This window comes from Lampetra planeri, chromosome 26 (genome assembly GCF_965212315.1).
Source record: "Lampetra planeri chromosome 26, kcLamPlan1.2.h2, whole genome shotgun sequence".
Taxonomy (NCBI): Eukaryota; Metazoa; Chordata; class Hyperoartia; order Petromyzontiformes; family Petromyzontidae; genus Lampetra; species Lampetra planeri.
In genome coordinates, this window is record NC_136132.1 from 8174160 (window position 1) to 8279551 (window position 105392).

General features: G+C 45.7%; 2 protein-coding genes across 5 annotated transcripts; one reads left to right on the forward strand and one right to left on the reverse strand.

Moving 5' to 3' along the window:
• The first annotated feature begins 8460 nt into the window (after positions 1 to 8460).
• On the forward strand, positions 8461 to 75281 carry LOC144727649 (engulfment and cell motility protein 1-like). Of its 2 annotated transcripts, none has more exons than XM_078606619.1 (21): positions 8461 to 8621; positions 20882 to 21297; positions 23703 to 23743; positions 24863 to 24935; positions 25704 to 25754; positions 26770 to 26942; positions 30013 to 30115; positions 32029 to 32180; positions 36813 to 36891; positions 42803 to 42850; positions 43585 to 43707; positions 45881 to 46012; positions 47280 to 47384; positions 49299 to 49407; positions 52501 to 52637; positions 62315 to 62484; positions 63272 to 63384; positions 64264 to 64371; positions 64974 to 65047; positions 65739 to 65816; positions 66509 to 75281. In XM_078606619.1, the coding sequence occupies exons 2-21, from the start codon at positions 21220 to 21222 to the stop codon at positions 66707 to 66709; spliced, it is 2148 nt and encodes a 715-aa protein (XP_078462745.1). In that variant the 5' UTR covers positions 8461 to 8621; positions 20882 to 21219; the 3' UTR covers positions 66710 to 75281. The 2 variants fall into 2 exon arrangements, with proteins under 2 accessions (XP_078462745.1, XP_078462746.1); XM_078606620.1 differs by having other exon boundaries at positions 64267 to 64371.
• Positions 75282 to 76511: 1230 nt separating this feature from the next.
• On the reverse strand, positions 76512 to 96524 carry LOC144727650 (uncharacterized). Of its 3 annotated transcripts, none has more exons than XM_078606621.1 (11): positions 96090 to 96524; positions 95061 to 95126; positions 91150 to 91251; positions 89638 to 89778; positions 88803 to 89160; positions 88027 to 88256; positions 86983 to 87351; positions 86062 to 86283; positions 84805 to 85008; positions 83065 to 83282; positions 76512 to 80147 (listed from the first exon to the last, which is right to left on the reverse strand). In XM_078606621.1, exons 2-11 carry the CDS (start codon positions 95085 to 95087, stop codon positions 79979 to 79981), a joined length of 2040 nt encoding a protein of 679 aa, XP_078462747.1. In that variant the 5' UTR covers positions 95088 to 95126; positions 96090 to 96524; the 3' UTR covers positions 76512 to 79978. The 3 variants fall into 3 exon arrangements, with proteins under 3 accessions (XP_078462747.1, XP_078462749.1, XP_078462748.1); XM_078606623.1 differs by lacking the exon at positions 96090 to 96524 and adding an exon at positions 94510 to 94639 and having other exon boundaries at positions 95061 to 95595; XM_078606622.1 differs by lacking the exon at positions 96090 to 96524 and having other exon boundaries at positions 89638 to 89775; positions 95061 to 95596.
• Positions 96525 to 105392: the final 8868 nt, after the last annotated feature.

Genomic DNA, 105392 nt, shown 5'->3' on the forward strand with positions numbered 1-105392 from the left:
AATAATTCTCACGACGTTTCGGCCACAACGCAAGCAGCCGTCTTCAGGTGGAGACATAGTCTGTCTACTTGACAGAGTCTGTCTAGACAGAGTCTGTCTACTTGACAGACCTGTTCTCCACCTGAAGACGGCTGCTTGCGTTGTGGCCGAAACGTCGTGAGAATTATTTTATTATGTTTTATTTGTATTATTTTATTATTTTACTTCTACGTGACTTTACCGAAAGAACCAAGAAGATGAATCCCTGCAGTCACGAAAGCTTGAAATCAAAAGCTATGAAGCTCTTTTTTCACAGATGTCCACTGCTTTTTTTCGCAAGCAGTGGAACATCCACAACATCTTGAGATGCAATATGGTACTGTACTTATATGTTTGGTAATTGAACATGTTTAATTCCTCTGGATTTTATAATTTAATGTTGTCGAGAATTGAGGATACATTAAATTACATTTTTAATAGGTTGCCCATAATTGAGAATATGCTAAATAGGTTTATGAAATATATTCTAAATGAAACATATACTGGACGGTATATATATAGTATATATAAAAATAAAACATAGCAACAGATATCATGCCATACATATAGCTATGATGGTGTTGCATCCTCTAGTGTATATCGAGGCCCTTTGAGTTCCCATCTGTCTCCATGTGTGCCATATCGCAAGCACATCTTGCAAAAGCACAGCACCTCCGATTAGCACCATTGGCTACGTGCGGTGCGAAAGAAGTTCAACATACAGCACTGTACATATCAATAACAAATCAACTCACAACATTCGCGAGCCCCAATTGAATACGGGCTCGGTAACAGCCTGGATTCGAACCCAAAACTCAGTGGTTGGGGTTAGACCTCTCGCTACTGTGAGCCCTGAGCAGAGGTCGCAACCGGGTATCCGATACCCGTACCATACCCGATACCCGGCTACCCGTACCCAGCCGGGTACGGGTACCCGTTTGCGACCCTGGTGCGGCCGGGTACGGGTACGGGTAGGCCGTGAGTCACTGGTGAGTAACTGTTTGTCACTCATTTCCCAACGTCTTGTCTCTTCTCACAATTCAAGTTCCTAGAATCAACCCACCCGCGCCTGCAACATGGCTTCATCCCAGAGGTCGTAATCAGGTACCCGATACCCGTACCCTACCCGTACCCGGCCGGGTACGGGTAGGGTACGGGTACGGCCGGGTACGGGTACCCGTTTGCGACCCTGGTGCGGCCGGGTACGGGTAAGGAATCAAAACCCGTTTGCGACCTCTGGTCCTGAGCCACCCAACCGCCTCAGTCAATTACGCTTCAGAAGCAGTCAGTTTGAGATTACATTTATGTAGGATTTGGCCTGCCGTTGAATGTTAAAATGTATTCGCAAGAGCATGGGAGGAATTGTCCGTTGAAAACTAACAGCCCTAAGTCGTAACTCTGCACATCAAACGGCGCTGTGGGCAATATCCTCAGCTGCTGCCAAAACATCTGCACTCTCTGGGGCTCTTATTTCAAAGCGAAGGTTTTGACGGATTACGGTGAACAAAATGAGCTGCCTCGGACCATCAAATCTGCTGGGATTTGCACAATTTTGTTGTTTTATTCCTCTGCCAGATTGGTTGGCGAGGTTATTACGATCGTGTTACGGTCTCCCTCTCTCTCTCTGGCGGTTCAATTGATCTTTCCAGCTCCGTTATGAGCTCTCCGTACTGAGCTATTCACACAAGCTGGTGTGCTTCTCTGCATAAGGAGACTTGCAACTTCATTTGCGTAATCATTCGCAACGTGTTTACATTGATATGAAATGTTTCCTAACAATGATCTCGGTCCCTTTCTTATCATCAGAGCTGAATTTCTCACGGGATGCTTTCCAGGCCGCTGGTAGACTGGAGTTTTGAAATGTTTGACCTAGATTATCTCTTGAGGTGGAGCATCTCATTTACAAGGGTGACCAGCCAGAACCAAAGCGAGGGGAATACTGGATGTTGTGTGCCGGTGTGGACATATTTTATAGGTTGCCTACCAAGCCAGACGGAGCTGAAATCAAGCCCTGCTTATCAGTACTCAACTCTATCAAATGTCGTACTGTAAGCATATGGTATTGTGCTATGCGGCATAGATTACGACTATGATATTGGTGATGTGTTTGGGAAGGTGAGCGACGAGGAAGATGGAGTTGGGATGAGGTTAGGGTGAGGTGCAGTACGGTGTAGTAACTTTGTCAGAATCGGAAATTGGAACCGAGGCTCTTCTAGCTGGGAGGCACAAGTGTTACCACTACGCCACCAGTGGCCTACAGAGACTCATCTCTTGCGCTCCCCGTGGTGGCAGTGCTGCGGTGTCACCACGGCTCATTTACAAAAGGGCACGTGGTGGCAGTGCTGTGGACGATTTGGGCTGAGATCACAGCGTTTATGTTCATTTTCGTTTCTTCGGAAAGCCGATACAGGTCTGGCCACCCGATGCGTGGACGGTAACGCGATCGCGGCTCGCCGCAGACAATCGCGGTTCTGACCCGGCAGGTTGCCCTGGTCAATAAAAAAGGTGTATTAACCATATTCTTAGGTTTTTTCGGTAAAGTCACGTAGGTAAAAACATTAAAAAGTAAAATAAAATAAAAATAAAAATCACGACGTTTCGGAGGCAACACAAGCTTCCGTCTTCAGGTGGTACCGTCACAGCCACGACAGCTGTATCAAGTAAATGAGATATTGCAGGAGTTACCACTGCGTCTATATAAACACGTTAAAGACACCATGACGCCATTCGATACCGGTAGGCCAAACATTACTTCCTTGGGAATTACACGTAGCAACTACGACAGCCTGTGTCTGTGGAACAGCATCTTCGTGATAGCCCGCGCTATAAGAATGGCGTGAGCACCACATGTACTAAATCAATATTATTCAAACATAAGCACTTACAATTATTCCCCCGTGATCTTACATGTGAATGTTTAACTCTGGTCAATAGGTTCCTCAGGTCTCGACTTATAAGGTTGTGCATTCCTGTATTAATCTATTTGTATGTTGAACTTCTTTCGCACCGTACGTAGCCAAACGTGCTAATTGGAGATGTGGGGAGAGGACAACAAACTAAACACAAAATCAGTTTCAAAGAAATGAGTTTTCAATCTATATTTAAAAAGTACATAGCTTCAGTAGCTTCCTAAGATCGAGGAAATGCAGTTAAGTATTGTGATATTATTGAGTGTTGATTAAATTCCCTGGTTGCTAATTACACATACGTTTTATTAAAATGTCGTAATTATATCCTAAACTAATTCGTTATTATCTGTACGTCAGACACCACCTCCCCTCCAATTGCCCGGCTTCGAGAGGTGTTCCTGCACGCGTAGTGGCCGTATTTGATTCGCTCAACGTTCAAAATCCAGACAAACGCCAATGTCCAACAATGACGGCCCTTTTCTCATTAGGAGGCTATTTCTGCTGCCCTCACTCCGTGCGCTCGTTAGTCACGCGACTGTCACTCAGATTACTCAAGCCGGCACGCACGGGCTCGTCATCTCTGAGCGACAACACCAGATGCGACTGAGCAATCACTGGGTGGGGAGGGGGGTCACATTCCGTGAAGTCCAAGTCCACCGGACCAGAAACGAATCTTTTTTTTAGATGGTGATGAAAATTGGATGTGAGACGTGCTCCACTCCAAAAGACGCATCAGCCCAAAACACATCTCCAGAGGTTAGCAATGTGAACCATAGGATTTTTTTTCAGGCGAACAAGAATCCCCACGGGAATGAAAATGGAATTTTTTTTTTTAAGTGGCCGAGATGCTATGCGGTGTACAATTATAGATTATAATTGCTACTCTGTCACGCATTGCTCTCGCTATCCAAGATTACTTGGTTCACGAACATCTAAGTTCTGCTGGATGTCGTAATAGGCATCGTGGAATGAAATTCAGTGCCCTGTAATAAGATGTCACCCATTCGACGGTGGCATTTTCAGCTGCCGTGTGACAAACACAGTTTTGCTCTCGGTGTAAAAACACCGTGCCTTCTATAAGGCAGGGGGGGAGGGGTGGCTCAGCGGTTATCACACTGCCCAATGAGCCCGGTCACCTGAGTTTGATTCCCGGCTAGGGAAAAAAACTTTTGTTTTGACCAAATCACTTGCAATGTGCCCAATGGTGTCAAATCTTGGAGGTTAATCAGGTGTTGAGCCTGGTGAGTGCACGTATGTGTGACAACGATCCACAAATCGGTTTGTCATCGGGCCTCTGTGGCTACGTGATCGGCAACAGAGGGCAGTGCAGCACCATGCAGTGTTGTACAGTATTCATAAACTCCCATACCTTCACCAGTCAGCCATGAGCACATGGTCAACGTCGCATCCAGCAGAGGACTGACGAAGGGCTGGTGCAGCAATTGTTTCCCATGAGCCAAGCAACGTCACGATGACTGACTTTGAAATATCATTCATTGTACTCATGTTTATGTTAAGATTAGCTTTTCTAGCCAATAATGTACCCAGGAAACATGGAACGTTGGCCCAATGGTTCCAACCACATGCCAACATTCACCCAACGTTGCATGTTCACTGGGTAGAGAAATGGATTCCAGCACAACATCTCAATATCATAGACATGACCCATTAATTAATCTCATTCACTGTGCCTAAAACTCATTTGTTTATAGAAAAACAAATTAAGGACGTTTAATTATCTGTTAGTTTCTGGACGAGGGCCCGATCTTGTCGCAGATTTGAACCTGGACATCGCTTGGGTAGTCGACCAGCAAACTGTAAAGCAGACGTTGTAAGCTGCACCCGTTGACAGCAGAGGGCAGTACAGCAACAATGATTGGTGTGAAAAGGACGTCATCCAGCAGTGGATTGACAAAGGGCTGCACACGTACGGAGATGTGCAAATACTGTATTTGTTGCGGTCTTGAACAGAATACCATTTTTTTAAAGTAAGCATCAATATCTTTATCTGTAAAATGTATTTCCAAAGACCAAACTTTTGTTACTGTAATTAAAGGCATGCACTTATGCATAAAAATGAAACCCATCACAGTTTTTTTATTAGTACTGGACGGAAATGCGTCTAAATCCTCCACACTTAGTGAAACTATTACTCACAACAGTGTAATAGATACAGCTGCAGGCAACGGTAATTGGTTAAAATGGGCAAAATGGGCAGGGCCGTCCCAAGACGGAATGCGGGGCCCGGGCCAAATCCCACTGTGGGTATCCCCGACGCCTGCAAAACGAAGCAGACGTGTTCCATCTGACATCGTGACGTCGAAGCGCGTGCCCTCCCCCCCCGAAGCGCGAAGCCCCCCAAAGCGCGGGGCCCGGGGCGGTCGCCCCAATTCGCCGTAGGTGATCACCATGAGCTATACAGATGTATCAGTCGGTGGGCTACTGCTGCTGCCAGGATTGCGTGGTGGTCAACAAAGGCCGTGTGTTGTACTGCACTTCTATGATCCGTGCCTTTTGCCAACCGGTACGGACCAGCGTGCTTGAAGTGTGGTCCTATGGCTAATCAAATGTCACGCAATCATGGAACACGGTGTGTGCAGCGTGATCCATTTATAGATACCACACTGAATTCTAATGTCAACATATTCGTCAATAGCACTGTGGCCTGGAAAGGGAAAATATAAAATAGGCGACGTCTTGTGCAATGATCCTTCTTCATTGCATATCATGGTTGTCCGGTTTTTGTTGTTGTTTTTGGTTGTGCATCACTGACAAATAATTAGTTTCATTTGTTATTGACCAGAAAATGTTCCAAAATTATTGTCGTGGGGTATCTATAAATGGATCGCCCTGCGTACCAGTCGACTTACATTTCCATGAAAATTAACACAATTAAGGGGCCGTCCATAAATGACATCTCGCACCTTGGGGGGGGGGGGGGGTCAGACATTTGTGACGATGTGTGACGAGGGGGGGAGGTGAGAAATATGACGTCACATCAAAATGCGCAACTTTAAATAAATCTAGAATTGTTATAACAACACAAATTTATATAACAACACTCCTACACTATGAGATCTCTTTTACCAGTGGCAAAATATAATGGTAGGTTTTTACCCTTTTAACTGGTACAAAACTGACACCTTTATTCAAGGCATCATGTTTACAACATCAGAGTGCAGCGCCACATTAAACACGCACTACAATGACAATAGTTAAAAGCGATTTGAAGCATATTTTAATTTATATTTGGGGGGGGGCAGAGCTTTGTGACGTCATATTTGAGGGGGGGTCGGACTTTTTATGACGCCGTGTATCGAGGGGTGGTGAGTCAAAAATCGTCCAAAATCGCGTGACGTCATTTATGGACGGCCCCTTATCAGGAAAACAATGGATAACGAAGACGTTTAAACATTGGTAATAGGTTAGCTACGTATACCCGATTGTTATAATGTAAATATTTTGAAAAAAACAAGAATAGGTTTTACCCTTTCTGGCAATAAAACAAATCTAGAATAAAACAGTTGTTAAGATGTTCAAACATCAAACAGAAACCTTTTGCAAGGAACCATGCCTGCATTAACCACACGTATGTGAACATGCAAACAATCATGTCCTTATAATAATACATGATGCATTGCCCCATGTTGTAGCTGCTCACCCCGAGCTTTAACGGCTCTGATAGGTGCATGGTCTTTGTACTGGTCGCCTTTTGCCATTGTTCTCTACTCTGACACTGGTAGTGAGACTAGCCCTAAAGAAGGCTCTCTGGTGTAGGACAATCAGTTTCAAAGACCATGGATCATATACAAGGTGCTTCAAAAACATGTTAACACTTTTTATGGGACTGTGGTTTTTAATGGGGAAAAAAGAACGGATAATACACTGTAACCTTCTTGATTTGAAGCTTTCGTGACTGCAGGAATCCATACTCTTTGGTTCTTTCGGTAGAAAAATAATCGATCACGACGTTTCGATCGCAACACACGCAATCGTCATCAGGTGAGACAACAACAACAGCAAGAAAACTGCTGAAGTAGTGTAACATGATAACACATGGAATGTTAACAGCTTCAAAAAGTCAAATAGTCTCCCACTTGTTCGCCATCGTTGTCAACGCGTGCCTGGGATCTTCTCCAGGTGGTCTCCAGAGCTCGGAGGCACAACATTTATTGTGGTTATTATTGCAAATTCTCAGAAGTGTTCACATTTTTTGAAACACCGTGCGTTAACAGATGATGTTTTGTTTGCATGTTCACCACAAGCACCGTGAGTGGTTAATGCAGACTTGGTTCCTTGCAAAAGGTTTCTGTTTGGTGTGTGGACATCTTTAACAACTGTTTTATTGCCAGAAATGGTAAGAACTATTCTTATTTTTTCATACTTTTATACTGGCAAAAAGGTCCCATTTTGTACATAGTTTGTCGAGCAATTCAGCACAGTACATTCTTCAAGAAAAAAATCGCAACACTAATCGCGATACGATATGTTGCGAAAAAAGGACGATACGAATATCGTGGGCATCATATCGTAAGCGCGTGGCTCTATCGTAGTTACCGAAATGGCCAGAGAGGGGTGGGGTAGTGGGGGAGGGGGTAAGGAGGGGGTAGGGTGGTAAGGGGGGAGAGTAGTGGGGGGGGGGGGAGAGTAGTGGGGGGGGGGAGAGTAGTGGGGGGGGAGAGTAGTGGGGGGGGAGAGTAGTGGGGGGGGAGAGTAGTGGGGGGGGAAGAGTAGTGGAGGGGGAAGAGTAGTGGGGGGGGAGAGAGTAGTGTGGGGGGGGAGAGTAGTGTGGGGGGGAGAGTAGTGTGGGGGGGGAGAGAGTAGTGGGGGGGAGAGTAGTGGGGGGGAGAGTAGTGGGGGGGGAGAGTAGTGTGGGGGAGAGTAGTGGGGGGGGAGAGTAGTGGGGGGGGGGAGAGTAGTGGGGGGGAGAGTAGTGGGGGGGGGAGAGTAGTGGGGGGGAGAGTAGTGTGGGGGGGGAAGAGTAGTGTGGGGGGGGGAAGAGTAGTGGGGGGGGGGAGAGTAGTGGGGGGGAGAGTAGTGGGGGGGGGAAGAGTAGTGGGGGGGGGAAGAGTAGTGGGGGGGGGAAGAGTAGTGGGGGGGGGAAGAGTAGTGGGGGGGGAGAGAGTAGTGTGGGGGGGGAAGAGTAGTGGGGGGGGAGAGAGTAGTGTGGGGGGGGAGAGTAGTGTGGGGGGGGAGAGTAGTGTGGGGGGGGGGAGAGTAGTGGGGGGGGAGAGTAGTGTGGGGGGGAGAGTAGTGTGGGGGGGAGAGTAGTGGGGGGGAGAGTAGTGTGGGGGGGAGAGTAGTGTGGGGGGGAGAGTAGTGTGGGGGGGGAGAGTAGTGGGGGGGGAGAGTAGTGTGGGGGGGAGAGTAGTGTGGGGGGGAGAGTAGTGGGGGGGGAGAGTAGTGTGGGGGGGAGAGTAGTGGAGGGGGGGAGAGTAGTGGGGGGGGAAAGTAGTGGGGTGGGGGGGAGAGTAGCGAAGGAAAACCTCTGATCTGGCAACAGCCGCGTGGCGGCCATGTCCCTGGAATCCGCAGTCCGCTTCGGGCCCCACGCGTGGAGGAGGCGGAAGCGCGCGCGGACCCCCATCAAGGTGCGCCCGGCCCAGCCTCCCGCCGCGACTTCTCCCCGCAACGCTCCCCTACAACCACCCCCTCCCCCCCCCTCAGAGGCTGTCTTTTAGCCGGCAACAACAGGTGAGTTCATGTCGTCGTCATCCTGAGTCCCGGCGTGGTTGTTTTGTGTGTTGTGCGGTAACGGGTTTTTTTTTTGGGGGGGGGGGGGGGGTGCCGATTCACCCCGGCCCGTGTGAGGTGAGTCGAGCCCAGGTGAGATTTCAGGCAAGACCGAGGCTGCCCCCACTCCCCGGAGCGGAGCTAGGCCGCGGCGCAAACCGCTAACAAAGTTGATGGGGTCGAGACGGAGGCGAAGCGAACGGCAGCAGCGGTAGATTTTTGCGCTGCCGTGGGCCATTCGCCTTGGGACAGTGGGTTGAGTTTGAAGGGGGGGCGATGCGTAAGAGCAGCCAGCGGGTGGCGTGAGATTAGTTCGTGGCGGCGTGTGAGAGATGCGGGGTGATGGGTGGGTCGGTGGGTGAGTGAGTGAGGCAAGGGGATTTGCTTTGTTCGCGGTAAGTAAAAGTCCGCCGTGGAATAACGAGATCGTCAACAGCGGCGAGGCTCGAATGCGTGAGAATAATTGGAAGTTTGCGGAACAAGGTGGTTGAGTGAGAGCGCGAGATAGTTGGAGGGGATTTGCAACTTCGCTAAGCGACACGCCATCGCACGGGACTGCGTGCGCATTGCATCCCGTGTACACAAATTGGTGTTTGTGTGTCTGTGACGGAATCTAATTATATTTGCGGAGTGTTTTGTTGTTGCACGGTTCTATGAACCGTGCAACAACAAAACATTTAAAGCTTCCGTGACTGCAGGGATTCATCTTCTTGGTTCTTTCGGTAAAGTCACGTAGAAGGGAAATAATAAAATAATACAAATAAAACATAATAAAATAATTCTAACGACGTTTCGGCCACAACGCAAGCAGCCGTCCTCAGGTGAAGAACAGGTCAGTCGGAAAGACAGCGTCTAAATGACGCTGTCAAGGACGGCTGCTTTGCGTTGTGGCCGAAACGTCGTGAGAATTATTTTGTTTTATTTTTATTTTTTTATTATTTTCCTTTTACGTGACTTTACCGAAAGAACCAAGAATATTGCGCTAAATCTTATGAGTGTTCAAGTCTGCTAGCTCCGAGTTGATGGAGAAAGAAACCCCCATCTCCCTCCCCAACATTTTCAAGTTTTGTGATTTTGGTGAAAGCAGCCCTAAAAGTCTGGGTCCAGTAAGTTGAAACGCAGTAAATAATGCGCTGAGTTGAGCCGTGGGCCACACGAGACCCCCGAAGTTTATCGGAGTCTGTCTGAGCTGAGAGTACTCCTGATGGCATGGCATCCCAGGAATCTTAAGCATTGGGCTGAGCCCTGAGCTGCGTTACAGACAAGTACAGTAATGTTTGAGAATGATTCTGGCTAAGGGGTAGAGATATTGCTTTGCATATGACCTTATAATACATTAATTTCGCTTGACCTTGGGTTGTTTGTCAGCTATGGCCACCGAAAGCTTAGACATGTCGAGGCGCTATCCTGGTTAACTTGAGATGTATGTATGGTTAGGCACTGAACCCCACGAACCTTAAAGATAATTGTCATTCTGGCTAAACCTCAGACGTTTTTAATTTGATCGATTATTGGACTAATTATGCCGAGGAATCGCACTAAAACCCGAGATATTTAGATATGGCAGAAATTTTATTTTATAACTACGTTAGTCAACATCGTAACCTAAGTGTGCCTTGGTAAGGTTTTAAGATACTTGGGTCAGTTATGTTGAAACCTACAAATGCTGACTTTGAATGAAGTTGCAATCAAATAAACAAATAGCCCTTGTAGGCAATTCTTAAATGTGTTAAAAGTTATACTCGTTGGTTCTTTCGGTAAAGTCACGTAGGTATAAAAATAAATAGATCTCGATTGTTTCGGGCGCAACACAAGCGTCCGTCATCAGGTGGTATTTGATACCTACGTGACTTTACTGAAATAACCAAAGAGTATGGATTCCTGCAGTCATGAAAGCTTCAAATCAAGAATGTGCTAAAAGTTATTATGGTACATTGATCCCTTAAATCTCACAGAATGCTGAGTTTGGTAGTTGTCAGATTAAACAGGAACGACAGATGATACATTTTCAATTACCATCGTACACAATTTGGTCAGTGTAGATTGTAAATGTTGTACCAATTGAACTTCAGTACTGTCAGGTTGTGTGTATGTAGGAATGTGTGGCATCAGTTTGAGTATTCATGTGAAGCAAAAGAACCCTACGGGCAGTTAGCAGTGAGTACAATCACTACAGACAGGGTAAGAACAGATTACTTATGCCTTAGAGGTGTTTGGATATTTGCCTAAAACAAGTTGACGTTCCAGTCCATTAATGTGAGGGGCTGCATGCTATCTTAATCCTTTGTGAAATGTAATTTTTTTTTCCTTGTTAAGAACCTCTGAGCCTCTGGCCGTGAAGGCTCTTGCGATGCCATAAGTATTTAATGGCTGCCTTGATGTGATTTTTTTTGAGTCCGCATTCATTAATGCTGATATAGAAAGATGCTTTTGCTGTTGTCCCACGGAGAAATGTCGTAAATTACTTTCTCATTGTCATCAACGGCCATAATCTGTCCACTGCTGGTTGGCCTGCGAACGCTGTTGCCATTCCTCATGCGCTTGCCATGTCGCAAGTGATCTCGTTCATGCACGTGAGCCAATCCCATCACTCACATGTCCACGCATGTTGTTGTTGTCTTGGGTGTGTTCTTTCATTTGGCTGCCTTTGCATCACCAGTTTTGTGCAGACGTTCCTCCTTCTACCAAGTCCACTTTCTTATATATTTTTTTTATTAACCGTCGGTACTAAGAGGACGTCCACCTCGGAGATGAAGCGGTAAAATTAGCTCGTGGTGCAGGTGCTGGATGGATTGTTGCATCGCAGGATCATGAGAAATGACAACAGCTTAGATAGGCAGTGGACCAGGATTGATTAAGGTTGATAATGGAATATTCATGAGTTAAATAATTAATAGATACTTAACCGCAGTGGAATTTGTTAATGATTATCTTGTATATGTTCTTTGCTTATTTTTACATTTTTAAATACTTTCAAATATGCATGAGGAATGTGCATAGGTCTTGTCGTGAGATATGCTTTATTTCATAAAGGGGGTTAACGTGATCATACAATGTGTGCAGTTCCTATAGACAGGGTAAGCCCAATAAGTGCCCCATATAGACCCTTTTATTCACAATTACATTTATAACTAGTTTATTTTGGGTGAGGTCGTGTCAGTATAATGTACATGTATATTGATATAGTTAACAATATAGTAAAACATTGACGTAATTATGATGCTTAATATTTGTCGTGAAAGCCTACGAATAAATAAGGACCCTGTGATCTTAAGATCCTAAAAATAACAATGTTTTAGTTGAAAGTGGAAGAATATAATTTTTTTTATGTTTCAGTTGTTGCTTCACTTTAAAGAAACACATGTTTTGCTTATTACACTAGATATTCCATGTGTGTTTATCTCAAATATATAAAATCTTTGCATCGAAACTTACAATTGATTAGTCAGCATATGCAAGCATAAAAGTGGTCTTGCGGCCTCAGCTGCCACACAAAGCATGCTTTTAATTCAGACTGTACAGTATATTAATTACCAGAACTGGTGCAACCATTGCAGAGATGAATGTGATGTATTAAGCCTGAATCAGAATTGACTTTTGCCATTTTATGCATAAACACGAATTTACCCTCATGCGGTGAAGAATAATGTTCGCAAGATGACTTTAGATTTTTTTTAATTCAAAAATTCTCTGAGTCAATCTTGCAATTCTTCTTTGTGTAATTCCCATGTTAAAATCTCATTTCTTGTACGGTCCATGACTGAGCATCTGTGTGAATACAGCAGCACTGTGGGGAGCGGTGGTGTAGCGGTTTGCGCGCTGCGGTACGAACCTGGCGACCCGAGTTTGATTCCCGCTCACGGCCAACACCAGTGAAGGTTATCCGGTCCTGGTCTTCCCCTAGGTCACGTCAGCCTCAAATGAGAACCTGGTGCGGTGTGTAAAACATCCCCACTAGGGAGACAAAGGCGGCCGGGCGTGGTGTTGGCCACACACCTCCTCGTGTGCCGTACCTGCCTTCATAGGTGCTCGCTAACAGATCTTGCCCCAGCAATCCGTTCAGGCTATATGGGGGATCTATGTCGTTGTACAGCACTGTGAAAGGCTATATAGTCTGAAATGCTGCATGGGAATGTTTTTGTTTGTTGCGTATATACTGTTTATAAGTTAGTGAGCGTTCGTTTATTTGGTATTTCCTGTGATATGAGTAGTGGATCCATTGGTAGTCCTGGTATGGTCAGCGATTTGAGTAGTTGTCCCATTAGTCTGTGTGGTATCTCGGGTAGTTGAGGGGTTTCCAATGGTAGTCCCAAAGTTCCAGTGGTACGAGTGGCAGTCCTGGTCCCGGTAAGCCAAATGGTAGTCCCAATGGTCCCGAGTGTTCAAATTGTTATCGCATTGGGTCCCCTGTTGGGCTTAAAGGGTGGCCAGGCTGCGTGCAATAGATTATGTATATCCAATCGTTATACACAGTGAAACTAAGTGTATAGCCTACAATACACATTGGGTAGCCATGTATTTACGTGGCAATTCTCTACCGGTCTGCTTTTATCAACTCCGATAATCAGCGGTATCACCATTCAAACGTATTTGACAGGCGGTGACCAAATATTTATTGGCCATACAATTCAATAAAGATTCACATTGGCCAGCCAGTGCCCCATGGGCTCCCCCTTATTGTTTGAATGCCACAGTTGGCTCTGCCCAGTTATTGTTTATTACTGTCACACTTGTTGACTCAAAAAAGCCTGTCTCACTGAGTCTCATGACTCGTATTCAGGAGGGTCCTGCCAAGTGGTTGTCCTACAGACATATACGCACCCCTCTCATAGAAATGTGGAATTTTCACCACTAGCTCAGGGCATTAAACAGATGCACCACCTCAATGCTCATTTGAGCAGGAAGTCACTTTCCCGTGATGTTTGGCTCGTTAATTAGTACTGTACTCTAAGGATATTTTCGTTTTTGTATGCGGTTATTTTACTAGTCATGCATTGCTCATTACGAAATGTGTTTAGGTCGTGGATGCAATGCTTTGTTTGAAATGTCTACGTTAAAGGTATTGTGTGCCATTGCTTTCGGTGTGCCACTGCATATTTGCTTTAAGAAGGCTTTGTGAGATAGTGCTGTCGCCGAAAAAATGTAAGAAGTCTTCTTATTCTTTCGAATGGCTGATGTAGATACAGAGCAACAACTGCAATTTCGCATTCGGGTGGTCAAGCCGGATAACCGCGTCAGGAGGAGCGGAGTGTATGGCTCTGGAGTCTCCTTCGTATTGTGGAACGGAGCAATGTTGAACGGTCTGTTTTGGATGACCACAGTCCTACACACTGGAGAGTTTTTAATTTTCCATTTGTGCATCAGGTATCCGCATCTGCCATGGTTTGTGCAGTGGATGCAGTTTCAGGTGGACCATGTTTTGGTCTTCCGCGAAGCTCACAGGATTTTTTGCGTTAGGTCTTTCACATTGAGAAGTTAAAAATAATAATAATAACAAACAAGCATGACTAGATTGTAAAAGAAACTGCACCAAAGCCACTACAATTTATGTTAATTACTGGTTTGGTGGCGGGTGAGCGCAGTAAGTGTGCACAAGTGAATCGACACTTCAAGTTCTGTTGATTCTGGTATGGTTCTTCGAACACGACAGCAACACGTACCATCTATAAATACGAGCCTCAAGACATTGGTTATATGTGAAAGTTATGTGCAGACCGTAATGTTAAGTTATGCAGTGTTGTCAAAGGCTACTACTACTGTGTGCTTCTCTACTCAGTTCAGTTTCGGTTTATTTTGAAGTACCCTGTGAGCCAATAAGCTTGTAAATCGTGTTTCATTAACAAAAACAACACCACCGCTTCTCTGACACTCAATAAGTCAAATAATTGAATAATAAACAATAACAGATGAGAGAAATTAAAAAATAGCTAGCAAATCATAATCCCAATAGAAAACAAATATGTAAAAGGAAAAATTAAGTTCAATGTAGATTATCATCGGTAGGTCATTGGCTAGAGCGGTGACGGTGGTCAATGTTGGCTGTGAATTTTTCATTGCGTGCCGGGCTTGGCATTGACCACTTGCTTACAACTGTACGCTGCTTCTCTGACTCGGCAAAGGTTTTCCCGAATATGAAAGCAAGGTGTCAGCATTACTGGAATATGCACTCCATGGTACGTGTTGAAAGGAATGCCTTCGGGGCCATTGTGTGTCGGGCCCGTACGTGTTTGGGAGGTGTTGGCAGGCCATTTCATTGCCGGGCAACAAGTTTAACAACTCTGGGTTTGGGCTGAAACTTGTTTTTAATCGTGAAGCTCAGACTACATTTTCACAAGGGAACTACACACAACCTTTGCCATTTCACACTGTATTGTCTGGTTTAACTTAGCGCCACGAATAAGGAAGTATCATGAAAAACTAATGTCACTCTTTTGGGGGTGAATATACCGTGCTACGCATCGTAGAAACTTCTCTTTATTCACAGCTAGTATATATGTTTATCGTGTTTTCTACAGAAACTCCAAGTTGGTCGAGAAATAGTTGAATTAATTATTTTGTAAATTAAGGCAAAAGTGACTCTTATTCAAATATAACACTCTTCATGGCATTATGTCCAAGACATTACATTATACTTTTAGTAGTGTTTTGCCTATGTGGCATTTAATATGCTGGGTTTAGTAGCACATTTAGGAGCTGGCAGTATGAGCAATTGAGTTCAGGACCAGTTTGTGTGGATTTTTGAGTTATCCTCTTGTATGCGTGGGTTTTCCCGAGGATCTTTAGTTTTTACCCACTTGCAACATACTGAGGACACTCTTGAAAAGGTCATATGTAGTAATGTTTTCTGATTAAAAACAGAAGTACTATATTGTATATCATAAGAATGACTTAATATTGCTCACTGCTTTCAACATAACCGAAGCAATGTGTCTGTGTTGACCCTTTATTGACATTAACAAATGTCAACTCCCCCCTGAGAAATGAATAATAATGCACGTGCATGGGTACAAAGAAAAACAAAGATCCCCGTTTCGCCTTAACAGACTGTTGGGACAAGTGCTGTTAGCGAGCACCTATGAAGGCCAGAACGGCACACGTGGGGGTGGGTGGCCAACACCACGCCCGACCGCCTTTGTCTCCCTCGTGGCAATGTTTACACATTGCACAAGGTACTTATTTGAGGCTGAGTCGACCTAGGAGAGGCCCAGGACCGGTTCAGATAATCGCCACTGGTGTTGGCCGTGAGCGGGAATCGGAACCCGGGTCGCCAGGTTCGCAGCGCAGCGTGCTAACCGCTACACTAGCGCTCCCATACGCACACTTACACAATGTATGATGAACTTTCGCACCCTATGTAGCCAACCGCGCTCATCGGACGCAAGCACACATATGCAGAAACATGCAGAAAGGCGCATACATTAAACATTAACGCACACGTTTGAAAACAAACCCCACAGTCGTGCACACACCCACAAATATACATGAACATAGACCTCCTACACGATTATACCCATAAACATAAGGAGACATGGTGAGGCATGGCGAGAAATATGTATGGGGAGATAGATATATGGGGAAAGATACACTGAGAGAGAAACCTACTGAGAGTCACAAGAAGAGAGGGTATCTTGGAGACAGACTATGGGGAGAGATATGGGCAGAGAGTGATGTCGACAGTGACATGTGGAGAGGGCAATAGACTTTGGGAGAGAAATATGGAGAGCCATGAGGAAGGACGGCCTGCATATTGAAGGAGGATGTGGAAGCGGTGTGATGTGAAATGAGGTCTCGAAAGGTCAGCATCTCCATGCAATTTAGACAGTCACAAGAGTCATCGGTGCAGGTTCGTGGGCAGTGCAGATTTTTTTTTAACGGAATAAATTCGTCATGGAAAATAATATACCAATAATAATATGCCCCCTCACCCCCTTCCTGGATTGCCAGAAACATTGGCACTTTTTTTTAAGAAACTTATTTAGTGGTTATATGGTGCAACTGTAAACGTTTTGTTGTAAAGAAAGATTGTTCGACCTGTTGAATTCTGCCTACACCTAACACTTTGCAGAATGCATCCACTCTTGCCCAGAAACCAAACAGGATTGCGCTTGGATAGTTATTGGATGCATGCCAGGCTGTTATAGGCATTTTTCGGGGTCGTGCTACATTGTAGCCAGCATGGGGCTTTGCTTGTGCCAGTGGCATTTGATTAATGTCTCATTTATGTAGATTTCCTAACTTATTTTCTGCATGGGTTTTATTTTAACGTGCGCTTTTCACTTAAGTAGTTTTCCTTTCACGTATGTCTTCATGCCGAAGCAAAAATTAGAAACGCTCAAGTAACAAAACTATTTTTTTTGGAACCTCTCTGCAGACTTTGAAATAAAACACGCGACGGCGGGGTTGTTCCACATGAAATGAGCACCACCTCTGCCATGACCCTCTGTGAATTTAATTAAATTTGGGAAGGATTTAAGCTGAGGCCGGGGAAATCCTTTCACTCAAAACGACATCTGTTCTGGTCAGTTATTTTGTGTAGTACAACGGCGAATTGAACGAAGGTTAAAACAGACACTTTTCATGAAATAGCCGTAATGTGTTATCCTGCAACAACTGACATAATTCACTTTTAGACAGTTGATCCTGCTGTAATTTATAATCTTTGGTAATTGTACATTAAAATTATATTAGACCGGTGGTTACAAGTTACATGAGACGTAAGGTTTTTACATTGCTTGGGATCAGAACTCAGGTGGCTCGCGTGAGACTGAGACATTGTTGAGATGGACTAATGCAGATAGATGTGGGGGAGATGTGTGTGGGCGACCTAAAGGTGAGCTGGTGAGATACAGGTGGTTGGGGAGAGACTCGATGAGAGGTGCAGGTGAAATAAGGCGGTGGTGAGGGTACGTTGAGTTTGCCTCACAATAATTTATAATCCATTAGACCGGTGGTTACAAGTTACATGAGACGTAAGGTTTTTACATTGCTTGGGATCAGAACTCAGGTGGCTCGCGTGAGACTGAGACATTGTTGAGATGGACTAATGCAGATAGATGTGGGGGAGATGTGTGTGGGCGACATAAAGGTGAGCTGGTGAGATACAGGTGGTTGGGGAGAGACTCGATGAGAGGTGCAGGTGAAATAAGGCGGTGGTGAGGGTACGTTGAGTTTGCCTCACAATAATTTATAATCCACGGCCGACATAGTACATTATAATAGTAACAAGAGTGCAGTGTGTTGAATTCGGGACAATAGTGTTATTTTTTGTTATTTTGTTTCCTGCTTTATGTAGTTTGTATTTCATGGCTATATATCACACCAGAGTTGAATGCAAAGCAGACATTTGGTGCATCCTAGGTAAGTAGAAGTTATATTCTCTGTATATTTCCTTTAGCCCAGAGTATTACTTAACAGATTTTGAGGATGGCCATTTCTTTAACCATTTTACCATCGGCATGTTCCATTGTAAGGGAGATGTATGTACCTATGTTTAATGTCTTTCTTCGTGGAAATGTGCATCTCGTCTGTGGCGCCTGCGCTTGCCAGACAACTCGTGGTGTACTTTTGAGTACACTTCACTGGGAGCAATGTCGGGATGTAGTTTTTGTATGGCGATGTGTCCCTGAGGAGTACAGTTAGCCTTTCCTGTGCACTTGTCAAAGTACAGCCATGAAAGGGAAGGAAATTATGCTCAGCCAAGAGTGGTTGAATTGCTTCCTTTTCAACCATTTTGACAAATCGTAATTTTTACTTGCCACAATGGCATGTATAGTTGTATTTCAGCGAAGTGGCCTGTGCTACACTAAATAAATACGTATAATTAGCGGTAATTTTAAGGTTTAAATCAGCTCTTGGAGATAAATCTGCATGGGCAGAGATGAAATACTCGGGCCAGTGCAGTGTCTCAGACATAGTAATTGGCCTTCATGCACCTATTATTGAAAATGTCTTGAATGCTCTGCTTATGGTTGCATACCAAGCCTTTCCTTACCATCAGACAAACATTGACAAAATGTGAAGTAATCAGAGGACAGAAAGGACAAACGTTGATGACCACATAATTAACATTCCTGGACTCGGTGTGTCTACGCTAGATCCACAAAGGTTTTGAATTGTAGGAGAAAACGTGAATGTAAAACCAATTTTAGTTTTTTGTTTTTTATTTCTCATTCTGTCTCATGCAGACTCACTTGCCCCATTGTTCTCAACTCAACGTTTGCATATGTTTTCATAATATTAGCATTCATTGTACCGTACATCGTTGCTTTCTGCGTATGAAAAATAAAAATAGGTTTTACCCTTTCTGGCAATTAAACAGGCGTTACATGTTCAAACACCGAAATAGATACCCTTTTGCAAGGAATCAAGTCTGCATTAACCACACGTAATTGTGGTGAACGTGCAAACAAAACATGCTCTGATAATATATGCATTGTCTATTAAACTGATTGGACTACACTAGGGGACAGCTTTCTTTATGACCTAGTCTCACCAGTGTCAGAGCAGAGAACACCAAAAGGCGAATATGACAAAGCCAATGCACGTATTGGAGCGTTTATAGCTTGTGGCGCTATCTGCATTGACAATTTTACAAATGTGTGAGCGGTGGCACATTGGTTAACACACTTCGCCTGTGCGCTCTCCCATCTGAGTTCACTTCCCGGTCACAGCTAACGTCAGTATTGATTGATATTCAACACTTGTTCCTCGCAATAAAAAGGACTTGGGTTCGATTCTGGAATTGGGTGCCTTTCTGCGTGACGTTTGTATGTACGTTCCTCAGTTCTGTGGCTTCCACCCATTGCAAAAATGACACACAATGTTACTGGTATTGGCCAAACATCCCAATGCTGAAAATGACCTAAAAAGACTCATATTGGTATGGCACGTGGCAACATTGCCCCCAACTGCAAAAACTTGGCAGGACCCACCTAATAACGACATGGGACTCAATTTGGCTTTTATGGGTAAACAAGAATAATAATAGCAACAAACAGGGACTCCTCTACTTACGAACGAGTTAGGTTCCAGTGGTCTGTTCATAAGTCGATTTGTTCGTAAGTCCAACTTTACTCCTGTCGAGTACAAACATGTTGTACGGAATGTGCACTAAATACGGGGAATGGCTTTAGAAGTGATATCATCTCCTATAGATATAGATGCCAGTGGTTCTTCATGTTCTGCAGATGTAGATGCCACCACCGTGACGGAAAGTTAGGGGGCTGAGAAGTAATGAGGCATTATTGCATTGGGAAGACAAAGGGGGGGGGTTGGCGAGGGGCTGGAGCCAGGAGAAAGAAGGGGGCCACCGCGATCGAATCCCCCGCACCACCGACGACTTCTGAAACGTCCTTACAGTGTAGCAGCGGAGTCCCAGCCGGGTCCGTGACGAAGAAGAACGCGCAGCCTCGGCCCGGCTCACTTGCCTAACTTGCCCAGACAACCATTGGTACCTCATTTGCCAGTAAAAAATATGATAATTGTTTTTTTACCCTGTTATCTGGCAACAAAACTGACACCTCTTTTTTTATTGTCCAGTCAAGTCCATGAACGTGGGGGTAGATTAGATTTGTAATTGTGGACTTTTTGTTGCCAAATTTATGCTGGTGGACTGCTTTATTTAAACTCATACGACTGAGATTGAGTGAGTCCACAAATGTATAGTTTATTTAAAAAAAAAGCCTGTCCCCTCTAAGTTTAAATCCCAAATGCACGGGTTGCATTTTTCATTTGCATAAAGACATTTCTGTTCGGGATTCTCAAACTGACCAGTACACTACAACCTTGTGTCAGGGATTGCCTCACAACAATTACATAAAAGAACTCCATCCAAAGTCACTTCAATAGGCCTCTTTGACATGAGGCAGCATGTGCTGTCATGTGCCGCCGAACAGTGTTCCTCACATGGCAATAAAACCAATATACGTAACCCTCGGACCTGGAACCTGGCAAAATAAGGTACAATGCAAATGTAATCCGATTTTCATTTTTTGTACAGTAATTGGTTACCAGGCTGATGCTGTAACCTAACCTACACTTGAGATCCCAACGTAAGCATGTGTGGCTGTCTGGATTCAATGCCAAATTCGTCTGCAATGGTATCAGCTTCCTGAGGCACCCGGTTACCTCTGAAATGCGCGGTTTCTTCATTCGCTTCGCGTCTTCCTCTGTTGCTAACCTTTCTCCCCCCCCCTCCACCCCACTCGTTTCTCTCTTTGCAGTGTGAAAAGGACCATCTGGCTCCAAAAATTGCCTGAGAGCATAAACTTTTTTTGGCGAGACAACCATTCCCTATTTCAGCCAGCTCGTGGAGGGAGAGTAACGGGGAGGGAAAAGAAGGAGGGGGGGGGAGTTTGCGGGGAAAGAAAAGCGAGGGCAGAGTGAGGCGGGACACGCAGACGCAGCTGGCCATTCAAACAAAGCTCGGAATTTTGATGGTGTGTGCGAAGACAAGGAGGGGAGAGAAAGGGCAGTCTCAGCAGACCCATCCTTGGGGGTGCAACAACGCCGAGTCGAGTCGGTGGCTTGGGAGAGAGCGTGGGGAGAGGCCCGGGGAACGATGCCGCCTCCTCAAGACATCGTAAAGGTGGCCATTGAGAGGCCGGGTGCCTTTGCGCAGCTCATCGAGTTGGACCAGGTGAGCGCTCCCTCACTCTCCCTTGTGCAAACCCACGTCTAGCGCACTCGCCACAGTCTTTATCTTGCAGGATGTTCATGGAATCATTATCAATGGTGCGGTTGCGTACGAGCCTGCTGGTGTTTTTCTGAGCGCATATATTGCCCCCCCCCCACCCCACATGTATACTTTGAAATGTTTTCGTGTTCATGCATGACGATGTTTGCGAGTGTCGGGAGTGAGTACACGTGCGCACGCTTTGGCCAGTATCCCCACCTTCCCCTGTGCGTGCTGAGACCAGTGCACCTGTGTGCAAACCTTGAGAGAAGTGTAATTTTTGCGTTATACTGAGATTGTGTGGCTGAATAATGTTGGCCTGTGGTTCGTCGTCTGTTGTCGGTTACTGCCAAAGAAAAGGACGGCTGATTGCACATCGACAAATACAGGACTGTTCATTTATTTTTTCCCACAGTAAAACAAATTAAATATGTGGCATCGAATAAAAAGCAGCGATGGGGAAAAATGAACTGCTTTTAAAATATTGATAACAGATGAACAAACAGCAATGGAATGGAAACCAAGGGATGGATAAACGTATTGAAGAAACAGCCAAAGGGGATTTGAACGAGTAAAGCCAGGACACATGCAAGCATGAGATGTGAAGTGGTGGTACTGTGGCTAGCACGCTGCGCTATGATGACTTGAGTTTGATTCCTAGCCATGGCTATCGTAAGTAGTGAATTATATATTAGCCGGGCGGTGGTGATGCATGCTCATGGTCCAGCATAGTGGAGGTGAGAATTGGTGGATCACACAAATGTTGTGAACTACCTTTCAATAGACGTAGAAGTGCCATACCCCGGCTTTCCAGGAGAAGACAGTACAACAAAGTGTGGACTCATCTCCATCTGTCTTATCTATAAGGGACTGAGCGATGTCTCACACTCGTAGGTTATTTTCTGGATGCTCTGGTTTCCTTCTGCATGTAAAAACACTCAACAATTGGCTGAAAACAACTTAATATATAGAGGACCACAGAGCTTGGGCATTTGTTGGCACCAGCTCACTGCGTGGCTGCATTTCTCGCTTTGTCTCTGGTTCCTTATCGCATCTCTAAGTCGTTATCTCGTTTGGAGAGCGAGCAAACACTGTGCAGCACGTTGCAAAGTTACATTTTTTGTTATATTAGAACCAGTCCTGTCCCCCCCCTACTATTCACCAACATGGACTGACCAACGTGGTGAGGTATGGTTAAAATGGTTAAAGAAAACCCACACTCATGTGGCATGGCCTTTATCCAATGGTGGATTGAGATTGGCTGGATTAAAATTTTTATTTCACAATGTTCCTATTGGTAATGGATAATTAATTACCAATGACAGCCATAGTTTACTCCTATCTCATCCTATTTACAGAATGGCCTTTGAGGACATTTAGAGAGTGCTAATGGGAAACATTACAGCCCACAAATTGGGTGAAAACCCACCATCTGTGTTGTATAAATGCAGTTGCGTTTGAAACTTTGAAGCATCTGGGTCCATCATGAAACTGACATTTCAGCTGTTGCTTGTTTCCGAAGCACCATTGAAGGATTCGTTCATATCACATTTCATAATTGTCAAATTTGTCATGCTCTCACCCCTGAGCGAAAGTGATGCAGGTCACTGCTTGTCTTGTTGCATGTGCTGTTCCTCTGGGGTATTGTATCAGTCTATACCTTTATATAGATTTGCTGTAGAGAATCGCAAGGAGAGGAAATTAGGCAACCACTCACTGTGAAATGTTTCAATGTTGTTGCCAAACAAATGCAATCATTCCCTTGAAAGAAATCATAATAGTAATCAGTGCTTCAGTATGCCTGGTTTCTTGAGATACTCAATAGCCCACATTTCCAGTGATTTCCTTAAATAATTTATATTGATTCACATAAGACACGTGTTTTCACAGGAGTTGAAATTATGGCCTTTTATAAAATTCGAATAGTATTTTTAAAGCGTCCGCATGCAAATGCATCTCGAGATTCTGTTTAAGAGTAGCACATTCAAATTAGGAAGATAGCTAATGGATGGGTGAGAGGAGCTAATGGACATTGGGGCAATGGAGAGGTAGTCGGTCATCAACGGAGGGGAAAAAGAGGTAGACTTGAGCCAGGCCTTGAAGGAGGTACGCATGGGGGATAGTTTCGTGATGGCAGACGAGAATGAGCAATGTTTAATTGAGTGGCGGATAACTGGGATTTGACAGGGAGGCCTTGGTTGATGGAGTGAATATGGATAGATCTAGATGAGATGGTGGAGGTCAGTGATAGTAATGCCACGTAATGTTGTGCTGGTGATTTTACACCATTATGTAACTCCAACAACAGCTTCTGGTGTTTACTGCTGGTATATGTTCATTTCTTAATTTGTGGTGTTTACTTCTTGCAGAAAAAGCCTCTTTCCGCAGTGATCAAGGACATCTGCTACGGGTAAGCAGTTCTGACATTTAAAAAATGATGCTTATTGTGTCGTCATGTTTGATATATATTTGCCTTCTAAAGTAGCTTTGCGGACTTAGTGGAGCACTGCGGAGGTACACTGTTTAGAGGGTGCTCTGTATTCTATGCGAAATGGAAAAGTTTGAACATAGTTTTTTTTGTTAAAAGCTTTTCCAGAATAAGAAATGTCACTTGGTTTAATATGAATTATGTACACTATAAAAACCCCATGCTGGCACAATTGGATAGCTCAGAAGAAGAATTGTATATATACCCACGTCAAAGTTAATGGTTTGGAATTCTGCATTAGCTGGATAACTTGGTATTGAGCGCAGTTACTAATGACCTAACTTGTAGTAGTATGGCATTGTATTATATAACACGGTTCTTAAGAAATGAAATTGGATTTGTTAATACTGGCAACCCACATTTCCTTTGGACATGTTCGTCCATCTGCCGTTACCAGCCAGCCAACAAAACTTGTCATTTTTTATAGTGCGCTGTCCCTCCCCACCTTTCTCTTGCCTTCAAGCATGCCTGGAAGACAGTGTTGAGGCTCACTGAGGCTTTCCTGGATAAATAAAAGATGATTATTTTAAGTTTGTGTGACAGATCTTAAATCATTTGCCGACAGAAAGGCACTTCCGCTGTGTTGTTGCGTTGGAGTTGAGAGGCATTTTCCACTGTGCTCAATCCCGTCCAATGACGCAACAGCTGGTGCAGGTGGAGACGCGTTCTCCGGGTAAATACGCATGTGGCTGTGGAAAAAAGAACGGTGCATGTCAGGGACATGTTCTCATTATTCAGATGAATATGGACGATCACTTTTTTTTTTACTTATAGAATGTTTAATACTGTACATCACGTCCGTGCTTTTCGTTATGTTACGTGGCATCGGGTAACATCACTTTTGTTAGCATGAAGACACATAATTATCACGTGATGTAAATGTTCTGAAAATCCACTTTTTTTAAGTAACAACTCGTTCTTTGCATCACGTGCATGACTATAAGGGTGCCTGATACAGCATTCTTTCTCTCGTCTAATGCTCCGTTGCAAGGTTGTTATCTGTCACGAGTTATTGCATTGCGATCTTATTATTTCACGCAGATGGAATATAAGCGACTCCGAAAACTACGCTCTGCATTATACAGATGGGAACCAGATGTACATTACTGAACAGGTAATGCCGGTGATCCCGGCCCATGCATTAAATGGAACTCCAGTGGCTCCCTATCGGCCTCTTTGTCCCTGGAGCCACTGTGCGCTGGGTTCTCCTGTCTGACCTTCCGGTCCCTTCTTTCATGGCGAGGGCTGCTTCCTGTAGAAGGCACTGTGGCCAGCTGTTTTCAATTTTGCAGAACAAATATTGAGAAAGTTATTAAATAAATAACCGTTGCCCACATAGCCACTGCGCCACTCCGCAACCCCATATTTTCCTGGTGTTCATAAGTTGTACAAGTAATGCTTGCACTGTATTGGGCTTGTGTAGAGTAGCTTGTACTGTATCCTGTCCTGTGTTACTCTTCAGCAGAGATTAGATATACCTTACAAAGCACTGCTTTGTAAGGTATATCTAAGCAAAATGATAAGGGAATACAATTAAAGTACTTTACTGTTTAATATAGCTTCCATTTATCTCTACTATTCGTGCTAATGCAACTGCAGAACTGAGTAATGAAACAAAGATGGACAGATGAATATGCGGGCAAACTTAAAATAGCAACGAGATGAGGGAGCATTAATGACTTTTTAAAGAAAAGATCAAGAGATCACACAGCGTAGATTGTTTGTGAGATTGTTGTTAATTATGTGTGGCTGGCTGGCTGCGGGATGTGGAGCATGGCAGATTTCAACTCTCTCTTTACATTTCAGTGCATAAAATAACAATCTTTGAAGAGCCACGTTTTCTGGAAGTAATTTATTCTTATTTGTTTGTGATTTGGTGCAGAATCGAAACGAAATAAAGAATGGAGCCATCCTGAAGTTGACAGACTCGGCAGTAAGTTTGATTATTTTGTGAGTAGAATAATTAATCTGAAATTAAGTATGTTGTTTTACTTGGAACATATCTAAGATGTATTTGTTTTACTTGGTTATTATATATTTTTTTCTGTGAACATTTAAAAATGCTTTGATGATTTGTGCGAAGATTTTTGTGCAGTGTAAGGGAAATGTACGTGCAGTTGCGCATGCAAATGTTCCGATAGCTACCAATGGTGCACGTTTATACTATTGGCAGATCGCGCACGGTGGGGTAAAGTGTGGGTACTCCCAACTCTTCAAAGACGTCTGCCTGGAATGGCAGCATAAGCTGAATACCGCTTTAGAATCAGAATATTTATACTGGAGGAATCTGACGAGCTATAAAGCTGTTTTTTGCAGATTTTTTGAGAGTGGCGTGAGCGAGTAATTGCAGGGCTTTACCTCTGTCATTGGTGTGTATTATGCTTTGACCCATGTACAAGCACTTTTTAAATCAAAGACAGCACTGGCTTCTGCCCAGGCTTTTGATTCTTTATTGTCACCACCCAGGCAGCCTCAATGGGATGGTTGGGCTCGTAATCCAGTGAATTCCTTACATTTACTTGTAGAGCTTGCATGTACTGCACTCAGTACATTTACGCAGACCCACACACACAACTCCTTTACAATCTCTTCATGGGCACAGAACCAAATAGACATGTGCTTTCTGTGTTTCTCATACAAATGCATTTCCTGCAGGTGCCATATGCTGTTTGATGTGTCCGCGGCTGTATGTTTGTACCTTAATTGTATGCGTACCTCTAAGCACATGTATTTTATTGTTTTCCTGGTGATTGTCTTTTATGCTACGCGTGCATTTACCTTGTCATTCTTGAGCTCACTTTTGTGCCTACCAACGTGATTAACTTGTGTGTGTGTGTTGTGTGCGCGCTTGCGTTTGTCGACACTTCCTGCTTAACGTTTCTCGCCAACTTTCGCGGCGCCTACCGGTGCGCTTGTCTTACGGTGTGTTTGTGCTTTCGCCCGTGCAGTCTAAAACCGCTCAGCTGCTGGTGGAACGGATCCGATCAACCCGGCCGGACGACCGACTGGACGCACTTAAGACGTTGGCCCGCCTCTCTGTGGACGTCACCTTTGCCTCTGAGTTCATCAAGCTGGACGGGATCGGACTGTTGACGCGCAGCGTGGAAACTGGCACCACCGAGTACGTCGCGACCCCAAACCCCTCTGTGCTGCTTCGCGGAACCATTTTGGTCGTCTTTGGCAAGCAAAACCGTTCTCAGTCCTGCCAAGGAGGTTTGGTAGTTGTGCCAAGGACCCACGGGTTAGATTTAGTATATAGTTTTGTGGCTTTAACTGCGACTTTTGAACTTGACACGTAGGTCGTCACAGCCAAGGGATAGGCCATGTAATGATCAAATATGTGTCTAAGTTGCCCCGCCATCTGTCCATAGCTGAACAAATTAATTGTATGCACCAATTAGTATTGATTCTGTTCACTAGAAAGTTTAAGAACAATCCTCACAACCAAACTGACTGATGGTTGCTGACTGATTGTTCCTATTAATGTTTTAGTAGGCAGTAGTAAAGCCTAGTTCATTAATCTTGGATGTCCTGTGTTACTATCTTAGCTTAATTTCTGAGAAAATCTGCTCCCAGTAACAATGTCATGTCCTTCTCTTTAAAAAAAAGGCCTTGCAGAAACATATAAACAAGGAAGTGGGTAATGGTAGGTTTTTACCCTTTTAACTGGTACAAAACTGACAGTTTTGTACCAGTTAAAAGGGTAAAAACCTACCATTATATTTTGCCACTGGTAAAAGAGATCTCATAGTGAAGGAAGTGGGTGTTGAGACAGGATACTGTGCTTAAAATATAACGTTTGCCTTGATAACAGAGATATATATTTCCGAGTTATCAAGGTCAGGATGTACTTTCAAGCAAAGAACCTTGGTGAAATGAGAGGGTGGAACACCTCCAACACGTACAAGTCATGTGTTTCCAGCTTTCCTTCCGATGCATGCGTCTCTCTCGCGTGTACTGACGAGCATTTCTGAGTCTGCAGTCGACGCAAAGGGAAGTGAAAGTAAAGGCCGTATTCCCCATTTTGTTGTTCCTTGTGGTCAGCAGGATCACCCAATTAGTCATTTCCAGGAAACCTTTATCGAGTGTAATTTCTAAATATATAGGCTGTAAAATTTTGACAACTTTCGTGACTGCGGGAATTCATATTCTTTGGTTCTTTCGGTAAAATCACGTAGATAGAATAATAATAATAATAATAAATAAATAAAGTGAATAGAAATGATAAAAAAAACTTATGTAGACTGTAGCCTGGTTCTTAATCTGAGTGTACTGGCAGTCTATAATGTAGACTGTAGCCTGGTTATTCTGTTTGGTTAGTGAACTGGCAGTCTATAATGTAGACTGTAGCCTGGTTCTTAACCTGAGTGAGCATACTGGCAGTCTATAATGTCGACTTATTCTTGATATCTTTCGGTAATAAAAAAAACCCACGACGTTTCGATCACAACACAAGCAGTCGTCTTCAGGAGGAAAGAGGGGGAAGGTCACCGAAGGCAACCGTTTATAAAGGTTTCAAAAATGGGCGTGGCACAAGCCCTGGTGCACATATGCCCCGCCCACTTCGTTGCAACGCCGGAGCGCTTGTGCCACGCCCATTTTTGAAACCTTTTTAAACGGTTGCCTTCGGTGACCTTCCCCCTCTTTCCTCCTGATGACGATCGCTTGTGATCAAAACGTCGTGGGTTTTTTTATTACCGAAAGAACCAAGAATAAGTCGACATTATAGACTGCCAGTATGCTCACTTAGTTTAATAACCGTTGCTACAGGCTACATTATAGACTGCCAATACGCTCACCAAGCTTAAAAACCAGGCTACAGTCTACATTATAGACTGCTAGTACACTCAACGAGGTTAAGAACCAGGCTACAGTCTACATTATAGACTGCCAATACGCTCACCGAGGTTAAGAACCAGGCTACAGTCTACATTATAGACTGCCAATACGCTCACCGAGGTTAAGAACCAGGCTACAGTCTACATTATAGACTGCCAATACGCTCACCGAGGTTAAGAACCAGGCTACAGTCTACATTATAGACTTCCAATACGCTCACCATGCTTAAAAACCAGGCTACAGTCTACATTATAGACTGCCAGTACACTCACTCCGATAAAGAACCAGGCTACATTAGTGTTCTTTTAGTTTTCAAATACATTTTTATTGATTTATTTTTAATAAAAATTTTTCTATCTACGTGACTTTACCGAAAGAACCAAATAATATATATATGGGTATATATTTAATTAAATGTCATCACCAAACTTTGTGAACATTTGCACCTAATTCGATTTAAATTTGTGAACAAGGCTGAAGAGCCAATGGGGCTCTGGTAGATTAAAAGTACAATACATGCAATGTGGATTTACAAAGCATCTAAATGTAACGTCATTTCAAGACGCTATACAGAAAGATTTGAAATATTTACTTTAGAGGGAGCAGTCCGTTATAGCCAGAGGGATAAAGGGAGGCCTTGAGCCTGGACTTGTACAAGGGCAGCCCGGACACCTTTCTAACAACAAAATAACAAGATTCATAATTAACCTCGCCATGTATTCAAAGACAATGGTCTTTCGTCGTATATAGAGAGGTGGACTCTTATGGTTGGAGGTCATTCTTTTTTTTTATACTTTACTACCATGACATTGTTGAAGACTGTTGACGTTTTACTTTTAAATATTCATATTCTTGGGTTTTTTCGGTAAAGTCACGTAAGTAAAAAATTTAAATTAATAAAAGTAAAATACAAATAAAATAAAAATCACGACGTTTCGGAGGCAACACAAGCTTCCGTCTTCAGATGGAACCGTCACAGCACGCTTGCTGTATCAAGTAAATGAGAAATTCCAAGAGATCCGACCTTGTATATATACTGGTTGAGGGAGGAGGAGCCAAAGTTTTACTTTTAAGTTATTTTCATTGACGCATATTGAGTATCATGCACATCCTCAAACCGTCAAAGTTGGATGTATAAATTGGTTTAAAGAATATATCCATGCTCCTTGCGAGCCACGTTCGGTGCAGTCTGTACATATACCGCACCTCCGATGAGCACGGTTGGCTACGTACGGTGCGAAAGCAGTTCAACTATACGTACATAGGTCAGTGGATTACCAGGCAATTATTATTGGGGAAAGAATGGTGGTTCTTGCATTAAAAAATGTGTTGATGCTTGTTTCTCACTGCAGTGTTGGGGAGAACCTGGCCTATACCCTGTCTGCATTTGTGGAATTGATGGATCACAGCATTATGTCCTGGGAATCCTTTACCCAGGGACCATTTGTTAAAAAGGTAAGGTATCCTTGGTCAATATTCTGACCACTATAAATATGTTGCGGGTGTTAGAACAACACCGAGTCTTTGGGGTATTTTTTTTAGCAATGAGTAAATACGCCTTTTTGAGAAGGCTTTTGATTGTTAATGCAGTCCTAGTTAATTGTATTTTACACAGTTGTGTTTAAAAAAAATCTATAATTATAAACATTACTCGGACACAAATACTGCTCAAATGTCAAGAGGCCCTTTAGAAATCAATTGATCCAATGTGATGAACAAGACGCATGAGCGCGTTTGCTTTTTCTCCCGTTTATATTAAAATTTTGCTGTCAACATCGTGTCATTTGCATTCAGAGCTAGCAGTGAACGGTGTCTCTTTCACCTTGCGTCTGGCAAGTACCCCAGAAGATGATGTCCGTGATGTAAAAATGTATATCCACACAAGGTTAATTACGACCGTCTTTGTATGCTCCGCAAAAAAGTGTCGCACCGCAATCAACAGACTCCGTTTTTTTAAACCTGATTTTGTTATCGAAATACTAATATACAAATATGTACGTAATGCAAAAAACTGAACGCATTCATGCCTTTAAGGAGTTTATAGTAGTTTATCTTTTCGACCTTGAACCTTTTTCATAGCACATAAAGGAGGGCCATTGCCAAAAGAAGCAATGTTACCCAAAACATTACCTAATAATATACCTTTCCTTTTAAGGCGGTGTTATTGATGAATGCTGTTGAGTTTTTTTTGTTATTAGTGCTTGTGCACTGCTGCCAAAAAAGTATCACCAAATATGTTCATATATATAAACCAGGCTTGCGGTAGGTTGTGGATGGAATCATTTTGAAGTTCTTACCTTCTGGTGGTGCACTGTACGCTTGTGTTGATTCAGCTGTTCGAGGCGCAATGATGCGCCGCGTGTTTGGCTGCGGGAGATTGGTTGGACGTGCGTGGCTGTGTGAAAGAACGCGGGGTGTGCTCAGCTGTCGTATAACGCCACTGTGTTTGTAGGAAAGCGCAGTAGTGGTGCTGCGTTGCTTCGTTCACAAGGAGGAAATCTGTGAGCTTTGCGAGTCTCTCGTGAGGTGTTCTAGTGTGGCTTCGAGAATGATAGACCGTTTGTTCAGCTGCAGATAGACGACGAGTTTTTGGTCCATGGGAAGCAATGTGGAATTCTGTCTTACTATTACATTGTATAACAATAATATCCTTCGAAAGGAATGCCTTAATACCTTTCATAAGTGTGCTGCTCTGCGAATGTTTGAACGATTACTTTTTTAAGAAATGGAACGCCGAGAGAAACCCAACGCATAAGAGCGGGAAACACTCGAACGCTACACAAATTGAGCAGCAGTCTTAACTACTAATCTGCCTATTGCAGTCCCTCTTGTAGCCCAGAGGGTAAGGCGCATCATTCACATTATGGTACCTGCTCAATGGACAAGCCCCTATGTCACTAGCTGTGGTTTACAGGTGTGCACCACAGTGCCCAGCTGGGAACGGCTTTAAGAGGTGACGTGTCTCATTTTAATGGGTGCTCACAAAGGGGTTCACAAATACAGATATAGCGGAGAATTAGACTTACACGGCTGCCCGTGGTGTAACGGTGAGCATGCTGGACTTAAATTCCCGCCTCCATCCCTCCAGCAGTATAGACAAATTAATGCTCTGCTGTCTATCGGTAGGCCGTGTGTGGTGGGTTAAAGTGTGGGTATTCCCATCACTTCCACGATTCACATCACCAGAAATTGGGATCGAAAACAATCCCCGGTTCTTGAGATGTACTCAGTTTCTCTGGCCTCGGCACTCGCCAAAATGTATGCCGTTCAGTCTCATTGCGCTCTCTTGCTTGCAGCACTTGTCCCTGTGGTCTATTAGGCTAAACAGACCCGTGTGTCGTTGCATACTCTTCGTGATGCCACGCCAGGTGGTGAACTTTGCTACCCGGTCGACAGCGGACGCCACCGTGCTGCAGCGCTCGCTCGCGATCCTGGAGAGCATGATTCAGAGTGGGAACGCGCTGTCCCTGCACGTGGCCTCCGAGATCTCCATCCAGCAGCTGCAGCCACATCTCTCCGTGTGCGTACGCGCCCAAGCACGCACACACCCCCCCCCACCACCCTCCAATCCCTTCACATCTCATCTCCTCTACTATGTGAGACATGGTATCAAGTAATGCATGCGGATAAGCTGGAATTTATTTTTATGTATGACATTGGTTACTTTACAGGGAGCACAATTACATGGAGTCAAGGATTGCAGTTGCAAACGGACTGCACCAAATTGCTACTGCAACGAGAACACTGGAGTTTTTTTTTCCCCGCACTGGCCCAATGCAAGGGGCCCCCCTGTTTTACCTCCCAGTATCTCAGTTGAATCGCTGACGTGTGTGTGTACTCGTCGTTACTTAATTGCTCGAGAAAATCGACGTTGTTCGTGCTGAGCGTGGAGTTCGCAACCCCGCAGAGTCTGGAAGACGCACCGATGCAACCTTAGAGTGATTTCAAGCATCCAAGCATCAATCCTTTCCTCGAACAGGTCCAGACGAATTGCTGGACATAGCATTTCCTCCATGATGTAGTTCGATTAGCTTTTGCAGATAGAGGTAGGGTGAATTGGGTTCTCAGATAGTCAAAACTACACGCGAAAAATGTTCAGGTAAACAATTATTATTAAAACATAGTCATATACTGCTTTCATATGTAACTTAATGCACTATATTTCATCTTTATATGTTTTAGCAACAGTTTAATGGGTACAAATTATATGAGGTCAGAGGTCAGCTCAGCGTCTCTCCAGGGACAAAAAAAATCCATTCTGTTTTGTGGAAAGTAACCGGTGGATTTCCTATGGAGAGAATGACTGACTGCCCTCCCCGTGTGCACTGTGGAATGTCCACTGCTGCCAAAAAGAGATTATCACAACACAATACTCCGTTCTCTGTATGGTAAGTCCTCGCTTTAACGCATGTTACAACGCATTTTCGCTCCAACGCTGTTCTTCTGTGGGAGATGACTTTTCGCGCAATGCGGAACGCGCGCCCTTATAACGCGGTTTCTGAGCGGCCCGATCACAATATGAGACATGATAAAGTACGTGGCGGCGTACCCTCATCTCAGTTCTCTGTCCCACAATGGGATGACTGGAGGCTGATCTTAAAGTGCAAATGTGATTCAAATTATCATTGTTTTTTTTTACTTATGCACTGTAATGTATACAGTAATTCTTCGCTTAACACGCCACATTTTAGGAAGACATGTATTGTGTTACATGAGGAATTACTGCACTTAAATGTAAAGCGTTCATCTGTATGGGTTAACGATTTTACCCATACTAAGCAGCGAGGTGGAGAATGTGGGTAACAAAGTTTAATTGTTTAGCTGTACAGGTCAAAATACAGCTGTCAGTTAATCATCATCACAGGCCATGCTCAATTCATTGTTGATTGCAATCTCTTCTTACATGATCTATTATCCTCTACAATAATTTTATTCATGTTATGATTAAATCATTAAATGATCAAAACCCATTCTAACGCTTAAAATACATGCATACATTTCTGTGCCTGAGTATTTTTTTATTATTATATATTTCATGTAATTGGGTTGGGTCAACCTTAAAGCCACCTAATTATTGTATACACTTTCCAGAATTATAATTGTGTTGCATAAAATATCGACCCCGATCTTGACAATGAATGATCACATCACATTGGGGGGTGAATATTTACAGCCAACAGTCACTCCTTCTCTGCTCTGTTCGCACGCCTTTTTACACACTCTCTCCTTTGCAATAACAGTTTATAAGTCTTGTTCATTGGGCATTACGTTTAGTACGTAAATGATAACATCCAAGCACTGTTATTTACTGAACCCTCCTGGGCTGGTATGCTGCAGTGAGTTGGGGTTATAGAGCAGCCTGTAGCATGTTTGCACCACAGTCTGGTGACCTTATCTTATATTTATATTCTGCCTCTGTCCAATGCGCTTCGCAAGGGTTACGAGTGGTACAATTAGGCTTGGCTAAAAGTGATATGGTGAATAGGGATGGGGTATGGGGAAGGAGGTTAGTGGGTATGGGAATTTCGGGGGTACCTAGGGATGGAGGGACAGATGGGTCAGGGAGAAGAGGTGGGTATCTTGAGAGAGGAGCTGGAACTAGACAGGGAGGGTGCTTGCTTAATGTGGAGGGGAAGTTCGTTCCAGTTCAGGGGGGGGGCAAGTAGGGAAACGGAGCAGAAACGGGATTGTGCACAAGGAGAGGGGGGAACCGTTCGGAGTAGTGGGAGAGATTGAGAGTGGAACCGGCGGCAGGGGACATAATTCGAGACAAGGGAAGCGAGGTACGGTGGGGCAAAGCCATAAAGAGACCTGAGACTTGTGTTGGCTGTAGATCACTCGCAGAGAATGCCTCCCTCCTCCCCGCGCGTTGCCACCTCCCCTAAGCTGTCGCTGAGCTCTGTGATTTAATGTGAGAGGGCATAAGCAAACTATGCTGAGCTCGCATGAATTATAAGTTGCCCTGAAGCCAGCGATGGGGAGGTCCGTTATAAATTATGTACGGTAGTTATAAATTGTGCGGTGAAATTCAGAAGTAATGCAAAAGAAGCTCATCAAAACGTTTAATGGTTTTGGGTTTTATTTGTGGATAATGAGTAAGTGTGATGTAGGGTGTATAATCGGAAGGGTTTTTTTTCTCAAAATACAGTGATGCTGTAGTTATTAATACTATCGTTCACAACACTGCATTATGCCTGATAGGATGAATTGTCAGTATTTTTATAATTTTTTTAGGCAGTTGTAAGCCCTTATAGTTAATGTTTGTATTTTCTTGTAATGGAGATCAGTTTATAGAATCGTGGTTGGTCAAGTCTCTATCTGTCTGGGTAATTAATTATTACGAAAAAGACATATCGACTATAATAAACTACAAATATCGATTTTCATGATGTGTGACTTTTGCAGACTATAAAAAGCCATTTGATTCAATGGAAACTAACCACCCAAGCACTCGAAAACTAAGGCCTTGACAAAAATCTATAGAAATGATAAAAACCATTTATGAAGATGGAAAAGCCGCACGAATTGCATAAATAAAGACACAAAATACAAATAGGACGAAGAGTCGAGCGAGGAGATGCGCTCTCACCAAGCCTATTCACAGCAACATAAGGGAGGAATTTTCTAAAAATTGGATTGGAGATATCAAAGCAATAAAGTTCAGCGATAAATGAGAATCCACTTCTGGTTGCTGTTGACGTGAGTCCTCAGGAAATGATTGCAGAATTTCACGAATAAAGAAGGCTGCAGAGTAGTGGGTAAAGATAAACATGAGCAAAACATGTGTTTGTGTACACGCAAAATAATTGTTGGAGGGACACAACTGGGAAACACAACAGATTGTACACACATATATATATGTGTCTCTGGGACAATTACAGGAGGACCAGGATCATAATGACGAAATAAAGAGGTGAGATAGAGCAGGATTGGCCACTTTTGGAAAATATTTTTTTAATGAAAGTAAGCGTACTAATGTGCCTAAAGAAGGCAATTTAATGCCAGTGCAATATCAAAACTGTTCCCAAGATAAAAAAAAAATATGTTTAATCTCCTGAATGCAGACACTGAATGTGAACTTCACGACAATTTGCTAAATCCGGGGTAATTCAAGCTTGAATGCATTGAAGTGGCTTTCCCATGAAAAAAATTATGCCAACATTGCTACTTTTTATCTTTTTGCAGAATGTAATTTTAGAAATACGTTGATTTCAATATTTCAACATTTTTGGCTTCTCTCTGACACTTTTGTTCAAATCTATTCTCAGTTATTTTGATTAATGTATCCTTTGTGTTCACACAATTTCCTGAGAGTGCTCTAACTCACATACACGCCGTCTTTGCTCATCTTTTGTAACTCTCCTAACATTGCCATTGCTGCCACTTGAGGTTTTATCACACAGAAGTGGTTATTGGTCCTCCCTTGCAGCACTTTATTGAAAACGAAAAGAGGCTGGCTGGCTGGCTGGTTCGGGGAGCTTACTCCGTGTCAGGGCTGAGCCAGTGTACAGCTGATATCCAGGGTTCGAAACCAGGCAGCCATCCACATTAAATATAGCGAGTTGGGACTCTCAGCCTAGATGTCAATGGCTGCACAGCAACGTCATTGCATTCGTTAATTTTTCACTCACTGTTGGTTTGATTGACACGTTTTGGACGCTCGTTGTAAGTTAGAAGTTCTCGGGCGTGGATAGAGAGGCTTATTTTACTAAGTTCAGAAGTAAATATAAACGTTTTCTCTGCTGGCAGTCGAAGCCCCACCTGTGGTCCACCAGGCCACCAGCCCCCTCAAAAGCAAAACATTTGTTCATAAGCAAATTTGCGTTCATGGTAAATGTATGTAAAGCTGAAAATACTCACTTTCAGTATGCATACAATTTCAGTTTTTTTGAAGGGTTTGTCTCTTACTGCACTAGTATCGCTATCCCTTGCATGAGTTCCGATTCCCTGTCAAGGCTAACATTGGCAAGTGATATCTGCTGAACCGATCGTGTTTCCCTGCCTTCACTAGCCTGCACTGAACAGCAGGGTGAAGAAAAATCAACCCCCGTGACAGAGACTGCACGGGGAAGTCTTCATCCATCCGTGGATTGACAATGTAATACATCGTTTTAATAATTATTAAATATTTCAATGTATTTGTGTGTTGCAGGTCTAATCAGGAAATTCAGATATACACAATCGCTGTCATCAATGCCCTCTTCATGAAGGCGACTGCGGACAAGAAAGTGGTAAGTTAAATAAATATGACTTATCAAAGTGTAATTTGTAGGATTATGTTGTGGCAGTAGCCAATAAACACACGTTTGGACGACAGATTGAGCCCAACCTTTCAGGGACGTTCAAGATTGCACCATGTTGTTCACAATAGTTTGCCATTGTGTGCCAGTGACTTGTGTGAAATTAGACTTCTGCTTTGACAGTCGAGCACCCTGAAGAGTAGATAGCCAGCTGATCTTAAGCTTCTGCCCTCTAGCCTCATTGCCACACAAATGCCCTTTTGTGTCAAAAGCCCAAGCTCTTGCCTGCGAGGTGCACTCCAGTGCATGGCCCTGTGCAGAGATGTGCCCCCACGGCCTCCCAAGCCTCCGCATGTCTCTGATATCTGCCGATGAGTAATGCACCGGGCTGCTTTGAAAGCGCGTGGCACAATGCGAAATGTGTGCTGGGCCTCTGCGCAGAGCACAAGGGGCGGTCGTGTTGAGCTGGGCAGATGTTGCACACTCGCTCCCTTTGTTCGATCAAGTCTGTGTCGCGGCGGCTGGCTATGGCCAGTGTTGACATCAAGCCGAACGGGTGGGCGGGCTCTTTTTACATTTCCCTCCCAAGGTAAACTTTTAAGCGCTTGATTGATGTGCAAGTGGCAAGACAATTTTGTGTCAATATTTTGCAAGCGAGAGAGAAGGCCAAATCACTGCACTTTCCAGAGGAAATTGCCTTCCGCCAGCACACGCATCAGGGACTTGAGTTCGGTAATTTTGTGTTGTGAAATAGGCCTGAATAAGCATGAACCTATTCCGTGACTGGCCTCTATTGCCTTCGGTGGCCCTGCATGTGGGGTATCGCACAAGGCGATCTCCGCGCGGATCCTCCCAATCACATTTGCAAGTCACTCAAAATAGAGGCTTGCACCATAAAGTTCAGACAACAAGGAATAGGATTGTAAGCCTCGGTTAATTGCATATGCCTTACTTTTTTATACACTAGATCACCGATTATATCCGGCAGCTTCAAGTGCCGGATTTTTTTCTAAATGCCAGATAATCACATCATTATTAAAAATTGCTTATTTATGCACATTCCTGCAAAACATAAAACTGTATCTGTTGCGTGTATAGTTTTTTTAATGTTGTAAATGTATTTACTGTATGAAATTGGCATTAATAAACATGCAAAGAGACACAAATATATATCCTAGTGTAAGAAGTTACTGTATTTACTGTACCATACTTAGCACTCTAATCTCGAAGACTTATGCGTGGGGTGATGTACGTCGTACTCCGCTCTTGTTTCAACATGATTGAGTTTGACGATCGCCGGACTGGTTACATCCATTGGAACGGTTTTAGCGGTTTCGCCGGATTGGCCTGGGACTCCTGGATAATGTTGGAAGCAGCCGGATAATTGCGCGCTGGATAATCTATGATCAACTGTATATTTACGTATATTTATGTACATTACAACATTTTCAAGTTTCAACTTCAGTGAACTTATTTTGTTAAATTAGCTTCTTGCTGTCTCTTGTTTGGTTAATACACAAATTACCCCCTGATCCAGAGATTAATTACAAACTTACAAATGAATAAGAGTTATGGTGAGGGTTTAGTTTTTAGTGTTAAAACACGAAACAGCGCTGGGGATCATGTATAACAGATAAGATTAGTTCTTTTACTGCAAATAATGTCATAAAAACGCGTCTTATCAGCAGTTTTTTTCATTTGTAATGTAGTTTCTTGATTTCGACACGATAAGAATAGCTAGAAATCATGTTGTCTATGAGATATTTACACATTTCTGCATATTCGATGCGGCCCAAGGGAAAGAAAGGCATAAAAGTCATACAGGATTACCACCTACAAAATAGCCCTGCACATTAAGCAAACGTATAATAGACTTAACTAACATTAAATGATATTTTTTTCATTTTACTAGTAATCTTGACTTGTGCATAACCAATACATTTGCATTGTCAGTGGTGTAAACTTGAACGCTTTTAATGCCCAATACCCCATTGGATGTGATCTTTAGTGGTTACGAATGAGGCACGTGAACGGAGAAGTGCACTCATCACTGTAGTGGGAATTGCTCTGTTGAGCGAACCTAGCGGCACGTAGTAGTCCGTCAGCCTAACCTTGGAGGAACACTTCAGCTGTATTGAGGGGCATGTTGTACCCTTGGCACGTGGTATAACTGCCCCCCCCCCCGCACAGAATCTCCAGGAATGCACCGTTGTTTTGAGTGTTCTCCTTGGCTTGCTACACTGAGTGCATTTTGACCAATGGCATCACCATTTGAACCCAGGAGACATGCCGACTGCCTTTCAAAACAAACCACCTCATTGTGCTAGTTTATATTGCTGATGTGTTTGACTTTTTCCCATGCTGGGCCTTCCCATGGGAAAAGAAACCTCAGCTTCTTTGGCCCAGCTGCGAAACATGACCAGCAGAGTGGGAGTTATGGGAAATGTCCCAGTGAAGAGGCGGTATGAATTTTTTGACCACTGTTATATGTTCCTCTGCTGCCTTTCCTGTAAGTGGCTCAGAGTTACTACTAATACTTAACTTTCTGTGAATACCGAATAAGTAAAGAAAGGTTGACGTTCATATAAATGTGTTGCAACGATGTTTTTATTTCTACGGCAGTAACAATATATTTTTTGTTACCACCACACAAACGGTTTTTTTGGAGGATTGGAAGTTTTACCGGGACTGAAAATTCCCTTGAGATATGTAATCGTATTTATGGTATATTCATCGAAAACCTTATTGATATTGGAAGAGAGTATTTGTTGACTGACCTCATTTTAATAGTTTACCTTGTCTGCCAGCAATACACTCCAGATTTGCTGCCTATGAGTGGAATTGATCAAGAATCGGGCAGCAGTGCATTTGAGCTTTTGCGTTTTGTTACGAGTACCAAACCTAAGGAAAATAATTTAAAGATCCAAAGCGGAAATCTATCTCTTTTTTTTTGCTGACAGAAAATATATTGAATAGTGTGTTGGTAAAGTTGGGCTGTGAATATACATGGTGTACAACATTTGCGTGTTTATATGTCCATTTAGTTACATAAATTATAATCCTGTATTAATTCACTCTTGCAGAGATGCAATTAATTTTCGTGATTCAGTCAAGATTTGATTTAAGGATCCATTCATTTTCATCTCGTTTTTACCATCTCGTTTGTATTGTTCCTGATTTTTTTTCATCAGTTTCGTTCGTGTACATTTGTGTTCTCTTTTATGATAAATGTGAGTTTCACATATGATATGCATAGATGGCAAATAACAATTTCTCTCGCGCACACATCCTGCAGTCTGTAATGCAGTACAGCATATAGACTGGAGGTATGCAGTGCGCATACCAGGCACTGAAATGTGACCAAGCACGTTCGTGCCAGACTCCTCCAGTTATAAGTAAATATTCTGATTCTGGATCCCATGCACTGCGAGCGCATGTAAAGTCAATGCGATGCGCTGGAGAGGTGCCCGCATTGACCCAGGTGGAAACGGCTTTCTCAAGATAGCGGGCCCATTCCGTGCACTTTGGTTGCACACCGGCAGCTTCCTTCTCTGCTCTGGAATGTTGTTATATGTGAGCTGTCACAGCCCAGGCAACGCCGCTCTTGAATAAACGCGAAGACTAATAGGTATTTGTGTCTACAATAAACTGTGAAGTGAGATGGTTTACTTAAAACAGCTGGTCACTATTTACTGAAAGCCGTTAGTGTTAAATAGCCTGACTAATGCGTCTTGGGTAAATCGCCAACTTTATTGCCATCAGGATTTATGCTTGAATTTGCTGTGCAAAGAAAATGATGTGAAGAGAAATATATGAAAATGCTAAATATAAATTGATCTGCACAATAGATGCAAGTGTTTATATCCACCCCTGTTCATTGTAGTGCATGTGAGATAATTGGGCTAATACAAAGCATAGCTGAATATTTTTGCGTCCTGTAAAAACACTTATTTCAAGTAAAATTTTGCTCTAAAACTACACGGAGGTGTGATTTGGTGTTGGTAAAGCAGAGTGGTAGGTTTCGTGGCGGTTTGTGTAGGATTTTTTGTATATTTCTTGGAAACAAGTGAAGTGTCCTTGAATGGACAGATGGTTGGATGCACGGACATATTTCCCAAGGGCCAGTAATTGGTACCTATGGGTTTCTTTAAAAACACGCCAGCCTGAAGTAGGAGCTGCATGAATGCTTGCACCTAGACTCCTAGAGTCACTGTCTGCAGATGGGATGTGAACGATATTCGAGTTAGAGGGGCACTGTGATAGTTTTTAGTGAACAGTGAACATGGATATGTCAGTGTAGTTATAGTTGTGATGTTTAAGGGGCTGAAAGGAAGCTGCCAATGTCTCATCATGAAAATATCATCTTTCATTGACCCGGTAGTTAGAAAAACAATACGGTAAGGATTTTCAAGTGGCAACTTGACGTGGAGACTCGTGTTCACCATGTAACTGGGACATCGTAGAATACTATACCTGGTGAGTTGTGAATTAGGCTATGACACTACCCATGCCTGCGTGTGTGTTATGGGTAGCCTAATGACCACTTGAACTGCCCTGCATGGTCTCGCGAGGATAATTTGTTTAACCAAGGTCTGTAGAGGAAGAGAACACTTGGGGAGATATCCTACAGCGGTTAACCAAATTGGGATTCCCATGAAGTAACAGCGGAATGCAAGCGACCTGTCCTGCTGTTATAATGCAGAAGTTAGCGAAGCTGTACATCCAGCCATATTTACATGGAGCAATGGGCCACCCATGGGGATTCAGCTGTAGTGTTAACTTGGGGTTGGTTAGGGCACAATCCATGACAAGAGAGACCCAGCGTCTACCCCGTGCTAGGAGAGGGGTTGTCTGCAGAATTCCCAGCAGAGCTGATAAGCCGTGGGCATGAGCAAAACTCAGATGTAGTCTCTGCCTCAGACTTAACAAATCCGAGGAAGCACTCCAGAGAGGAAATGCGCAGTCCTCATCCTCGGTCAAATTTGTTATCTTTTTGGAACGTGAGATTGCACAGGGCACCGCAGAGGTCATGGGAAGCACCCCGTAAATGCAGGAAGGGTTTCCTCAGTTTGTTGTCAACATTAGGGATGTGTGCAGTGTTTACCAAGAATTGCATCCATCTGCAATGCATGGGAATCACCCATCCGAGCACTGTTCAGGCCCAAGCTGCTTTAGTTTCCAGGTCTGGTGAGATCGGGAGCATTGCAAATCCAAAGCAAAATGTAATTCCCACTTGCACGTTTGACCGTCGTCACTGTTGCTTTAAAATATTGACGCTAAAGTTCCCGTGCGCCCCGACGTTGTCTCCCTGCTCAAACGTGCGTTGGGTGGTGCTCACTTCCATTGGGAGCTGTGAGCCGGTGGTGAACTTCCACATTCCCCGCACGGGCACCAGTTTCTCCGAAGAGGCAACCTCTGTTTTGACCTCTCACAGAGCGGTGCTTGTGTTTAGGCCCCACGGAGGAGAGGATGATGGGCTTTGCCCAGCTTTGTTGGTTGACTTTGGTGCGAACGCCACGTGTCTATGAATCTGACCAGTTTCACTTTAAAACAACGAGTGCTGCAATCCCACAAAATAGTACGCGTGTTATAATTCCAGAGGGAATAAGATTCAACTAAACCCTCGCTACGATTTAAGGTTTCCACCTTAAAACTGAGCCTACCACCATTTCCGTGAACTGTCGTGGCTTTTAAAGATGCATGCCTTCGTTAAAGTAACCCAAAGTTTGTTTATTGAATTGTAAATGTCACAAATACAATTGTTTTACATTACGCTAAACCACATTGGGTGGGTGATATGAAAGTATTGCATTGTCTTGAACAAATTATGTATGAACCACCAATATGCTCTCATCCCACATGAGTTTGTTGTTGGTAACACCAATGTCTTTTTCATTCGCAGCAAATATTTAATTACTTTCAGAAGACTCTGAGACCCACGATTCTCAATGTAAGTAGACATGTTTAACTCCTGTTTTTATATAAAATCCTGGTTTTGTAATCTTCAAGCCTCGTTGTATGTGAATGTGGGCGTTAAGATGCCGAGCGGCGACCGGCATAACAAGTTCGATTCCCACTCACGGCCAACACCAGTGACGATTATCTGAACTGGTCCTGGGCCTCCCATATGTCTACTCAGCCTTAAATGAGTACCTGGTGGAGTGTGTATGTATGTTGAGCTTCTTTCGCACCGTATGTAGCCAACCGTGCTAATTGGAGGGGCAGGAACATTTCTAAGCATTGCCACTGGGGAGATGAAGGCAGCCAGGTGTGATGTTGGCCATCCACCCCCTCCTGTGCCATGCCGGCTTTCATAGGTTCTCGCTAACTGTGCTTGCCCCAAAAATCTGTTAAGGCTATAAGGGGGATCTTTGTCTTTTTTTGTCTAAGATGCCAAACATCATGTGAGCCGCATCACAACGCTTGTTGACCAATTGTTCTTGGGGAAAAAAAAGCACACTGCCACAGCAGTTTAAGAAGATTGTTGCTCCAAGACACAAATGCAGTCACTTCCTTGTATTTTTGGCAGGAACCTGCGCTGACCTCCCTTTAAAAGTGCCGAGTGGCACGCACGTTGAAAGCATTCTTCTTGGCATGTGCATTAAACTTTCATGAAACGCCCGGTAAGTGCCGCGTGTTGGCTGCGAGCATCGATCACATCGTGTGTTTATGTGCTGAACGCAGACCGTGATCCGCAGCAACCGGTCCATCGGCGCGGATATGGCGCACCAGCTGTACGTGCTGCAGACCCTCTCGCTAAACCTGTTGGAGGATCGCATGATGACCAAGCTGGACCCGCAGGACCAGGTCTCGCCCCGCCAGTCCCCCCCCCCCCCGCTCCAGCCGACCCACGCGCACCCCCTCGCACACGGCTCCCTGCATCTCCCCCCCCGTTGGCTCTCGACACGCACACTAGCCGCGGTGCTGAACAAGCCAGTCGGAGTCGAGGGCACACGTAAAGCAGAGCTCCGTTCTGTGGCTCCACCTGCAAATTATTTGATGAAAATTTAGTGCAGAGAGCTACTGGTTTTTCGCACCAATGTCCAGCGTCAGTGTTGGCCGTCTGGGTCTAATCAGCAAAATCAGGCTTATTAAACAAATGCTGTTGGATCACCAGATATTATTGGCAAGAGCACTCCACTGGGACTGTAACGCCATCTCGCCCCACATCACCTGATTGGTTGAAGTCACTGGAATTGATTTCTGGTGGATCTGCAGTCTGCTCCAAATCTAGTCGGTGAGGACAGCCTTAGCATAAATCGTCAAATTCATATCGTCTGTGTATTTATTTGCAAGGTATAACTTCATCAAATAGATTTTGAATCTTGCTTTGTTATCTGCTTTGAAAAATACATTTTCTGAAGTAGCACCGTTGGCTACGTACGTTGTGCAAGAAGTTCAACATACATGCATGGGAACATGCAGTTTAATCCTGTGCTTTAAATCAAACTGTGCGATGTACGCATGAATAACTTAAATGTATTGACAAATAATGCATAATCTTATGACTGATGCATGAAGGTTGAACAGTGTGACTTAATAGACTCCCTGTGGAGTCTTTGGGTTCAGCCAAAGCGCCCAAAGGCTCAAGCTTGCCAAGCTGACGATGCAACCGGTCACATTCTGAGAGCAGCGAAAGTTCTTGAGTCCCTAATGCACAGAAGGCGTGTTGATAGCCGCATAGAGCAAAATTGTTCCCCCTTAATTACATGTGGTAATGGTTACCCTTCTTAGGTAATCGCTGAATGTAATACCTCTGTCTATTCAACGTTCCCTTTCCAAAAGCAGTTGAAACTCACGAAGTGTTGGCAGGACTGTAGATGGAACTTGCAGCAATGGGGACCCCTAGTGGCCTTCACTCTATCATGGTGATATACACCACATTGAGACGGGTACATTGAATATACAGCCAGCACTCTTTTATGAAATGACATTGCTTTTCGGTTAAATTGTAGCATTCTTTCACGAAACAAACAGGAATGTGAATGTCCTATTGTATTGAAATATTTTGCTTTAAATAAACCGAGCTCGGTGAATACACACCCATAACAAGATCTTTACGAGCAGGGCAGTACCAAATTACACTAAAGGTCGATTTCAGAGAAGATCTGGGTTACGAAAATAAATTGAAAGCAGGTATCGCACAACGGTGCAACTGCAAAGCACGAAGATATCAATTGCCGTAAATAATTATTGATTTTTTTACTCTTTAAAGTGAAACAATGTTAACACATACTCTTTGGTTCTTTCGGTAAAGTCACGTAGGTATTAAATAAATTGTTGTGATTTAATTTATTTTATTTTATGCCTACGTGACTTTACCGAAAGAACCAAAGAGTATGGATCCCTGCAGTCACGAAAACTTCAAATGTTAAAACAGTTGAACGACGTTACAAACAAGTGAAAGTAAAAAAATTAGTTGTAAAGAAATTATAAAAATAATTTGGCATTTAGATTGCCCAAACGATGAATCCCATATGAAACCATTGAGAGTTTAGGTTTCTATCAAATACGATAGAGATGCTTGATTGTTCGAACCTCGTGACGCACCACGGGCGAATGTGCATCTCAGAATCTTGTAATGACTCTCGGTACATGACCTAGGAATCTTGTGGAGTGTTGTTAAGTTGTGAGTGTGAATATATATGTGTGTGTGTCTATATATGGTGTAAGTAAACCAGTTTAAGTTGATGGTGATTCCTTAAGAAACACTTTTAAGAATACACCTAGGCCAATGTATGTCTCTCTGTACTGATAGTGGAGGTAGTCAGTTTTAATAAAACGGTAAAAATGAACAATATATACACATATTTTTACTTGGATCTATCATGTGCAAATTACAAAACTGATTACGCTCCAGAAAAGGTAGTTAGTTTTGTCAGTGTCTTGGTTTGCGCAGTTTAAACGGTTACTTGAAAGAAAATGGGCCATTACCTAACTCCATAAGGAGACAACTCATGTTGCTGTTTTGTTTATCCAGGTGCAACGGGATCTGCTGATGGAGCTGCGTAAGATCGCCTTCGACGGCGATGTGGATCAGACGAACAACAGTGGCTCCATCGACAAGAGGAAGTCCATGTTTACACACGATTACAAGAAGCTGGGCTTCTTGGTAAGTGCCGCTTATAGCCACGAGTCACAAGCCGGCGTTCCTCCGTGCTCGAACGATGTGACTCATGTCTCCCATGATGCGCTGAGCCAGTGGTAGAGATTCTACATGAGCTCGATGACAGCTGTGGGAAAGTAGACATGCTCTCTGTGCAAGCACTTCCTTGTAAACCACCATAATAACTACTCGCACAGTCATTTACGAATCACCACAATAACTACTCGCAGACTCCTTTCCGAACCACCACAATGACTGCTCATAGACTCCTTCATTAAACTTCACATGTAATCCAGAAAGACTCGGATATTAGCCACCACAGTTCGTACAGAAACAAGCTACTTAATAAACCTGCGCACTCTACTCCACAAACCCACTGCATTTTAAAGGACCACAACATTCGCAGCAGGAATCATTATAAATACAATGGGATGGCTTCAGCCTCCACCACTTGTCTGATAATTATCATAAGCTGGCATTGTTAGCATATGAGTTATTTGCATTTGGTAATGGGGAATTAATTGCACATGCCAAAAAAAAAATTTTTTGGAATGTGCAATGGGAGTGAGTCTTTTGATCAACTGACTATTGAAGACACTTGTTGTGGTTTATTCAAGTAAAGTAATTTCCCTTGAAATATTAGGGGTGTCCTCAGACTTCCAGTGACATGGGGGTCTTCCGCAGCATGTTTCCCGGCTCCGCATTGTATAATTAATAACGTCATTAACATCCATATTCTCTTTCCAACTTTTTTGTTTATTTTTCATTCATGTTATTAATATTTAAATTCATTGGCCATTAGTTACCTTGAGATACAGCTCATTCTTATTTTGTATTTGTTTTTGCTACTTCCATTTGGACTGTCTCTCTGACCTCGTGCACCATTTGCGACTTCTGAATGTTACATTTTGTCCTTCTGCAATGACGCAAAGCGGTCAGTCTAGTCGACCCGTGCTTCGACGCGGGTGGAGGAGTCGCCGAGCAGAGTTGACGGGAGCTGTCACTGTGGTCGTTAATAGCCGTAGAAGAGTGATAAGGAGGTGACTGCCCGCCGGCGAGCGAGTGACTGGAGGCAGTCGGTGGCTGCTGGATCGTCAGTCGCCCTCTCACTGCTGCCCTACGTTGAATTATATCTGGTGCAAGGAGGCAGGAACTGTGTGCTCTATCTCCCCACACGGGACAACGATTTTTCCAACCGGGGCGAATGTGTGCGTCGTGTGGAAACGATCACCGGACGCAAATCGTGTTGTTTGCCGCTCTCCTTCCCCTGCAGAACAGTGTGAACCCTGCGCTGGACTTCACAGGCACCCCCCCGGGCATCCTGGCGCTGGACTGCATGCTCTACTTTGCCAAGCAGCACCAGGACTCCTACATCAGAGTGAGTCCAGCTGTGAACATAGCCATTGCTTCGAGGGAGAGGGGGGGGGGTGTACTGTTCGTAAGATTGAGCTGCACAGATTGCGGGTATTCTGCATGTTAACTACGCTTTTGAAGAATGTAAATATATTTTGCATCTAAGTCATTGGATACGCCATGTCTTCCATTGTTTTTGCTTTGTGAATTTCTGAGTCTTAGAGACATGCGCTGCTGTTCTGTTATCATTCTTGTTTTTTCTTTTCCGCTGTTATGCAAACCGCGTTTGCCATCGCATCTGCATCACATCTGAAGACTTAAGAAACATCCGCTCAGAACTCTCACTATGAGCAGTATAGCTCATTGTGGCAGAGAATGGCCTAAAAAATTACATCATATGACTACTTCCCCGGACCCATACATTGACTTATTATCCAACAATGGATGTGGCATACCTTTTAAATGTCCTACAAATAGCCTTAGTGTTAGGCACTTGGAAATTTGTTTAATTTTTGTAATCTTAATGATGATATGTGTTTTTTAGAAAGCTTGATGGGTGTCTGACATTCCCTCATTAAATCCCATAACGTGTTCTACAGCACGCATATAAGAATCCGAGCTTAGTGTGTCTGTCGCGACATCGCTGGATGTCGCTGTGTGTGAGGACAGCCTGGCAAAGGCACGCCACACAATAATGTACCGTCAGCACGGGCTGACAGCAACTAGTGGCACCCTGCGCTGGGTGCAATGCCGGCCCTAGAGGATGGGGTGCTGGGGGGATGCCGGCTACAGGAACCGGTTTCCTAGGGGCCATGGCACTGGTTGACCCCGGAGGACACGTGATCGGGGGCGCCTTCCCGGGGACCCCAAAAAGGGGGGCTGGGGGGACAACGTGTCCAGGAGAGACCCTCCTCGATGGTTCAAGAAGGGGGTCGTGGCTCGGGTAGGAGCGAGCCCCGCCACGGGGGATAAAAGCCGGTCTCCCAGTGGGACCAGCTGTTGTTGTGATCCTGAAGAATCTACGTGCTATCCTCCGCCTGAAGACAAGAGCAACACGGGACCTGGACCCAGGCTGGAGTCCGTCCGTCGTAGCTCCTCCCAGTAAAGTTAGCGTAGTTAGCCCGGTGGACCACCACCGTAGGTTAACATCTGGTAAAGGGGCAGTTACCCCTTTGTGTTTATCGTGTTGGTTAAATAAATGTGTTGCCTCTCAACCGTACATCTTAGTGTCCGTTTGAGCCCACTACATATCTATTAAAGCCGTGATGAAGTCGGGTGCATCCTAGCTTGTGCGTTGTTCTTTCTGCGCTTGTGAGAGTCCCTCCATGAACAGGCGTTTGTCCTCGAGGTGGCCAGATGGCTCAGAGGTCAGAGTGCCGAGCTGGCATTGCTGAGATCCCTGGTTTGAATTTAGGCTGCCGCCTGTGAATTCGTGATGTTAGCCAGGTCACCGATGACTGAAAAAAAAAGATTTAAAAAAAATGTTCTGCGTTTAAATTGCCTAAATTGCCGCACTAATAATGAAAAAGATTGCTCTGACTGTCATGTGACGGCCATCACTTTAAGGGTTGGTGGGAAAATGCTGACCCCTATTTGTGTGCAACAGAGGCCACTTGAAGGGATCTCAGCAGTCGCATTGTGATATCTGATTCCTTTTTCTGTTCTTTAACATAACGGGTTTCACAGAACCATCCCATAATATGCCACCGATAGTAAATCATGATAAAGTTGGGGAATAAGATTGAACATCTTCATAGTAGAGAGCATTGGTGTGGTGGCAACGGTGTCTTCGGCAACGTTGAAATCTTGATCTCGAAGATGAAAAGAAAAAGAAAGAAAGAAAAAAGGAAATGTTGCGTTTCTCCCACTGCGAGTGCTCGTGACCGTGCACTCTGTTGAAAACGTCGCCGCGTCTCTGTGCCGTCTGCCCGCGGAGCAGCTGGTGCTGGAAAACAGCTGCCGCGAGGACCGCCACGAGTGCCCGTTTGGCCGCAGCAGCATCGAGCTCACGCGCATCATGTGCGAGATCATGCGCATCCGCGAGCCCCGTGAGTACAGCGCGTCGCGCGTCGCGTACGGAGGTTCGTGCGTCAGTGTAGGAGCGTGCAGTCCTGTCCATGCGAGAGAGCGAGTGGTAATATAATAACCGTGTAGACGCGAGTGCGTTTAACCACCAGACATGGTTAAAACGTTCACATATGCCATCATGACTTTCAGATGTCCCTGTTCCGTACACTAAGTTCCATCGACCAACATTTCATGGCTGGATCATTGATGTGAAGGGCTGAAAAGTACCCTGATGCCAGCCGGCCGACAGTGACCATGATTGCCATTGAAATATATTACTTAGGAATTGGCCATATGATTAAATGGCGAAACTCTATAAAATTCCAATATTTCTGTGCAGGACCCGCCGGGCAGGCTCTGTGTGACCTGGCTTCCACACAGTTCCGCAGTTCTACCACTCCCAATTTCCCACCAAAAGTTGTTTCGGATTCTAAAAATGGCATTGCGCTTCCACTGCAGAAAATAAAAGCATCTCCCATCTGTCTCTACCTCTCAATGTGTGTTCATGCACACTGACCTTCTGATAGTCACTCCATCGATTCCTTCATACTTTCCCGTATGTTTTGTTGTCCAAACGTATATTTTTAAGGCAACGGACATCACAAAACCCATTGCATCTACAGCATTGTAGGATGCTGTTGGCATGAATGACGCTATGCAAAATTAAAGTATTATTCTAATCTTGCTGCATGTAATTGGTTTAAGGTGAATTATTTATGTCATAATATTCATGAATTTAAACTAGGAAAACTTCACGATAACCAGCCGAGGCAGAAATAATTCGTTTTTGTGAGGTCTGGGGCTGTGGTTGTCGCCGTCACAGTTTTGTTCTGCCGTATATCAAATATTCATGATTATTTACTCCTATTTGAGGCAGAGCATTGCAACATTTTTGTGTGGCATCTCCCCGGGTGAACGTAAAGTCTCTGTGGGCTATGGCTATCATTGGTCTATAATTTACCACAACTGCATGAAATATTAAGCTGGCGCTCTGTACAGCTTCCTCGGGCACTTTTTACGTTTAACTAAATTTACAGCCAGAAAATCGAGCACCTCCTCAAATCGCCGTCACTTTTCTGTCACTTGGCACTGACATTTAGATGACTGTGCCTGGAAAGAGCGACTCATGCACATCCCCATATAAAATACTTAACAGAATGTGTCCGCGGTGATTCCTTCTTTCCTTAATTACCGTTTGTGCATTATTTAACAGCAATTCGGTAACCACAGCCTAGATTAACGTGTCACCCCAGTAGTTGGTTTACTGCAAATGCATTTTAAGCTATCTGGAGCCGTTATACTTTAGGCAGCAGCGTTGCTTTGAGCATTCCTCAGGCTTGGCATGCTTAAAGTGGGCTTTCCTATTTAGGATGTGAATTTTGGAGCCTTCACTGCTATCGCTATATAAATCATATAATTATAAGCAGAACATAAATTTGGCCCAGAAGAGCATTTGAACGTGATAAATGTGCATTGCCTGATTGATGGAGAGTGTGTTCGTCCATTAATTGTGTTCTCTTGGGAGCTGGTCGCACAGTGTCTCGGTTCAGAGTGCTGAGCTTGGCACCACTGAAAACCTGGGTTCAAATCCAGGCACATACCCCGAAAGACACTGGGTTCTCAAGTTTGAGAACGTTTGTTCACTCATCTCTTATTCATTGCCACCTGCTTTCCATTAGAGCTGCCCCAACATTCATCTTAATAATGACTGTTTTTGACAAACCCTTTTTTGATTTATTATTTTCGGAAGAAACAATAATAGTGCTTTATCAACAAACCTGCATTTTGTTACACAGGTCTCAGCTGAATACAAGACGTGGAGTCTCAATTGGCTCTCATGCCACGCTTAAATAGAATTACACACAAAAACCAGCATGCCAATTTTGTCCAATATTCATCCCTTGAACAGCACCGTGAAGTCCTAGCATTATAAACACCTTCACAGGATTTACAGGCCTAAGTCTGCACACATGCTGGCGTATGTCCATTCAAGTCTACGCTCGATGCAGCTAAGAGATACTTGCCTAACTCTACATGTGCAGCCCTTTTGTCAATCCACTGCTGGATGAGGACCTCCCCATGCCGTGCGAGTCGTGGGGGTATTTGACCATACGTCACCACGCTGATCAGTGGCAGTTGGTGATGGCAGGACCATAGAAGTACGGTACAACGATACGTTTTGCTGCACTACTCTGTTGCCCACAGCATAGCCTCCACAGCACCCTATAACACCTTTTTATGACTGTCAGTTGCCCAACCAAGCATCATCCAGGCTGAACCATGTCTTAGCTTCTGAGATGTTACAAGGATCTAATGCATTCCAGGTAATTTGGTCAAAGACTAGCCCTTGTGTAAATCTACATATGCATCTTGGGGTTGACTCAGCAATTCTTCTGGGGTAGATGAAACAAATTCCTCCTTGTTGGAAGCCAACAGCGATGACCCCGACGAATAGTCTCGCTCCCGACACAGCGATCTGGAATGTCCATCACTGGCTCCAGGGGTGCTCGTTTAAGTGGGAAGTGAATTTTATCGACTCTTAGTTGGCTTTATCACGTCGAGATGTTTTGTGATTTTTGTACACGTGGTTGATTTATTGGGCAACAAACTCGGCATAAAAAGAATGGCGATGTGCACTGGCTTTATGAGCATGGTTTCCACGGTGTTCTTATTTGTCCTGCGGGCCTGACATCAAACCAACGACCTGGAGCTACTCAAGGAGCCATTACCATGGACGCTCGAAGGGCACATTTAGCGCCGCACGATATCATAGATGTGGGAGAAACCAGAGTAGCCAGAGAACGCCCACGCGTGCGAGAGAGTGAGCGAGCGAGGGGTGAGCACTCATTCTCTGTACAAATGGAAATTAATCCGCTTGCTGTACTGCCATGTCCTGGCCTCCATAGTGCTAATTACAGGTGCATGTGCCACCTTGCCCAACTCTCGTGACCTCTACTTCACCTGGTGGGTTATGTGCTCCCTGGACGTGGTTCTGATGGGGTTGTTACGGGGTTATGATGTTGTGGTAAAGAGTGGTTGTTTTTTTCCATAGCAGTGTGTGTCTCCCATTGCAGCATCGGAGACGGGCCAGGATTACTACCCCATGTACTTCACACACGACAACGCCTTCCAGGAGCTGTTCTGCGTGTGCGTGCAACTGCTCAACAAGACGTGGAAAGAGATGCGCGCCACCTTCGAAGATTTCGACAAGGTCAGACCGTCGTGCCGACTGCATTCATGCTTTAGTCTCAACTACATGGCCACTTATAAAAGTAGCAAAGCTTACAACACACCACATATGTTTGCAGTATCTGCTTCTTTGGTCCACCCTCAAACGCAAAGGGCAGCGCTGCTCGGCGAGAAATCAAACGCTTTGTTTCTTGACGTGTCGTAAAATTACAAACAGCAGCCACTCCATCACGGTGGTCTCTTTCATTGGCCGTCGAACCTTCCCGCGATGCCCTCCCTCCCTCAGCCCACGTGCACATTTTAAGTCACTGTTATTTCTCTAAGTAGCGATTTTTCGGTATGTTTGTGTGTATGTGTAGTAACACCTGACACGGTAGTCTTCAGTAACAGGAGTATTTATTTCTTCCAGCACGAGACACGGTCTTAAAAGATTCCCTTTATTCCAAGCGTCCCGAACTCCCTCGCTTCCCCTTTTTACATCCCTCAAGCCCCTTGACCTGCTTTCCCTCGAGCCAAATCACCTTCTACTTTTCCCAACGGATTCCACCTGTTCACCCTGTCAATCATCCTCCGTTTCCCGCTTTTTCCATTTGCATGTCTCCTCCAATCTCTTCAATTCCCTGCCTATAACCAATCCCCTTTCAGTCTCGTTAAGTACCAATCAGAAGACTTGTTTTACTTCCTAACTTTCCGTGGCATGCATGCCTCATCCATAACGTCGGGTGATTTAATCACTACATATGTGTGCTGAACTTCTTTTGCACCGTGCGTAGCCGACCTTGCTAATCGGAGCTGCGGGCAAAGGACAACAAGTTCTCTGATGCACGTGTTCCCACTTTCTGTCGAGTACTGCAATTCGATGCGTGCGTCCCCGTACGTTTCGTTTTTGCGCTAATTTTCACCTTTTGTTCCATTTTCATTGTCAATATTCATATTTCCAATCCTTGTGTCCTCTTCCAGGCACAACGGTTTGTTGCTTTTCGTTATAAAATGTAATTTTCCAAAAGCACTACAACCTGCTCTCGCTCACACCCACTGGGAATCGTCAATCACGACAACACACCTTATTGATGAAGTGTTGACCTTTGCAATATTGACATCAATTCAATCAGTAAATGGTGATAATGTGATTGCTTACCAGGGCCTTTCGGTGACAGAAGGGGATTTCCAGGATTTGCAACAAGCACGTGACTCTCGACAAGCTGTCCGTACATGTCTGTAACAATGCAGGGGTGAACATGGATTAATTGCTAATATTCTTAACCAGAAAGAATCATCCACCCATCCTTGTGAAGAAGAAAGTTATTGATGAGTATATACACACGTATCTTTTATTTGTAACCGGAATCATTAAAACTTAATACTTTGAGGACAAAAAACTAAAACATTTATGGAAACAGTTTTAAGGCAGTTTGGACGAGTAGGCCAAACTAGCCTGAATTCCGATGCTTCTCAACCGATGTGCCGCGCCACGGTCACAAGTGCGCCGTGGTATTTTCGGAATTCAAGGAAAGGAAAGAAGCTTGCTGTTTGCGAGCCGGGACAGACTGACTCCACTCCAGTGAGTTTAACACGATCCGGCCCCCACCCCGACCCTCTCATCCTCCTTGGTTGCGCGTGTGCCACTTGGGCAAAAAAAGTTGCACCCTGCAAGTTCTTGCACATGCCACTGCTGGCAGAAGGGCCCTCAGCTCTAGAGGGCGCTACGAGTTGAGGGTATTTGGCCTACTCTTCCATATGTTTGACGAGGCTGGAGTACCCACACCTTACCCGCCACACGTGACCTGCCGATTCTCGAACTGTTAATGTACCCATATAATACTGCCTGGTGGAATCAAACCAGTCCGGCATGCAAAACGATTAAAACGCGGCAGCATTCCAAATACAAATAAATTACCAAACAGACAAACGGACAAATAATCCAGAAACGTAGATTTACATTATTTGTTACACGTGTTGCAAATATCAAGCAAGCTCAAGACTGTGCCTTGGAATAAAAAAGTTTGAGTGAGCGGCCCTCACTGAAGTTTGTTTTTATAGTGGGGGAGGCCGTTCTGTTAGCAGTGGCGTCACTAAACCATTGCAGGGTTGCACCTTTGACTCGGCATCAGTAAAATTAATGGGATAAACCCTTTTGAAAAGGGCACTCTGAGTTTGATTAGAGATGGAATATAATCTCCATTATTAAATAAAATGGCAATTTAGGATCACGATTCCATTTACAAAGCAATGTTATTTTACAAATTTACCAACCAAAACAGTGCATATCCATCATATAATTAGAACACCAATAATGAAAAAAAACATTTGTGTGCAGCCTATGACTAAGCCGACGTTTATAAAACACCAAACTTTGGTAAAACTCCAGATAATTGTTTGAAATTCCAGAAGAAAGTTGTCTGCAAATAGCTTCACGAATTACATGCCGGCTCTCTAAGCGTGCACAGCCAATGGGGTATTTCCATTAGCAGTGGAATTCATTTCAATCTTCCCCACAGATTTAAATCCACTGAGAGTTCTTAAAACAATTGCAGGTTATTTTGGGTGGAAGAGTGGCGTTATCGATGCTATTATGCTAGAAAATGGAATTACTGCAAAGCAAGGTTAGTCTTCACGGACGGGTGCCTGAGATTATTGTGTGTGCAGGCTGCCTGATAAGCTCAATAAAGCAGCTCAGTCATGTACAAAATATTCAAACCAACCTTGACATGACCACCAGACTCCCATCCGTCTATAAATCTCACCTCAGACAGGTCCTGGTTATTAGTGCCTTGGCAGCAGTGTGTGTGTGCACACACACGATCCTTCAGTACTGACAGATAGTTGTGACCTCTAGTGTTCAAAATTGGTTGGCATTTTGAAAGAAAAAAAATCATATTGAAGTCAATTTATGTCGGCCAATAAATTCAGCACATGAGCAGTAAATGCAGTGTCAATGTCGTAAAATATTTCCTCGATTGTGCCCGTGCAGTGAGCAGGCTGCAGAGTTGTGGGTCTCTGCACTTAATTCAAGCCAGCGAACCTAGCTCCACGCAGTTTAATTAAAAAGTTTCCAAAGTTTTCTTTGTCGTTTCCTCTATAACATTTAATCTCGTTTCACGCCTGGATGTTTGGCCATTGATTTAATAGCTGTGATAGTCAGCATATTAATATGGTAATTGCCAGTGTATTATCTGCTATAATTAATTACAAGTTTTGGCAATTTCTCTGTGAAGTCAAAAGTGTCCTCTGGGATCAGTGCCTCCTTAGATGTAGAGGCAAAAGGGCAGACTGGGTACATACGTCTGGGAATACATGTTTAGAATGTCGCCTTTTATTCCAACATCTGTGGAGCGTTTACATGTTCGTTAGCGTTAAGGTCAATTGTCTTCTCGCTCAAATGAGAATTGCGATGATGCTCACCTCTCTTGGTGGCCCCGGTGCGAGTGGTCAAATCCCAGCATTCCCATGGGGAGCTCCAGTCTCTCTCCACGTATCGACCGCTGTTGACTTTCCACAGTAGGGGTACGTGTTTGGTTAACCCTTAAAGGTTGATGTTGAGCTGGGTTAATCCCCTAGCCAACCTACGTTTTACCCCCCATCCCCTTAACCTCTTGAGTCCCACACATTTCCAGTCCTGTAGTTGTGAAAAGCACATTGGCAGGCCAGAGGGAAAACGCTAGGTTCTTATGAGTTGCATAGCGTAAAAAGGAAGTATTTAACTTGTATGCCCGTCGTGTTTCTTGGTTTGTACCGCATTAAAACTGCCACCACTTGTGTGTTGCATTCCTAAGAGCGATTCGTGGCCCACTTGGGCCAATTCACGAACCGAGCACGTGGCCTGAGCTCGGATTCTCGGGGGGCAGCCTGCGAGCTGTACGTATGTACGTTAAACTTTCTTCGCACCGAACATGGCCAACCGCGCCAATCGGACGAGAGCTGTACCCATTCTGGGTACCCCCCCATTAACCTTAGCTCCCTGCTCGGGGCCCTACCCCACCTTCAGCCGGGCTGCCATCGGAAACGGTCTTGATGCCACGGGGTCAAACGTGGAATAAATGCGTCCTGTTTGTCTGAAATCAAGACAAGATAGACGGGGTCCTTCTGTGGGAATGTGGAATTGTTAACTGACCAGTGGCACAGGGTTGCCAATGGTGATGAATCCTGCCCAATTGCTCAAATGACCATGGAGACACTGGCCTTTTTTTACTTAAATATAAGCTCCAACTGGTACGTACTGCAGTTGCATGGAGACACCGTTGCTGTTGTCCCGTGCCATGGGTACCGTTTGCACTGTGGCTTTATAGACGCATACCCTGTTGAAAAGGTCGCTGCAAACTTTAATTTCAGTGGTGACGTAGTCTCAGAACACTGCGAGTGCCCTTCTCTTCAACCCGGTGTTTGCCGAAAGAAATCTAAATGTTTGTACTCTGTGGTACATTTTCAGCCAATGGCATCATTGTACATTTCGTTCATTGGTTAATATATTGGAATTGCGCTTTTCTCAATCCACTTGTAAATGCTGTAGTTGTTTATCAGGCCATTCCATAGCTGTTTATAATATTTCCATACATTTTCATTCCACTGACAGATAAAGGCTCCCTCACACTATATTGGTTGTGAATAAATGTTTCTCTGTTTCGTCACACCGGTCGGTGTAGGTTGGTGAAGGAGTTCTGGGCCAGAACGGATTCAACAATCCCTCACTACTAATGTTAGCTATGACTAGGAATCACAATCCGGTCCCCAGGTTCATAGTAGTGCGCTATTCACTCTGCCACTGCTTTGACCCAAGACATTAGCTGGTGACTATGAAATGTCAGGGTTCACCCTCCCACTCGAAGACCCCACCTCCTTTGTAGCGACCGACTCAATCGAAGAAACTGCTTCGCAGCACACACATGGGGCCAACTCTTGGGGTGACTCTGCCTGCACACCTGCATAGCACCGTCGAGCTGTGATTGTCCGAGCTGTATGGACAGGGCCATTGAGAAATTTCGAACGCTGTGCCAACTTGCCAAACACCCGTAATAAATCGGGCAGCCGTGCAGTGGGGAGAGGATCAATCGGCTGCTGCTTGGCCACATCCAACTTGCTCGCATTGCCTTTGCTGATTGGATACGTGGGAAGAGGAGCATTTTGATGAATGGATCAGGATGTCATCATGGCGGACGCTATTTGAAGTCATTGCACCCCACTAACGCTTTCAACCCTCCCCATCGGATCCTGTAGCTGCTGCAGCCAGCCAGCCAATCGCTTACAGAACCGGCCATTAAATGATTCTCTCTTCGTGAGACAGCTCTCCTGTTAGGGAGTCGTAGAGGACACGTTCCGTTTGAGAGAAGACGCGGCTGCTGCGTGTGAATGAATGAGCAGTCGGTCATTGGTTGCACGTGCCGGGGTTGGGGGTGCGGGGGAAGAGCGCCCCGTGGGTCGGGGCGTTGGGCGTCCCCCTTTTAAAGGCTCGCGCAGCTTCACCGTGCCGCCCTGGCGAGACTGCAGCACCTCCACAGGGTGGCCAGTGCAGTGGAGGAATCGCGAAACCGCTTGTTGTTGTCTTTAGTTTTTTGTCCTTACCCCCCCACACCTCTGATTAGCACGGTTGGCTACGTGCGGTGTGAAAGAAGTTCAACATACATACGTGCGTACGTATCTGTGCTTTTGCTTTGCTTTCCCTGGGATGGGAATTGAGAGTGGTGCTGTTTTAACTTATTGTAAATCGTTAATTTACACAATATTCGCGATTGCTGCAGCTAAAGAGTGCGTGAACCGGCGGTGTGTACGTATTTATTTACGGGTTTGATATACGTTGCATGAATGCATGGTACCTTGAACGTTTTAGATTTAAGATGTTTGTGTACGTGTTATCACACGTTTGCTAAGAACGTGTCAATCGACATCCTGGACACTCTTGCAAATGAGACGTTCCATCTCACCAATTTTTCCTTGTGAAATGTTTTTTTTAATAAGCGAAATAAAATTAATAATTGTCAACCGGTCAAAATCACACTCGGTAGATTGCTGTCAGGATGGCAATGTCTGTTGTTATTTTCTCTCTGATGCGCATGCTGATGCTTATTGAGTAGAAACATTTGGCGTGCGGCAAAATGTCACGCTTGGAGGCGCACGCTTGCCGGTTTGAGGCCCTTATAACACTTATGTGTGATGGGCTTCTTAAAGACCTGCGTTGACTACCACCTCACCACAATGCCAATTCACGGAAAGACTCGCCTTTTGCGTTACGCCTGCCAGCTCATCTGTTTCTTCTGGCAGTTTCAGAATCTGGCTGTAAACCTCGTGTTGTGTGCGATGCAGATGTATGTATGTTGAACTTCTTTCGCACCGTACGTAGCCAACCTTGCTAATCAGAGGTGCGGATAATATATGGTGTGCGTTTATTTTATTCAGGGGACATTAATATACTTTGATTCCTCGCAATTTTCACAGGATTACAATATTAGCATTTTTTATATACAGCGTGTTTCTTATACATTGTACATCAGGTTATTGAATGTAGTGTTAAGTAGGATTCATTTAATCATAGAAATGGTATAATAACAGTCATTTCTTACAGCTCTTTGTCAATCCACTGCTGGAGGAAGACATCCCCAGGTGGCCCAGTGGTAGAGCAAGCTGTGCTCAATCGGAGCGTTATGAGTTCAAATCCTGCTTGGGAGTGGACTCAGCCCATCATCCCACTGGATAGATAAAATAAGTACCACATTGTGGGAAAGTCAACCGTGATTGTGCAATGGATGTAGATGTGTGGAGTTTCCGCCACTGGCTCAGGGCTGTAACCAGGAGTTGAACACGGCCACCAATGCTCGTTTGAGCAGGAAATCACTCCGACCTTGACTCTTGGCTTGGCACGCAATGAGCGAGACGATAATGTCGCTGTGGCAGAGTGCTCAGCTGACAGTGGAAAGATTCAAAATCAAATACCTGTTGGGGTTCTACTCCAACCCATCATCCCTCCAGGGCCAATAAAATTACTACCACTTAGTGTGAAGACCGCACTGGTTATCCTGTAGAGAAACTGTCCCTTTGGGAATGTCGAATTCCTTCCACTGGCTCAGAGCATCTAACACAGATGAGTATCAACACATATCCTCGTTTGAACGTGGTATACGCGTCGCGTTTCTGTTTGTTTCACTGATGGCTATTACTGTCTTGCTTTGTTTATTATCTAGATAACTATCAACTGGATAGAATTGACATATTTTCTTTGCCGGCATTTGCCATGGCACATTGGACTCAATAAATCCTTTTGATCCCCTGGTCTGTCCTCACATGACACCACCTACGGTAATTGCTTCAACAAAGTACGAGGTGCGTCGTGAATTTTAAACATTCCCTTGTGATCGGTGGCTCCAACAGAGAACGTGGCGTTTGTGTGATACCGCAGGGGTGCACATAGCATCGTTTAATACGTCACGTTTGATTCTGAAACGACCCTAGGGGCCAGCCGTCTAAGTTTAAATCACGTTCTTCTAATGCACACCATACAATCAAGCATGGCAGCAACGCAAAGGTTTTTTAATTTCATGCGTAAAAATGTTTATAAACATAATTTCAACGCCATGACCTCTTCTGTACAATTAAGCACTCATTTTTTTTATATGATAAAGTTTGCAACTTATACCTTTTGCATTCAGTCATGCACTTAAGAGGTGTAATTGTGTTGAATACAGTACTAAACATATGTAAACAATAAAACAATAACAGATATGTCACTTAGACCAACAGATGCCCTCGTGCAAATTGTCAAAGTGCCGCTGTGATCCAGACGTCGCCAGTTCAATATCCTGGCGCTGCGGTCGAAACGATGGCGTCGTTTAACCTCCCATCCCTCTGCACCGAGCAGAATAAATAGTCGATCGGTGGGTCGCGTGTGTTGGGATATTAAGTGTGGTTACTCTCACCTCTGGCGCGGATGGCGGAGTAGGCCATGATACCATCTCGAGCTGCTCTTTAGAACTTCCTCTGGTGGAGGTCCTTCCCCCATCAGTAGAGTGAGCAAGGCTGGTTGAAGTGCTCCAGTAGTCATCTGTTGACCCATTAAAGTCCCGCTGGTTTAGCAGGTTCCTCCCTTGGGATGTTTCAAGTGGTGTTTTTTCGAGTGAGGTATGAAACCAGAGAGTACACATCTATTTCTCGTGGAGAAATTATAAGGCTCCATCTCTCCACCAACTCTGCCTCCAAATTCTGGGTTGCAGGCACATAGCAACCACAGCAAACTGTGCTTGTTCTATTGTCATTGTATTATATTGTATTGTCATTGTGAACATAATAATTGTCCTTTCATTCCTGTTCCACAACCGTACATAATGAGTTATTTTATACGGTACTGCGTTCTGCGCTGAACAGGGTCCCATCGTGAAGATGGAGTGCCCTTGCCAGTAGCATTTCACGAGCCAGTCGTGTTTTGAAAGCTTGACTCTGCTGACTTAAGACACAAGCTTGACTGTCAATGAGACCCATAACGTCAACACCAGTCCAGCGTTTTTCTTGCCGAAACAAATGCTGCTGAATAACATGACCCAGTCAAATAAATAGGTCGATCGACCGCAATATTTTATAAGGAGGGATGATGGAAAGCGTGATTTATTACCCATAATGCTCCACAACTGCACGTGATAAGGTTGTATACAGTGCATGGGGATGTTCTTTGAGTAGTTTTTATTGGAATCTGCACTCTTGATAGATTGCACAGATTTTATATGGATATTACTGCTTTTTTCCCACGTGTAAAACCCGTCGCTGCTTTCCTGGATCAATACATAATATCACTCTTTTATTGTTATGTGCAAAAGCTCTGGTCATTGCCTAAGTTTCAGCTTTTCACTTTTGGTTCATCTTTTAATGTGTATATTGCCTGCTCGTGCGTTTTTAAACATTGTGTGTGGTCTGCCATCACTTCCTAACATTGTGTGTGGTCTGCCATCACTTCCTAATTATGGCAGCTCCAGATGTACTGCATGGGAGTCGCGGTATACATTATCTTCTATTTTTGCGTATGATGGCAGCAGTTTGTGTTGGCGCTAAATATCAATATCGAGGTCTGATAGCCACGAGAGGGCTTCAGGAGGGAGTTTGTGTAGCTTGGCTGTTCCTCGTCCTCCGTTGGAGGAGTGCAGACAACACTGGTTCACTATACTGTCCATAAATTTTGATTTAAAGCTTTCGTGACTGCAGGGATTCATATTCTTGGTTCTTTCGGTAAAGTCACGTAGAAGGGAAATAAAAAAATAATAGAAATATAAAACAATAAAAATTCTCACGACGTTTCGACTGCAACACAAGCAATCATCATCAGGTGTGAAATCCACAGCAAGAAAATAAAAAAAGGGGATTTCACACCTGATGACGATTGCTTGTGTTGCAGTGGAAACGTCGTGAGAATTTTTATTGTTTTATATTTCTATTATTTAATTATTTCCCTTCTACGTGACTTTACTGAAAGAACCAAGAATTTACTGTCCATAGTTTGGGTTGCATGGCCACGATCACACTACTGTTGCTTGTTCTTAATTCTTCATTTATGAAGGAGATGTGCACATCGGCCTGGTGATGTTCTGATGCAGTTGATCATTCCACCCGTGTCTTCGAGGAATATCAAAGCCACGAGGTGCGATGTTTGGGCCTCACATGAGGTGTTTAATCTGGATTCGATCAGACATGATAATGAAGACGACATGTGTGTGTGTCATCTCTGTGTAGGTGCTGCAGGTGGTGCGTGAACAGATTGTGCGGTGTCTCCTAAACAAACCCAACTCCATGGACCAGTTTCGCCTTCACCTCCATAACTTGGGCTACGCGGAGATCCTCAAGATCCGCCAGTCGGAGCGCATGAACCAGGAGGAGGGCGACTTCAAGGCCGCACCCATCATGTGAGGGCTCGCCCGCGTGCTCTTTTACACGCGGACGAACTAAAGCGCAAAGCGTTGAGGGGCGTGCTCGCTCCCACGCCGGAGCCGAGTTCCACTGTCCCTGTTCATGAAAACCTCGGTCCCTTAAGGTCCGTCGGTCGGTGGGTGTAAGCGTTATTTAACGTAAGCGATGAAACGGAAGCAGTCCATGTTTGTTTATATATTTACACGGTTGGATACCTAGACGAAGGCGTCCCAGCAGCATTTAGCATTGCCTGTCATTTGGTAATTCGTGTTACAGTTACCACATTACTTGTATAACACCCCTCCCCATCACTGGAGAGGGGTATGTTTGGAGTAATAGCGAAGCACATAGGTGCTCACAGACATTACTTGTCCCAGTAGTCTGTTATGTTATGTATAGATGTTGAACTTCTTTCACACCATACATAGCCAACCGTGCTAAAGGGGATCACTGTCTTGGTGTGTGGGGTAATAATGCAGTGCGTTGCCGACTTTACTTCCCGTTCGATTCCCACTCATGGCCAATATCCATGACAACTATCTGAACCAGTCCTGGGCCTCCCCTAGGTCGACTGAGCCTCAAATGAGTACCTGGTGCGGCGTGTAAAAACATTGCCACTGAGGAGACAGGCGGCCTTGTGTGGCGCTGGCCACCCCACCCTCTCGTGTGTCGTTCCGTCCTTCATAGGTGCTGCTCGCTAACGGCACTTGCCCCAACAGTCTGTTCTTTATGTGTGTGTGTGTGCGTGCGTACGTGGGTGTGCCTGCACGCGTGCTCCGACAGAGAGCTGCGCGAGAAGATCCTGCCCGAGGTGCTGGAGCTCATCAAGCAGCAGCGCCTCAACCGACTGTGCGAGGGCACCACCTTCCGCAAGATCGGCAAGAACAGGCGCCAAGGTTCGATTCCCGCTTCGCCTCCGCGGTCTCGCGGCCGCGTTCACCCAGAGCCGCTGCCACGCGGCCTCGCTCGCCGCCGGCCCTGAAAGGCGCTCGGTCTCGGCGCATCGCATCCCCAGCAGCCGTGCAGGGTTGAGCCGGCGTAGCGCTTGGGATGGGCGGCCGCCGTGCCTAACGGCGTGCGACAGGCTGCAGGACTAAATTGGCGGACGGCGGAATGCAGTGCGGCAACGTCCATTGTTGTACCGTGTTGTGTTCCCGCATCTGTGCTCCCCACCTTCACCGGCCTGCTCTGACCAGCATGGTGAAGCATGTGGGGCGCCTCTCATCCAGCAGTGGATTTCCACAGTGCTGTACGTGTACATTGTGGTAATAGTGTATCGCGGTGGTGACCATGCACGTGACCTGTACTCCGGCACTGTGGAGGCGGTGAGGTTTCGTGGATCACACGCATCACGTGTTGTATAACTCTCTTCCCGTGGGTATCAAGATGCCATGCTTTGGCTTTCCAGGGGAAGGTGGTACAACAAGAGGATTATTCTTCATCTATTCCCATCTGTGGCTTTTCTCCATGTGCTCTAGTTTCCTCACACACGTATACTCATTACTTGACCGATAACACCTTAATATATATAACGCCATAGAGCTCGGGGGGGATTTTGGTGTCAGCTCACCGCCTGGTTGCCTTCCCGCTTGTCTGTGGTTCCCTGCACCGCCGAGTCGTTACGTCTCTACGAGAGCGAGTGAAGACTGTGCACGTTACAGGTCTTAAATGTTTATCACGCGATTATTGATTTCCCTTGCGCCATCTAGCGCTGTTGCTGAACGCGCCCGACGATCCAATTGAACTCAATAACACTTGAGTGGTGCTTTCTCCAGCAGACAAGCTGTGGTACTGCCGGCTGTCGCCCAACCACAAGGTACTGCACTACGCGGACGTCGAGGAGGGCTCCAAAGCGCCGGCGATCGAGGCCCTACAGGAGAAGCGTAAGGCAGCAGCACACACACACACAAGTCATCACGAAGTGCGCACAGTGCGGCCTTGCTTAGCCAGTGCGCAGGCAACAAGTCGACAAGGTTTCCCACTCGTATGAGCATGGCACCGCACTATTTTGAAGCCTGAGCCAATTCAGATCGGAGTTCTCAAGTAAGTGTGTATGTGTGTGTGTTGAACTTCTTTCGTGCACCGTACCCAAGCCAAACAGTGCTAATGGAAGATGCGGGAAAATCACAGGTTCGGGTTGAGTTGACAGCGTTAACCTGGTCACGAATGACTGCAAATAAAAAAAGATGATACTAGTCTGGCATTTGCTGTATTGTGTGCCACCGTCAATTCCCACTGCGTTCTGCGTTTGTATTTGCACGCTCGCACAGTTCACCGATGCGTTTTTGGGTCGTACCGCGTGCTGTTTCGGCACGACGTCCGACGTTTCACTCCACCTGCTGGGAACCTTTTCCTGAAACTGAATTCAAAGCTATTGAGCGGGGGCGGCTGCGAGAACCGACGCTGGGGTTCCCTCCCGCCGTGCCGTGTATCGCCGTCACCCGTCCTTACTCTCCCCTCCTTGTGTTCCGCCTCCATCCGCCAGTGCCGATAGCGGACATCAAGATGGTGGTGACGGGAAAGGACTGCCCACACATGAAGGAAGTTCGCAAGAGCAAGGTGCCGTGCTTGTGCTCTCCACACGACCCGCGTATGCGTTAACAGAGCGGTAATCGGCAGCGCTGCCAGGCTGAACGTCGAATTTATATGGGTCGTTAAAATAATGAGCTCGAATTGCTGCGGAGACATGCGGTTGATCACCGCTTGCCTTGAGCGAAACACGCGCCGCGTTTTTCCTTTTTGAACGACACACCACGACCTCGTAATCTACTCTATATCAAGCCGAGTTCACTTCAAGTGACCGGTTATATTGACACGAAATCACCACTGTCACCACAATTTATTCACTCTTCTTGCGTGGCGCATAATTGTCCTGTGACCGATGGGTGCAATGTGGCATTAGAGGACCGGCGCGCCAGCTTTCCCCGCCGCCTGACACGGCGATGCTGAATCTTAGTGTCCAAGTCGGCTCACTAGCTCGGGTGCTTGCAGTGATGGATAAATGTTGCGTGTGGGCCGTTTTCAAGTGGTGGGCCTCGTGTGGTCACGAGCCGACGGTCCGTGGCCCCGTGGTCTCCCCCCCCACCACCCGTGTTTTGATGGTCTGCGTAACGAGCTGCACGTGGTTTTGTAGAGACGTTTTGTTATTGCCATCAAATATCGACTGTGCGATGTAGTCACTGCGGCATTGTTAACGACGACGCATCGCTGCGGCTTGGATGTTGGGATGTGGTGGGTGGGCGGCTCGCAGGATGTGATGGACCTGGCCTTTTCCATTCTCTACGATCCCGACGACGCTTTGAACTTCATCGCCAAGAGCCCGGATGAGGTGAGTCAGGACACGCGCACCAACGCGAACAGTTGTGTCAGCCTGTTGCATTGTGGATGCGTGTTCGTATTGTTTTGTTGTCGACGATCAAGGTGTGTGAATATGATAATATGTCGTAGTGTGCAAATAAACGTGTGCCTCTGCACATGCATGCTTGTATGAAAGCATCGACACTCGCATGATCGTTCATATGGCAATGTCTTTAACTGCGTACATTTTTATTATTATTGTTGGTGATTCAGGATTATTTTCCTAATGGAGAGGTTAGCCCTGCCTATGTACGTGTAAAGCCCCTTTGTCAATCCACCGCTGGATGAGGTTCTGCACGCGCCGTGCAGGTCATGGAGGTCACTTGTCTGCACTGCTTCCCGCACCGCTCAGCGCGGTTTGGGGAAGGGAACATAAATACGGCAGCATCGAAGTACAGCACAACGATGTGTTTCGCTTAATTTCCCCCTGCTCCTCAACGTAGCCCTGTCGCTCGCTCAGCCCTCTCCGTAGGAATAAGAGACCTTACCACCACTGTATCCGAGCCACCAACTGAGCTGAGCACCACTCTGGGCTCATTCCCGTAGGGAGGCGCCGAACTTTTTGTTCGTCTACTCAACCGTGGCTTTGTGTGGATTGCCACCGCCTCGCGCGGCGCCTGGCAGCGTTTGTAAGCGTTGGCCGTCACCCGTGTGCGACGACAGTACTGCGTGTGGACGGACGGGCTCAACGCGTTGCTGGGCCGCGAGATGGTGAGCAAAGCGACGTGCAGCGACCTGGAGGTGTTGCTCAACATGGAGATGAAGCTGCGGCTGCTGGACCTCGAGAACATCCAAATTCCCGAGACGGCGCCCGTCGTGCCCGTCCCGCCCAGCAACTACGACTTCACCTACGACTTCAGCTGAACGCCGAACTCTCTCGCCTCGAACCACAACGTCGGCTGATCGCTGACCTCTCGCATCACCTACGGCTTCAGCTCCGACTTCAGTTGAGTGCCGATCTTTCAGCACATCCCGAGCGAGCACAGCCCGGACCCCGCACAGCCCACGCGCGGCCAATCGTGATGCCGCTGACCAAGCCGTGGCCCTCGGCTCTGTCTGCCACAGCCACACCACCTCCTAACCTGGATCGCAGTGCCAGTGCTAACCCAGTGTTGGACAAATCAGGTCTAATCTTTTAGTCCTTGGGACCATGCCTTACCTTACCCAAGTCTAACTTAAAGGAGGTTGCAACCCAACAAAAAAACTGCAGTTATTTAGTTTATACGTATGTATGCCTTGTGTCCTAAAGGTGCGTTAATAAGGATTTAGTTTTGTGCTAATGCGACTTTCGGATGCACTGCCACACAACGCCTTGTGTTGACATCACTGGGGTGTGGTTGCATTAAACTACGAATGCCTCATGGAGGACCGAGTGTCTCGACACTCGGTCCTCCATGAGGCATTCGTGATCCACGTACGCTTCTCCTGAGTGTATTACCGCTAGTTCTAGAATGTTACATCCAGAACAGGACATAGAAATGGCTCCACCCAATCTGGGTTTAGAATATCTTGAAGGCCGAGGCACTAAATCCAAACCCATTTGGCCAAACGAGGAGATGGGGCGGGGGGGGAAAGTTTTGTGCTGCAACTGCTGGTTCTGACCTTCACTCCATGTGAAGGGCGGAGCTGTTCGCAGCTCTTCAGCTCCCTTACCCCACACTCGTAAAGCATGGGAGAGCGATGATTTCAAGATCAGTCTGAACCTGTTTCATTGGCATTGTACATAGTATGAGATACATTGTCTCATTCTTGGGCAGCCTAAACCTTTAAGCTAGTTGATAAGATGCTCATGAATTGCTTATTATCGGCAAGGAAAAGCCTTCAAAGTACCGTTTGGTATTTTATCTCCATATCACTGTGAAAGTGCAATTATGCCTCACCAATGGGTGCGTGCATCCACATATCAATACTTGTGGCTTGATCGGTCAGCAATCATGCTGAGGTTAAGTAATAATTAATCAAAGTAATGCAAACGTGAACACGTACATTTTGACTGGCTTATTATCATTAGGTATACATTACCTGATGGATACCAGCTTGTCAAAACAGTACTGTTATATTAAGTTTTTAACTCCTTAAATGAATTTAAAAAACATTTCACTGCACCCGTATTTGAAATTAAACTGCATGGACATGATTTTTATGTCTTACAAAAGAAGATTATGCCTCCATCGTATTTAACTGCATGTTAAATCAGATACAGACACACGTGGCAATTAGCCATTGGTCTTGCGTGTCCCTGGCATTTGTAGCAACGTATTAAACCTGCATAACAGGTGTTAAAGGCTACAGCTATACACGGTGAGAATCAGAGGGCAATGCATATAATTTTTGTTTGTCAAACTTGCTGTATTCGCATCTGTATGTATGTATGAAAGAGTTTGTGCTTTTGATGTTCTGCACTTGTTATGCACATGGTGTGCACTCAAACATACTCTTTTGCACAGGAATGGCAGATGGTAGATGGCAGCAGACCTTTAAGCATAGACTCCAGGGTTCATGGCTGGCGTTGTCGGACCAATGACAACGCGAGAGTGAGACTACGAGGTGGGCCTGTGGCTGCGGCGTCCGCGGTCATCTCGGTCATGCAACCCACGGCACCGACAGGTTCGGTACCGTGACCTCCTATCAGCGAGCCTTCGATGCTTCACGTGGCCTCCACCTAGCCTGGCACAAGCGCCGTGGTGATGTCACCCGCTTCGTGGGGAATGGCGGCTGGTTTTCTTGCGCCACTTGCACTCGGGCCTACCGTGGAGCTGCTCCAGCCTTTAGAGGCTGAGATTCACCGGCTGGTGGATGCTGGTTGTTCTTAATTGGACTCTCGATGCAGGAGAGATTCCAGTTTACAATTGGTTTTGTAAATCTGATTATAATGAGGTACGGTGGAACATTTTAATCTCGGAATTCCGTAACACTCCTTTCATGTATTTTTTTTAATGGGATGATGATTTTTCCTAAAAGAGCCATGCTGCAAAACATGGATGATCGCACATGGGCTGTGGACCAGCAGCCTCGGGTTTTCTTCTGTAAAAAAAACTACATTGGTAAAACATCTTGCCTTTCCATTATTGATTCACATAATTAATTTCTCTTTAGAGCTTATGCACGATAATCATAACCGGTGGCAAAATATGAAATCAGCCTGTGACCTAGGGCTCTCGCCTCTCTCGCATACCAAATTTTCGGCATATTTCTTAGTCAGCCATGTCTCGGTACAAATCAATCCCAGGCACACGAACACACATGCCAATTTTACAGACTGCCTTGTCAAACTCGGGACAGGTGGCTGTCTTGTGAGATACTCGCGGCAGGTCGAGGGCTTGCGTTGCAGACCACAGAACTCCATAAATTATGAGCTGGCTTGCGATGATAATAATAATTATTGTAGGCTGTCAGAAATCTCTTTTCCGTGGGGTGGACTCTTTCTTTATCAGTGATGGCTGGGCCCTGGCTCGATATCTAGGAGTAGCACCTGCCTGAGCTCAAGTGTATGTTCCCTCTTCTTGGTTCTTTCGGTAAAATCACGTAGAATGGAAATAATAAAATAATAAAACTAAACCATAATCAAATAAAATAATTTACAGAATTATTCTATTATTTTATTTTATTATGTTTTATTTTTATTATTTTATTATTTCCCTTCTACGTGACTTTACCGAAAGAACCAAGAAGATGAATCCCTGCAGTCACGAAAGCTTTAAATCGAAATGTATGTTCCCTGTTGCCACTGCTTATAATCTGCTGCATACAGAATGCCGTGTATATAGGCATAGCCTCTGAACGTTATCTTAAGTGTGTGCTTTCAGCTAGGAAAGTTGTGTGGGTGTATTAGGGCATTGCTTTTTCACATTTTGCTACACTGGCATTTCCGCTGTTAAGTTTGGCCGACAAATGTGTAGATTCCTGTCGTAAATGCAAATACAAGTGCTGCAAAATTGTGTCAGCGAGCTTGTAACAGCAAATCAGTTTAATACGTAGGCTTTCGCGACCAATATTATCCATGATAGAGGTTTTTGGGTTAGATCGTGTAAATATCAATGTGTCGTTCATCCTGCTAATTGTAAATGTGGGTTTACTCTCCAACACACGAGAGTGCTGTACAAGCAACGAATTGGCATGTTGTGTTCACGTGACAAACCTTACTTATTGACTGTGTCAAGTGATGGCGGGTTTAACCACACATTTTTATTTATGCGATCTAACCCAAAAACCTATTACGGATTAGCAAAGCAAGCTCAAATGAAACAGGTACTGAATCGTTATCATACCGGTAGTGTAACGGGTGAGAGCGTGACTCGCACACAGCAGTGATATCAATGCAAGTGGCACTATATGGGGGGCGCAGTTGGATTATGAGGTTGCCTACTCTCACTTCGCACCGGGCTTGTGTGACGTGCAAAGCGCACTGTTGTGGTTGGAACGTGTCCTGCTGTGGATGACCACATTTTGCGAAGTTTCGTGAATATATATAACATTCTGTTCGACTTGTGAGTTCACCGAACGGGGCTATATGCCACTGTGACGATAATGACAATATTAATTATTGAGAAATTATTGTTTTAATTTAAATATAACTGATGCAATCTATGGTGTGACACAAGCCAGTGGCTAGTTGTTCCGAGGGTCAGTGTTCTCCGTGACTGCTGCAGCACATAGTTGTCTGCTCCACGTGTTTTGTTCAGAGCAGGGGTTCTCAATGATTTTGTGTTTTTATGCCCCCCCCCCACCACCAGTAAAGACTACTAGCCTCCTGCGCCGCACCCCACCCAGGGTACTAACGGCACAATACACACAGAGCTTACGTACCCCCACGCCTCTAGTCTGCGAGCCATTCGCGAGGCATTTGTTTTGCGTCGTGTGTTCAGTGTGTTTTGTGGTCCCAACGCCGGTATCCATGCCGCAGCCTGTGCCCAACCCGGAGGTTGAGAACCGCCGGTTTAGACCAATCCACGAATGAAATAGTTTGCTCACGAGGAGCCCATGAAATGGTTTGCGTTTGTCATACGACACAATTGTCGTCTTCCTCTTTAAAGCTGCTGTATTTCTTTTGAGTGGAAAGCACAATTCTGGGTGTGGTTTTGTGCGATTAATTGTAAGAACTGTCACTCATTTCAATTTTCAAAACGTGACCCGACTCTTTAAAAACATTTTTGCTCGAGAATTGTGCTTGTAGTTGGCAATTTTACCATTTGGGTTTCCAAAAATGTAAGATGTAATTTTAATGTTTTTCAATGTAAGCTACAAACTGTTGTTGTTTGACAATTTAGAGGTGCAAGGGTGTTGCGTTTTCACGCACCTAGTGCCAGTTTTGCCTATTTAAAAAAATGGCATTGGAAATTGAAACGGTTTTTTAATTTTACTTGGATCATACAGAATACTCGTGTAAGTTGTGAGTGATTTATGTTGTACTCTGCAGCTGTTCACCCGATTACAATGCGTGTGATGCTGCAGCGAAAACCTCCAGAATCACATCTTGTCATGGGAGTCGGTTCTAATACTTGTATATTCATGTCACAGGGATTTCCTTCTCAAATGAGCCCTGAGCCAGTGGGGGGGGGGGGGGTATTCCATTGGTGGCCAGCGTGGCTATCCATAGGACAGCCACTTTGTAATTCCTCACAGAGTGGTACTTGTTTTATCTGCCCGGTGGGATGATGGGCCGAGTCAACTCCCAACCAGGATTTTATGTCGGAGCCTTCCGATTGCGATTCGCTCGCTCTACCGTTGAGCCACCCAGCCAAACAACCGAGCTCAACGTGAGTGATGCTGCAGTGTTAGGAACCAAGTCCCCATTACTCATGTATACTGTAATGGTATCACTGCAATGCCTGTATTGACTTTGATATCCAGCCGCTGAACTTACTCTTGCAGTGATGATCACCAGAACAAATGTTGCATTTGTTAGGTTTTTATTTTCCAACAATATCTGCAAGTTTAGATACTTATAAAGGTTTTAATGTAAAAAGGGTGATGTTTGGGAGTAACTGGGTATATATAAATGTTTGTTGGGATCTGGGTTTACTCGAACAATAATAATAACATGTTTTCTCCATTTCAACTCTTGTATCGGACCATAGAATGATCCAAATTTGATCAACATTCTAATGTTACTTCCTAAAATCTTGCACTGTGCCCCTGGGAAATGCCACCTATGGATTTTGTTTAGCCTGCAAAGTCTTTGCGTGCTCTTTATCTTTTAAAGATTTTTTAAAATTCTGGAAACTGCTGAACTGAAATATACATTTTAAATATGTTGCCAAGTGGAAAGATGCGCTGAAATGTTCCGCTGCCGATAACGTTGTTGCGATTACACAAATGTGTCGGTGTCAGCTTTTTTGTTGTTATTTTTGGCAGAGGAAGTTCCAATGTCACCCGTTGCCAGCAATGTGACATCACCGAAGTGGTGAAACTTTTTGGCCAATTCGTCTTGATGTAAATCTGGCCCTTTACCATTTATTCACAAAGCATTGTTCGTGTACAAGTACCATCATTCGTACTGACTGCAACCATTTTCTGCACTGATTTTTAAAACACCATTCAAGGTGTCACCGACGTTGCACGTCTTTACTCGTCTATGTACCGTATTTTTTTAACCAAATTTTAAGTTGCAGTCAACTTTCAACGATGCATTTCAATCATCGTAAAAATCTGTCCTTTTTGCTCGCGTCACATCCATCCATTAATTCTTGTGAGAATCGATTATTTACAATTGTTGCACATTACATGCTAAAGTCACATTTAGGCTAATGGAGTGCACAAAACATCCAAGAAATAACAAAAAAAGTCCGTTCTTGAATTAAGCTGTGACCCTTAATCATGACGATTTGTTACACCGCTAGTAGGCGGTAGGGGCATCACGTTACACGAATGGCGAACACGCTCGCCAGTGCCCCTGCAGTGTCCGTCTGCATCAAGTCCATCGCAGTCTGGGAGTTTGCCCCGTACGGTGGAGTGCCACGTACGGCTAGTCTTGGATTTATAGAACTGCTCTGCCTTGGGACCACCATTAAGACCATTAATCTATGGGTCAGCACCAATATGTGAGCCAATGTATTATCTCCGTTACAACAGCATCACGTGCACACCAGTGGTGCTGCTTGGGGATGTTAATAGTGACTGAGAATCCTCTACGTGTTCTGACTTCCCAACTCTGCCATCCCCCTGATAAATTTGCATTTAATGTTCATGCTTTACGCCAATACAACGATTTCCATTTTCCCAACCGAGTTTCCGGAGAACATGCAGCAATGAAAGTGTCTACATTTTTATCCTAAAATCTTGCATGCAATGTGTCGTTGGAAAAACACTGCATTTGCATGAGCGCACGCCTTTCTTTTTTTACTCTTCTGCCAAATTTCAAATATTGCCACTCTATGTGCAACCCAATGTGTTATCAATGTACAGAGCATCCCATTGTATTGTCAATAATAGTGACGTTAATTAAAATGCGTGTTTCAATGGAACATAAGCAATATTAATACTGTATAATTTTGGTGATGATGATGGTGATAATTTTGCTGGTCTGCCAAACATCGGTGTCCCGAAACACTTTATTGTTATGCTGCCAATGCTTTTGTAGATGTAGGATAAACTAGCGTTCAATTATTTAAATGCCCAGAAATAATTAATTCACCTGTCCTTTTTGCAAGTGAAGAGCCTGGTGTGTGCTGCGGGAAGCTCTGTGCTTGGGCTGGAGATGTCAACCCAGAGTGGTCCTGCCTCCCCACGTATTGCTGTGTGTCCGCGCCGTGCTGTTTGAGTCTCCTGGTGTTGGCAACAATAACGAGAGACTGCTTGCCATGTCGCGTCACGTGACCCGCATTACGCTCTGCCGATGTTAAACCGGTCGTCGTGTCCTAAGGGAACATCCGGCGCTGTTGGCTGTGGTGGCACACATCCTGTGTGATCTAGTGTTGCTGAGGTGAGGTTGGAGAATTGGAGATGTATAGTTTTTCTGAGCCTGCCTTACCCTCCGGACTGCAAGGGTGGACAGATGATGGCAGCATGGAAAATAAGTTCCTGAACTTGTGCAGAGTTTTAGAGTTGTCTCTTTGTCGGCGTGGGTTGTCTCTTGGTTTCTTATCACTTGTAAAAATGATGTCAGTTTCACGATTTTTTGTGCCATTTACACAAATAATGTTTAAAACAGTGAATCACAATGAACAAAGTGAAGTATATGATGTATAAATGAACTACTGTGCTTTTTAAAGAGCCCCATTCGAATTGTAAATAGTTTGGACGTAATTTTTTTGACGAGTTATAAACATCAGATTATCTGCTGAATCTGTAAGACACATTTTGTGATGTTGCTTGCATAGTTTGCATGATGGTAGAAGCAAAAAAACGTTCTGAAAATTTGACCTTAATCACTTGGTCTTTTGACTCTAATTAGTGAATGTTAATTTGGTGCAAGTGAGGGGGGGGGGTATCAGTCTGTGCCGTACACACTTGAATATATTTTTCTTTATACGGTGCATTGTTCACCACGAAATAAAACAAGTACACCCGTGATACTGCACCTTTTATGAAACCTGGAATAATGCACGTGTGTAACTGTACGGTACAACAATTGTTTTTGTTTAAGTATCCACGCTTATAGGGTGTTATTGAGGCCACAATTACCTGTCGAGACAAGGAATATACATATTCAACAGCTTCTTGGCTCTGAGAAAAGAGAATCGTTTATCTTTAATAAATGAGAAAATAAAATGTCAGCTGTCGATGAAAACTGTACGGTTATATTTAATGGTGGCTTTGCTTCTGCGGGCGGTTTGTACATCCCGTCCATTAAGGGATTCTGCTTGAGTACCCAAGATTTGCTTTCATAACTCAAGACTATTAAAGCTTGCACTTTCTTTCTTTCTTAGCCATTTTAATAATTTAACGTTTTTTCCATTTCAATCGTTTGTTTGACACGTGAAGGTATTGTCCGATTTTCATTTGGCAAACATCGTTTTTGAGCCTAATTTAATTGAATCTAGGTTTGAAGTTTTCGTGACTCAAAAGCAAAATGGTATCATTAGTCCATCAACAGGGGAAAACAACCTTTCGCTAAGCTGGAAAGCAGTCCCGTTCTGTATTTTAAAATTATAACATTACATATGAAATACTGTCATTCATTTGAGTTATACTTAATTTCTGCATGACTTCAATTTCCTATTGTTTGAAAATGTGAAATGTTGAAAGTCATTGGGTGCCCATCAGCATATGCGGTTCCGCTTAAAGCAAGGTCTGATAAGTATGTTGCATCTGCTGTTCCGGTACAGGCTGTGTGCGTCACTGCGATGCTGCAGGGTGGAAGGGATATTATCGCTTGCGTGCTTGAAGCCTCCACTGCTGCGTTGCTTTAGGTGCAGCTTGTTATGGAATCACACGTTACCTTAAACCCACAATTTCAGTGCAAGGTAATTTGTAAAATAAATTGTGAACAATGAAACATTTGGTTGCTGTTGTGTGTTTGGTTCATTGTATTTTTTGTTACCATGCATAGGCCAAGAAAACCATCCCATGGAAGTGTGAGAATCTGGAGTATTGTGCACCCTCGAATAAATTGAACGCAATGTGTTCTTAGATTGTGCAGTAGTGATGTTGCTATACTAGTTGATGATGCTCTGAAGCCACCATGGGGCTGCAGCCATCGCCCTCCATTGTCCAGCAGCTCCTCCAGCTGTTGCACCCACGGTGGCCGCGGTGGGGCCCTTCCGATCTGCACCGTGCTCGATGGGGGTTGGCTGGGTATGGCATGCCACTTGGTCGCCTCCTGACGTGGCCGCAGAGAGAGGCGGCGTCGTCTGCGTGCGATGGTGTCGCATGACGTCTCCGGCTCTCGTGTTGTGAGATTGCTTAATCTTTCATGAAGTTGTACCCCACCGCACCCCCGAGTGTCCGGTGATGGCACCTCTCGTCTGGAGTCGTCTCCCAATCGTTACGTTCATCTGAACATCTGGCAAATGTAGCATTTTCTGAAAATTCTGCTTGGATAATTAAAAATAATGCCTTGGGTATTTTAAGAAAACATAATTTGACCGTATCAACAATCAAAATCCAATACAACACACATTTTTCAAGTTGCTACACAGAGCAATTGAGAAAAAAATGATTACCCGTGAATACGAATGCATATGAAAGTGTTCAAAGCGGGAGCAGACAAGCAAGGTGGCTTGTGGGTAGAGGACACCGCTGGTCCACATTCCCAGTGGAGTAGCACGTTGGTGGTGGCCCATTGCCGACAAGACCCAAAGCAGATAGCGCACCGGTGGGGAACAGCAGCGGCTGTTGGAGTGAAAACCGTGGACCCTAAAGCCGACACGCTCTCCCGCAACCACCTAAACCGCCAGCTTGTGCTAAACAGGGATTGTTCATCCTGACAAAAAGTGTGCTGGGGGCATGTTAACTACCTCGCCTGGTATACAGGAGGTCGTGGGATCGATCCCGACTCCAACGCCTGTATATTTGGAGTTTGCATGTTATCCCCGTGGTCACGTGGATTTTTTTTGCAGGTCCTCTGGTTTTTCCCTCCACATTTAGAAACACGCGTTTAAGAGTATTTGACTGATGTAAATTCCCACATGGTAAACCTCTTGATTGTGGCTATCGCTTGTGGCCAGCTCGCTTCTGAAAAATAACCTATATAGCTCCGTGGATCTTACCTGGTAAAATAGAAAAAAATAGTTCATTGTTTATTGTTGGACTAAAAGAGCACGTGACAATAGATACAACCTCCATCACAAGTTACATTGGATATTTTAATAAGCAATCTTGAGGTAAAATATATTGCACGTCACATTCGCAGCAAATGACGGCAGAAATAATATGATAAAAATTATTACAATCTTCATCAACTAAATTTAATGGCAATAAAACAATGCAATTGAACCTTATGGTGGAACCCCGGGGTTCCATAAGCCCCCGGCTCTCACATAAACTGCGTTGCGACGTCATTTAATGTCTGTTGAAGGCGACCGACACGGCAATCGATTCCTCTCGACGAGCTCTACACGATGCGCTAATCAAAGTTTTAAAGTTTTGTTTCTTCTGCGCATTCGTCCTCGCTGCTGCGCTTGGACATGACATCAGAATGATCCGCGCCAGGCGAGTCGCGGCGTTTATGTGCGCGGTGGGGACGGAGTCGCCAAAAATAAATTAGTTAATTACAATTTTGACTTCCATTTATTCGGGACCCCGGGGTCCCGCCATAAGGTTCAATTGACGATCAACTTCCTCCAAATCATCTTGATGTATTTTAGCAGCATAAATGAAGCATTTGTGCTTGGAAATCCATGCTCATTCATAATAACTTACACAAAGGCGTATACACAGCTGACACAAGTACGACTGCTAACCACCGAGTGTGCACTCTTAACAGCGTTGTCTTATATTCTTAGGTTTTTTCGGTAAAGTCACGTAGCTAAAAAATTAATAAAAGTAAAATAAAAATAAAATAAAAATCACGACGTTTCGGAGGCAGCACAAGCTTCCGTCTTCAGGTGGAACCGTCACAGCACGCTTGCTGTATCAAGTTCCACCTGAAGGCGGAAGCTTGTGTTGCCTCCGAAACGTCGTGAACTTTATTTTATTTTTTATTTTACTTTTATTAATTTTAATTTTTTTTACCTACGTGACTTTACCGAAAAAACCAAAGAATATTAATCCTTGCAGTCACGAAAGCTTCAAATCTAGCGTTGTCTTATTTCTGCGTTCGCTACCATGGGTGTGGAACAACAACAACGTTCAGGAAAGCATCATCCCGTCTGGAATGCGCTGTATATGTTCACGGTTAAGTGTCAACTGGCTTCTACTTCACTGTCCACTGAGAGTCTAGTTGGGCAGGGGGTGGGGGGGGGATTATTGTTTGCTGCCCCCCACTGCCAGTGAGATTGTACAATAGTCATATATAGTATTACACAAACACAAACATCGCCCACTGAGTAAGGCACATACATCACACGTGCCTGCATAGCATAGTGGCATAACACAATCTGAATTAGGTTTATTCCGCAAATAATTTATCCTTAACCCTGCGCGAAAACATGCGTGTGAATGTGTATATGTGGGGAGTGGTGGTGGAGCGGTTAGCGCGCTGCGCTTTGAACCCAGCGACCCAGGTTCGATTCCTGCTCATGGTCAACACCAGTGGCGATTATCTGAACCGGTCCTGGGCCTCCCCTAGATCGACTCGGCCTCAAATGAGTACCTGGTGCAGTGTGTAAAAACATCGTCACTGGGGAGACAAAGGCGGTCGGGCGTGGAGCTGGTCACCCACCCCTTCGTGTGCCATTCTGCCCTTCATAGGTGCTCGCTGACAGCACTTGCCCCAACAGTCTGTTAAGGCTATACGGGCATCTTTGTTATTTGTGTGTACAAGTGCCACGCGGTTACCCGTGTGCTTTACAACAATCAGTGTCTTTGTCTATAAATATGGTTAGGACATTTACCAATGTACGGGGTGATCCATTTACAGACACCCCAATAAAACAAGAGGCAGAATTACGAAGGTAAAAATAACTGAATGCGTAGCAATAGTCGTTTAGACCACCGACTCAAACAATTGACAAAATATTACCATTCCAACACTTTTGAGCTAGTCATCTGGATAACGCTTGGAGCGTTTGTACGTGCAACGCACACCTCTGTGCTTTATTAAATACATTTATTTACAGCCTACATTAATATTTTTCGTGGTGGGTTTTTCTTGTCGTTTACATATTTGAATTACATTGTGAGCTGTCGAATGGCACTGCACACTCAAAGTAATTACAGTGCATTCTGCTGAGCTTTTCGTTGCAGTGCACTTATGTGCTCCCAGCCTTCACCAACATGCACTGACCAGCGTGGTGAAGTATGGTCAAATAACCCCAAAAACCCGCACTGTGTGGCAAGGCCCTCATCCAGCAGTGGACTGAAAAAGGGTCGCCACGTGATTATGATTATATTATGCCGTCCTTGAAAAACATCCTTGGCGTCTGAGGTTGCTCGGGAAAACTTTGAACCTGAACCGCTGTGGCCGCAGAGCTGCAACATCATCGGCAGGATTGATGGGGCACACGCCATGTGATCTACGTCATCACAATATGAACACCGAACTCGTGCATAGTTGGAACAATAATTGTGACCCGCATAGTGAATAAGATGCCCACACAATTACAATTCAACCTACCCTCATAGGTCAAGGGACAATTAAATTAACCGAGAATCTCACATACTCGAGCAAAGTTTTTGGTGCCTTGTGTTTAACATTCAGACAAGAAGGCGGATGCCAGAAAAATCAGCCCTTGCTGGACTCTAAGGGTTGTACATCCGTAAATAAATGTCTTTACCGCTATGAATAGTTTACATTTTTTTTCAATGCGTTAAAGGAAGACGCGACCTATAAATATACATTGTGTGATTGTATTTATTATTAATAATTAATTAAAACTACGTTTATCAGTGGCAAAGCAGCACTTTACAAGTGCTCGTGTAAAATTAATTTCAGGTCACCTTGGGGCCCTCACCCAATTGGCTCCTTGAACCTTCCCGCTGCGCGTCATGATGCAGCTGCAGCACGGGGTCTTCCATCTCGTCGTTAACGTTACGGCCATCAAAGAGCAGCAACGTCACCATAGTATGCCGTGTCACATGCCCATGACGTCCAGTTCCTTCTTCTCACGAGTGAAGCTTTACACTCGTGACACGGCCTCGGTGTGCATCTACAACATAATAAATTAAACTTTTCTTTGCGTCTTCCTTCAAGCTCATTCAAGTTACTTATTTATTCACAAGGGGTAGATAAAATCGCACTGATAAACCACAGCAGACCCTCCTCGTCATCTGCTCCAGGCTCATTTATCAGACGAGTTGTACAAAGCTAAGCCTCGTTTCCTCACCGGGGCGAGGGTCTGTGCCCACAGTCGTCATTGGTCATACTCCGAAGGTATGCTGCGCACGAAGTAACGATGATGATCACCGTTTCAAACAATGCTCGGCTCCAATGTGTGCCCGTGTTCACCAAACGACACTGGACGGTGGGAAGGGAGGGGGAAGCGTGTCTATTACAGAAGTGCCGCTTGGTCCTGGAAATGAGTGAGCCGTAGCCCGCCAGCTCACCCCGCCAGCTCACCCCGAGACCGCACCGGCCCACCCCGTCACCCGCGATCAGAGGGCGAAGGCGAGGTCCTGCCCATTGGCGCTCCGCATGTGCACGTCGCCCAGCTCCGGCAGCGTGGCCTGCAGCCGCTCGACGGCCTCCAGCGTGACGCGGCCACACCGCGACACGTCCAGCGAACGCAGCCACGGGCAGCTCGCGGCCAGGGCGTCCAGGACGCTGCGGGGGGCAGGGGGGGGGGCACACGCACCGGCGCAATTCGTCGCACTTATTCCAACAGCGATGCTACCGCGGTGCGACGGTGAAGCACGGTGGGCTGGATACAACTCCTGAGTGGCTCCGGTGAGATTTGGATGAAGCAATAAGTCCTAGATTGTCGACTGAACCGAAATTGCTTGAAGCTGCTCAGTGCAATGTCAGAGTCTGCAATACACAATGTAAGCCATGTTTCATAGTTGGAGACAGTCTGGGAAATGTATAATTTAAAGGCATGAAACCTTGGCCTGACGTTCCATATATTACGATTAAAAAAACCTTTACAGTTAGTGAAAATTTGACTGTATAGGCATCATTCTGTACTAGACACCCACCACAGTTCAAGGCGATGAGGCGAGCTGTCGAAGCAGTACTGAAAGTAGGTTGTTGTTGACTTATTTGCGTGGAGGTTTGAATGTTAGCCTCTCCTTTGACTTGGTTTTAAGAGGTAATTTCCTTTCACCCCACATGGAAACACTCAATTAGTTACATGTTTCAAGTCAAATCCTCTTATATATTTGTCTTGAGACTCCCAGACACTTGAATTCACTAACAATAGCATGATTACAAGCTTCGGTAATGCCGCAGTGGATCTGCCCGTGTGGTGCTACAGAAAAGCGTTCAACTCGGAATCGGGAAGATGCGAATTCAAATCTCGTTTGGGGGTTGACCGCTAATCATTTAACCACAGATAAAAATGGTACCACTTTGTGGGAAGTGAGGGGCTAGTCCAAGGGGTCGGCAACCAAAACAACAAGAGCCATTTTTTTCAAATTCAGTCAAAAACTCAATATTTCAAGAGCCGCAAGGCATGTGAATATGAGATCGTCCATAATAAATAACGTCACAAAACAGTCCTTAGTCGGCAGCCTTAGCAGGTCGCCGACCCCCGGACTCGCCTCTGCAACCGGATTGTAGCGTTGCTCGATTGTGCAGTGGCAAAGAAATACGAGCCGGCCCGGAGGCACGGGTTAACCCTGGAAGCTCCTGTGAACGCGCGGGTTAACCCTGGAAGCTCGTGTGAACGCGCGGGTTAACCCTGGAAGCTCGTGTGAATTCGCGGGTTAACCCTGGAAACTCCTGTGAACACGTGGGTTAACCCTGGAAACTCCTGTTAACGCGCGGGTTAACCCTGGAAACTCCTGTGAACACGTGGGTTAACCCTGGAAACGCCTGTGAACGCGCGGGTTAACCTTGGAAGCTCGTGTGAATGTGCAGGTTAACCCTGGAAGCTCGTGTGAACGTGCGGGTTAACCCTGGAAGCTCCTGTGAATGCGCGGGTTAACCCTGGAAACTCCTGTGAATGCGCGGGTTAACCCTGGAAACTCCTGTGAACACGTGGGTTAACCCTGGAAACTCCTGTGAACGCGCGGGTTAACCTTGGAAGCTCGTGTGAATGCGCGGGTTAACCCTGGAAGCTCGTGTGAACGTGCGGGTTAACCCTGGAAGCTCCTGTGAATGCGCGGGTTAACCCTGGAAACTCCTGTGAACGCGCGGGTTAACCCTGGAAGCTCCTGTGAATGCGCGGGTTAACCCTGGAAGCTCGTGTGAACGCGCAGGTTAACCCTGAAAGCTCCTGTGAACGCGTGGGTTAACCCTGGAAGCTCGTGTGAACGCGCGGGTTAACCCTGGAAGCTCCTGTGAACGCGCGGGTTAACCCTGAAAGCTCCTGTGAACGCGTGGGTTTACCCTGGAAGCTCGTGTGAATGCGCGGGTTAACCCTGGAAGCTCCTGTGAACGCGTGGGTTAACCCTGGAAGCTCCTGTGAATGCGCGGGTTAACCCTGGAAGCTCGTGTGAATGCGCGGGTTAACCCTGGAAGCTCCTGTGAACGCGCGGGTTAACCCTGGAAGCTCGTGTGAACGCGCGGGTTAACCCTGGAAGCTCCTGTGAACGCGCAGGTTAACCCTGCAAGCTCGTGTGAACGCGCGGGTTAACCCTGGAAGCTCGTGTGAACACGCGGGTTAACCCTCGAAGCTCGTGTGAACACGCGGGTTAACCCTGGAAGCTCGTGTGAACACGCGGAATAACCCTGCAAGCTCGTGTGAACATGCGGGTTAACCCTGGAAGCTCGTGTGAACACGCGGGTTAACCCTGCAAGCTCGTGTGAACGCGCGGGTTAACCCTGCAAGCTCGTGTGAACGTGCGGGTTAACCCTGCAAGCTCGTGTGAACGCGCGGGTTAACCCTGCAAGCTCGTGTGAACGCGCGGGTTAACCCTGGAAGCTCGTGTGAACGTGCGGGTTAACTCTGGAAGCTCCTGTGAATGCACGGGTTAACCCTGGAAACTCCTGTGAACGCGCGGGTTAACCCTGGAAGCTCCTGTGAATGCGCGGGTTAACCCTGGAAGCTCGTGTGAACGCGCAGGTTAACCCTGAAAGCTCCTGTGAACGCGTGGGTTAACCCTGGAAGCTCGTGTGAACGCGCGGGTTAACCCTGGAAGCTCCTGTGAACGCGCGGGTTAACCCTGAAAGCTCCTGTGAACACGTGGGTTTACCCTGGAAGCTCGTGTGAACGCGCGGGTTAACCCTGGAAGCTCCTGTGAACGCGCGGGTTAACCCTGGAAGCTCCTGTGAATGCGCGGATTAACCCTGCAAGCTCGTGTGAACGCGCGGGTTAACCCTGCAAGCTCGTGTGAACACGCGGGTTAACCCTGGAAGCTCGTGTGAACACGCGGGTTAACCCTGAAAGCTCGTGTGAACGCGCGGGTTAACCCTGCAAGCTCGTGTGAACGCGCGGGTTAACCCTGCAAGCTAGTGTGAACGCGCGGGTTAACCCTGCAAGCTCGTGTGAACGCGCGGGTTAACCCTGGAAGCTCGTGTGAACGTGCGGGTTAACCCTGGAAGCTCCTGTGAACGCGCGGGTGCGGAGTCGTGAGGATACCTGTCGGAGAGCTGCTCGCAGCAGGACAGGTCGAGGTGACGCAGCCGGCGGAGCAGCGGGGCGGCCGCCGCCAGGCCCCCGTCGCTCAGGCGGTAGCAGCCGGCGAGCGACAGGCGCTCGAGGGAGGGGCAGCCGCGGCTCAGCGCGAGCAGCGCCGCGTCGGACAGCTCACACAGGTGGGACACGTGCAGGCAGCGCAGCTCTGGGAACCGCAGCACCTGCGCACGCCCCCGCCACACACGCCACGCGTGTCACCAGCGCAGTTGCGCCCGCGCTCAACTCATCTGGTCCAACACCATGTGAGACTAGGCTCTAAGGAAAGCTGTCTCGGGTGTGGACCAATCAATTTCAAGGACAGTGCAAATATTATCAGAGTTATGTTTTTTGTTTGCATTATGGCTGTAGGTATTGTGGTCTATGCAAACATGACTCCTTGTAAAAGATAGACGGGTAAAAAAACAATTGTCGGGCCCAAACTTGTTTCAATAAACTATTTTTTTTATTTTACAAGGTTAAGGACCGCTGAGCTCTATGGCTTTTTTTCAGAAGCAACCCGGCTACCACAAATGACAGCTCAATTAAGTGGCTTGTCACGTGGAAATGTATAGCAACTAAATACTCTAAACGCACGTTTAGAGGTATGTATGTTGAATTATTTCGCACCGTACGTAGCCAACCGTGCTAATCGGAGGTGCGGGGGAGGTACAAACAAGTGTGCAGGGAAAAACCGGAGCTACCCGGAGAAAAATCCACACGATCGAACCCACGACCTGCTGCATACGAGGGAGAGTTAACATCTCGCCACCGTGGCAGAATCAAGATGAAGATCAAGGTTGCCGCCACGGCAAAAGCCGTGGATTGCCTGCCGCCACACCGCGAAATGCAAACCAACAACGAGCTACGTTTTGTTGTAGCTACGCGTGGAGGCGATGCGCTGCGGTTTGTGCAACCTCGGTTTGAAGCTTTCTTCACGAATGACGCGGAGCGCCAACGACATCACTCCCACACATTGTAATTAGGCATGTGAAGAAAGTTCACCTCCTAATCCGGGAATGTGGTGAATTTTAAAGTCCCCGTTCAGGGTAAAGAATCAAATATGATTAAATGCAGTGTCGTTTAATCTTTTTTTTCTGCCACGTTTATAATCTTAGCACCAAAAGGTATTTTCACATGATTTGTATATTCAACTATCAATTCTTATTCGCACCATTTGATGCACGTATCACGAATGCACCGTTCATTTGTGGTGGAATAAATCAAGGAAGCGTTACGTTGCAGTTTTAACACAGCCCCCATGTGGCGATGACGTGAGGCCACGTGATGATGGAGCACCTGAAGGTAATGTTAAACGATTTTTTTTTCTCATTACCTGAGCTTCACACTTACCAGCCTAGCTACATATCTACAAGAGACACCTGTAAACAAGAGAAACCTGTCTCTTGTTTGGTGGTCATCTGTTTCGGCTTGTCATAGAAGTTGCCAAACAGGGTCAGGCAACCCGCCTGATGTCAAGCTCTCTTCATTTGATCAGCAAGTCTTCCCCTCTTTCACAGAAAGCAAAGCTCACGTTGCAACGCGTCGTGCTGACCGAGTGACTGCAATCGTGGACTGCACGAGCTGCTGGAGAGAAGCCCGTCGTCGTCGCTCGCGGGTTAACGCGTTGGCCGGCGACGACGGTCGCCCCAAATTTGACCCCGGGTCGATCACAACCTTCGGTCTGCGGGGCGGCGAGTCGCTCACCTGCGTGAGGCTGGCGTCCGTGAGCCGGAAGCAGTTGGCGAGGTCGAGTTCGGCGAGCTGGGAGAGGGCGCTCAGCCGGGGCCCCACCTCGCCCGCCTCCACCTCCGCCGGCGACGGCGGCGCCAAATCTTCCGGCCACACGGGCGGCGGGGAGAAGAAGCCGATGTTGCCAAACGAGCGGCTGAACTTGGGCCCGGACGAACTCTGCCAACGGTCACACGCACGGGGCGGCGCTCATCAGCCGACGGTGACCGGTGCCAGTGCTGACCGAGGATAAACAAAAGGCAAAGATCCCCCGTACAGCCTACATGGGCTGTTGGGGCAAGTGGTTTTAGCAAGCAGCTATGATGGCCGGCACGGTACACGAGGGTGTGGGTAACCAGCACTGCGCCCGGCCATCTTCGTCTCCCCGGTGGCGATGTATACACACCACATCAGGTACTCATTTGAGGCAGAGTCAACCTAGGGGAGACCCAGAACCGATTCAGATAATCGTCACTGGTGGCCGTGAGCGGGAATCGAACTCGGTTCGACAGGTTCAAAGCGCAGTGCCCGAACCGCTACACTACCACTCCCCACACCCGCTAGATAGAGGGGCTGATACGGATGGTACAAGGGCCTATAGAAAAAAAGCCATCGGATTGATCTAGAAGGCAATAAGCGACCTTAATGAAGCTGTATTGTGTTGGTACTTGGTTCCCGTGAAGTGTGACGGGAATTTTAAGAAAAAGTTTTGTCTCGCACCCCGAGCCGCTCGTACGCACGTAGCGCACGCTGATCACAACTAAACCACTTTTTGAGAAGCTAAAAGAGGTTGTCCTATAGACAGAGTGATCTCATATAGTAATAGGAATCTTACTCGTGTAATACAGTGGCTTGGGTCAACCAACAGATGAGCTTCGCCCAACACTCATTCAAACAGGAAAGACACCACCTTTGGACCAATTCACGTGGTGTAGAATCTCACTTTTCATTTGATTTTACAAAAACAAGCGGACGCATTTATTATGGAAACTATGGGAAATTACTCATGGAAGTGCAACATTTCACTGATTTACGAATGTGGCACTTTGATCTTTGACATAAACAGCAGCAGCAGTGGATATGCATGTATGTTGAACTTCTTTTTGCACCGTAAGTAGCCAACCATGCTAATGGGAGGTGGGGGGGGAAACAACAACCTCAACACAAAAAAATCTGTTCTTAAAGAAATGAGTTTTCAATCTCGAGTGCCAGTCCACAGTGCGAGAGGGCTACCGTGTGGCTGCTGGGCAACAACGGCTGTAAGCAGGGCTTCTCTATGCCCAGCAGGCCCCAGTCGGTGAGCTCGCGGCACCAGGCAAGACGAAGCACCCGCAGGGTGGCCAGGCTCGTGCTGATGGCGCGCACGCTGGCGTCCGTGACGGCCACGCACGACGAGAGGTCCAGCTCCCGCAGAGACGCACCCAGCGCAACCGCCAGTGACACCACGCTCGAGGCCTGCGTGCGGGACACACGGTGGCACGTGACATGCACGCAGGACACACGGTGGCCCGTGAGATACACACGGGAATGGACATGGGACGCACAGGATACAAGGGACAAACTACGCAGATGCTTGCACTAAACCCCACTCTCACATTGAAAGCTGTTTTGAAGTTTTTGAAATTAGATTTCAATTTGCCAACATTTGCAATCCTACGACACGTACATGTGCACAACAATGCATCTGAAGACATTGTAAATGAAGACAGACTTGGATGACTTGTACAATTTTCAGTGCTGAGGGAATGCCATGCTGGAGTAGAAATAACTAAGTTACTGTGCTTGTGAGAATCAAGACACTTGGACAGGTGAGTATGGCCAATCAGGCAGGGGAAAACAGGAACGCCTTAATGTGGGAGTTATAGAGCAGGATGGGGTGAGGCAGGTAGACAGCTATGATGAGATTAAGAACGTAGAGACAGCAGCAGATGGGGACCAACCTGCCACTCAAGTGGAGGGAGACCGTGTGATTTGACAGGGGACATAGTTGCTGGAGCAGAGGGCATAACGGGGGACAACTAGATTCAGCAAAGCCTTTAGCACTCAAAATGGATTTTAAGGTCGCATCTCTGTAGCACGGTTGGCTACGTACGGTCCAAAATAAGTTCAACATGCATACATACGAAGAAGAGGACATCGTGAACGGTGTCGTACTGTGATATTGCAGTAGCGCAGGCTCAGCTCCTGCAGCGGCGCGAACGCCATTCCTTGTTCTCCTTCAACCTCTGCCCTGAGCGGAGGCCTTTCCCCCGCCATCACGCTCGCTCCGTCCCGATTGCAGCTGCCTTTGTCCCACAGGCCCTTGCCCGTCAGCTGGTGGCACTCCGGCACGGAGAGGGCTGTGAGGCAAGGCAGGCAGGCCAGGCCGGACAGGCCCGCGTCTGTCAGGTGGCGTAGGTGGCCCATCCCGAGACGACGGAGGCCAGGAAGGCCCAGCGACACGGCCAGGGCCGCTTTATCCGTGAGCAGCACGCACCCGCTCATGTCCAGCACCTCAAGGAACGGCTGAGCAGTTACAATGGCCTGCAGAGACACGCATGTGCACCGAGAAACTGACTCGGGCCTAGAGTCCTGGTTTTTGCCAGGATTAGCCTGTTCTTGAGGTGACGTGCCTTAATGAAGTCTAATTGAGTATTTGGTGTAAAATAAATTGTAAAATATATGCTAGTGCTCATTTTATGGAACTTGGAGCAGGGTGATGGCACAGGTCAAACACTGACCAGCTTTTGAAATTGCATCATTCCACCTGCGAGCCATACTCTTAAAATTGTGAAGCTAAGATTTGGAAGGCCCAGGCATCAGGCTACGACGAAGGTAGGTATTTAGAAAGGGAGCCCTATTTCTTGATTTGCACGAGGGGCCATGCAAACCACGCTACGCCATTGGTTGGCAGCACTGCCAGGAAATTTAATTTGCATGACTGTAATGCAGCAGCTGTGCTCAAGCCATCATTGAGATGTTTGCCCGTCGGATACAAAAACAACAGCAGCAGCGCCGGTTTTGCTGTTGTTGTTGCACCGGTCACAACTGTGGCCATGCCTGCCTCTCTCGTGCCGGCCACGAGCCAATCCAAGCACGAGCGCTGACCCCTACCACCACGCCCTCAGCAACGCCACTGTCGATTACGGCAGACTAGCAGGAAGATAAGTGTGACGTTGGCTTCTTGAGAAAGGCTTGGGCTCGAAGGAAATGGCGAACCTGCACCGCGGCGTCCGAGAGATCCTTGCAGTCACGCAGGAGAAAGGAGGTGAGACGCAGCCCAGGGACGCTGACGATGGCGCGAGCTGTCTGCATCGTGAGCCCCAGGCCACTCAGGTCCAGGCCGGTGAGGGTGTCTGCGTGCTGCTGCAGGAACGACAGCAGGTTCCGCAGCAACAGCATGGCAGTAGAGTCTTGCGGCCTGCCACTTGGAACAGCGTCCTTCTTTCCTGCAATGCAGTAAGGGTGCTGTGATGTTATTGTTCCCGATGCAATAAAAGGTGCAGCCCTGCATTACTTGCTCATGCCACTGCTGGCAGAAGGGCCTTCACGAGAGGAAGCTCTAGAGAGCTCCTCTGGAGTGTATTTGGCCTACTCTTCCATGCTAGCCAGACTTCTCGGAAGATGTGGGAGGACCCACACTTTACTCCACCACACACAACCTGCTGATTGACCAACTGTGGTGTGTCCGTTTATACTTCTGGGTCCACTGAGGCTGGAGGATTAATAAACTTGCATTGTTTCAACTGGTGCTCCAGGTAATTGATTGAACCGGTGTGCAAATCAGAACATCAAGAAAGCATCCTGATATGATACGATATGTTCTCTGAAGAAGCTCCCAAAACCTGGAGTGAGACATTAGACCTAATGGTGCAGAACAAAGCAGTACAACCCAAAAACGCACCAGAGAGCTAGATGACCGTTTAGGTTGGTAAGCACAAAAAAGGTGCCCGTTTTCTCCGCAGTTCGATCATTCTTCTCATGGCACCTCTCACCATTGTGGCTGCTGTAGGGGTAGAAATCGAAGGTCATGTGGCACCCGGCGAGTGACAGGTGGCTCAGGTGCGGCGTGAGCGACACCAGGCGGTTGAACGTGCTGTCTGAGAGGTAGCGGAGCCCGGCGAGGGACAGCCGCTGCAGGTTCCGTAGACCCGGGCGGGCGAGCTCGCACTCCTCGGGGCGGCCCAACAGCATGCCCGGCATGAAGAGGCCATCGCAGCCCGTGAGGTCGAGGGAAAGCAGCCGCGGGCAGTGCTGCAGCACGGCCGGCAAGACCGCCTCCTGCAGCGCCGCTCCACGCAGCGCCAGCTGCTCCAGCGAAGGGCCCAGGCGGCGGGCGGCGAGCTCGAGTGCCTGTTGGGTGGTGGGATTCCTTGGCGTGATATTCGATGTTTTGCTCCACCTGCTGAGAGCTTCTTCTGAAACTGAGTAGGCCATATGTACCGGCGTCACGGTCCAAATTTGCCAAATGTGCGCTCCGAGTCTCCGTGTATTAAGGAGGGAATGCGGGACTCACTACTTCCACATTTCGCCCTAAAGTGCATTTTACCTGTTTTTGTCTTTTAATTTGTTATTTCAATTTTTAGTACCGCCTTGAGTAGGGGTGATATTTCATTTCAAATAAAACCTTAAACCTTTAAACATTTTATAAGCTCCCCACTACTTACTCAACCTGGAGCCACATAGCAATTGCGGCCCCCTACTACGAAACCACTGCAGACTTAAGCCCGTAAAACATACCGCCTTCGCGTTAGCTTCGGGGCGATGAGAATGGCGTGACTACAAATGTACCCGAGATGGTTAGCCAGCAGCCGTGGCGGGCGGCATCACCTGCCGGGCGGCGTGCGATCCGTCCGTGCAGGTGAGCACCGCGCTTATGCTGGCGCGCGACGGCACGCCGCTCGCGCTCCACGCATCGGCCCAGCCCAGTTCGCCACCGCACCCCACCGCCAGGTTGTACAACACATCCTTCTGGGGTAGAAGGGAGCGACGGGGAAGGAAAGGATTAATTAATCGAGTAAAATGTGTTCTCGTGCTCATGGTACATGCCGTTGATTAGTGTGTCAGTAATTTGTCATCAAAGAAATGTATACAAAATAATGTGGTTAGTCGTCGTGATGACATCTCATCCGACAACCGTAGATGACATCCCTGCCCATATGCAAAACAAATATGATATTGGCCATCCTGATAAAAAAATATCTGTACAGCTTTCTGCAATATTTTGCTGTCTTTTCTTGGATTTTCTGTTTGCACATAGTCACTTTAAGATGTTTTCTTGTTCGTGTTTTTGTTTTTTGTTTGTTGCGGTTGCATCCGATTCAAGAGCTGAATGGCTCGCAGGGCTATACCTAATAAATGTACTCGAACTTGAAATAACACATTATACTCAGTGTAAATGTGTATCTCTGTTAATGCAACTTTTGCAATTGCTGGGGGTTTGAACGATATATTGTACACAGACATAAGTAAATGTACAGCCCTTTTATAAATCCACTGGTGGATAAGTGTTTCTCCACACTACGCAGATCTTGGGGGTTATTTGGCCAAACATCATCATGCTGGGCAGTGAGAGATGGTGAAGGCAGTGAGAGATGGTGAAGGCAGTGAGAGATGGTGAAGGCAGTGAGAGATGGTGAAGGCAGTGAGAGATGGTGAAGGCAGTGAGAGATGGTGAAGGCAGTGAGAGATGGTGAAGGCAGTGAGAGATGGTGAAGGCAGTGAGAGATGGTGAAGGCAGTGAGAGATGGTGAAGGCAGTGAGAGACGGTGAAGGCAGTGAGAGATGGTGAAGGCAGTGAGAGATGGTGAAGGCAGTGAGAGATGAAGACAGTGAGAGATGGTGAAGGCAGTGAGAGATGGTGAAGGCAGTGAGATATGGTGAAGGCAGTGAGAGATGGTGAAGGCAGTGAGAGATGGTGAAGGCAGTGAGAGATGGTGAAGGCAGTGAGAGATGGTGAAGGCAGTGAGAGATGAAGACAGTGAGAGATGGTGAAGGCAGTGAGAGATGGTGAAGGCAGTGAGATATGGTGAAGGCAGTGAGAGATGGTGAAGGCAGTGAGAGATGGTGAAGGCAGTGCGCATAGAGCATAGAATTGCAACAATACAATTGATTTTGCTGAAATGGTATCTGCTCCCCATCACAAAGCCTGGATAGCCAAGCAAAATCCACTCTCAGTGCTACTCAGCTTCTGAGATTTTGACGAGATCGGGAGCATTCTGTGTGATTGGTCATCGGCGTGGGGCGGATCGTTACATGTCTACAAAAGACAGTAATTGTACAACAGCAAACTGAGTCTTCACCCATCAGTGTGGGCCCTAGTGGCTCAGTGTGAGATGGTACCTGTAGCGTGTGGTCCAAGGAGGACTGGTACCAAGCCTTGTTCACCAGCGATGCCTCTCGCCTCTCCGCCACCGACAGAAGGCTCATGATCCGAGTTATCACCTGTGAGAGTTGTACATCATGCAATTCACAATGTACATTATGGTGGCAGGAACTGAATTGTACCGAGATCTGCTTCCGGTATTGTATTGAAATGTATTACAGTAAAATGCGCAGTTTTTCGAGGCCTAGGTTGTCGGAGAAATACTGAGCGTCAAGGTTTGTGTAAGATACAAACTTCATACATGTAAGCGTGTGACCCTAAGGGGAGACTGGTCCTCATACCAAAGTGTGTTTCGTAAACATCACTGTGTACACAACATAGGGATAATCTACTACGTAATGGTTTACACCAAACATGGGCATAAGGGTTCTTGTAAGCAACTTGTGTAGAGACAAGGGTTGCAATGAAGGGTCATTGCCCGAAATTGTAAAATATATTTAAAACATATATTATACATTTTGATTTAAAGCTTTCGTGACTGCAGGGATTCATATTCTTGGTTCTTTCGGTAAAGTCACGTAGAAGGGAAATAATAAAAATATAAAACAATAAAATTCTCACGACGTTTCGATTGCTACACAAGCAATCATCATCAGGTGTGAAAACCACGGCAAGAAAATGTTATTGTTTCCCTTCTACGTGACTTTACCGAAAGAACCAATAACATCTATTATGTATTTTGAGACAGTGTTATTGACAAATGTGTTGGGTATTTTTGCTATTTGTGGTTGAGCACCACTGCCAACGCAGTATCACCAACTAATTAGTTTAAGGGGAGAATAAGTTTAATAGAGGTGGCACAGTGGTGCACACACTGTGCCGTAAAGCTGGCAGTGTTGCCACCTTTCTCACAGACCAACCCAAGGCATGTCTCAGTCGGTCTAGGTCTCATGCCTGTCAACCCACACGGTTTACCCGTAGCCTTGTCCAGGGAAATTGAGTTTTCAGGTCCATATGGTGTACAGTCGTTTCAATACGAGCAATTTTGTTTGTCTATTTGTTTGTGTTTCTCCCTTGTGATGGGACTTTGTAGGATGAACGTTGAGATTTATAAGGGCACAGGGTGACCAATAAGGTCTGACTTTGTCTGAAATAAGGTAGGGGGTGCTGATCAGGGGTTGACAGGTATGAGGTCTATCAAAACTGTCTAGTACAGTATATTGTAAAACATAATTGCAAGCCACTACCACCAGATCTCAGTTGAAATCTATCCCTGCCACCCAAACATAGATGCCAATTCATAATAGAGGGGTTTTTTTGGGTTAGATCACGTAAATATATAAATGTGTCGTTAAAACCCGCCACCACCCGACACAGCCAACTAGTAAGGGTTGTCACGTAAATGTTGTGACATTTAAATGTTGTAGCTTGGCTCTCCAGCACACCGGTGTGCTGTACTAGTGACGAATTGGCATGTTCTGTTTACGTGACAACCCTTACTAGTTGGCTGTGTCGGGTGGTGGAGGGTTTTAACGACACATTTATATATTTACGCAATCTAACCCCAAAATAACTCCTTTATTATGGATGATATTGGTCGCGAAAGCCTACATGTATATAGATTCCAATTCCCAAACTGCCTGGATCAAACCCGGACAGGTGGCAACCCTAGAACCCCATCATCTGAGTTTGATTCCTGGCCATGGCTAACACCAGTGACAAGTGACATCTGAACCATTTGTGGACCCCCGCTTCACCAACTCGCACTGATCAGCTTGCGATATTGTCAAACAACGGCCACAACCGACATGGCGTGGAGGAGGCCTTCATGCAGCGGAAACAGTTTCGAGGCGGTGCAAATTTCGCAAGTGTGCACATCCTTGCAGCAGCGGCTTTTGGCTAGCCATCGAAGGCGGTCGGTCACTGCATCGCGTGCTTTTGGATGAGTTTCTGCGGCCGTCTGGAATGCTCTTCCTTCCGATGTTAGGAAGCCACCGGAGCTCTCTACTTGAAAATCTCGATTGAAAACGAATTTCTTTAAAACTGCTTTTTGTGTTTAGTTCGTTGTCCTTCCCTCGCACATCAGATTTGCACGGCTGTCTACGTACGGTGCGAAAGAAGTTCAACATAAATTTGTATTTAAAGCTTTCGTGACTGCAGGGATTCATATGCTTGGTTCTTTCAGTAAAGTCACGTGACTTTACCGAAAGAACCAAGAATATGAGTTCAACATACAGATATACACTTACATTAAGCCCAGCGGTCTTTCAATCAGTCACTGGGCTCCCCCCCTCCACGTCACCAGGGCAATAAAAACCTTCCTGTTTACACATGTCACGTGTAAGAAGGCCACCTGTGCATACCCCAGTGATTCTTACTCGACACCCTTTGCTCCTTCACCTGATGGTTGGTGGAACCAGAGCTGTTGGCGAGTGGGGGCAGCGGTTTAAGATCAATGTCCATTTGGGGAAAATAGAAATGTGGCAATATGTCACTGCGCTGGTCAGTTCGAGTTGGTAAGCACACCTGCCCAAAATGTGATAACTACTTAGAGTGATAATGCGATTAGGGTTCACTATAGCAACCTACTACCACGATTGCATCACAATGGTCTTCATAATATTGGGCAAAAACATATATACTGTATATAGTACTTTACGAAAGAAGTCTTGTCGAGATCTGACAGTCAAATGCAAAAGGAAGTGTGACACTATTAACTACAATGACTGGTTCTCTTAAACATCTTAAGTATGTTCCCTCAGTTTGTTGCTAAACAGTCATGTACAGTAACAGCCGGTAAGGACTGGGTAGAAAAAAGCACGAAAAAGTTCCTTTGAAGTCAAAATACACCTCTAAAGATAACGACAAACGCCTCTACAAGTTTCCAAAGGCTGCATTATCCCCTTATGAAACCCTCAAATCCGCAAGACCTTCATGTGTAATCTGCTAACACGTGCACAATTTTAATTAACAATTCGATGCAAAATGTTTTCGCTGTATTGTATAAGCAAATGTTGTACTGTACGCATTTTTGCAAAAACTGATGACATCACATGCTAGTTTCACTGTTTTTCATGGACGATTTAATCCAAAATACAACCGACGTTTCGAGCAATGACCCTATTCCCATCACAATTCATCTGGTCGTTTGGCCTGGATGTGAGAGCTCAGCAGATGAAGGGCTTTAAATCGCCGCTCAACAAGCATTAGATGCCGCCCAACGTGAAGACTGAGTTCGTGATAGAAATTCCACATTCCTATGGCAAGGAAAGGTATCTCTTCCGAGGGCAACTGCTGACTGATAACTTACCTCCACCGAAAACAGTGGATAGCGCAATATCGTCAGGTTCTACTATTACGATTTGCTTTTTACGTACCGTTCACGCTGCCCAATGAGACATACACAATTGGCTAACGTTTCAGGAAAAGCCCCTTCTTCAGGGTGGAGAACGAGCAGAGAGAATTGACTTGACTGTGGTACAGGAGTCGGGCACTGAGCTACATTTGCTGCAGTGCCGTGGGAGAAAAAAAAACACAGAGGAAGATTTGAAGGTGACATCAACCAGTTTAGATTTAAAGCTATCGTGACTGCAGGGATTCATATTCTTGGTTCTTTCGGTAAAGTCACGTAGAAGGGAAACAATAAAATAATAAAAATAAAACATAATAAAATGAAATTCTCACGACGTTTCGCCCACAACGCAAACAGCCGTCATCAGGTGACTTTACCGAAAGAACCAAGAATATGACATCAACCAGTTTCAAATTGACGTGAATGGTCTTCCCCATTGGCAAACATCAAAAGAACATAAAAAAAAAACATAAATACATACACATTCCCACATCGGTTAAGACTCACAAGATGTATAAAATCCTGACAAGATAGACTGCATAAATGTCTGGTGCAGCAATGTTAATGCTACTTTACCTCGACGGGAAGATCAGGGCTTGACATCTCCAGGTGAAGACGCTGCACCCCAGGTGCTGCAGCTGTCTATGTCACAATCATTTAGTCACTCACCACCCACTCATTCATCCAACACAACCCTCCCACTCCGCTCCTTCACCCCAACCACTTACTCATTCACCCCCCACCCACCGACTCGCACATTCTTCAACAACAACAGCAACACAACCGGCGACGTCAACACGGGGCTTTGTGCCAGGCTCGGTGCACCCTGAGGCCGTCACGTGATGTGTGGAGGGGACTCGCTGCTGCTGCTGCTGGCAGGACGAGGTCCCGGGAAGAGACACCCTGGGACGGTGTCAACATGACAGCGTGACCGAGACGACTTGACTGACTTGACAGGTTCAACCCCGCTCGCTCGCTCACTCACCCACTCACCCACCCACTCACCCACCCACTGACTCACTCACCCACTCACTCACTCACCCACTCACTCACACACTCACTCACTCACACACTCACTCACCCACCCACTCACCCACTCACTCACCCACTCACTCACTCACCCACCCACTCACTCACCCACTCACTCACTCACCCACCCACTTACTCATCCACCCACCCACCCACTCACTCACACACTCACTCACTCACCCACCCACCCACCCACTCACTCACCCACCCACCCACCCACTCACCCACCCACTCACTCACTCACTCACCCACCCACCCACCCACTCACCCACCCACTCACTCACCCACTCACCCACTCACTCACTCACCCACCCACGCACTCACCCACCCACCCACTCACACACTCACCCACCCACTCACACACCCACCCACTCACTCACCCACCCACCCACCCACTGACTCACTTACCCACTCAATCACCCACCCACTCACTTACCCACTCACTCACTTATCCACCCACTGACTCACTCACTCACCCACTCACTCACCCACCCACCCACTGACTCACTCACCCACCCACTCACCCACTGACTCACCCACTCACCCACCCACTGACTCACTCACTCGCTCACTCACCCACCCTCCCTCAAAGGAGAGGCACCGTGCTGCTGCTTCTGTGCGCACTGCGTGGTTGGGTGGTGGTGGTGGTGGCAGGGGGGCAGGAGGAGGAGGAGGAAGCCTCTCGCCCGCCCAGACGCTGTTCCGCTGCCCGGCCCCTCCTCAGCCGCCATGCTGCGTAGGGAGCAATGAACTCGGCCCCAGTAAACCATTCTACGGTGCTTAAGCTACGTTTAGTTTCACCAGGAGAGGTAATGTAGCTCAGCGAAGCTGGCATTAGTAAACTGCACCGTGCAAGACTACGTTGAATGTTAGCAGGTTAAAGGCCCGCTGAGTCAATGCGGCTCCTTTTTCAGAAGCTACCCCCGACTACAAATGTGTCAGGCTCAACGAAATGGCTTATCACGTAGCAGCCAAATACTATCACACGCATGTTGATTAGGGGTCGTCCATAAATGACGTCACGCACCTTGGGGGGGGGATTCAGACATTTGTGACGATATGTGACGAGGGGGTGGATTTGAGAAATGTGACGTCACATCAAAATGCGCAACTTTAAATAAATACAGACAACACATTCTACTTAATTAAATAGACTTTTTAATAAATGTTTTCTCCTACAACATCAGAGTGCAGCGCCACATTAAATACGCACTACAATGACAATAGTTTAAAGCGATTTGAAGCAAGTTTTATTTTGGGGGGGAGGGGCAGAGCTTTGTGACGTCATATTTGAGGGGGGGTCTGACTTTTTGTGACGCCGTGTGACGAAGGGGGGGGGGGGTCAAAAATCGTCCAAAATCGCGTGACGTCATTTATGGACGGCCCCACAGTTCTCATTGAGTATTGAACGTACCCCACTTTGCTGATCACACTGAGAATGTGAACCGCGTGTCAATGTTTTTGCGCGTGTCGAGTTCGCACCAAAGTTCCTTTGAGATCACCGCACCAAGCAAGTGGGGTTGATTGGACATGGTGGTCCAGTTGTCTTGTGACCCACATTTAATTCCCTAAAACTTAGTAAATATTTTTTTAAAGTAAGGTTTATGTAAAACAGAAATGAATATGCAAAGGAACAGAAATGAATATCTAAATCAGGGGTGTGGAACTTTTTTTCTGCCAAGGGCCATTTGGATATTTATAACATCATTCGCGGGCCAAACCAAATGATCAACTTAAAAATCAGCCCGTTATATTTGGTCAAACATGTAATTAATTCACCCCTAATGCGATGGCTGGAACTGCTTCTCTTTGGCGAGGCGTGTGATGTTAGCTGGTATTGATGATGTTGCTACTCGCAACTGCTTTTCCAGGTTTGCTCCTAGATTTATTGAATTTCGAGTCCCGCCTGCGGTTGCCTTGGCAGGGCCACACCAAATGATTTCGCGGACCTTACACGGCCCGCGGGTCGGACGTTCCCCACCCCTGATCTAAATGAACAAAAATGTTAGTGGCCAATTAATTGGGAGGGGGGGGGGTCACAAGAAATATGGACCACGCTTAATGTACATCAGTCGTGTGCCTCGAAGCAGAACATCGCTGGTTTTGATCTTCCACGAAGCTCATGGTGCACCCTAAACCGCATCCACCGCTCAAACCATGGCGGTAGATGCGGATACCTGATGCAGAGTTGGAAAATTAAATCCTCTCTGAGTAGTCTTAGTTTTTTCGGTAAAGTCACGTAGGTAAAAAATTAAATTAAAATTAATAAAAATAATAATAATTTTAATTTCATTTTTTACCTACGTGACTTTACCGAAAAAACCTGAGAGTATGAATCCTTGCAGTCACGAAAGCTTCAAATCTAGAACCTCTCTGAGTCGTGTGGGTCATACCCAGAGCAGACTGTACCAACAACGTTTAACCACGACGAAACTGCAACTCCGACGCGGTTATCCCGCTCGGCCACCTCGCGTGTGAGATCACACTGTGGAACACATCTTTTTTTCATCCTGGGTAGTGTTATTTCCTAATTGCCAATGCCTCAGTACACAAATTGGCTGTTATTCCCCCACAAACTTTGTTTTTGTGACCAGGACAGTGATATTTAGAAATGTACGTATTTTCAATGAGAAAACGGGCGAATTTGTGTCTTTTCGTTCACATATAGTCAGAGAAAACAACATATTAATCAAAATCAACATGTGTGTATTGTACTAAAGTAAGATAAAAAAAGACGACAAAAGATTTAGACATCAAGGCGCACTACCACAGGCGGGAATGGCCACAGCGGAACGAGTTCTCTGTGGGGAGGAACAATCTCGAAAAACGTACTCACTTTTAAATCTTTTGTCGTAATTTTTGTATTACTTTAGTATAAATACATGCTCATTTTTATTCATGTGTTTTTTTCCTATGGCTTCATGTGAACGAAAAGACACAAATTCGCCCGTTTTCTCATTGAAAATAGGTAAATTTCAAAATATCATTCACTGTCCTGGTCACAAAAGTTTGTGGGGAATAACAGCCACTTTCTGTACTTATGAGGCATAAGCAATTAGTAAATAACACTTACTACCCAGGAACAAGAATTGTGTTACATCGTGTTAATGTAGTTGCCGCTCTGCATCCCTCCACCTTCCGTCAACCGTACGAAAGAACGAACGAGACGAATGCGACGTTGACTCTGCGTCTTTATCATTACTCATTATCATTTATACATTGAATAAGTCATAGTTTAAAAAAACTTTTTTTAAACACGCTTTTAATGAAATGTACTGTACTAGTAATAGCAAAAAATGTTTAAAAATATATATATTTTTAAAATGTTTAATGATAGAATATAGTATTGTCATCAGCATGACATAAGTATACCAAGTTTGCAGTCGATACCACATTGGGAAGTGGGTTAAAATTGAGTTACAAGATTTGAGGATACGACAACAGACAGAGTGAGTTCAATTAAAAGCGTGTAATAATAATATTTCCCTTCTACGTGACTTTATCGAAAGAACCAAGAAGATGAATCCCTGCAGTCACGAAATATTTAAATCGAAATTCAAAAAGCGTGTAAATAACAAAAAGCGTGTAAATAACAAAACGCGTGTAAATAATAATAATAAAAAGCGTGTAAATAATAATCATAATAAAAAGTGTGTAAGTGGACAGAGGAAGGGAAACTCCCTCTGAGCTGGCAACGACCTCCACCGCTGCCCCGGCCCCACTTCCGGTCTCGTCCATGTTGTTGTCGCTGTCTCGCCGCGTGAGTTATTCCGCCTCGCGTCACTGCGTTCGCTCTCTCCTCTCTCTCTCTCCCTTCTCTCCCCCCTCTCTCTCTGTCTGCCAGCTCCCCGCGGTGTTTGCGCTCGAGGTTCTCATTCGATTCCTCGCTCTCTCACGTCTCTCCCCCCCCCCCTAACGCTGTTCACGTCGCTGCTTCACCAGTTGACACCCACCGGGTCACAGCGGCCGTGCAGTCCACGACGGCCGCGCGTCTTTGTCTTTGTGGGGTCGACGCGATTCACAAGCTCGCGGCCAACACCACCAAGTTGACCAACACCACGAGCCGGTCCGCCGACTCGGCACCGGGAGAGACAAAGGCGGCCCGGGCGTTGTGTGCCGTGCCGGCCTTCGGAGGTGTTTGCTCGCATCCCACTGGGATTTTTTTTGCACACAGTGTTGGTGTACAATGCACAATATTTTGCTGTCTTTTCTTGGATTTTTGTTTGCACATAGTTACTTTAAGATGTTTTCTTGTTCAAGAGCCGAATGGCTCACAGGGCTATACCTAATACATGAACTTGAAACTTGAACTTGACAACTACCTGGCCCCCAACCCCCCACCAATTTTTTTTTAAGGATCTTTGTGTCATCATCGTCAGCCATGGTCAATCCTCTGCTGGATGAAGACACGCTACTAGAATACGATGGGTACATAGGCAAGGTTATGGTGCCAGCCGTGGCAGGGGGGGGTCAAAGCGCAGTTTGTGACCCGCTGGGGGTCACCGCTCCCTCCTATTATTCAGGACACGCAGTGAAGTTGAAACTGGCTCCGCACACAGCAATTTAACGTGCCCATCAAGTGGATCTGGGCTGACAGGGAGATATTATAATACTCTGAATGTTTTTCGGTAAAGTCACGTAGGTAAAAAATAAAAATAATAGAAATAATAATAGATATAAAAGAATAAAGCAAACGTGATTTTTTATTTTATTTTACCTACGTGACTTTGCCGAAACAAACTAAGAGCATGAATCCTTGCAGTCACGAAAGCTTCAAATCTAGGGAGATATTAGTGCTGCCCTGTGAGTCGTGAGATGGCATGGGTGTCTCCCTTTTCAAAAGAGTGCTGATTGCCAGCCCACGGCTTTCCTGGTGGCTGTCTAATGCGTTTTGATCGCCCCCGTCATAGTAATGTGGAATTTCAGGGAACTGCCTCAGGCGATGTGCACCTTTTCCAAATTCAGGATGGATAATGTCACCTTTATTGTAACACCCACTAATGCACTTTTATAACAACGTGTGCATACAGTTACCTTCTGGCTTTTTGAGACAACTATGGACACTGGCAACAGCTTGGGGAGGGCCTTCATCTAACAGTGGATTCATCATCGCTGATGATTGTGGCGATTGACACAGTCACCATTGTGAATGGCTCCTTTACTGTACGGCAAATGGGTTTCACTGCGTGGTGTTTTGGTAGAATTTGAGCCCCTCCGTTAACACTCTTGACAGATGTACGCGTGCAAAGATCCTGCAGTTGTCAGTAACTCAATACAGCATCATTTATACATGAAAGTACATACATCATGATCGACTCAGGCCTCTCTCCATGCTGCTGCAATTCCTCACAGGTCTACATCCCTGTCAACCCCTTATCAGTGCCCCTATCTTATTACAGAGCAATGCAGACCTCATTGGTCACCCCGTGCCCTTATACATCTCAAAGTTCATCCTATAAAGTCCCGTCACAAGGGAGAAACACAAACAAATAGACAAAAAAACATGTTTTGCCCGTATTTAAACGGCTGTATGCCGTATGGACCTGAAAACTCAATTTCCCTGTAGAAGAAGACGGGTAAACCGTATGGGGTGACAGCTATGGGTCTACTGCATTGCTACAATCCATCTCACTCCTCTAATACATGAGCTGATGTCATTGCTTCATCACCAACCATGGTGGTCATCCTCTGGGACACGTGACCTCCTTTGGCTGTCATTCCATCACCAGTCTTACCTTGCTAAGGCCCACAATTTTTTCTTGACAGTCAATACAATCTCTGATTTTTGTTGGTTCATGAATCGTTGTCCTACTTTTGCCGGTCGTAATTCCGATTACGCATCTCTTCTTGTTTGCTCACTTTTCTGATATTTCCCCCCCTTTGTGAGTGTCCATGTTTGTTTATCACATCATAGTTGTAAATATGTACTGATTAAAACATATGTTGAAGGAAATTAGATTTGGTGCAATGTTTTCAGTCGTGCCCCGTCACTTTTCAACGTTGCCTTGAGACGCGTGATTGGAGCGTTGTATGCACGCAATTACTTAGGCTGCATGCGAATACGAACACGAATACTGTACGTATGTGGGAAAATAGCACATAAAGCAGCTGTAGGATACTTAGGGCACTTGATTCTTGAGCATCTGAGAACCACACTAATAACCCTAAGACTCTTAGGATTCTTTGTTACAGCCCATGGGTTATGAAGCCAGAATAAAGTAGCCTTTTGCCTCTTTTCCACAGCATATTTAGTGCTGCATAGCAGCTGGTGGGAAGATAATTACAGCAATGTACCTTGTTGTTGCAACTACAGTGCTTTGTGTTCAATACCTACAAGCACACGATAATGTCAACAAGACCATTCATAATGTGTAGTCAAGGGATGATGGAAGCTTGCTGACTGAACCGGTGCATCCAGCTTGTGCCACTTTATACAAGTGTAACTAAATGTGTCCCCATGTCTGTACGTGTTTGTCTATTGCTCAAACAGCACGGCATATGAATCGATGGCAGAGTACACGGTGGCAGATGCACAGTCCCTCCTAACGCTGAGTGCAGCCTTCTTGGAGCCCGTGCCAGTCACCATCTCCATGCCTATGAGAATGACCAAGCAGTTTCCCGTGCCACTGGAGCCAGCCAGCCACCACGCCCCACCCTGCCCCGGTGATGTGCCCTGCTCGGAGGAAGAGGTGGAGGAGGAGAACGATGGGGTAGAGGTACACCTGGAAATGGTATCGTCCTCGGATCAGCTGGATCCCAAGTCGCACTTCAACTTCCATGACGTCCTGCACTTCTTGCAAATGTCAGAGTTCCCGGAGCATATCTTGCACAACAAGAACAAGAAGAGGGCCCTGCGCAAGTGTGCCAACAAGTTTGTGTTGGAAGGTATGTGCCTGCTGGTCAGTGGACAGTTGTTACCAAGGCAATGTTAAGCCATGGGACATTTTTACAGTGTTTTGATCTCTCGACCGAGCAGTGCCATTTCGTTGAAACAACCTGCCTGCATGCTGCTGGGGATTACAGGCTTGTGCCACCACATCAGAAAACAATCTGGAGAGAGAAATACAAATTACCCTAACAGAAATGGAGTAAGAAAAACTTGAGTAAAACGCGTCATGATTTTAAAAAGTCAGTCTGGCATAATGTACTGCATTCTTCTTAGGTTGGTCTAAAACATTATACACGTCCCTTATAAAGGGGATGGGTGCAGCCCTGCAACTTCTTGCTCATGCCACTGCAGGCACAAGGATCTCCACTCTAAAGACCTCGAAAGGTCCCCTATTGAGGGTACTTTGCCCTACTCTTCCATGCTGGCCAGATGAATTGGCTACCGGGTCACGGTGGGGCGTCGTGTACCCACACTTTTACTACCGCAAGCATACTGCTGATCAACCAAGTCCTTTAGGAGTAACGCAGTACTTCTCTGCCCTTTGTCCAGCCACACAATGTTGATTATGGCGGGGGGGGGGGGGTGTTTGCCCATACTTTAAAATGGTCAATGGGGACTGGTGTGAAGTGGGGGCCAAGATTGGTTCAGCTATCACTTGCCGCTGATTTTAGCCATGGCCAGGGATCCAACATGGATGTTCACTGTGTTCAAACCAATAATCGCCACGGCTGTACCACTGCTCCACCCCAGTATTGCTTGAAGGTACTTTAATATTTTACTTTAGTCTTGATCATACAACTAATAGGCACAATCTAAAGAGTCATACAAAATTGTAGCCTTTCAAGGTTTTAATCTTTCTTGATACAGTACTGCGTTTCAACTTCTTCAGTCAGATCAATGAGGTTGATAAATATTCGTGATATTTTAAACATGTAGCTTGCGCATACCCACATATTTAGAAAGCCACTATAGTCACAGCTTTCACATTCCACTTGTAAATCTTTTTTAACCAATTGCACACAAGCAATGTGGACTCCTGCATTAGCCCCACGGAGTTGAATAGTCTCAGTCACCGATGACTGCCCAAAAAACCTTAATATTACATTTGGCTTCCCATTTGGTTCCACAAATGTGATGTGGATTTAAAATGTAGTTTTGACTGTTGTGCACGGGACATTCCTCTCGGTGACACAACCGGCGTAAAAGTGCTGCCACCTACTGTATGGACCTGAGGTCACTCAGAGGTAGCTTTGTGATGTACAATCCCATGGGCCATTCATTAACATGAAGGGTCACACTGCTTTGTTAGAGATATGCGAATGAACATACTTCCTCTCAAATGGGTGAAAAAGATGGCACAGTCGGAATAACATTTGGGAAATAGACAAAAATATATAAGGGTACACTTGAAAGCGGGGCACCCTGCTAGGTTTGCATGCAGCCTTTACTCATAGTTGCTGTCTGCCATGGCTGTCTGCTTATGGCTGCTGTCTGCCACGGCCAGGGAAGGTGTTGTACTACGTGGGGCGAAAGAGGGAGCGGCGGCGGATGGTGGTGATGGACGAGGATGAGAAGAGAAACATCTTGATGAGTGTGCATGGTGCAGGCCACTTTGGTCAGAAGAAAACCATTCTGAAGCTGGAGGCGGACTACTACTGGCTGGGCATGATCAGTGACGTCAAAAATCTGGTGCGTGTCATGCGGGGAGGTGGATGTGTGGTGGCACGGGTAAATAAAAATATGCTAATTGCTGTACAGTGAAAACGAGTGTTTAGTGTCTCAATAGCCATTGGAAACTGGTTACTGAATCTGTACTGGATCTCCCTTTGGTCAGTCCACCTAAAATGAGTGACTTGAGTGGAGTGTCAACATCAGTCATGGATACAGGATGTGTTGTTGTTTTCACCGAAAGTAGTCGATGCTAACAGCAGATGGTTGATAAGTGCCAGATCAGTGCTGTGCCAGCTAAGCCCTTTGACCTTTAAACCGCCCATCCAGCTCGCCAGTGAACCCTCATTTCAAGCAATTGAGGCTATTGCGATCAGCTGTAAACCAAGCTCTGCATGTTCGTGTGCATTAAAGTTTGTGTGCAGTTAGTGCACACCTCATCTACTGTGAGCTCGTCGCTTGATAGCTGCAGAATAATATATTATGAATGTATTGTAAATTATGTTCACCTCAGCAGTATCCTATTTACATATTAAAATCATGTAAAAATTAACCTCTGTTTAATTGTAGCAAGATGGTGGCTTTAATTTGTTTGCTTGTGTATATATGTGCCATGGCTAAAGTCCATTGCAGGTGATATCTTAAACTGACTTGGCCTTAAATGACTATCTGGAATTGTGTATCAACAGCACTGAAGAGGCAAACTTAATTGTGTGCTGTGGCTGGGCTTCGTGAGTGCTCGCCAAGAGCACACGCTCACACGATCCGCAAGGCTAAGCTGCGTGCGTGGGACACGGCAGATCGCGTCCTGCGAGGTTTGCCGCAACAAGGGCAGCCGACGGGTGGCAACGCCCTCTATGAAGCTGCTCAAGGCGTCGGGTCCCTGGGAGGTGCTGGGCCTCGACGTGCTCGGCCCGCTGCCCGTCACGAGCCGTGCCAATCGATACCTGCTGCTGCTCATCGACTACTTCAGCAAGTGGGCTGAGGCCGTGCCCCTCATCGAGAAGTCTCAGGAGCACGTGGCGTCTGCGCTGGCTGTCGTCTTCTGCAGGTGAAGGAAACCTGCTGTCATGACGAAAAGGTTTTGCCTGCATTAAGTGACTGCGCACATTCGTCTTTACACATGGCACGTGACACATGGACACATTTGTGTTATATAATCGCTCCTGTGTAGTGCATTGGTGAAGGTTGTTAGAGGCGCAGCCCTGCAATTTATTGTTCTCGCCACTGCTGGTAGACGGGCCTTCACTCGAAGAAGCTTTAGAGACATTGGATCTCTTCCATGCTGGCCAGATATCTTGGAAGTGATGGTAATATCCACA

Excerpts from the sequence above, each read along its gene's own strand:
- LOC144727649 (XM_078606619.1), top strand. The coding sequence starts at position 21,220 with ATGCCGCCTCCTCAAGACATCGTAAAGGTGGCCATTGAGAGGCCGGGT. Across the intron at positions 46,013-47,279 it reads ACAAGAAGCTGGGCTTCTTG|AACAGTGTGAACCCTGCGCT; the intron begins GTAAGTGCCGCT and ends CTTCCCCTGCAG. Across the intron at positions 62,485-63,271 it reads TTCAAGGCCGCACCCATCAT|AGAGCTGCGCGAGAAGATCC; the intron begins GTGAGGGCTCGC and ends GTGCTCCGACAG.
- LOC144727650 (XM_078606621.1), bottom strand. The coding sequence starts at position 95,087 with ATGTCAAGCCCTGATCTTCCCGTCGAG. Across the intron at positions 91,252-95,060 it reads GCCCTGATCTTCCCGTCGAG|GTGATAACTCGGATCATGAG; the intron begins GTAAAGTAGCAT and ends CAACTCTCACAG. Across the intron at positions 86,284-86,982 it reads TGCGCTACTGCAATATCACA|GCCTCGAGCGTGGTGTCACT; the intron begins GTACGACACCGT and ends TCCCGCACGCAG.